We start from the raw sequence: 140,301 nt of genomic DNA, 5'->3' as shown, positions 1-140,301 counted from the left end.
AGTCAGGCTGGCCAGACCTCCTTCATGAGTCAGCTGTGGGTCAGAGACAGGTCTCTTCAACCTCTCCAAACCCCAGACCCCCTTTCAACCCAAACATGCAGTTCTCCATCTTTATATCTGTGTGGTGTCAGGGCTCCTTTTTCAGCCCACATGGGATCAAGCTGAGACCCACCAGTGGAAGACCAGGGGCGCAGAACATGTCCCAACATCCCCAGGGAAGGAGTCACTGCTTTCGGGGGTCTTGATCTGCTGTTTCCCCTCCTCTCCCCATTCTGCCCCTGTTCTGTGTGTGCCTTGCAGAAATGCCTCCTTCCAGAAACGAATGCAAGTCGAAAGAGTCGTCCAGCTCTTCCTCCCCTGGCAAGAGGCTCCAGGAGGGACATGACCCCCAGAGAGGGGTTTGGGAGAGGCCAGTGGCGTAGCGTGGGGGGTGCAGGGGGGGCCGGCCGCACCGGGCGCAACATCTGGGGTTAGGGCAAATCCACGGGTTAGGGGGCGCAAATCCACAGGTTAGGGGGCGCAAATTACTTGCCTTGCCCCGGGTGCTGACAACCCACGCAACGCCACTGGAGAGGCGTCCCTTCTGGGGCCAAGGCTTGTGCAGGGACATCACAGGGACTGGCAGACAAGGCCCAGCCTGCTGTGCAATATTATACCTTGCAGTTGTCACGGTTTCTTTAGAAGGGGAAATGGGATCTTTTTGGCAGATCCTCTTTCAGCAAAAGAGCAAACATTCTCCTGGATCTCAAGGCAGAAGCAAAGGAGAACCTTCAGCAAAGTATCGTGTGGGGAGGGGGGCCAGGGGAGCTGCCAGGGCAAGGCTGTGGGGCAGGAGGCCAGGGCCCCACTCAGCAGAAAGAGCCGCAGGTCCTGTGAATGTGAAAGGGCCGATTTGCCTTGAAATGGGAAATGGGACCGTTTGAAGAAGGGGAGTCTGCCAAATTTCATCCCAAATTTCATCCCTGGTATCTGGGATGAGGCCTTCTCCTGGAAGGACCAAGCAGGGGGCTCTGAAGCCTTTTTCCTCCTCAAAGACTCATGGAGTTGTAGTTGGAGGGACCTCAGGGGTCATCTAGTCCAACCCCCCCACAATCCCTCTCTTCCGCAGTCCAATTCTGCCTGCGGTTGGTGATGCTTGGGTCTTTTTCCCTCTGAGGAAATCCCTTCTCGTCTGCAGATTTTGTAGCGTTTGCTCCCTGTCTTAGTGTGAGCTTGATGGTCCTGGTTCCTCCTCTGCCATTACATTGTGAACTGCCCTGAGATATACAGTTGAAGTATAGAAATAGAAATAAAAAATAAATGAATACATGTAAATATGGGCCCCTGGGAGTGTTTCCCTCTCCTTTCTCTCCTTCAGCACACTTTGGAACTCCCTGCCTAAGGAAACCAAGAGGCGCCTTCTTCGTTCTTCTCTTTTTGGCACCTGATGAAAACATTCTTACTCAGACAAGCCGACCCAGATGTCAAGAAAGATGAGGTGATTTTAATGTTTTTCGTATGTGTGTTTGTGCTTTAAAGCATGGTTGCGACTTTTCTCTTGGTTTATCTTTTTGTAAATAATAATAATAACAATAACAACAACAACAACAACATTTTTTTATTTATATCCCGCCCTTCCCGATTCAAAAACCGGGCAGCTAACAACAAATTTAAAAGCAGCATAAAATACAGTATAAAAACATGAATAACAATAAAATTCCAAAATCAAAATAGGGGAAATGAACATTAGAGAATCCCCAGGGCTAGCTGGCTGAGTTGGTCCTACTTGGGCCAGCAAGGAGGCCAGGGGAGAATTAGCTGTGGGGTCTCAGAGCTGGGGAGGGAAGGGAAATAAAAGATCAGGCTGAATTCAAGTAAAGCACTTTGATGTGCTGCTTTTTTTCACAATGAACTGATGTATAAATTTTATGAAGTGAAATAAATAAACTGCTGACGCTGCCTCCCAGTCTCATCAAGGGGTGCAAAGGGGGCTAATGGAGGTTGTGTCAATCCCTCAGGAGGACTGTGGTGGATAAAGTCAGGACCCACCGGGGGGGCACAGGGTCTCCTTCCTCCTTGCTTCCCAGCCCCCAAATGCCGGGGTTTGGGGCCAAGGAGTGGGGCTGGGGGGTTTGTGGAGGTGCCATCATTTCAGGGGGTCGTGAGGTGTGGCAGGTGGGGGTTTCATCTGGACATCCATCGTGTTTCCCTCTGAGTCTTGAGGGGATACTAGAAATTCCCTCAGACCTTGGTCAACCTTGAGATTTCCTGTCAGTTTCCCCCAGAAACAACAAACAGGGCTGTGGAGTCGGGGGGGGGGATCCTGGAGAGTTTCTGTGGAGAAAAGGGAGGACATTTCCCCCCTCAGAACAGACAGGGACATTTGTGAGGAACCTGGTAAGAAACAAAGGAGTCTCCCTCCGCCTGAGGTGTTTCCCGCTCTTTTTTCCTGAGGGAGCCCAAACATGAGCAGAAAATGGCTTCCCTCCTCAGGGCCTGAAGGGTCAAGGAAGGGATGCCCAGGGGGACAACGGACTCCATGTTTCCTCCTCCAAGGGGCCCACAGTCAGATAAACGGAGGAACAGAAAATTCCCTCAGGAGTTTTAGTCACGGGAGGAATCAAATGATGTTGTTTCTTCCCCCTGAAAAGTTCACATTTGTGGAAACACTGGAGAAGGCATTTGGCTCTCCTGAATAGCTAGTTTGAAATCAAATTCATAATAGAATCACCTCAGGAGACCATGCGCTGTGTGGAGGGTTTTCCCAGGGAAAAATGGCTCCCAAATCAGTTCCCCTTGATGGTTTCCACACAGACTGTATTTAAACAGACTTTTCTTTCTTGTATTAGGATGTTTGTGTGGTAAACCACCTTGGGATGTTGAATGCTTACATTAAAAGGCCTTAAAGAAGTCAATAACCCAAAGGTGGGGAATGTTGGAGGTATGACTGAAGGTCACCTTCTTTCAGGTGAAGTTGTGTGGAAACGGGCAGATCTTCACTGGTGCGACTCAGAGGAAATACTTTCAAGGCTGTGAAATCTGCTTCTGCCTTGAAGTGGGTCAGGTGGGGATCCCAGTCAGAGGGCTGATCCTTAAGATCACAAAAGAGCAGGGTATTTAGAGAGAAATTAACAAACTACTCTCCCTGAGGAGATAGTCAGCAGGGTGAGGGTGGGGAGCAAGGACTCTCTCCGAAAACGGGACTGATCCTCCGTGTCACAGGGCTGTGGGAAGAAGATTTCCATAAATATATTTGGCCATTCACCATTTTACAGAATACAGAATCGTGGTATCTTTCCCTCCCCAGGGCCTGAAGGGTCAAGGAAGGGATGCCCAGGGGGACAACGGACTCCATGTTTCCTCCTCCAAGGGGCCCCCAGTCAGAGAAATGGAGGAACAGAAAATTCCCTCAGGAGTTTTAGTCACAGGAGGATTCAAAACATGTTATTTTCCTCCCCCTGAAAATTTCACGTTGGTGGAAACACTGAAAAAGGCATTGGCTCTCCTGAATAGCTAGTTTGAAATCAAATTCATAGTAGAATCACCTCAGGAGACCATGCGGTGTGTGGAGGGTTTTCCTAGGGAAAAATGGCTCCCAAATGAGTCCCCTTTGATGGTTTCCACACAGACTGGATTGAAACAGACTTTTCTTTCGTATATTAGGATGTTTGTGTGGTAAACCACCTGGGGGGGGTTGAATGGTTACATCAAAAGGCCTTAAAGAAGTCAATAACCCAAAGGTGGGGAAGTGCTAGAGGTATGACTGAAGGTCACCTTCTTTCAGGTAAAGTTGTGTGGAGATGGAGGCAGATCAACTCTTTTTCTTACACCCAGGATTGTCAAGTGTGGTGCTGCTTGAATATTGAAATTTAAAGGAAATAAAATAGTTCAAGGACCACAGAGGGAAGCTGAAGAAAATCTTCACTGGTGCGACTCAGAGGAAATACTCTCAAGGCTGTGAAATCTGCTTCTGCCTTGAAGTGGGTCAGGTGAGGATCCCAGTCAGAGGGCTGATCCTTAAGATCACAAAAGAGCAGGATATTTACAGAGAAATTAACAAGCTACTCTCCCTGAGGAGATAGTCAGCAGGGTGAGGGTGGGGAGCAGGGACTCTCTCCGAAAACGGGACTCATCCTCCGTGTCACAGGGCTGTGGGGAGAAGCTTTCAATAAATATATCTGGCCATTTAGCATTTTATGGAATCGTAGAACTGGAGGGGACCCCAAGGTCATCTAGCCCAACCTCCTGCAATGAGGAATCTCAAGGATCAGGCTCCCCATCACGGCTTGAAGGACCAGTCCTGGCAGACTGACCAGATTCATGGTTGTTTTCAGGGACAGCTCAGGCTCCTCCATGGAGATTCGAGGCACAAATTCTCTAGCAGAGAGGTGCAAAGAAGGAATCAGGTTGCCATTGTTGCCGGAAATATCCGAGGGCTCCCTTGGACAAAAAGTAAAGACACCAACCAGGATAACTTGGAGCAAAACAGCAGCCTGTAGGCTTGGCCTTTATTGAACTGTTGCAACAGGGTGTTCCCCTCACTTGCAAGAGAGAGGAAAGACCCAGAAAAATAGTGTGCAAGGTCTTATAAAACTTTTTGAAATTCCCCTCCTCTAGGTCAAGCCCACCCCCAGAAACATCATGCATACATTACAGAAAGGAGGGGTTGAGGGAGGAGTTGGTGGTAACCTGAGTGTCTTGTCACCTGGCTAGTTCCTCCTTTCCCCCCTCCCCATGAGTCACTTCCAGGAGACAAAGGGGAGTTTGCAGTTTCCTGCCCCCAGAGGGAAGATCTGATCATTGTCCTTTGTTTCAGTCCATGCTGAATCCACTCCCATATGCAAGTTCTTTGTGATCTTGATTGTCTTCTGTCTGGGATCATCAGGGTTGGCATAGCAACTGGGCAGGGCTCCTGTGGATGTGCTGAGACGGTGAAGGGATTATGGCTGACCAGGACCAAGGCACCCCCCTTTGATAGTTCTTGTCATATGGAGTAAAATAAAATGGAACAGTGCAAATCCGATGTATGGTTGATTTTCCATGAATTTATAACAGAAATGTGGCGAATGTAGTGTGTGAGTGTGTGTGTGTGTGTGAAGTTTGTACAAACAGAATGATTGGGGTGGGGGGGTTCCTGCTACAGTTCCCCCCTTCGGAGATAAGATTGCAAAGGTGGCTACTTTGCAATCCTTTTCTCCGCACAATTTAAGGTGGTAATTATTAACCTGCTATTCTCCGTCCCAGATGCGTGTCTCCATGTGTACCTGAAAGGGACTCGGATGTCATGCTTCTTAAGGACATTTGCATAGAAATATAATGGTGTAACAGCGCACATAATTAGACTTAGGATATCACGTAAAATTAATATTTTGTTGTTCAGTTACTTGTGGCACTCTAGTACCTTGGAAGAAATATTTTCTCAATAGTGGCGTATGCTTTACATTTAGCAGGAAGGTCCACTAATGACTGAAAAATGCAGTTTGCTTTGTCCCCCGCCATTTTTGTGTTCTCAGGTGTCAAGGTAGCTCTTCTGTGGTCTCACACCGGCCTGGTGTCACAGTAGTGGCAATCCCTGGTGAATCCACTTAGGGCTTTCATATTAACCATGTTGCCTGGCACTCACCCCAGCTGGCACAGGTTTGGGCACGTCATGAGGGAAATGTCCTTGCCTTGGCCATTCTATGGGATTTTATTATTATAGGCTCTGGTCTTGCAGTCATGGGAAGTTGCTCACTTGCACTTTAAGGACCAAAAAGCTAATTGCAGCCTGGATACACTTGCCCAATTCAAAATGAGTCCAATTTGAATTTATCTTGCCCCATGGTTCCCAACTTCTCAAACCAATCTGTTAAAGGGCATTTGTCCAAATAAGTCAATTTAACTCTATAAGGGATTATTCCTGCTAAACCAAAGCATATGCACTTTCATGTATCTTATCAGCTTCTCTTTGGTTAAGCGAGTTTTTGGCACATTTTAAAATGGGTAGGGAAGTTGGCAGAGTGCCAGGTGAAACAACTAAATGTGGTTATAAATTTATCTAGTTCTAAACATTGGACTACATAATAGCCTGGTCTGTTAAAAAGCATAAAATGTATGAGAATCCTCCACTGGGTTGTAAGGAATAAGACATTAAACATAAAAACAATTACACACAAAAATAGCCCCCCCTTCCCATTTGTGGAAATAACACACTTGTCAGACACATTTCAACATTCCTACATAATAACACATAATACAAAACAAACTAATTAAGTATCAGTTGCATATCTTGAGACAATTGTGATATTTTATGTATGTATCTTTAGAATCCTGGAGCACAGTCTTGAGGTTCAAAAGTGAGAAGATGTCCTTAGAATTCTACTCCACCCCCCTTTGTCAGCCCCACTTCCCCTTTGAAAGGATTTGCTGTGGCCACTTTGAAAACTTTGGTGTCTGTTGTTGTTGCTGCAGGTAATAGTCTTGTGGTGGCGAAGCTTTTCATTGGATCTGTAGTAACACATCTGTAGAAGTGATATCCTGTAAGGGGCAGGACTTAAAGACAGAGTTAGAAGGGGCAAAAAGGCAAAAAAGGATGTCCTTCAATTTACGTGGGAAGCTGCAAATAATAAAAATCTTAGCGGATTAAGCATTTTATTCATTCCAATATTATTATCACATTTCCATATAATTACTGTTATTATCTGCCAAGTTTGTTTGCTTTCCTTCACTTAGTTTGGCTGTGGAAGAAACGAAGGGACAAAACCTTTGTTAATTTGAACACAATTGGCAAGTTGTTAAACTTTTTGCTTATGTGGGTCCGAGTTCACGTATCCTGTTTTAAAGGGGGAAACAAAATTTTTCTTTCTTTCTTTGAAAATCTCAGTCAGGAATGCTGTTCCTATAATGCACACAAAGCCTGTTGTAAAAGTTAAATCCCGTGGGGGGGGGGGACTAGTCAAGAGTGGAACTCACAGTGGGAGCGTTTTGATGTTTACCTGTGAAAAGAATTTGGCATGTTAAGATTTGGAACCTGGAAAGCTCTTGACTTTTGATGGGCTAGGTTTTTGGGTTTTTTTTTTTTGTTTGTTTTTTTTTAACCCTTTTGTCTTCCGTAGCCCCTGGAGCAAAAGACACATTAAGGGGGATTTCCCTCAATGGTTCCAAGTTTTACATAAGGGAATTTGGATAAGTTTCTCCCTGCAGCCCAAGCTCTCGAAACCTCCTCTTCCCCCTTACAGTTCCCCCCTTCTTCCTCTCTCTCTCTTTTGTGCTTTTTTTTTTTTTTTTTAAAAGGTGATCTAGCCTCTGTGCATGTACAGAGTTCATGTCTCAGTAAACCTTTTATACTATTGAAAATGTTGAATCTTTTGGCTAAATTACCATTTGAAGAAGGGAAGGTGAGGGTAAGGAGTAGATTTTAAAATAGGGTTAGATTTTAAAACAAAAAAGAGAAACTCAGCAATTCAAGTATTCACCAAAGCTAGCAATTGTAGCCCAAGCAAAGGGACTGCTTCCTTTATGTACAGGAAAGGGCTAATATCCCTCTGGCCATTCGCGGAACAATGCCACGCCCTTATATATGGGGGAAAATGGCCAGAGAGTCAAAATTCATAGGTTATATTTTTTTTTTAATATTCTCAGTCATTTCAGCCTTACCATTTGCAGACAATATATATATATATATATATATATATATATATATATTTCTGCCCTTTATTTACAGGATTGGTCAAGGCGCATATGTATTTTTATGTGCTTAAACTTTGAATTGACTTTGAAGTCTGATTTTTAAATAGTAGACAAAATGATAAACACTTTAATCACTCAAATGCTTGATATTACCAGTTGTGCTTCAAAACCATCAAGGCTTCACCTCTCACCTTTTAAAACTAAAGAGCAAAGCTAGGCTGAATTTCAACTACATCACCACACCAGAATTTAAGAATTACCCTCCAATGCTTGCAGACACATGTCCCTTCCACACAGCCACAAATTGGGAGAGTTGAAAGAGACCCTGGGGTCATCTAGTCCAACCCTCCAAAATATAGGGTTCACAGCAAGATTTGTACTATCAAAGAGACATACCCATTTAAGTACAGATTTACAACTGAGAAAGGAAACATCTATGCTCCTATCATGTACTAATGAAGAGGAAAATAAAAGTACCCAACTTTACACAGAACCCTTTTAGCAGATCTTGAGATAGTTTGAGGGAGTTTACTTCCTTAGACTAAAGAATGCAAGTTCCTAGTGAAATGATATTTAAAGGAAGATTGAAGTGAACAGTTTTTTTTTTCTGAACTTGCAGAGGAATAGTAAGCCTAATTTTGATTTTTTTTTTTTTTTAAATAACCACACATAGGAAAGTGAGATGCAGGGTACCTTAGGAAAGATTGCTCCCCCCCTCTTTGCAGTTTCCTTTAAAGGAAGCTTACTCGGGAGTAAATTTACCTGGCACAGAAGTAAGAAGGGAGAAAAAAAGAGACAGAATGAAACAAGGGGGGGGCATTTTCTGAGGAAAGAGGCCAGGAAGTCTTATAGAGACTGATATCAGGAGCCTTACAATAACTCTTCTGTCCAACCAAATCAAAGTTAAAACTGGACTCACATATTTTTCTTAGAAGGAACACCATACTTTCATAGGCATATGCTTGATGAAATACATACACTGCATTTTAGCTTGAGAGAGCAATTGTGCTCAACTAGGCTTTTGCAGCAGAAACATTAGGTTAACTTCACATTCCAAAATAGACTGGAACACAGGTGTACTCACAAACTCAAAAGTTACAACAAAACATCATTTACCATTAGACTTAAAATCACCCTCCTCACTTAAACTAGAGGAAGGAGGTGGGGTAATCCTCCTTCCAGAACACAAGTAGCATGTATACAGGATTTTACCACTTGGGAGGAAAACTCTCTTTTAGAGCTTCTCTCAAAGAACAAACATTTGCATACTTCATTCTCCATTTTGTCTTGTTTCAGGTTGACAAGGCCCAACATGGCTTCCTTAGATTTAAAATTTTGAAGCAAGCTTGCTATTTTAAAAACTATGTGCATTTAAGAACAGTCTGTGGATGCCGAAGCCAATGTAAACACAAACCCTTTAAATATTTCTAAATCTTTGAGTACATCTCTTATTCATTTTTTTTTTTTAAAGAAACTAAGTTCTCTAATGTGTGGGCTCTCAGGCTGGGCTGTTATTATATCTACTGCCTTCTGAGCACCATTAAGTTTACGGTTTCATGTTTAGTTTTAGGTTATAGTTTAACAACACAAATTTGATATGTTCAGCTCTCCCTAAGGGTTCACACCCTGATTGTGTTGAAGGATCCCTGAGGTGGCCCAGGTGGTGGGCCTAAGCTACCCACTAAAAGTTACAACGGTCTCGTACTTTGTACTTGAAAGACCATTTTGCCCCTTTATTTTATTTTTATTTTTCCAACTGGAGATGACAAGCTGGAGGGGCGTATTAGAATCCTCTCTGGGGCAAAAAGGCTTCATGGAAGCTTTGTTGCCAGGAGGAGTCCAGCTAGGGTGTTTTAGTGAGCTCCCATTTCCCTCTAGTATAAAGGACAGAAAAGGACAGAAAGAATGGACACACAAGGGGGAAGACAAAGAGGGGGGAAAGGGTAGAAAGAAGAAAATAGTATTCTTTCAGTATTTAAGGTACCTTTGATTATCTCTTTAACTCAATTCCTGCCTATCAACGAACCGCAAATAACTTATCATCTATAAAACCTCAAACATCAGCCTTAAAACCACGGGTCTCTCTCTCTACCCGCTACACAACCACGGATCCTGAAATTCTGCCTCAGTACTGCTTACACAACTAGTCCTAGTGTGGGGCCCCAATTCCCCCTCTACCACCCACGACAGCCTCCTGCCTAGCCTTTGAGACTAAGTTCGGACCCCTACTGAACGCCTGCGCAATGCCGTGCCAGATCGGGGTCCGAGAAAACACCCAAGGTTTGAAAGGAAGCAAATGACCTTGCGTTAAAATACTTTTGAAAAGACGCCTCTGGACGACTCCGAGAGAGGGACGTCAGAGAAAACAGTAAAGAGCCACGCTTTCCCGGACTCAATTCCAAGACGGAAAACGGGGGAGAAAAGGGGACAGAATAAGACGTCCCTGGACGACTCCGAGAGGTAACGCCGGAAAACAGTAAAAGTACCACAATTTCCCGGCCACGTTCCGAAAAAGAAATTGGGGGAGAAAAGGGAAAGTTTTAGAAGTACCCGGACGACTCCGAGGGGTAATCGTCTGACAGTAAAGTTCCGCGATCTCCCTGGCCACACTCCGAGGGGGAAAATCGGGGGAGAAAAGGGGAGAGTTTAAGACGTACCCGGACGACTCCGAGGGGTAATCGTCAGAAATGAAAGAAGGAAAGTCTGGCTGTCGTGGGGACGCTGCTTCTTCCACCCCCCTCCCAATGTATTTACTTCAAACCATACTCACGTTCGAAGATGTCCCCCGCAGATCCCGGGATCCTTTCCCTTTAGCCGGCTTGACCTTGCCTTTGCTCCCCCTGGCTGGGCTTTTGGTGACGATTGATTACCGCCCACAAAGAGGAGGCAGGGAGAGGAAGAAGGATCCCTGGGCTAAGGTTGCCCAGTGGCGCCCGATCCCCTCTATCTCCCTCCTCACCTTCGCAGGAGAACCAAGGGTCCCTTCGTGGTCGCCAAACTGTTGCCGGAAATATCCGAGGGCTCCCTTGGACAAAAAGTAAAGACACCAACCAGGATAACTTGGAGCAAAACAGCAGCCTGTAGGCTTGGCCTTTATTGAACTGTTGCAACAGGGTGTTCCCCTCACTTGCAAGAGAGAGGAAAGACCCAGAAAAATAGTGTGCAAGGTCTTATAAAACTTTTTGAAATTCCCCTCCTCTAGGTCAAGCCCACCCCCAGAAACATCATGCATACATTACAGAAAGGAGGGGTTGAGGGAGGAGTTGGTGGTAACCTGAGTGTCTTGCCACCTGGCTAGTTCCTCCTTTCCCCCCTCCCCATGAGTCACTTCCAGGAGACAAAGGGGAGTTTGCAGTTTCCTGCCCCCAGAGGGAAGATCTGATCATTGTCCTTTGTTTCAGTCCATGCTGAATCCACTCCCATATGCAAGTTCTTTGTGATCTTGATTGTCTTCTGTCTGGGATCATCAGGGTTGGCATAGCAACTGGGCAGGGCTCCTGTGGATGTGCTGAGACGGTGAAGGGATTATGGCTGACCAGGACCAAGGCACCCCCCTTTGATAGTTCTTGTCATATGGAGTAAAATAAAATGGAACAGTGCAAATCCGATGTATGGTTGATTTTCCATGAATTTATAACAGAAATGTGGCGAATGTAGTGTGTGAGTGTGTGTGTGTGTGTGAAGTTTGTACAAACAGAATGATTGGGGGGGGGGTTCCTGCTACACCATAACTTGCAATCAACAAGCGGAAAGGGAAAGACAAAACAAAACTTTCCCCAAATGACAAGCAAGCAACAGAGGTGGGGGAGGGGTGGACACTGTCGTTCTTGATCTGTGACTCCTTCCATCCACCTTCCAAGGAGGTTTCCACCTCTGAGCATGGACAGAGGGCAACTGGCAGGAAGAACAGAGCTTCTCCACATCCCAGGATCCTGATGGAGCAGCGAAGTCTAACTGATGAGTCCTGCAGGCAGAGGAGAGAGAGACAAGCCCATCACTGTCAAGATAACACACTCCAGGCACAGCTAGGACCTTTCCCCTTCTCATTCTGTCCTAAGGAGTATGAGGGGTGAAAGAAGAGTCTTTGTAGGAAATAAATATTCCTTCCCGATACAGAAAGGACCCTGGGGAACATCTTGCCAACTAATCTCTTTCCCATTACCCAATGCCCCCACCCCACAAACCCTCCCAAATTCCTTCAGCTGCCTCTTTTGGGGCTCTGCATTGCCCAGTTGTTGATTTATTTCAGACACACAAACAGTGAAAATACCCAAGGAAGATGACTTCTGACTGTCAGTGTCTCAGAGCATTTGACTTACCGCTGGGACCAGGAAGCTGCAAAACATCTGTGTCCTTACTCTGCTCAAAGGCTTCAGAGCCAGAGATGCTTTTGAATTTCTCCCTCATATCTTGAACAGGAGGTTTAGGTGTTAATCTACAGATTTAAACCTCAGACCATCTCCATAAGAGCTGAGGCTCCATTTGAGACACCAAGAGGGACCTCCTAGGAGTGGAGAAGGAACAGAACCCTCCCCAGAGCCTCTGCCTAAGAAGAGGAGGGGAGCCTGGAGCCCAGTCCAGCCCCACACCCAACCCTCCCTCTCCCCCTGGCACCCCATCCTCACCTTTCTTGTTCTTCAGGTAAAGGGCGAGTCCAGTGGCCCCAAAGACCAGCCCCAGCACAATCCCCACAATCCCCGTCCACATCTTGCTCCTGGCAGAGTCCGACTGTGGCTCTGAAGAAAGAAAAAGCCATGAGTTAGGAAAGGCAGGCCTGGGATCAGCCCCCTGAGGGGGGAGCAACCCACCCAGCCCCCCAGGAATGCCCCACACTTCCTTGGGCAGGAGATGGGTCAGGGCTGGCAAGGCATCCTACCCCATTTCACCGTGACGGGGCCTTCGAAGCTGGCGTGCTCCACCTGGCAGGTGTAGACGTCTCCACGTTCTGGCTTTGTCTCCAGCATCACCTCAATATGGAAGGTCCAGTCCCCGTTCCGGATGAGGTCCGTGGTCCACACTTTGGGCTCCTCCTTCCCGTTCCTGAACCACTTGATCTCGATCCCCGCAGGGAAGAAGTGGTTCACGGTGCAAATCAGCAGAGTGTTGTGTGGTGAAGATTCAACGTTGTCTGTGGGGGTGATCTTCACCTTGGGCTGGACTGTGGGAGGGAGGCAAGGGAGATGTGGAAGGGAGGTCAGAGATTTAGGCAGGGAGGGACCTGGAGGCTTCAAGGGAGGGAGGAGAGGCCATAGTTAACAGGGGAGGGGGCTAGCCAGGGTGAAGCCTCTAGAGGGGCGCAACTGAGGCTCCCATCTTGCAGGGGGGGCCCTTTCTCTGACCACAGCCCCCCCCCCCCGGTGGCTCCAGAGTCTAAAAGCATCTGCTGAGTGATGCTAATCTGCAAGGGGAAACAGGGAAACCTAGAAAAGGATCTCCCATTCCCTTTCCCCATCTCTGTTTTTGGAACTGAGTGCAAAAGAGAAATCCTGGAGAAGGTTGCTCTCCAAGCAAAGTTGAAAAGGGAAAGTCTTATTTTTCTTTCTGCTTCTTTTGCTTCCCTTAAAGTCTCAGAGATGAATTTGAAGTGGTGAAGGAATCAGAACATCTCATCGTGCCCTTTTGGGAACAGAAGCCCTTTGGAGTATTGCTTGCTTGTGTGTGTGTGTGTGTGTGTGTGTGTGTGTGTGTATTTGGAAGACAACATACATGTTTACACCACATGAATACATAAAGAGGGCACGGCTGCCTACAATCAGCTACAAAAACGGAGTCTTCTTTATACTGACAATAAAATACCTGCAATGAAAGAAACGTGATGGGAAAAAAATACCTGCAATGAAAGAAACTCCACCACACTCCTTGGCAGCAAATTCCACTGTCGAACAGCTCTTACTGTCAGGAAGTTCTACCTAAACATTAGGAAGAACTTCCTGACAGTAAGAGCTGTTCGACAGTGGGATTTGCTGCCAAGGAGTGTGGTGGAGTCTCCTTCTTTGGAGGTCTTTAAGCAGAGGCTTGACAACCATATGTCAGGAGTGCTCTGATGGTGTTTCCTGCTTGGCAGGGGGTTGGACTCGATGGCCCTTGTGGTCTATTCCAACTCTATGATTCTATGAGTCTATGATTCTATGTGATGCTGACATACGCAGCACTTTGTATTTATCCCTTCCTGTAATTTGGGAGGAAAATGTAGCCAATTCACTTTAAATTCTTTCATTGCAATGGTTCAGCAGCCAGCAATTTTTGAAGGAATCTTGTGGATTATTTATTCTTTTATTTTATTCTTTAGAGCCTTAAACTGCCTTTACTACTCAGAAGTCCCATTGAATTCAATGGAGCTTACTCCGAGATAACTGTGTAAAGATTCTGCAGTCTTATACTGCAATCTTCAGCATTTTTAGTCAGGAGTATACCACTGAGTTCAGTAGGACTTACTCTCTGGTATGTGCCTGATTGTTATCACTGCCAACCTAGCAGTTCGAAAGCACATCAAAGTGCAAGTAGATAAATAGGTACCGCTCCGGCAGGAAGGTAAACGGCGTTTCCATGCGCTGCTCTGGTTCACCAGAAGCGGCTTAATCATGCTGGCCACATGACCCGGAAGCTGTACACCGGCTCCCTCGGCCAATAAAGCGAGATGAGCGCCACAACCCCAGAGTCGGCCATGACTGGACCTAATGGTCAGGGGTCCCTTTACCTTTACTTATGTGCCTGATCACTATCACAGTTTCTATTATTTTATTATTGTTGTTGTTGTTATTTACAGTCATGATATTCCTTAGGATTCCTCAAATGATCTACTACTCTCTGAGGAGATCTACTTAAGGGTGAATGAAAGCCAGATACACACACAGACAATTTTACTATTTTGAGAGACTATCTCTTCTCCAGCCCTTTTCATGTCCTTTATGAACAAATGTGTCAAGTTTTGTGTGTGTATGCAAATGCACATGGGGTGTGTGTGACAAAACTGGGTCTTTGCCTGGGTGACAGGAAGCCTAGTTTGGGCTCCCCCGGGACAGTCAGTCGATCCTACACTCCCAGCCCCCAACTTCCCACTCCCACCAGTGGGATCTCTGAACCCCCCAATCTCCCCAAAGTCAGCCCAGTTTCCCCAGGGGTCAGGCTGGGCATTCCTCAAACAGGGAACTGCTCCTCCCTGGGGGTCCTGGGATGCCCCTCCCCTTCCCAGGGCACTTTCCATCCTTCTGTCTCATTTCCCAGTCCTGGGAATCTCAGGAGTTTGTCCTTCCTTTTTTCCTAGAAAACAGGATGATCTTCAGAATTCACTATACTTACAGTACAATGGTCTACTCAGTGTTTCCCAAACTGGGGTTGCCAACTCTTTCTGTGCTTTTACAGTGGTGCCCCGCAAGACGAATGCCTCGCAAGACGAAAAACTCGCTAGACGAAAGGGTTTTTCGTTTTTTGAGTTGCTTCGCAAGACGAATTTCCCTATGGGCTTGCTTCGCAAGACGAAAACGTCTTGCAAGTTTGTTTCCTTTATCTTAAAGGAGTGGCTGGGGGAACAGTTGGGGAGGGGTTTGCAAGAATCTGGAAGCTTGTGTGGCTTTTTTCTGCATTTTTATGGTTTTCTGTGACCATTGGGCCACTCTGCTGTTTTTTAAAAAAAATTCTGGGTTTGGATTTCTGTGTGGTGGGTGGCTGGGGGAACAGTTGGGGAGGGGTTTGCAAGAATCTGGAAGCTTGTGTGGTTTTTTCTGCATTTTTATGATTTTTCTGTGACCATTGGGCCACTCTGCTGTTTTTTAAAAAAAATTCTGGATTTGAATTTCTGTGTGTTGGGTGGCTGGGGGAACAGTTGGGGAGGGGTTTGCAAGAATCTGGAAGCTTGTGTGGTTTTTTCTGCATTTTTATGATTTTCTGTGACCATTGGGCCACTCTGCTGTTTTTTTAAAAAAAATCTGGATTTGAATTTCTGTGTGCTGGGTGGCTGGGGGAACAGTTGGGGAGGGGTTTGCAAGAATCTGGAAGCTTGTGTGGTTTTTTCTGCATTTTTATGATTTTTCTGTGACCATTGGGCCACTCTGCTGTTTTTTAAAAAAAATTCTGGATTTGAATTTCTGTGTGTTGGGTGGCTGGGGGAACAGTTGGGGAGGGGTTTGCAAGAATCTGGAAGCTTGTGTGTTTTTTTCTGCATTTTTATGATTTTCTGTGACCATTGGGCCACTCTGCTGTTTTTTTTAAAAAAATCTGGATTTGAATTTCTGTGTGCTGGGTGGCTGGGGGAACAGTTGGGGAGGGGTTTGCAAGAATCTGGAAGCTTGTGTGGTTTTTTCTGCATTTTTATGATTTTCTGTGACCATTGGGCCACTCTGCTGTTTTTTAAAAAAAATTCTGGGTTTGAATTTCTGTGTGCTGGGTGGCTGGGGGAACAGTTGGGGAGGGGTTTGCAACAGTTGAGGAGGGGCTGGGGGAACAGTTGGGGAGGGGTTTGCAACAGTTGGGGAGGGGCTGGGGGAACAGTTGGGGAGGGGTTTGCAACAGTTGGGGAGGGGCTGGGGGAACAGTTGAGGTTTTTGAAGACTTTGGTGATTTTTGAAGCTTTTCCAAAACTTCTTTTGCAGCCATTCGGTAAGTTAAACTTTTACAACTTTTTGGGGGGGTTTGGATTTTGGGTTGGGGTGTTTGGAATTCAAGGACTTGGTTCTGGGTTTGAATTTCTGTGTGGTGGGTGGCTGGGTGCTTTTGAATTTTTTGGATGTGAAGCACTGATTTGGGGGGGGGGGGTTGCGAAGGTAGGAGCTGTGCTGCCATGGGGCCCAAGAAGACTGCTGCTGCAGAGGCCGGCGAGAGGAAGAAGGAGAAGGTTACGCTGGAAATGAAGAAGGAGATCATCCAGAAGCACGACGGTGGAATGCGTGTGACAGACCTCGCCAGGGAGTACGGGAGGAATCCATCGACCATCGGGACCATCCTGAAGATGAGGGAGAAGATCCTTGCGACTGATGCAGCCAAGGGAGTCACCAGGATCGTGAAGAACTGCCCAGCTGTTCTGGAGGAGGTGGAGAAGTTGCTGCTCATCTGGTTAGAAGAGAAGCAGCGTGCAGGGGACACAGTGACTGAGGCCGTCATTTGTGAGAAGGCCAAGGCCTTGCACGCTGACCTCGTCCGGGAACAGCCAGGAACCTCAGGCGAGCCAGAAGTCTTCAAGGCAAGCAGAGGCTGGTTTGACCGGTTCAAGACGAGATCTGGAATCCATAGCGCGGTCAGGCATGGAGAGGCTGCCAGTTCTGATGTTTCTGCGGCTGAAGACTTTGCAGCGGAGTTCCTGGAGGTTGTGAAGACGGAGGGCTACGTTCCACAGCAGGTCTTCAACTGCGACGAGACCGGGCTGTTTTGGAAGAGGATGCCCAAAAGGACTTTCATCACACAGGAGGAGGCCAAGTTGCCTGGCCACAAGCCCATGAAGGACCGTCTGACCCTGCTCTTCTGTGCCAACGCAAGCGGCGACCTGAAGATCAAGCCCCTGCTGGTGTACCACTCGGAGAACCCACGGACCTTCAAGAAACACAAGGTCGACAAGGAGCAGCTGAGCGTCATGTGGCAATCCAACAGTAAGGCTTGGGTCACACATGTGCTGTTTGTGGACTGGGTCAATCTTGCTTTTGGCCCTGCTGTCAAACAGTACCTGCTGGACAACGACCTGCCGCTGAAGGCTTTGCTTCTGATAGACAATGCTCCTGCTCATCCTAAAGGCCTTGAGGAGGACTTGCTGGAGGAGTTCAGCTTCATCAGCATCATGTTCCTGCCGCCTAACACCACGCCAGTGCTCCAGCCGATGGATCAGCAGGTCATCGCCAATTTCAAAAAACTCTACACCAAGGAGCTTTTCAGGCGATGCTTCGAGGTGACTGATTGCACCACCATCACCCTGCGGGAATTCTGGAAGGACCACTTAGACATCGTCAACTGCTTGAAGATGATCACCGGGGCCTGGGACGGGATCAGCCAGAGAAATTTGAATTGCGCTTGGCGCAGCCTGTGGCCGGACTGTGTGGCCCCAAGTGACTCTGATGCACCAGAGTCAACAGTGGTGCAGGACATTGTTGCCTTGGGGAGGACCATGGGCCTGGAGGTCACAGAGGAGGACATCAGCGAGCTGGTGGAGGAGTACGACCACGAGCTGACCACCCAGGAGCTGGTCGAACTGCAGGCAGAGGCTGCACAGGAGCAGGCCTCGCTGGAAGAGGAGGAAGCAACTGAGGAACAGCTGTCCTCCAAAGAACTGAGGGACATTTGCCTGAAGTGGAAGGATGTGCAGGCTTTTGCACAGCGGCACCACCCTGACAAGCACGTGGCACATGACCTTGTGAACACTTTTGATACGAGGGTCATGTCGCCTTTCAGGGAGGTGCTGAAAAGGCGGATGAAGCAGCAGACCATGGACAGGTTCTTCAGCAAGAAGCAAAGAGTGGAAGAGTAACCTTCTTCGAGTTGTCCCCCAGAGTCTTAGAAAATGTACTGTACACTTTGTTGATTTTTAAATGTTTTTCTGTCATGTTTAGAAACTTAATTTATTGTTCCTTCAGTTTTTGAAATGCTCTTTACAGTATGTGTGACTTTAAAGAGCACTTAATAAACTCTTGTTGTACCAAATTTGGCTTTGTTTGGACTTTTTTTGACCATAGGAACGCATTAATTGAATTTCAATGCATTCCTATGGGATTTCGTGCTTCGCAAGACGAAAAATTCGCTAGACGAAAAAACTCGTGGAACGAATTAATTTCGTCTTGCGAGGCACCACTGTAATTCTGTTGGGAGACACCCAGAGTGGCTGGGGAAACCCAGCTAGATGGATGGGGTATTATTATTATTATTATTATTATTATTATTATTAATAATAATAATAATAATAATAATAATAAATCATTACTTCTATTATTTTTATTGTTGTTTGTTGTTATTTATTATTGTTGTTGTTGTTGATGTTGTTGTTGTTGTAAATACTGCAATTTTGTGTTGCAAACCTCCATGAGACTTACAGGTATAGGGCCGGATGCGAATTTAATTAATAATAAATAAATAAACTAAGGCAGACACCCTCCAGATTGCAATACACGAAATGGTTTGTGATGCTTCCGGGGACACAGAAACTCTGTCAGGAGTTGGGCATCAGGAGAGGCCCCTTTATCTCTCTGAAAAGAGGGAGGGCGGGGAGGGGAGAAAGTCCTGTGTCCACCCCACGCGCCCCCCCATTTAGGGTTCTTCCGGGGGGCCCGTTTCCCATGATGCGCACCCCCCCGATTCTGGACTCACCGCGCCGGGCCTGGGAGAAGGGATCGAAGATCTCGTAGTTGAGCCGGCAGGCATCCACGTTGGACATCATACCCCGCAGGGCGTCCTTGTCCTGGTTCCATATCTTGACTTGGGACTCCGCCAGTTCAGCCACCGCCATGAACTTCTCTCGGTCGCTGTCGAAGTAGAAGAGCTCCTGCCGGTCAAAGAAGTCCCTTTGTAGGAAGTGGACACGCTGCTTCCCGTTGGAGAAGTGGCACTCGCCCTTCTTCTGGAACAGGAAATGCTCTGCGGGGGAGGGAGAATGAAATGGGGGGGTGGAGACTTCCGATTCCCTTAAGGGCGCAGCTCCCACTATAGCGGAGAGTTGCCCCCGTCAGGCAGGAGAGATGGTCTGTCTCTCCCATTCGCTCTCTCATGTCACATGATCCCAGGCGGGGGGTGTCATGGGTGAGGGGCAGTTGCTCCCCCCACCACAAAATCAATAAACATCAATAAAATACATTGTACCAATGGGGTTGCTGTTGGCAAGCCAGCAGGGCCGGATGTCGAAGCTCTTCTTTGCAGCCCACCGTCTGTACGAAATACTCTGCCAGACCTTGTTGCTTGTAGCGAGTCTATCTTGTCTTTCCCATCTGCCATAACCCTCAAGATAAAAGTCAAGGTCAGTCATGTACTCAGAGTCGGAGTTTGTTTTGAAATGGAAAATTCCCTTGGCCCAGCTGCTGTTGTAGCAATTTCAAAGTTCCTCTAGGGAGACACAGTAGCAGCAACAGTCAAAATTATCTTAAAGTAACCAACTTTTCCCTTTCGCCCCCCAGTCTCAAAAGGACAACAGTTTCTATCTCAATTATTTCCTGATACTTTGAAATCAGGAGAAGCCAGTCAGTAATATTGTTTCTTGATTGTAACTTCAGACGCAGAGTTAACTGTCAAAAGAAAAGATACTTTCAGCAACAGCACGTTTCTCAATACGGCATTTTTTCTGTTCACTGGGAGCCCGTTTCAGGGATTAGATCAGTGGATTTTAGCTCCTCTTGCTCTTTCTTTTTGCAGGGAAATACAGTTCAAATCCTTTCCCCCCTCCTCCCCTGCAATCAAGGGGGGGAAATCGCTTATTTGATGTCCGATTTATAAGCCTTAGGAACGTCCTTTGAGGTTTCCGCTTACAAGTTCATTGCTTTACTCCATTTACAAGAACGGAAGGCAGACTTCCTGTTTATGCCTCTCCGCATTCGGTGCCAAATAGTTTATACAGCTCCTTTAGTTCCGAAATTGACCTACTCATGGATCGTTGTTTTACAGCCAAATTTTCCAGGAAGAAGGCAGTGCTCTCCGGCAACGGCTATGCGGCTTCACTCCACGGAAGAAGCAGACGACTCACAGCACAGCACCACTTCCCCGCTCCGCTCCGGAGCCCTTAACCGGACTCCTTCGCCGATTGGGGGGGCGCAAAAGGTGCCCGCCGAGTCCGACGGTCAAATCTCATCACCGGACTTGCCTCAGGCTCCAGACATGCAAAGGAACTTCTATTGTACTTTTGGGTGGTGGGTACTTAAGACATATTTGTCTATGCTAATCTTATACCTGAGTCTTGCCCCGCCATGTCTGCTTATGCTAATCTTGTACCAAGGACTTGTCTGGACATGTTTGCCAAGGTTAACCCCTCCCCTTCAAACTGTATTCTGGGATGTGGTGGGAAAGTTTTAAAAGTCTTTGTCACCCCATCCTCGGGGTTCAAAATTTGCTCTTTGAACCTATTGCGCAATAAACTTTGGTCTACAGCTATTTGCTCCGGTTGGCTGGACTCCTTCCTTTATTCCGCAGGGACCCGCGGGCTCTGCCCAACGAGCTGGGTGACTGAGCAGCCTCACACCTAGATTTTTCCCTAACATTTGGCGCCTGAATGTGGGGCTCGCGGTTCTCCCTTTTTGCTGACCGGGGGCCCTGAAATCTTCAGCCGGCCACAGGCCCTTTTGCCTGGGAAGATCCTTTGGACCCCCGGCCATCCTCAGGGGCGGTAATCTGCTAGCCTCGAGGGACCCAGCCAGGGAGCAAAGGCAAGATCCAGCTGGCTTATCCATCAATCCTGGGATCGCAACGGAAGACACGTGAGTATAAGTATCCAGTGCACTGGTGGGAAAGGGCGTGGTAGTCTCCTGGCAACTGAATTCTCTGCCCTCTTGTCTATCGTTCTTTCTTGCCTTTCTCTTGGTCCGGTTAGTGAGAGAGACTGTGGACCGCCACTCAACCTGAAAGGGGGGTTCTGAGCTCTATCCCTTTATCTTAAATTCTCCAGCCAGCCGCACCAATGGAGAACCCGAAAGTAAGACGGAGAGAACCGGCTTAAAACCCACCTCACCGCAACGGGCATCTCGTTGAAAGCAAGGGGTTGGAGCTCTCTTTCCGAACTTCCCAAGTGCCCAGCAAGGGGGCCGGAAGGGGTCTTTCTTTCTATCACAAACCCCAGCCGCCCCAGTCGGAGCCTCGTAACACGTGTATCGTGCATGAGCCTGCTTCTGAAAGCAAGGGGGGTTTTCCAGTTCGAAAATCTATCCAGGGATAGCCTGATCTGGCACCGCACTGCGCGGGCGTCCAGTAGGGCCCCTTTTCCTAAGATTGTGACGATAGGTAGGAGGTTGCCAGGAGGGATGTTGGAAAACTAGCCCCCTCGGAGAGGCTGGCCTCTCTCCCTGCTCCTGGAGCTTGTTTACTGGTTGATCTACTCTGGCTGCCATCCCAGACAGTCCAGGCAGACCTTGATAGGTGACAGTTCCCAGCGTGGAAAATGCACACCCCCTTCTCCCCCTTCGCAGGGGAAAGAAGAATAGTCAGAAAGTCCTTCTACATTCTGTTTATTTCTGACATTACAGCACTACAAGAAAACATGTCCGATCACATCAGTCTCCTTCCAGTAAGTGGAAAAGACTTCCTTTACATACGCAACAGGAAGGTCTCATGTTACACACAGAACACAGCTTTGAGTAGCCTGTGGACTTCTGGGAAGATTCCTTCCCACAGCTAGTCACATCACATGATGTCAACAAGCTGGCTGTTTGCAGCTGCGTTGTTCTCATATCGTAACATCCTCCCCTATATGAATCAACGTTAGCTGCAAACAAAGCTTGATCCAGAGAAGAAAATAAACAGTTGTTATACATGTAACAATCCCCTGTTGTTTCAGTTCCACCTTTGTAACTACCCGCCACTGGTTTCACCAGTGTACCTCTCTGGTTGTCCGTTTTCCAAGGAATGAGTGCTTCTGCATTACCTTGGCTAGGGAAAGTTGTGTTACGCTTAGCAACTCCTAGTTGTGTCTTTGTCTCTGCCTTAGACACGCCTTCAACTTGTCTAGAGTTGTCAACAATAGTAACACATGCAACAGCTGAGTTAGCAAACTCTTGAGAATATCTCTTGGGTGGTACGCCCTTTGTAACCCTCTCAGACCTGCGTATGAGGTGCTGATCCTCTTTGCTGATTGGTTCATCCTCAGGACCTTTTGGAGAACCACGCCCAACAGTAAACAATGGTTCAGACACTTCTGGTTCAGCTTTAACCTGTGTAGGTCTAGACATTGTGTGAGAACCTCTCTCAATTACTGTGTCAACAGAACTCTCTGTACTATCTGTGTCACTCTCAGTACCAGAATAATTAGTAAAATCATAATCATAATCTGAGTTGTAATCAGTGGGAAATGTGTGAAAAACTACTCTCTCCTGTCCAGGAGTGTTATCTAGAAACTTTGTGAGAATCACCTGACCAGATTCAGACAAAATTACTCTATAGAGACCCTTTTCATAACCCACAAAAATGTCTTTTGCACTCTTAACTCCATCTGGAGTTTCTGTCTGCACATGAGATCCAAAAACCTTAAAATGTTCTTTAGAAGGTTTCCTTTGGAATAGCTTCTCAAAAGGAGAACTTTTCATACCCTTTGAAACCTTTCTCACCCAAGTGTAACAATAAGAAGATAAAGATTCAGCCCAAAACTCATGTGGCAAATGTGAACTCAGCAGTTGTGCCTTCATGCCATTTTGCAACTCTATGTTTACCTTTACACAAATACTGTTGTTCCATGCAGCTTCTGAAATAGCAACTTTATGCTCTATCCCTTGTTTCTCCAGGAAATCCTGAAAATCCTGTAAAAGAAAAACTGGCTTTTCATCTGTGAAAAGACAATCAACATTAGCATCATGAACACTCTTAACCTTAACACAAAACTGTTTAAACCTTGTTAAGGCTTCTTTGGGTCTCTGCAAAATGTAAATCCATACATAATGAGAGTACTGATCAACACATACAAGATAGTATTTAGCATTGCCTCTAGATGGTGCTAGAGGACCAATCACATCAGCATTGTTGTTGTTGTTGTTTAGTCGTTTAGTCGTGTCCGACTCTTCGTGACCCCATGGACCAGAGCACGCCAGGCACTTCTGTCTTCCACTGCCTCCCGCAGTTTGGTCAGACTCATGTTTGTAGCTTCAAAGACACTATCCAACCATCTCGTCCTCTGTCGTCCCCTTCTCCTTGTGCCCTCCATCTTTCCCAACATCAGGGTCTTTTCCAGGGAGTCTTCTCTTCTCATGAGGTGGCCAAAGTATTGGAGCCTCAGCTTCACGATCTGTCCTTCCAGTGAGCACTCAGGGCTGATTTCCTTCAAAATGGATACGTTTGATCTTCTTGCAGTCCATGGGACTCTCAAGAGTCTCCTCCAGCACCATAATTCAAAAGCATCAATTCTTCGACAATCAGCCTTCTTGATGGTCCAGCTCTCACTTCCATACATCACTACTGATGTCTCTACTTTTTAAGATGCTGTCTAGGTTGATCATTGCTTTCCTCCCAAGAAGCAGGCGTCTCTTAATTTCGTGGCTGCTGTCACCATCTGCAGTGATCATGGAGCCCAAGAAAGTAAAATCTCTCACTGCCTCCATTTCTTCCCCTTCTATTTGCCAGGAGGTGATGGGACCAGTAGCCATGATCTTCGTTTTTTTGATGTTGAGCTTCAGACCATATTTTGCGCTCTCCTCTTTTACCCTCAATAAAAGGTTCTTTAATTCCTCCTCACTTTCTGCCATCAAGGTTGTGTCATCTGCATATCTGAGGTTGTTGATATTTCTTCCAGCAATCTTAATTCCGGCTAGGGATTCATCCAGCCCAGCCTTTCGCATGATGAATTCTGCATATAAGTTAAATAACCAGGGAGACACTCCTTGTCGTACTCCTTTCCCAATTTTGAACCAATCAGTTGTTCCATATCCAGTTCTAACTGTAGCTTCTTGTCCCACATAGAGATTTCTCAGGAGACAGATGAGGTGATCAGGCACTCCCAGTTCTTTATGGATCCCCTTCATGGATCACTGCCTTGCCGTGGCGAAGGGGCTTGAAGAACTCAGAGAAGCTATGAACTATGCCGAGCAGGGCACCCAAGATGAACAGGTCATAGTGGAGAGTTTTGACCAAACGTGATCCACCTGGAGGAGGAACCGGCAAGCCACTCCAGTATCCCTGCCAAGAAAACTCCATGGACAAAGACAACAGGCACATCAGCATACACTCGCTGAAAAACACTGGTAACTTTCGTTGCCTTTTTATCCTTGTCTCCTTTCGATACACCTGCAAGAGAAATCATTTTAGACTCACATGCAGTACAATTATTGTAATCATTCTCATCATAAGTCAACAGATACAGTCCATCTTTCTCTCTGGCAGAAAGATACAGCTCTCAGTCTTTGAAGATTTTGCAGCTCTCCTTATCATAGGACAACACCAGTCCTTTCTTTGTCATCTGCGAAACACTCAGCAGATTGAACTTTAAATCAGGAACAAAATACACATTGTTTATAGTCAAGTTCAGGCTTGCCAGATACACAGTCCCAAACCCGGTCGCTGTGATCTCCTGACCATTGGCCTGTTTCACAGTGAAGCGTTGCTTCTCAAACGTAGAAAACAATTCCCGGCATGATGCCATGTGCTGCGTCGCTCCCGTGTCCAAATCAAAGGCATTTTCCACTGATGATGTAACTTTTAGCAACAGCAAAGCCTTAGCTGGTTTCACCTGGGACTTGGCACGACCTTTGCCTGAAATCTCAGGCTTTGCAGAGCTCCCTTTAGCTTCTTTCTGCTGACGTGGCTTTTTACAGTTCCTCTGAATATGTCCAGGCTGGCCACAATTGTAACAACGAACAACGTTCAGAGCTACAGCTTGCTCTGCACTAACAATAGCAGTGGGGGTGCCAGAACTCCGAGCTTCACTCCCCCTGTCAGCAACAGCTAATGCAGTTAGGGGAGGTGGATAAGGTAAACCTTCCCCTTTCTTGGCATCCATCTTAATTCCAAGCTTCAGCTTTCAGCTACAAGCTGGAAATCCAAATGTCTATTGGGCTGTTTACAAGCTGCAAGTACGTGGCAGCTAGCTTCGCTTGGAAAGTCCCTTCCAAGAGTCTGTGAGATAACAAGCAAACGCTGGAATTCCAACAGCTATTTCCAGCCTCTCAGCCTCGCTTTCGCTCCAGTTTGCTTTCCTTTTTTGCTTTTGAAGCTAACTAGCTCATAAATTAGCTCAAAAAGTACTCACGAAAGTCTCTGGCAGGCAACAGCAGTTTTATCAGCTCCCCTGGAATGCGAAGAATGTGGCTTTTTCTGGCTCCGTTTTAATCCAAAACGTGGCAGCTCCTCAGTGAACCAGAGAATTTTCTATCCGCGTACACCATCCAGCCATCAATCAGCTTGTCATCAGGGGTCCAGGAACGTAGCTTATCAGCAACACACGTCTCCACCGGGTGCTCAATCGTCCTTAGCCGTTACTTTGCAGCTTCCATCCACTTGCTACCACATGTTGGAAAACTAGCCCCCTCAGAGAGGCTGGCCCCTCTCCCTGCTCCCAGAGCTTGTTTACCGGTTGATCTACTCTGGCTGCCATCCCAGACAGTCCAGGCAGACCTTGATAGGCGACATTTCCCAGCGTGGAAAATGCACACCCCCTTCTCCCCCTTCACAGGGGAAAGAAGAATAGTCAGAAAGTCCTTCTACATTCTGTTTATTTCTGACATTACAGCACTACAAGAAAACATGTCCGATCACATCAGTCTCCTTCCAGTAAGTGGAAAAGACTTCCTTTACATACGCAACAGGAAGGTCTCATATTACACACAGAACACAGCTTTGAGTAGCCTGTGAACTTCTGGGAAGATTCTTTCCCACAGCTAGTCACATCACATGATGTCAACAAGCTGGCTGTTTGCAGCTGCGTTGTTCTCATATTGTAACAAGGTAGGAGGTTGCCAGGAGGGATAGCCTGGAAGGAACTGGGCAGGATTTGGCAGAGTGGGAAAGCACCCCAAGATTTGGAATAGGAAAAATGAGTGCCGAAGGTCTGGGGAGGTAACCAGATAGCTAGGGCTCAGGAAAATAAGGAAAGGAACGAGTGCCAAAGGTCTGGGGAGGTAACCAGATAGCTAGGGCTCGATAAACCTCTAGGGAGTTGCCAAGCAACAAGAAATAGAAGAAATAACCAACTAAAGGATGAAAATACATATGTTTATATGTTACACGTTTCTGTGAGCACCTAGAAAGGAATGCTGTGATCACCAATAGTCAGCATGGATTTCTGAAAAATAAGTCATGTCAGACTAACCTGATCTCATTTTTTGACAGAATTACAATCCTGGTAGATGAAGGGAACGCAGTGGATGTAGCCTACCTTGATTTCAGCAAGGCATTTGACAAGGTGCCCCATGATATTCTTGTAAAGAAGCTGGTAAAATGCGGTCTTGACTATGCTACCACTCAGTGGATTTGTAACTGGCTGACTGACCGAACCCAAAGGGTGCTCATCAATGGTTCCTCTTCATCCTGGAGGAGAGTGACTAGTGGGGTGCCACAAGGTTCTGTCTTGGGCCTGGTCTTATTCAACATCTTTATCAACGACTTGGATGATGGACTCAAGGGCATCCTGATCAAATTTGCAGATGACACCAAACTAGGAGGGGTGGCTAACACCCCAGAGGACAGGATCACACTTCAAAACGACCTTGACAGATTAGAGAACTGGGCCAAAACAAACAAGATGAACTTTGACAGGGAGAAATGTAAAGTATTGCACTTGGGCAAAAAAAATGAGAGGCACAAATACAAGATGGGTGACACCTGGCTTGAGAGCAGTACATGTGAAAAGGATCTAGGAGTCTTGGTTGACCACAAACTTGACATGACCCAACAGTATGACGCAGCAGCTAAAAAAGCCAATGCAATTCTGGGCTGCATCAGTAGGAGTATAGCATCTAGATCAAGGGAAGTAATAGTGCCACTGTATTCTGCTCTGGTCAGACCTCACCTGGAGTACTGTGTCCAGTTCTGGGCACCACAGTTCAAGAAGGACACTGACAAACTGGAACGTGTCCAGAGGAGGGCAACCAAAATGGTCAAAGGCCTGGAAACGATGCCTTATGAGGAACGGCTAAGGGAGCTGGGCATGTTTAGCCTGGAGAAGAGGAGGTTAAGGGGTGATATGATAGCCATGTTCAAATATATAAAAGGATGTCATATAGAGGAGGGAGAAAGGTTGTTTTCTGCTGCTCCAGAGAAGCGGACACGGAGCAATGGATCCAAACTACAAGAAAGAAGATTCCACCTAAACATTAGGAAGAACTTCCTGACAGTAAGAGCTGTTTGACAGTGGAATTTGCTGCCAAGGAGTGTGGTGGAGTCTCCTTCTTTGGAGGTCTTTAAGCAGAGGCTTGACAACCATATGTCAGGAGTGCTCTGATGGTTTTTCCTGCTTGGCAGGGGGTTGGACTCGATGGCCCTTGTGGTCTATTCCAACTCTATGATTCTATGATTCTATTCTATGATTCTATGTGTGTTGTCTGTTAAGTGTATGTGAGCCTGTTCCTTCTGTCTCTGTCGTTTTAGAAATGTTTAAGGGGTTTGTGTTTAAAATTGGCCACAACATCCAGCAGCTGCTTATCTTAAATGTGCCATCTAAAATAAAAATGCAAGCTTGCTTCAAAATTTTAAATCTAGGGAGGCCATGTTGAGCCTTTTCAATCTTAAACAAGACAAAATTGAGAATGAAGTGTGCAAATGTTTGTTATTTGAGAGAGGCTCAAAAGAGAGTCTTCCTCCTTGTACGTATTTCATTAAGCATATGCCTACGAAAATATGGTGTTCTTTCTAATAAAATTGTTATTAAATGTAGAGGCTTCCATAGCCAGCAAACTTGTCTATCTGAGTCTAGTCCTGATATCAGTCTCTATAAGACTTCCTGGCCTCTTTTCTTAGAAAATGCCCCCCCCCCCTTGTTTCATTCTGTCTCTTTCAGTTTCCGCCCCCCCCCCCCCCTTCTTACTTCTGTGCCAGGTAAATTTACTCCCGAGTAAGCTTCCTGTAAAGGAAACTGCAAGGGGGGGCAATATTTCCTAAAGGTACCCTGCATCTCATTTTCCTATGTGTAGTTATTTTAAAAAAAAATAAAAAATAAAATCTAAATCAGGCTTACTATTCCTCTGCAAGTTCAGGAAAAATTGTTCACTTTTGTATTCCTTTTAAATCAAATCTATGGCTGTTTTAACTATGCTTTATAAGAGATCCTCTCCCTATCTTAGGAAAAAATGTTCACTTTAATCTTCCTTTAAAGATCATTTCTCTAGGAACTTGCAGTCTAAGGAAGTAAACTCTAACTCAAACTAGCTTCAGGATCTGCTAAAAGGGTTCTGTCCAAAGTTGGGTACTTTTATTTTCCTCTTCCTTAGTACATGATAGGAGCATGGCTTGTGGTCTCTTCCCCAGTTGTGTCTGTGTACATAAGTATGTGTGTGTCTCTCTGGTAGTACAAATCTTGCCTTGAACCCTGTATTTTAGGGTTGGACTAGATGACCCCAGGGTCCCTTTCAACTCTCCCAATTTGTGGCTGTGTGGAGGGCCATGTGTCTGCAAGCATGTGATGAGTTGAAATTCAGCCCAGCTTTGCTCTTTGTTTTTAAAAGGTGAGAGGTGAAACCGCGATGTTTTTGAAGCAGAGCTGGCAATATCAAGCATTTGAGTGATTACAGTGTTTATCATTTTGTTTATTATTTACAAAAACCAGACTTAAAAATCTATTCAAAGTTTAAGCACATACAAATTCTTATAATCAAGTAGAATGTGCCTTGACCATCCTGTAAATAAAGGGCAGAAAATTTTGTCTGCAAATGGTAAGGCTGAAATGCCTGAGAATGTTAAAAATCCTATGAATTCTGACTCTCTGGCCATTTTTTCCCATATATAAGGGTGTGGCAGATTGTTCCACGAATGACCAGAGGGGTGTTAGCCCTTTCCTGTACATAAAGGAAGCACTCCCTTTGCTTGGGCTGCAGGAAACATGATCCCTTAGAACTGAGTTAAGAGAAATTTAATTTGACCAACTGACCAACTGCTATTGCTAGCTTTGGTGAATACTTGAATTGCTGAGTTTCTTTTTTTATTTTTTAAATCTAACCCTATTTTTAAAATCTACTCCTTACCCTTCCCTTCCTTTATTCAAATGGTAATTTAGCCAAAAGATGCAACACTTTAAAATGGTATAAAAGATGTGCTGAGACATGAACTCTGCACATGCACAGAGGTTAGGTCAGCTTTAAAAAAAAAGAGGGGGAGAAGGGGGGGAGAGGAGGTTTGGAGAGCGTGGGCTGCAGGGAGAAACTTATCCAAATTTCCTTATGTAAAACTTGGAACCATTGAAGGAAATCACCCTTAATGTGTCCTTTGCTCCAGGGGCTACTTAAGACAAAAGGGTTAAGTACTGGACCATCATCAAAAGTCAAGAGGTTGCCAAGTTTCAAATCTAACATACCAAATTCTTTTCACAGGTAAATATCAAAGCACTCCCACTGTGAGTTCCTCTCTTGAGTAGTTCCCCCCCCCAAAGGGATTTAAAAGAATTTTTTAACAGGTTTTGTTTGTGTGCATTTTAGGAACAGCATTTCCTGACAGATTTCTCACATGAAATAATTTCCCCTTTTAACAGAATATGTGAACCCCACTAACAAAGTGTTTGTCCCTTCTTTTCTCTCACAGCACCAAAAAAAGAAAAGAAAGGGGGGGGGAGGGAGAGAGGAAAAGGGAGGTTTTAATTAAGAGGTGACAAAAATTATGATCAGAACATGAAACTTAAATTCAAATTTCTTTCTGTAAAAGGGAAATGCAATGAGAATTACCCATTCTCCTTATGTTGCCCAAAATCTTTGCCCTACTACAGAACCATTAAGAACCATTGACAACCATCAACTATTAAGAGGCTACCAAGTTCCAATCTAGCATGCAAAATTCTTTCACAGTTTTCCCACTGAGTTTGTCTCTTATCTGGTTTTGTTTTGTGAGTACTATATGACTAAGCATTATAAGAACAGCATTCCTGACAGAGATTTTCACAGGAAATAAAAATTTCCCTTTCAAACAGGATACGTGAACCTCTAAGAGAATTCGGACCCACATAAGCAAAATGTTTAATAACTTGCCAATTGTGTTCAAATTAACAACGGTTTTGTCCCTTCGTTTCTTCCACAGCCAAACTAAGTGAAGGAAATTAAATGTAAATGATTACAATATTTAAATGGATAAAATGCTTAACTATGAGTTTGTATTTACAGCTTCCCAAGAAGAAAATTTTAGAATATTCTCTCCTTTCTTGACTATTATCTTCCTCCTTTAAAAAACAAAAAAACTAATTATGTCTTCAGATCCCAACCCCCCCCCCCTGCAGGCCTATTTTCAAAGGATGCTTTGCGGAAGACCAAATATTAAGACCATCTCCTCACCAGCTAAGCAGCCTGCCAATGCATCACAGTGGCCACAACAATTTCTTCCCATAAAAAGACTTGAGAAACTGACTAATTGAATTTTGAAGGACATTTTATCTTTTGACTACAACCCAAGAAGGAAAGAACCTAGAAAGCTATAACATTTCAGCAACGGGGGGGACTTCCGGGTTGGCGCCATCAGTAATGGCGGATTCCCTCTGACTCTGAGGGACCAGCTCTGCGGGAATCGGGTCTGCACCGCTACGGCGAAGCGGCGACCCTTCAAAATCACAGGCGGGTGAAGCCTGTGAGCGTGGGACTCGGCGGGCACCTTTAGCGCCCCCCCATTTGCAAAGGAACCCATTTGCGGGCTCCAGAGCGAAGCGGGGTGAGCGGCGCGGTGCTGTGAGTCGACTGCTTCTTCCGCGGAGCGAAGCCGCACAGCCGTTACCGGAGAGCGCTGACTTTTTCCTGGGACAATTCGGCTATAAAAGCAACTACCCGTGAGTAAGATAAAATTGGAAATAAAGGAAGAAAAAGGATTAATTCGGTACCGAAGCGGGGAGGCATAAACAGGAAGTCCGCCTTCCGTTTCTTGTAAACAGACTAAAGCAAAGAGACTGTAAGCTAAAACTTTGAAAGACGCTTGAAAAGGTTTAAAATCCTAACATCAAATAAGCGATCTCCCCTCCGGATTGCAGGAGAGGAGGGGGGAAAGGTTTGAAACGTACTTTCCTGCAAAAAAGAGAGGAAAGGAAGCTAAAATCCACCGCTTAAAACCTGGGAACGGACTGCCTATGAACAATAGGAATGCCGTACTGTGAAAAGCGCTGCTGGTGAATAGAGTACTTTTGACAGCTAACTCTGCAAGAGAGATACAGTGTTTCTGGTTGGCTTCTCCTGGTTTTAAAGTAACTGGAAATTAAGTGTAATTGAAACTGTCGTCTTTTTGTGAATTGGGGGATTTTTTAAAAAAAGGTTACTTTATTTAAGGTAACAAGTTTTGACTGCTACTGTGTCCCCCTAGAGGAAATTTGAAACTGTTACAATAACAACTGGGCCAGGGGAATTTTCCACTTCAAAACAAACTCAGGCCGTGGGACTGACCTTGGATTTTAACTAGAGTGTTATGGTAGATGGAAAAGAAAAGATAGAGTTGCCTCAAGAAAAAACAACGAGGTCTGGTAGATCCTTTCGTACAGATATTGGGTTGCAGCGAAGAGCATCAACATCTGGCCCTTCTGGACCATCAGGGGCTGCACCTGCACAAGCTAAATCAAAAGGAATGTCGACTGAAGATGTTTTAGCTTTGGCACTAGGAAAAATTAATGAATCTTTGTAAAATCTAAGCAAACAAGTAGCTGAAACAAATAAACAAGTAGCTGAAGCATCAGTTAAAATTGATCAAAACACTACAAGTATTAACAATTTGGGACAGAAGGTGAACACCAATACAGAAACTATTGAGAAATTGCTACAGGAATCTACTTCGACCCGAAAGACAGCTGAAGAAGCAAAGGAAATAGCAACTGCTACTGAAGAGAAGATACCACCGATATACAGGCAACTTGAGGACCATAGGTCGATGTTGTCTATGATTGAATTGAAGGAGAAACAAACGAATTTGAGGATCAGGGCCGTACCTGAACTTGAGAAAGATAATTTGATTGACTTTCTTATGCAGGAATTTGCAGACTTTTGGAAACCAGATTTGGAGAAGGAAGAAATTAAGATAGTGAGTGCATTTAGGCTTGGAAGAGGAGGGAAGAAGAACAAGGTGAGAGACTGTCTGATTACCCTCCGAACAAAAGAGAAGAGAGACAAAATCTTGAGTCTGCATTTTCGAAAGACTTTGGAAATACATCAGTCAAGAGTGGAGATATTTAAGGACATTCCGAAACATCTTTTGGATCTTAGGTCTAACTACGGAGATTTGGTCGCCCTGTTGAGAAGTAACAGAATCATCTTTAGGTGGGAATTTCCCCAAGGCCTATCTTTTAGCTACAAAGGAAGAAAGATAAAAATAAGATCAGTTGACGACAAAGATAGATTTTTGAAAGATCACGGAGAAGATTTGCAGAAAGAAGCTGAATCTGGAGAAGAGCCAAGAGCACTGGAAAGAGGAATACTAGATATAGCAAACCTATCTTTTGGACTGCACGGTTCAGAGAAAGTGACACCACCGACAGAACAAGGACAAACACTTGGTGCAGTCGGAGGGAAAGCAAAGTAATCACATCATGGCTCTGCAACTATTAAGTTGGAATTGTAATGGCCTCAACTCTCCTCAGAAAAGGAAAAGAATCTTTCATTTATTAAAAAAGGAACAATTGGACTTGATTTGTTTACAGGAAACGCATGTGATAAGGCTACATAGAAAAGTATTGATCAACAAAAGATTGGGTCAGGAGTTTATCTCATCGGATAAAGTTAAAAAAAGAGGAGTAGTGATTTATGCAAAGGAGAGTTTATCACCGAAATTTATTTTTAAAGACGACCAAGGAAGATTTGTGGCAATTGAGATTCAAATACAAGGAGAGAAATTTCTGATAGTAGGAGTTTATGCACCTAATGAGGGGAAATCTGAATTCTTTAAAAAGTTGCATGAGACCTTGATGGACTATTTGGACTATAATCTGATTTTGATGGGGGACATGAACGGAGTGGTATCTACAAATATGGACAAGGCACAAAGACAGGTAGTCACCAAGGATGGTAGACTACCGAAAACATTCTTTGAGATGACAGACAACTTGGATTTAGTTGATATCTGGAGAACAAAGAATCCCTTGGGTAGAGAGGGAACTTTATTCTCTGAAGCCAAAATGACAAGGACAAGAATAGACCAAATATGGGTAACTAGAGGAATGGCACCAAAGAAAAGTGGAAATCTGCCCAAAAACTTGCTCCGACCATAATGCTGTGAAGATGGAGATGAAACTAACACCAACTGGCTCTTTCAGATGGAGGATGAATGACACCTTATTTAGAGACGAAGAAGTGACTAAGAAGGCCCAAAAAACCCTGAGAGATTATTTTGAGATAAACATGAATACTAATGTTGAAAAAAGAGTAATCTGGGACGCAAGCAAAGCAGTTATGAGAGGGTTCTTGATACAACAGAATGCAATAAAGAAGAGAATCCAAAATGAGAAGAAAGATAAAATTTTGGAGAAAATAAAGGAAAGTGAGAAGAAATTGAGAGCAAAACCAAAGTCGCAAGAGATCTTGAGAGAAATAAAGTTATATCAAGTACAATATATGAAAATGATGAATCAGGAAATAGAATGGAAAATTAAACAAATGAGACAAAAGACATTTGAGTCAGCTAACAAATGTGGGAAATTGTTGGCCTGGCAAATGAAAAAAAGACAAAAATTAAACACTATCATAAATTTAGAAGTGGAAGGAAAGAACATACAGAACCCAGCCGAGATTAGAAACTGTTTCCAGAGGTACTTTAAACAACTATATACACAAGGGCCACAGAAAGAAATTGACATAGATCGATTTTTGAAGATAAATGGATTACAAAAAATCTCCCAAGAAAATAAATTAATGTTGAATTATAAAATAACTGAACAGGAGATAGAAGGCACCATTCAGAATATGCAATTAGGCAAATCTCCCGGACCAGATGGACTGACTTCTAGATATTACAGATCTTTAAAAGAATGGTTAGTACAACCTTTAAAGGAAGTCTGTAATGAAATATTGGAAGGGAAAAGGGCACCAGAGTCGTGGAAGGAAGCGTAAATATAATTAATGTTTTAGAAAAACTACAAGTGAATATTAATACCAAGGCAGTTTTGATTTTTGTGGACGCGGAGAAAGCTTTTGACAATATTTCTTGGAGTTTTATGAAGAAGAACCTACAGGGGATGGGGGTAGGTAAAGGTTTTGGAAATGGTATAAGTGCAATTTACTCCGAACAAAAGGCCAAACTAATTGTGAACAATGTGGTCACGGAGGAATTTAAGATAGAAAAAGGGACACGACAAGATTGCCCAATCTCCCCATTGCTTTTTATATCGGTCCTGGAGGTTTTGTTGAATATGATTAGAAGGGATCAGTTGGTTAAAGGTATACAAGTCGGAGCTAAACAGTACAAACTGAGAGCATTTGCAGATGACTTAGTATTGACATTACAGGAGCCAGAATCTAGTACTAAAAGAGTTTTGGAACTGATTCAAGAATTTGGTCAGGTTGCAGGATTTAAGCTGAATAAGTTAAAAACAAAGGTTTTAGAGAAAAATTTAACAGCGATTGAAAGAGAGAGGTTTCAGAACGAGACAGGTTTAACAGTGGTTAAGAAAGTGAAATACCTGGGGATTAACATGACAGCTAAAAATGGGAATTTATTTAAAGATAACTATGAAAAATGCTGGACGGAAGTGAAAAAAGATTTAGAAATTTGGTCAAACTTGAAGCTTTCACTGCTAGGCCGCATTGCTGCGATAAAGATTAATGTATTGCCAAGAATGTTATTTCTGTTTCAAACATTGCAAATTTTGGATAAAATGGATTGTTTCAAGAAGTGGCAGAGAGACATTTCTAGATTTGTCTGGCAGGGCAAGAAGCCTAGAATAAAATTTAAAATACTAACGGACGTAAAGGAAAGAGGTGGATTTGCCCTGCCAGACCTTAAACTTTATTATGAATCAGCAGCTTTCTGCTGGCTGAAAGAACGGCTGCTTCTTGAAAACACAGACATCTTGGATTTAGAAGGTTTTAATAATGTATTTGGATGGCATGCATATTTATGGTATGATAAGGTCAAAGCACATAAAGCATTTAAAAACCATATTGTCAGGAAAGCATTGTTTAATGTCTGGATAAGATATAAGGATTTACTTGAAAATAAAACCCCAAGGTGGTTGTCACCGATGGAAGCGAAAGCTCAGAAAAAGCTCAATATGGAGGCCAAATGGCCGAAATATTGGGAAATTTTGGAACAAGAGGGAGATAAATTGAAATTGCAGAGTTTTGAAAAACTAAAAAACAAAGTGCGAGATTGGCTTCATTATTATCAAATAATGGAGGCATATAATTTGGACAAGAAAATTGGATTCCAGGTGGAAAAATCAAAATTGGAAACAGAACTGTTAGATTCCAAAACTAAGACTTTGTCAAGGATGTATAACTTGCTGTTGAAGTGGAATACTCAGGATGAAACGGTGAAATCTGCTACGATTAAATGGGCACAAGATGTTGGTCATAACATTATGATGGCTGACTGGGAACAGTTATGGACCACAGGTATGAAGTTTACGGCATGTAATGCCTTAAGAGAGAATATTATGAAAATGATATACAGGTGGTACATGACACCAGTCAAGCTTGCAAAGATCTATCATTTGCCCGATAATAAATGTTGGAAATGTAAAGAAACTGAAGGTACATTCTTTCACCTTTGGTGGACGTGCCCAAGGATTAAGGCTTTCTGGGAGATGATCTATAATGAAATGAAAAAGGTATTTAAATATACCTTCCTGAAGAAACCAGAGGCCTTTCTCCTGGGCATCATCGGCCAATTGATGCCAAAGAAGGATAGAACATTCTTTATGTATGCCACAACAGCAGCAAGAATACTTATCGCAAAGCATTGGAAGACGCAAGATCTACCCACCCTGGAAGAATGGCAGATGAAGGTGATGGACTATATGGAACTGGCGCAAATGACCAGCAGAATCCGAGACCAGGGAGAAGAGTCGGTGGAAGAAGATTGGAAGAAATTTAAAGACTATTTACAAAAATACTGCAAAATTAATGAATGTTAGAATGATGTTGGATTGAAGTTAAGTGGTTTTTAGCAGTAATGTTAAAAAGATGTGTAAAAATGGAATGTTAATAGGTGATAATTTAAAGTTATAATATATTAAGACTAAAGATTAGGATAAAAACAAAGAGGGAAAGGATTTGCTGAACCAACTAATTGAAATGGATACAAAAAAGGGAGGTGTGAGGAGGTCTGGGGAACAGGCAAATGAAAGATAAGACACAGAAATATTGAATTGTTTTTAACTGTTTTGATTAGAATGCCAAATGGAAATGGGTGTAGATCATGTCCCAAATTTTATTTATTTATTTGAGGACACGACCACCATACGTGGAATAAGGTTCCTTCACTTTGTTTACATCTCCAACATATTTTTATTATTTCTTCTTCTTCTTCTTCTTCTTCTTCTTCTTATTATTATTATTATTATTATTATTGCTAACATCTGCATATCCTTTTCATATAGTTCCCCCCCCCCCAGATTGCACACAGTGAATCTTAAGGTTTTTCCCCGTAATTGCTCTCATTTTTTCATCTCAATTGGACAACCAAATTGTGTGCTTACTCTTCTCTACTGAATTTTAATTTTACCAAGGAGAAGCTTCAGGATCCATGAAAGCCCAGATAACAAGAAAAGTGTATATGCCTTGATTTAGCAGGAATGATCCCTTATAGAGTTAAATTGACTTATTTGGACAAGTGCCTTATTAAGACCGGTTTTGTTTTAACAGACTGGTTTAGAAAGTTGAGAACCATGGGCCTATATAAATTAAAATTGGCCTCTGTTTGAATTGGGCAAGTGTATCCAGGCTGCAATTAGCTTTTTGGTCCTTTAAGAGCAAGTGAGCAACTTTCCATGAGTGCAAGACCAAAGCCTGCAATAATAAAACCCCATAGAAAGGCCAAGGCAAAGACATCTCTCTCATGATATGTCCAAACCTGTGCCAGCTATGGTGAGTGCCAGGTGACATGGTTAAATGAAAGCCCCGAGGGGATTCAACAGGATGTGTTGCTGTACCACTATGCCGGTGTGAGACCACAGAAGAGCTAGCTTGGCACCTGAAAACACAAAAAACGGTGGAGCTAAAAAGCAAACTGCATTTTTCAGTCAGCAGTGGACCTTCCTGCTAAATGTAAAGCATAGACCACTATTGAGAAAATGTTTCTCCCAAGAGCTAAAATGCCACAAGTAATTTAGTAACAAAATACAACAGGTGTTCTTTTTATGTGATATCCTATATCCAGCTATCTGCACTGCTATACTTGCAAATGACCTTAAGAGGCATGGCTTGCAAGTCCCTTTCAGGTTTACATAAACCCACACATCTGGAACGGTGGATACCAAGTTATTATTTAGTGCATATCTATATAACATACGTGACCAAAGGGGGGTGGGAAATATGTCTATGTCTGAACTGTAGTTAAGTACGGAGAAAATATTTGCGGTTCCTACGGAACCTAAGCAAATTTATCTCCGAAGGGGGGAAATGTTAAATATTACAAATATTATGCCTGAATATATCCTTCCAACTTGACAGCTCAGGGAAGTCACCTAGCTTTAAAAATAATATAAAATCATCTCCTTTCCCAGTTCCCCCCATTCCAAAGCTATTTTCCCCTTGCAAAAGGACTCCAGGAAGTTCTCAGAGGTGACAATTGCTGGGCTCATTCTTAGCCAAAGGAAGCCAAATCTCATCACCAGACTCGCCTCAGGCTCCAGACATGCAAAGGAACTTCTGTTGTACTTTTGGGTGGTGGGTACTTAAGACATATTTGTCTATGCTAATCTTATACCTAAGTCTTGCCCCGCCATGTCTGCTTATGCTAATCTTGTACCAAGGACTTGTCTGGACATGTTTGCCAAGGTTAACCCCTCCCCTTCGAACTGTATTCTGGGATGTGGTGGGAAAGTTTTAAAAGTCTTTGTCACCCCATCCTTGGGGTTCAAAATTTGCTCTTTGAACCTATTGCGCAATAAACTTTGGTCTACAGCTATTTGCTCCGGTTGGCTGGACTCCTTCCTTTATTCCGCAGGGACCCGCGGGCTCTGCCCAACGAGCTGGGTGACTGAGCAGCCTCACACCTAGATTTTTCCCTAACAGAGTTAATGACTGGTTATGAGATCTTTTGGAAATGATGGGAAATAAATGGACTAATAATGAAGAGGATGATTTTCAGAGGCAGGTGAAGAAGCGCTCAGGGCCAGATTCAGCTACGCTCCCCCCCCCCGCCCCCCAGAAGTCCCCTAGGGCTGCCTGTGTTACGATATAGAAGCAATGCAGTTGCGAGCTGCTAGCTTGAAAACATCACATGATGTTGGGACTGTCCGTGGGAAACAGAGGGACAGTCAATTCACAGTGCGAAGCACCGGAATTAGCTCAGAGTGTAATATGAGCTCTTCCTCTTGTTCCTGTACAGGAAGTACAGGAAGTGTTTGTTGTCTCGACTGCTGGAGCTTGAAGAGAGCAGTCATGTTTTTTGTAATGCTGCAAAGACAGAAATAAAGGCATGTAAATACGTTTCTGTCTATCTCTTTCCCCTGCCAAGGGGGGCAGGAAAGAGGGGGTGTGTTCTTCTCACGCTGAGAAGGATCGCCTATTGCGACCTCTGCCTGGATCTTGCTGGGGAATGCAGACAGGGAGGTCAACAGGAAATCAAGCCGGGTGCCTGGGAGAGTTGCCAGTTTCTCCTGATATGGGCTTGATTCCCGACAGCCTGCCATCAGCTGTCCTGCAGGAAGACTATTGTAAGCTGCTGGGGTAGGATTTCAATCCTGAAAGGTGGGATATAATTAATTGCAATAAATAAATGCGCTCTCCTTCCCAATCCCAGAAGCCTGAGCTGCTCTTTTTCTGAGGGGGGAGTGTTTCCCCTTTCCTCCTGACCCTTTGCCCCCAGTGTCCTGGAAGAAGCAAAGGTCCCCCGTGGGGAAGCAAGGATTCTTCAACACCAACTTCGCTGAACTAAACCATGTTGTTCGGATGCCTGATTAACTACACCAGTCCTAACTTAAAAACAGAAAGTGTAATGCTGGTGGTCAACAAAAGAGGTTTAAAGACTCTCAACGCAAATCTTGAAAAATGTAGTATAAACATTGACAACTGGGAAACACTGGCCTGCAAGCGCTCCAGTTGGAGAACAGCCTATATCAAAGGTGTCATGGACTTGGAAGACACTCGAACTCAGGGCGAAAAGGAGAAACGTGCTAAGAGGAAGGCACGCTTGGCAAACCCTCAAGGGATCAACTCTCACCTGGAAACCAATGTCCCCATTGTGGAAGGACGTGGGGGGATGCAGAATTGGCCTCCACAGTCACTTACGGACTCCCTGCTAAGACCGTGTTCAGGGAAGACCATCTAGGAGGGATCTTCAAAGGAGCCCCACCGATGGGGGTCCCGCTAAGCGGAGTTTCCTCTTCCTTCTCCCCCCATTGCAGACTCTTTGCTCACCTGGAGGCGCCTCCACGCCCAGCCCCTCCGAAGCGGAGACCACCAGCGCCCCCATCCCCAGCAGGAGCCCCCCAAAGGCCAAAGGCGCAGCGCCGGAGCCCCCCATCCTTCTCTCTTCTTCGCCCCCTGAAGACTCCCAAATGGGACCTTCTCCGCTCAGCTCCGGGGGAAACTCCTGCAAGCCCCGCCCACTCCACCTCCCCGCCCCGCGAGCGTCCAATCCGCCTCCGAGCCGAGGCAGCGTCATCGGTCGCCAGGCAGGGAACTCCTGGAAAGAGCATTAGCAAGGGCTCTCTCTGCTCTCGCTCGATCTGCAAGTTCCTCTTTGCCTTCTCAGCTGCTTCTGATGTCTCCGTTGTTGTTGCGTCGCGTGTGAATCAAGATCTTCCCCAGAAAACCTTTGGGGGGATATAAAGCTTAACAAAAATCTGTCAGTTCCATCCAAAACTTTACTCTGGCAGCAAAAAGGGGAATTTCAGACTCTAAACAGCGAGATGCGCTTTTCTTCTTCTGCGTTTTAAGCCGCTAAACCTTCGTTCCTTCATGTATCCGGAAAGAGGAAGGAAGTTTCAAGGGGGGAAGAACTGTCTGCTGAGGGAGGGGGCTCCCCCTCTTCGCCCCCCAGCCTGCATCGCGAGGAGACCTGGCAGCCCCCCAGTAAGGAGACCCCCCTCCCCCCAATAAAAGCCTCCTCCAGCCCCCAGCTCCCCTGTGCAAGAAACATCCCTGGTGCTGAAGTCTGAGCCCCATGAAGAAACACCCAGGGGGGAGACAGAGAGGAGCCCCCGCAGCCCCTTCCCTGGAGGAGACCCCTCCCCTCTTGGGCAGATCCAGCCCCCCCGCAAATATTCGCTGCCCTTTTGCTGCTGCTGTTTTCGCTCCGTCTCCGGCTGAGGCTGCTGCCTGGGGAAGGTTTACCTGGAGACAGGCTGGTCATCGCCAGGGCGCTTTCTCATTGGCCGAGCTGGCAGGGACTTTTCTGCTCCGCCAAAGCCGCCCCCTGGCCGCCCCCGCCCCACAGCCACTTGGAGGGCGAGCATCCAGGAGGAAGGGGCAAGGGACACTTGGGCTTGAGTCGCCCCTCGCCCGCCTCGGCCCAGGAAGAGCTGCAGAGATGGAGCCCAGAGGAGGAAGAGGAGGAGGAGGAGGAAGAGCCCTTTGCTGCCTCTGGGCGACCCTCCTCCTCGCCCCGCCAAGGGGGGCCGGAGCCCTGAAAGGTCAGGGGGCGCAGAGGGAGGGGGAGATGCCTGGGGAGGGGTCCCGGGAGGGGGGCTGGGGGGTGGGGGAGAAAGATTGCGCCCCTTGGCGATGCTTGTGGGCAAAGGAGGAGGGGTCTCTTGGGCTAAGGGAGGAGAAGCCCCCTCCCCCCGACAGGTGCAGAAGCTGCGCCCGGGAAGACGGAGGGATGGGGGAGGAAGGGAATTGGACGTTCCCCCCCCCCCACGAAAGAGTGCTGGGAGGTGCGTGGAATGGGAGGGTGACGGGCAAGAAGGATTTGGTCCCTCAAATAAGGTGGTCTAAAAAGAGAGAGAGCGGAAAACGGGGTGAAAACAGCATTTTCCCCCCGACACACACACCTTGCTTAAAAGATCGGAGTCTGTGCCCCTAGCCTTTCCTGTTACAAGAAGGGAAAGGGAAATAAAACAAGAATTATTATTCCTTTCTGGGGGCTTGGCTGCCACAGAGATCTGCCTGGTCCGGAAGACCCCAGTGGTCGCCCCAAAAGGCATCAGCCCCCCACCTAATGCCCGCCCCCGACAGAATGGTCTCTCTCCTCCCCAGCAACACAAAAGGGGCAGAAACTTCGGTGGACCCTAAAAGAAATCTCTGAGCAGAACCCTTAAAAACTCCGAGGAAATCCTTGTATTCTTGGTTTCACTTTGGGGCAAGGAGCTCAGGGCAGAGTTACATCCTTGCTATATTCACAACAACCCTGTGAGGAGTCATGGATTGGTCTCTCGAAGGATTCCTCCAACTTTCTATCTGCCAGAGTCACCCCAAACACAAATGCCCCCAGGATCACCTTTTGCGGCTGTGATGGCTCAGAAATGAGGGGATTTTAAAGTTTGTGTGTTTGGGAGCAGATTAAGCCCCCCCCCCCCGTCTTCTTAGAGAGCCTTCCTGGTGATGGCCCCATTCCTAGCAATGGGGCAGGTTCTCCCTCATCCTGCTGCGGGGTCCTAAAGCCTCCCTCTCTCTCTCCCTCCCCTGCAGTGGAGGACACCCTGGTGGAGCTGGACTTCTTCCAGGAGAGCTTCCCTTCGGAGAAGAAGTCCGGGGAGTTCCTGCTGGAGTTTGACAACGAGGAGATCCTGCACGTGGACTGGGAGAAGAAGCAGAACGTCTGGAGGCTGCCGGACTTCCAGCGCTTCACCAGCTTCGAGGTGCAGGGCGCCCTGGCCAACATCGCCGTCATGAAGAACAACATGGAGGTGCTCATGAAGCGAAGCAACCGCACCCGTGCCCTGAACGGTAGGACACGTGAGGGGGGCAGGGGAGAGAGCTGGGGGGCAGGCAGGGGGTGGTCTCTTGGCTTCTGACCCGGAAGACCCTTCAGGACCCCATTCTGCCTCCCCAGAGGGAACTCTGCTCCAGGGAGCCAGTCCTTGGCTGACTGAGAAAGGCTAAAAGGGAAGGATAACCTGGTGGGAGGGGCAGCATTGCGCTCTGTACAAGCTCAGAGGCATTCCCAAACCTGAACACCCAGTGCAAAAATACCCACAGCACCTAATTGCTATGCTTTCCATTTCTAGACTGCTTAAAATGGGTTTTAATCCCATTTCTTTCTCCATCTCCTTCTTCAGTTGCTCCCTCGGCCACTGTGTACCCGGAAAATGCCGTGGAACTGGGGGACCCCAACGTCCTCATCTGCTTTGTGGACAGGTTCTCCCCCCCAGTGCTGAACGTCACCTGGCTGAAGAACAACGAGGTGGTCTCCGAGGGCGTGGAGGAGACAGACTTCTACCCCAGCGTGGACAACACTTTCCGCAAGTTCTCCTACCTCCCCTTCATCCCTGAGCAGGGAGACATCTACGTCTGCCAGGTGGAGCACTGGGGCATCCCAGAGGGAAAGATGGAGAAGATCTGGGGTAAGCACCGGGCAGGATTGGGGCTTTTCTCTGGGACTTGAACTCAGAAACCCAGATTCATGGCTTATAAGAAACAAGTTCTGATGATCAGAGTAATTTATGCAAGTGAAGTACATTTGCACTCTTGCACAATTTATTCTGCTCGTTCCAGCCATAGGAGACAAAAAGGTGCTCAGCTGCCTTTTGGGGGTTCCTTGAGGTAGTTTCTCTCAGTTTACCTTAAAAGTGTGCATTAAGGGCTGTGGGGCGTGTGTGTCAGGACTCCTGGTTTCACACAGAGAAACAGAGTCCCCCCTTAGCCCTGCCCCCCCTCTCTCTCCATCCCAGTTTCCAAGGCGCCCTCTCCCATCCCGGAGACGATGGAGAACGTGCTGTGTGCCCTGGGCTTGGCCTTTGGCATCCTGGGCATCATCGCTGGCACCATCCTTTTCTTCAAGGCCATGAGGATGAACGATCGCAGGGGCTTCATGTGAGTCGAACCCGTTTCCCTTCAGGGGCTCAGAGACAAATGCAAGGGAAGCCAAAATACACAGCAAAGGGGTGGGCTGGGCCTCATCCTGCCCAGAAGGTGCTCAGCCTCCATACTCCCAGCTCACCAGCTCCCTTCTCCTTCCTTTTCAGATAATGGAGGATTCCTTTCCTGTCAGCCTCTTCCTTAAACCCTCTCAGCTCAGCTCCTTTGCCAAGAGTCTCTTCTGCTACAAATCAGCTGGAAGGAGTTGCTTCCTCCGTGTGCAGATTATCCTTAGAAGCTTTTCGGATAATATGTTTAACTTTTAAGAACAAAGATGCTTAGCCAGACTCACATTACTTTTCTCCCTTTTATGTTTCCCTCTATGAGTGTTTAAATAAATAAGAAAAGTGTACCTTTTACTCACATTATAAGTCTTGCCATGGTGCAACATTTACAGCTCCCTCTATGCAGGTTCTGAAACTCCCTGGTGCCTTTGCTTCTGGCTGTCTAGTAATTGTGCATTTCATAGAATCATAGAATTGTAGAGTTGCAAGGGACCCTAAGGGCCATCTAGTCCAACCCCCTGCATTGCAGGAATCTCACCTAAATCATCTCTGACAGAGGGGCTTGTGGTTTGGGTGCCGATCCTCCCCCAAACTCCATTGTTGAGTCAGGATAGTTTTTGTGGGGGTTTCCTGCTTTGCCTTGCCTTGTATCTGCATGGCTCAAGGAGACCCCCTGCCAACAGAGTGTCAGGCATACTAATTTGTATCTGCACCCCATTTACCAAAATCTATTCACCTCCCTCTCCAGTTTTTGGAGAGAGTCTTACTCAGTTCCATGCATTGCACTGCAGGAATACACCCCTCAGGTGTTTCCTTAATCCCAAAAAGCATTCATCCAGCTTGTTGGGGAAGTTTAGCTGCTAAGAGACCCCAAACACCTTTCTCATACACATAAAGCAGGGTTGTATCTGTCTGTGTGGAGGAAAATATCTTTTCTTCTGCAAAACTTTCCCAGTGGCTTCTGTGCAGCCCATATTTCCAAAAGCAATGAATAAATCTTACAGCTTGTTGATTTTTGTCTAGTGCTGTTTTCTCTGCCTATAAGTTCTGGATATCTTTATTATTTCAAAATGAAAAACGTTGAGGAAATGGGTCTACATTGACCCTTCGTGTCTTTAGGGCCAAGTTCTGGGAGATAAAAGAAGACCACGGAAGCCAGCTAGAGCAGAGGGACCCTTATCAGTCTGATAACCCAACTCTTCTGATCCTCAGGGCCTGCTGTGGGTTGTGTGATGCCCCAAACCATTATCCCACAGGACCCATCGATCCCCACTCTGGGGGAACAGAGGAGAGAAATAGAACAGCCCATCCCCCTGTCCTAAAATGCCTCACCAGAACAAAGCACTTCCTGAGACTGGAGTGATTGATCGGGGGAGAGGTATAAAATGTGCAGAAACCCCCTCCAAATGGATGAATGAAGGTCTTCCAGGGGCAACAACACGCTAGAGAGGTGTGTGTTTCAGGACATGCAAGGTCAGGATGTGACCCAGTCAGCCTGACCAGACCTCCATCATGAGTTGACTGTGTTGCCTGGAACATGCCTTAAAACCCTCAGAGAAGGATTCACTCTTTTCTGGTAGCTCCCTGTCTTGCCCCTATTTTTGTGTGCCTCATTAAGATAAATTAATGCAAGGAGTTGTTGAACTCTTTCTCCCCCCCCCCCTTGCAAGAGTCTCCAGAAGGTAAATGACACCACCGAGTGGGGTTTGGGAGAGGCGTCCTTCCTGGCACCAAGCCTAGAGCAGAAACATCTCAGAGGCCAGCAGACAAGGCTCAGCTTGCTGTGCAATCTCATACTTTCTTCCGGATCTCAGGTGGTGGGATCCAAAATGGGAAGGAGTCAATTAATGCATAGAGACAGATGGCAGAGTTTGGCAGAGGGGCAAGGCAGGAGCGCCGTCAGGGCAAGACTTGGGGGCAGAAGGCCAGGGCCCCAGTCGGCAGAAGGAGCAGGAGGCCCCTCAAGGCTGCAGGGCTGACTCTCCACATCTGGAAGCAGCTGAAGGAACACATGCTACCAGTAAGGGGGGTAAGAGTCGGAGTCTAGCATTGCCAAGAGACCCCAGGTGGGCAAGAAGGGGCCCCTGAGCAGTGATCCTTCAGTATGGCAACATTCCTCAAATCTGGGATAAGTCTGGTCTGGTGCAAGTGAACAGGGGCCTCCACAGCAGGAGGGCTGATCCCCAAAAGTCAGAAGTTGGAGAAGGGCTGATCCAGAGGGAAAGAGTTAGGGAGAAAGTGGGGGGCGGGTGGCCTGAGCTTTGCAGGCTGTCTTCCTCCTCCGTCCTCCCTCTTGCCTATCAAAGGCTCCTTCTCCCCTTCTGCAGCCCAGGACACAGTCAGAGACCAGCAAGTGCTGCACTCTAAGGGGTTTGGCAAGAGCAACGCGTTTCCTGCCCAGCAACCGATGACCAGGCAGCATCGGGACCTGTGATTGGCTCCCGTCAAGCCTCCCCTTGAGGAAAGTCCCCAGAAGGACAACGCCAAAGCCACCCACCCCAGCAGCAGCAGCAATAGCAACTGTACTTTACCTCCCCCCCCCGTTTTTTTTGCTTCAAGGCAGAAGTGGAGATTGTGACATTCGGGTTCCCTCGAAACAGAAACTTTTAAAACAAGTAATTAGTTTGTTGGATCAGCTCTGGCTTTAAGATCCGCTTTAAAGAATTACGGGGGGGGGGATTAAGAGGCTGTCTTCTCCCTACTGTCAATAATCATCCCATGTAAAATGTGAAATCCAACACTCTAATTTCTATTTTTGGGCTTAAAGGCAAAACTGCAAATGGTAGACTCCAACAACAACACCAATGTTTGCAAGCTGTGAGCTTGTGACAGCCTCTGCATTTTGCCTTTTGCTTCAAAGAGGAAGGAGGCAATTTTATGGCAGCACTCAGCCCCCCCCCCTGTAGTGGAAATTCTCTGCATCTCATTTTTTCTGAAGGAAAAAATGCTTCAAAAAAGGACCAATCAAATAGGGTGTAAGCATGGGCACAGCCGGGGGGCGGGGGGTGGACTGCTGCCCCCAATCAATAAAAATCAATTAAAATACAAAGCAAACTGAGGTTCTGCCTCCTAACAAAAGGCCTGCCCCCCCCCAGAAAAATAATCATGGCTACGCCCACGGTCGCAGGTTCTCTGTACATGAGCTTCCAATCCCATAACTGGATTTGCACATTGGCCCAGTTCCTGGTGGTGGCACAAAACAGCAGCAACATCTGAGGGCAAAGCCTCAGTTTAAGAGTGGAGGAGTCACTTCCACAGAGAAGGACCTTGGCTGGAGAGAGAGAGAGAGAGAGAGAGAGAGAGAGAGAGAGAGAGAGAGGAGGAAACTCTGGGTCAAAATCTCTTCAGAATACAAGATGCTCAGGGATGGGCTGCCAGGGGAAAAACTGGGTATGAGAAATGAGGGGTTTGTGGATCCCCAGAGGCACTGAGGCTGTAAACTTCAGATCTATATTCCACAACGGCTCCCATGGGAGAAAGGGAGAAAGGACTGCTCCACTGTAGCTGCAGCTTCATGTTTTTGCTGCCCTCTCCCCAATGTGAAGGAGAAGCAGAATAACCTCCCTGCAAGCAGGAAATGGGGGCAACGGATTTCCTACAGCCTTCCTCCTTGATGTGCTAGATTTCTCCTTGCAGGCAGTGCCCATGTAATTTGGGTGTCCATGCAGCTCCTGCCTGATGCTGGGAAGGAGGCCTCTTGGAGGAAGAAACAGACCAAGAGGAGGGGGGCAAGGGGGTCCCTGGACAGGAGGGGCAGGATCCAGGCAGTCTGCTCCCTGGTGACAGAAGCAGGACTTCTGGGCCCATAGCACATGTTTCCCTCCCCCACCTCTCCCTCCTTCTGCCCCCTTGTTTCTGGCAGCAGAGGAGACGCCGCAGAAAGGCGCTGGGGGGGGGAGTTTCGCTTCCCCCCACATGGAGGCCTGGAGCACAGCTCAGCATTCAGGGAAATGAAAGAGGGAAGCTGGCCACGATCCAGGAGATGGAGGTCAACCGGGAGCGCAGCAAAACCTCCTCACAGAGAAGTAGCTTCCAGCCCCCCCCCACAGCACAGCCCCCCCCCTTCAGCCCAGCAGCAATGGCTTAAGAGGAATTGCCATTTTAGGGAAGGACCCCCTTGGGAATGGCTGAGCTGAATGGAGTGGGGCTGGGCAAGCCCCATAGCACCCTCTGCTAGAGGAATAGGGGCTCCTTGGCTCAAGGGGGGGGGGAGATTTCCTTGGAGAGCAGCCCCCTCCCTCTTGGGTCAGGAGAGAAAAGTGGGTCATCTCTTCCTAAGGCAGGAGGGAGGAGGAAGAGGGGAGAACGGGCAGAGACCCCTCCAAGTCCTCAAGACTATGGGGCACAACCCACAGGAGAGGGTGGGGGTGTTTCAGGTCAGTCAAGGCCAGGATGAGGCCCAGTCAGGCTGGCCAGACCTCCTTCATGAGTCGGCTGTGGGGCACAGACAGGTCTCTTCAACCTTTCCAGACCTCAGACCCCCTTTCAACCCAAACATGCATTTCTCCATCTTTACATCTGCGAGGTGTCAGGGCTCCTGTTTCAGCCCCTATGGGATCAGGCTGCGACCCACCAGTGGAATGAATGCAAGTTGAAAGAGTCGTCCAGCTCTTCCTCCCCCTGGCAAGAGGCTCCAGGAGGGACATGACCCCCCAGAGAGGGGTTTGGGAGAGGCGTCCCTTCTGGGGCCAAGGCTTGTGCAGGGACATCACTGGGACTGACAGACAAGGCCCAGCCTGCTGTGCAATATTATACCTTGCAGTTGTCACGGTTTCTTTAAAAGGGGAAATGGGATCTTTTTGGCAGATCCTCTTTCAGCAAAAGAGCAAACATTCTCCTGGATCTCAAGGCAGAAGCAAAGGAGAACCTTCAGCAAAGTATCGTGTGGGGAGGGGGGCCAGGGGAGCTGCCAGGGTAAGGCTGTGGGGCAGGAGGCCAGGGCCCCCCTCAGCAGACAGAGCCGCAGGTCCTGTGAATGTGAGAGGGCCCTTTTGCCTTGAAATGGGACCATTAGAAGGAGAGTCTGCCAAGGGCACTTGGTCCCAAGAGTCTAAGATCATCAAAGGGCCTCTCCCAAATTTCCTCTCTGGTATCTGGGAAGAGGCCTTTTCCTTGGAGGATCAAGCAGGGGGTTCTGAAGCCTTTTTCCTCCTCAGAGATTCATGGAGTTGTAGAGTTGGAGGGACCTCAGGGGTCATCTAGTCCAACCCCCTACAATCCCTCTCTTCCGCAGACCAACCCTGCCTGCGGTTGGTGATGCCTGGGTCTTTTTCCCTCTGAGGAAATCCTTCTCGCCTGCAGTCTTAGGGTGAGCTTGATGGTCCTGCTTCCTCCTCTGCCACCTTTGCCTCTGCCATTACATTGTGAACCGCCCTGAAATCTACAGTTGAAGTATAGAAATTTTAAAAATAAATGAATACATGTAAGTATGGGCCCCTGGGAGTGTTTTCCTCTCCTTTCTCTCCTTCAGCAGACTTTGGAACTCCCTGCCTAATGAAACCAAGAGGCGCCTTCTTCATTTTTCTCTTTTTGGCACCTGATGAAAACATTCTTGCTCAGACAAGTCGACCCAGTTGTTGAGGAATCTGAGGTGGTTTTAATGTTTTTGCGTGTCTGTGTTTGTGCTTTAAAGCGCGGTTGCGATTTTTCTCTTGGTTTATATTTTTGTAAAGCACTTTGAGGTGTTGCTTTTCCCCCCACAATGAACTGATGTATAACGTTTATGAAGTGAAATAAATAAACTCCCCAGAGTGTTTTCCCCTCACTAGCCTCCTGGGGTTCTTGGCAGGCTGAGGGGGTTTATGACCCACCCCCCTCAAAGGGGGCTAATGGAGGTTTGGGAGGTTGTGTCAATCCCTCAGGAGGACTGTGGTGGATAAAGTCAGGACCCACCATGGGGGGCACAGGGTTTCTTTCCTCCTTGTTTCCCAGCCCCCAAAAGCCAGGGTTTGGGGGCCAAGGAATGGGGCTGTGGGGTTTGTAGAGGTGCCATCACTTCAGGGGGGTCGTGAGGTGTGGCAGGTGGGGGTTTCATCTGGACATCCATCGTGTTTCCCTCCGAGCCCTGAGGGGATACTAGAAATTCCCTCAGACCTTGGTCAACCTTGAGATTTCCTGTCAGTTTCCCCCAGAAACAACAAACAGGGCAGAGGAGTCGGAGGGGGGGAGATAATAATAATAATAATAATAATAATAATAATAATAATAATAATATATTTATACCCCGCCCATCTGGCTGAGTTTCCCCAGCCACTCTGGGCGGCTCCCAATCAAGTATTAAAAAGAATACAGCGTTAAATATTCAAAGCTTCCCTGAACAGAATCCTGGAGTGTTTCTGTGGAGAAAAGGGCAGATATTTTTTTCTCCTCAGAACAGGCAGGGAAATTTCTGAGGAACCTGGGCAGAGACAAGGGAGTCTCCCTCCGCCTGAGGTGTTTCCCGCTCTTTTCTCCTGAGGGATCCCAAACATGAGGAGAAAATGGCTTCCCTGTGGAGACTGACATCCTTCCCTCCTCAGGGCTGAAGGGTCAAGGAAGGGATGCCCAGGGGGGCAAGGGACTTCATGTTCCCTCCTCCAAGGGGCCCACAGTCAGATAAAGGGAGGAATAGAGGGTGAGGGTGGGGAGCAGGGACTCTCTCCGAAAACCGGACTCATCCTCCATGTTGCAGGGCTGTGGGGAGAAGCTTTCAATAAATATATTTGGCCATTCACCATTTTACGGAATCGTAGAATTGGAAGGGACCCAATGTCATGGCTAAAAATTGGCCACTGTTTCTTTAATGCTTAAAAAAGCTGGGTCAGCATGAGTCAGCAGCCTGCACCGGGTTGTATATATACAGTGAGAAATGTTAGCTTGGTGTTGGGCTGGTTGGTTAGTTAGTGAAAGCTGGTAGTGTTGATGTGTGTACAGTTGGTCAGTCACTTTTGCAAAAAGACTTTTAAGAATAAAAGCATAAATTACTCTGCAGGGATACTCTTCTCATGGACTCTTTTATGCCGACAAGGGTCCGAGGACCAGGCTGAGGCGACAAAGGGAGATCAGAACACGTTTTTATTTTTTACAAACACTGACAGGGTCATCTAGCCCAACCTCCTGCAATGAGGAATCTCAAGCATCCATGACAGATGGCCATCCAACCTAGAAACCTCAAATGGAGGAGAGTCTCTGGACAGTGGCTGAAGCAATGAAAATATTGACTCTCCCAACAGACAGAGATGCAAAATGTATCTCAATGGAACAGCAGCTGCTCTGAGTGCAGAAGGCTCAATCCCTAGCGTCTCCAGGAAGGGCTAGAAAGACTTTCCATCTGAAACCTCAAGGGAGCCACTGCCAGTCCGTGTCGGCATATTGGAGCAGATCTAGTGCATACACTGCTGAGCTGGATGGACTCAGTCTAAGGCAGCTTCCGGTGACCCTTTTCCCCCAGGTGAAGGGAAGCTCATCCAGGGAGAGTTATGGGGAGGAGGTGGGTGTGGGGAACATTCTCCAGCCCAAGGGCCACGTTCTCTTCTGGGGAACCTTCTGGGGGGCACACACCAATGGTGGGCAGGAGCAGAGCATCAAAGGCAAGTGTGAAGTTTTCACAGGAGACCAGTCTCTGCACAAGCTCACTCTCCCCTCTCCATCAGAGCAAGCAAGAAACATGACTGGAGTAGAAGGACAAATCCCAGGCAAAGAGTCTGAAGGAAGGGGCAACACAAGGCTGGGGAGAGTCCCAGGGGCCACATGGAGAGGTTTGGGAGGCCACATGGGACCCCTCCCCAATTCAGTTGTGAGGCTCCACATCAGGGCTTGAAGGACCAGTCCTGGCAGTCTGACCAGATTCATGGTTGTTTTCAGGGATGTAGCAGGAACTGAAAAGAATACGGCAATGTACTGCACAAGCACCACACGCACCCCTCCCACCTTCCCCGACCCCGGAGATGCCCCATTTAGAGGGGCATCCCCTAAAAGCCTTCCGTAAATAAGGAAGCGCTAATTTGACAGCTCTCCGTATTGAAACCCCTTTTCTATAGCTTTTCCTTGGGTTGACCGTAAAACCCTTCTTCGCCGTATTCTTTTCATGGGTAGACCAGTTTTCTGAACCCTAGGTCAAACGGCTGCTGCTTCAGCCAATCAGCGTTACCGAACAGCGCCCCTTGTGGCAGCTACACAGGTACTGCAGGCTAATGCGCACCCTTCTCTATACTTTGACAGCTCTCCATACAAAGTTTCCGGGTTTAATTGACCGTGACTAATCGTATCAAAATGTATTAAGTTGCTTCTGGAAGTGAAAGTGTCTTTGAACTCTTTTTGACAGTTTTTGTTATAAATTCACTATAAATCAGCTGTACGTCAGATTTGTACCGGACCACTTTTATTTTACTTCATATGACAAGGACTATCAAAGAGGGGTGGCTTGATCCTGGTCAGCCATAATCCCTAAAGCGTGTGAGCACGTACTCTGCAGCCCTTCCCAGTTGGCATGGCAACCCTGATAGCCATCTTGATGGGCTCAGACAGAAGACCATCAAGGACACAACGGACTGCATACACGAGAAACTGCGCCTACCCTTTTGTCTTCCGAAAATGACTCATGGGGAGGGGGAGAAGGGAACCAGCCAGGTGTCATGATGATACTCACGTTACCTGCGCAACCCCTCCCCTGACCCCTCCTGTTTATAATGTAGTCATGATGTAGTTATGATGTATTTCTAGGGGTGTAATTTAAGGGATTAGGAACTAATAAAAGTTGGGGTCTTTCTTTGTTTGGGACTTCCATTTTGCTTCGCCTTGTAGCGGGTGGGAGTCCTGTTGCGACAGTATCTAAATAAAGGCCAAGCCTACAGGCTGCTGATTTGCTCCAAGTCGTCCTGGTTGGTGTCTTTATTTTTATCCAAGGGAGCCCTCCAATTTTCTGGTAACAGGGACAGCTCAGGCTCCTCCAGGGAGATTCAAGGCACAAATTCTCTAACAGAGAAGTGCAAAGAAGTAAAATCAGGTTGAGATAACTTGCAATCCACAAGCGGAAAGGGAAACACAAAAAGAAACTTTCCCCAAATGACAAGCAAGCAACAGAGGTGGGGGAGGGGTGGACACTGTCGTTCTTGATCTGTGACTCCTTCCATCCTCCTTCCAAGGAGGTTTCCACCTCTGAGCATGGACAGAGGGCAACTGGCAGGAAGAACAGAGCTTCTCCACATTCCAGGATCCTGATGGAGCAGTGAAGTCTAACTGATGAGTCCTGCAGGCAGAGGAGAGAGAGACAAGCCCATCACTGTGGGGTGAGGAATGGGGAGAAAGGGGTAGAAGAATCCCTGGCAAGACTTGGGGGACACTCCATAGAGCGGTCATCAGATATTGTGAACTTCAATTCCTATTGCCGCCAGTTATGGGCCTGGCAGGGGGGCTCTGAGGAGGGAAGGAGACAGAGGGAGGGAGACTTGGCTGGCTTTGGCAGTGGAGAAGAGGAGGTTCAGAAGAGACGAAGGAGATCTGTCTAGATCAGAAATGGGGAACCATGGACCCTGGGGCAAATGTGGCCCCCAAGCCAAACGCCAGCCCTGGTCTCCTCACTCGGCCTCTGCTAAGCAACTTTATTTGACTGTCTCACAGGTGGGAAATTCCCCTGGAGACCCACTTCCAGGACATGGTATTGGAGTGTGTGCATCAGTGGATTTAACCATAGAAAGCCCCTACCCTCTGTTCCAAAGGGTCTGTGGCGGAAAAGCAAGCCATTCTAAAAGCAAGCCATGGTGGGGGCTTACCAAGCAGCCAAGAGAATGGGGTTGGGGGGGAGGAAGATGGAAGAGCAGAGAGGAAAGTTACCTGCAGGCTGAGGAACAGCTTGCCCTGGGAGAGAGAGAAAAGGATAGAAAGATTCAGTCAGCACCAGATATCCCCTGAAACAGCTTCTCTGGGAACACACCGCCGCCCCCAAGATCAAGATAACACAGTCCAGGCACAGCTAGGAACCTTTTTCTCTCGTTCTGTGCTATGGACTATGAGGGGTGAATTAATAAAATAAAAACTTTAAAATAAGGAATTAAATGTTTTGTAGCAAGTAATTGTATGTTTTGCAGCAAACTGCAAAATATTTGTGTCCTTTTGAGTTGCTTTTGAATTTCTCCCTCATGTGTTGGATAGGAGGTTTAGGTCTTCATCTACAGATTTAAACCTCAGACCATCTCCATAATAGGTGAGGTTCCATTTGAGGCACCAAGAGGGACCTCCGAGGAGTGGAGAAGGAACAGAACCCTCCCCAGAGCCTCTGCCTAAGAAGAGGAGGAGAGCCTGGAGCCCAATCCAGCTCCACACCCAACCCTCCCTCTCCCTCCGGCACCCCACCCTCACCTTTCTTGTTCTTCAGGTAAAGGGCGAGTCCAGTGGCCCCAAAGACCAGCCCCAGCACAATCCCCACAATCCCCGTCCACATCTTGCTCCTGGCAGAGTCCGACTGTGGCTCTGAAGAAAGAAAAAGCCTTGAGTGAGGAAAGGCAGGCCTGGGATCAGCCCCCTGAGGGGGGAGCAACCCACCCAGCCCCCCAGGAATGCCCCCCACTCCCAGTAGGAAGGCGTCCTACCCCATTTCACCGTGACGGGGCCTTCGAAGCTGGCGTGCTCCACCTGGCAGGTGTAGACGTCTCCACGTTCTGGCTTTGTCTCCAGTATCACCTCAATCTGGAAGGTCCAGTTCCCATTCTGGATGAGGTCCGTGGTCCACACTTTGGGCTCCTCCTTCCCATTCCTGAACCACTTGATCTTGATCCCAGCAGGGAAGAAGCTGCCCACAGTGCAAATCAGCAGAGTGTTGTGTGGTGAAGATTCAACGTTGTCTGTGGGGGTGATCTTCACCTTGGGCTGGACTGTGGGAGGGAGGCAAGGAAGGTCAGAGATTTAGGGAGGGAGGGACCTAGAGGCTTCAAGGGAGGGAGGAAAGGGAGGAGAGGGGAAGGAGGGATCCTCTCCCAACATCCCAGTGGACAGTCCAGGACCATAGTTGGGGGAGGGCTAGCCTGGTTCTCAGCACTGGGTGAAGGCCAGTGTGGTGTAGTGGTTAAGAGTGGTAGACTCATAATCTGGTGAACTGGGTTCGCTTCCCCGCTCCTCCACATGCAGCTGCTGGGTGACCTTGGGCTAGTCACACTTCTCTGAAGTCTCTCAGTCTCTCTCACCTCACAGAGTGTTTGTTGTGGGGGAGGAAGGGAAAGGAAAGGAGAATGTTAGCTGCTTTGAGACTCCTTCAGGTAGTGATAAAGCGGGATATCAAAAACTAATGCTGCTTCTTCTTCCTAGCTTTTGGGGGACTTCCTCCGACCACAACCCCTCCTGGTTGCTCCAGAGTCTAAAAGCATCTGCTGAGCACCAGAGTGATGCTGATTTGCAAGGGGAAAACCTAGAAAAGGATCTCCCATTCCCTTTCCCCTGTTTGTTTTTGGAACTGTGTGCAAAAGAGAAATTCTGGAGAAGGTTGCTCTCCAAGCAAAGTTGAAAAGGGAAAGCTTCCTTCCTTCCTTCCTTCCTTCCTTCCTTCCTTCCTTCCTTCCTTCCTTCCTTCCCTCCCTCCCTCCCTCCCTCCCTCCCTTCCTTCCTTCCTTCCTTCCTTTTGCTTCCCTCAGTGTCTCAGAGATCAATTACAAGTGTTGAAGAGATCAGAACATCACCTCCTGCCCTTTTTGGGAACAGAAGCACTTTGGAGTCTTGCTTGCTTGTGTGTTCATTTTGTTTGTTTGTTTGTGTGCGTATTTGGATCCCTAGAAGACAACATACATGTTTACACCATGTGAATACATAAAGAGGGCACTGCTGCCTACAATGAGGGACGCGGATGGCGCTGTGGGTTAAACCACAGAGCCTAGGACTTGCCGATCAGAAGGTCGGCAGTTTGAATCCCCGTGACAGGGTGAGCTCCCGTTGTTCGGTCCCTGCTTCTGCCAACCTAGCAATTCAAAAGCACGTCAAAGTGCAAGTAGATAAATAGGTACCGCTCCGGCGGGAAGGTAAACGGCATTTCCGTGTGCTGCTGTGGTTTGCCAGAAGCGGCTTAGTCATGCTGGCCACATGACCCGGAAGCTGTCTACGGACAAAAACCAGCTCCCTTGGCCTATACAGCGAGATGAGCGCGCAACCCCAGAGTCGGTCACGACTGGACCTAATGGTCAGGGGTCCCTTTACCTTTACCTTTGCTGCCTACAATCAGCTACAAAAACTGAGTATAAAATACCTGCAATGAAAGAAATGTGATGCTCACATACGAAGCACTTTGTATTTATCCCTTCCTGTAATTTGGAAGGAAAATGTACCCAATCCACTTTAAATCCCTTCATCGCAATGGTTCAGCAGTGTTACGGAAAAAATCCAGGTGCAAGGCTGCCCAGCCACCTAGCTCGTCGGGCTAAGCCTGCGGATCCCTTTGGAACAAAAGGAGTACAGCCAGAGACTGGAGCAAGTTGGAGAAGATCCACGTTTATTGCGCAACAGGTTCAAGATGAGATTGAACCCCTAGGATGGGGTAACAAGGACTTTTAAAATTTCCCGCCATTTCCCAAAATACAGTTCGGAAAGCATCATCACTACATCACTACTACATCACCATTACATCAGAAAAGGGGAGGGTTATACAAAATTAACATATGGGCAGGGGGGAAATAACATGCAAATACAGGGTATGTATTGGAAGGCATGTCCTTGAGTACCTACAATCAGAAAACAATAGGGTCTTGGCTTGCACAGTCTGCCACTTGGCCATGCCCAGAGGAAGGGCTTGGTCCGGTGATTTGGCATCAGTGGGGTCTTTCCTGTGCGTACGTGACCTCCCGCTTGGGGAATTATGGCAGGTACCAAGTGGTTTCCGAGTCTCTGTCTGTTCCATAACAGTCCCCCATTCGGAGCTAGATTTGCATCAGAGTTCTGTAAGAACTGCAAATCCTTTCTCCGCACCCTAAATCTCAGTGATCATGTATTCACCCTCTCCCAAGTGTCTCATTTGCACATATTCTGGGAAGGTGGGTATACTCTCTGAGTGAGAATAAGTTCTGAGGGGAAACGAGGTATGTCATGTAGGGCAGCGGATAAGCGAGCAGCAAGGGTTTAAACAGTGTACAGCACAACACAGTATTGATACGCAAAGAATAATAATTGCAACAGTCAAGACAATCCCTTTGAGCAGTTGTCGGAGCCAGCCCAACTTAGGCAGCCAGTCCTAAAGATCGAAATCTGACAGTCCCTCATGTTGAATGTCATTGAGTTTCCCTGCCAGCTCATGTATGTTGTTTAAATGTCCAGTGATGTTCAAGGACTGGTCGGTCACATATGTGCAGCACTCTGCTCCAATCAGAGCACATGTCCCTCCCTGACTCGATAACAAAAAATCTGTAGCAATCCTTGTTTGTAAACTGAGTTGTCTTACCTCAGAGAGCTCAGATACCAAAGAGTCCGTTATCTGCGTGGCCTCTTGCATGAACTTCAGGAGGATGTGGGTGAGACTGAGAATGTTGACGTGGTTGGATCCAGCTCTGTAGGCAGGGAACAGCACTCGACCCACAGTCTCTCCATTGGCAGCAACGTCTGAGAGGTCTGACAGGTCTTGCTATTCCCTTTTATTCCTCTGTCTCCCTGGTGGTAGGTGTGGGGTGATCCTTATCCCAGGGACAATGTATCCCACAAAGCAGGATCCAGACAACTGCGGGCTTATCCAGGTGCATGCTCTGTGCCCACACACCCAAAACAAGCCACTGAGGAACGACTCCATTCTGCCAGACACAAAGGTCTGTAAGAACATGAGATCCGAGTGTTGTGGTCTCCAAGTGGACGGGTGGCTCACAGCGGCAGCCCAGGCGGCAGTGAGGTTTGGAAAAGTCTGGGAACCGGCTGAGTTGGTGACAGTCACTTGTCCTGTGGTGAGGATTTCGAGATTGATGTTACAGGTATTAGTTCCTATAGAGGTCCCTTTCCCAGTGAAGCGGCGGCAAAGGGGTCCTCTGGTTGGACATGTTAGGTACAGATATTGGTGGGTGAGGTTTAAGGCAGTTAAATTCCAGGAGGCAACGTCTCCTGAGCGGTATTGTTCCAGTGTTACAGCCACTGGCACTAGAGGAATGCTTTGCTGGAGGTGGCTGGGTGCATGAGCGCAGATCCAACAGTTCGGGTAGGGAGTCTCCTTAGCCACCTGACCAAGAAGTTGGATGTAGGAGTTCTGTTCCCAGGATGAAATGATGTCTTGCCCTGGGAAGGAGAGGTCAGTACCAAGGCGCCGGGGTGCGGTGCTCATCGGGTGTAAGGGATCAGTGGTGTTCAGGAGTTGCCTGTCCTTGGCTATTCCACCACATCTCAGTGGACCAACTTTGTCCCACACAGGGGTGTGGGAGGGGCGTATAGGGTGGTGCCAGCCCTCCAGGTACTCTGCCCCTTTCCAGTCATGAGTAAGTCCGAGATTCTATAGGCAGCAGAATCGCCTTAGGCAGAGTCCTTGCAGCTGGGGTTTTCTTGGTTCAGGGGTCATGAAAAGGCATTGGAAGCCAAAAATCAAATTCTCAGAGGGGTGGTGGGAATCTGTATAAGTGTGGGTAGCCCCTCCATTTTCAACCTTGGTCCAGTTCGGGTTTCTGACGATCTCCCCTTGACCATAAAGAAGATAGGTCCCACTGTTGCATCTCAGGCGGTAATACTGGTGGTCAAGGGTGAGAATGGCTGACCCAACGCGCTGGAAACTTTGGTCTTGTATAAAGAGTTCCCAGTATTGGGTACTACTGAGTTTGGGTACTAACGAGTGGTACAGCAAGGTCTGTGATTCAGGGAGACATTTGGTCATTTGGTCAGGGTTGGATTTGTCCCCTGAATCTGTGGTGTGATAGTCCAAGAATGATAGTCCGTTTGTCATCCAGAGCAGTGGCTCCACACGAGAGAAGAGACCCCATTCAAAGGGGAAAGGATTAAAAGGGTGAGGATCAGTTCCATATCCGGTGATGGGGTGGCAGATAAAACAATTAAGTGTCAAGGCGTTAAAATGAAACGTCGAGCTGTCAAAGGAAGGGAGCAATGCATAGAGCTGTCAAACGACGCACTGAGCTGTCAGGAAGGGAGCGAAATGTAGAGCTGTCAAACGACACGCTGAGTTGTCAAAGGAAGGGAGGGAAGCGTGGAGCTGTCAAACGCGTTTGAGGCGTAGCTTGATCACGGTTGAGTCCAGGACAACTTCAGAGGTCCAGACGGGCTCGGGCTCGGGGGTGGTATCTGGTCCGGTCTGCTGGGCCCTATCCTGACCCCGATCTGGTCCGGTCTGTTGGGCCCGATCCTGACCCCGATCTGGTCCAGTCTGCTGCTCCTCATCGTTGTCTATGTAGGAGGTTGCAGCGGAAGGTGGGGCGTCAAAGGTGTAGTCCTCTCCTTGGGTCTTCTGCACCTCCTGAGGTTGTAGGATGGTCTTGCACCTCATGTGATGTAGCCAAACGTTATTTTCCCCAACTTTCGTGGCAGTGGGTGTGGTTAGAAGCACTTGGAACGAACCCTCCCAGGCTGGTTGTAGGGGTAGCTTCTGGTACACTTTAACCAGGATCCAGTCGCCCAGATGGAAGGAATGTGCTGGGACGTCAATTGGCAGGTTCTGTCCTTCTACGGCTGTCCTTGCGCTATCACTTGAATACCTTATTTGCATGATTGAGATCGACGGGCATCCCTATGAATGTCTACTGGATACGGGAGCCACGTATTCAACCCTAGCAAATAGCCACCTGGAACCTGGATCGGAGACCAGGAAGGTCATGGGGCTGGATGGGATACCCTGCATGTGTCCACTCTCCCACCCAGCCAAGTCACTCTGGGACCCTTATTGGCGGAACACACCTTCCTCTTAAACAGCAGCCCAGTAAACCTCCTTGGCAGAGCTTTACTTTGCAAATTAAATGCCACAATAAAGTGCTCAGGGGACGGCATCTACCGATACATGCCTGAAGAGTCTGTCCCCACGTTCCAAGGAATAGTGCAAGATGCTAAACTGGAACGCCAATTTCCAGATCTCCCCCCTGACCTAGAAGAGGAAATGCCTCCTTGGCTATGGGGTACAGAGTCCACCTTGGTGGGACTTTTAAAATCTGCTACTCACCTATAGGGCAGAGCTTCCCTTCCCTTGCACTAAACAATATCCCCTACCAAACAAAGCCATAGAAGGACTGATGCCCATGATTGAATATTTCCTTGAAAAGGGAATTCTAGTTCCTTGTGCATCACCCTGCAACACCCCAGTATTCCCCATAAAAAAACCCATGGGGGAGGGAACCCCAGTCCATTACCGTTTTGTACAGGACCTAAGGCTCATAAATCAGTTTGTAATTCCATGCCACCCAGTGGTGGGCAACCCAAATTCCCTTCTAAACAGGAACCACATGGTACAGCACTGCTGATCTATGTTCTGCGTTCTTCAGTATCCCTCTAGCCCCTGAAAGCCAATTCCTCTTCGCCTTCGCTAGGGGACCAAGTCAATTAACCTGGACAAGACTACCCCAAGGGTATGCAGAATCGCCCGCCATATTTTCTACGATACTGCACCAAGATTTACAAGACGTACACCTACCTGCTGGGTCCATGTATCTGCTTTATGTAGATGATATTTGAATATGTTCTACCAGTGAGGAGGCGTGTAAAGCAGACACTAGACATCTCATTGAGCTAGCATACAAAGGGCACAAGGTATCCCCCAATAAGTTACAATACTGCAAGCAGGAAGTGAAATATCTCAGACATATCCTGGGGGTAGGCACCTGGAGCCTAGCAACAGACAGAATAGAAGCGGTCACCAAGATTCCACTCCCTAAGACCAAAAGACATTTGCGGGGCTTCCTTGGCATGGCAGGTTTCTGCCGGGCATGGATTGCTGGCTACAGTGAGATAACCAAGCCCCTCTCCGCTATGACACGGCAAGATCATCCCTACGAATTAGTCTGGGAAGAGGAAGCATATCGGCCCCCGCCTTAGGCCTCCCAGATTATCGTATTCCCTTCAATCTGTTTATTCATGAGCAATGTCACGGCTAAAATGGCCGCTGTTTCTTTAATGCGAATAAATCTGGGTCAGCATGAGTGAGCAGCTTGTACCAGGTTGTATATATAGTGAGAAATGTTAGTCTGGTGTTCTGAGGCTGGTGTTTGGGTTGGTTGGTTGGTTGGTTAGTGCTGGTGTGTATAGTTATTCAGTCGTGTTTTGCACAAAGACTTTTAAGAATAAAACTCTGCAAGGATATTCTCGTGGACTCTTTTATGCAGACAAGGGTCCGAGGACCAGGCTGAAGAGACAAAGGGAGGTCAGAACCCTTTCCTTCTTTTTTTTGCTTTTTACAAACACTGACAGGTTATGGGTGCAGTGTTTCTGAGCATGTGCAGAGTGCAAAATGACTGACAGCATCTGAGCAGGGAGCTGGTGAGTCCTGGTGGTGTATGGAGCCAGTGGCTGTGCGTTGGAGCAGTTGGTGGCAAGCTGTAACTGTATGCAGCGACGCTGGAGCGGCTAGGATCTGAGGATCAGGAAAGCACTCAGCGTCGGCTACTGGAACAGTTTGAACTGCTAGAGGACCACAGTAGGTGACTCACAGAGCGGCTACACCAGTTGCAGAGCCAGGCGGGACCTGAGGGTCAACAGAGGCAGCAGCTAGAAGCCGGTGAGTGCCAGCCAGGACCATCCAGTTGGACTCTAAAGAGAGAGTCAGGAGAGCTTGCTGGAGACCCCACAGAAGGGACTCAGCAAGCACCAGCAGAGATGGCAGATTTCCAGTCTTCCCAAGTTGTAAATATTGGGGGAGGCATCCGTTTTGAACTTCTCTCAGAAAGCAACTGGCTGAGTTGGTCAATTAAAATGCAACAGTTGTTAAGGAGAGATGGACTATGGGACTGTGTTGAAACTGAGGTTTTGAGACAGGACTCTGCTGAGAAAAAACTGCTGGATGAAAGGGCTCGTGCCCAAATTATGCTGTGTTTGAGCAACTCTCAGTTATTGCATGTAGCAAATGCCAGCACAGCGTTTGAGTGCTGGAATTTATTAAGGGCAATGCATGTCAGAGAAACTGCTGGAACTATCATTTCTCTGACCAGAAGGCTGTTCAGGACTGTTATGAAAGAAGGTGAGAGTTTGGCAACTCATCTTCAAACGCTGAAATCTCTGTTTCTTCAACTACAACAGAGAGGTAAGTGTTATGATGAGACTGACCAAACATACATTATCCTTTCAAGTTTGCCTGAAAGCTGGTTGCCCGTGATTAACAGCATGGAGAGTATGCATCCCCGAGATCTGACCCTTGAGTATGTGGTTGGAAGATTGACCGAAGAAGCAGAAAGAAGGTCAGATAGACAGGCTGAACTCCAAGAGCGGAGGAGTTACAGCGGAGGGGGCCAGCAGCAGAATCTGCCAATGGAGCAATGCCAAGGTTTGGACTTGGCCATGGCGGTGAGGAGGTGCTATAGATGCAACCAACCCGGGCATCTCCAACGTCAATGCAGGGCAAGAATTCCAGGAGACGACATGGAGCAGAGACAGCAATTGACGCAGAAATGTAAGCAGAAGGGGTTCTCTTCAGGGAAGAAGAACACGTGTTCTGCTCAGTTTGTTTCTGCATTTTCTCGAGAGGAGAGGAAAATACCTCGAGGAACATGGTTGCTAGACTCTGGCAGCAGCAGGATTATCTGCAACAGTCGGGAGGACTTTAAGACCCTGGGGAAGCCAGCTGATGGAAAAGACTCAATCTATCTTGCTGATGGTCGTAGAAGCAAGATTGATGGCCAGGGAACATGTTTCCTGCAGTGCTTGAACACTACTCTACCAGAGACTCTGTTTGTCAGCAGTTTGGACTATTGTTTACTGTCTGTAAGCTGTTTGATTAATGCAGGGTATAGTGTTAACTTCACACAGGATGGCTGTCTGATAAAGAATGGAACTCAGGTATGTGGCCATGCAAAGTTGGAAAATGGGTTATATGTAATGCAGGACAAGCCTGTTAAAGCAGCCCAGGTGGTTCAGGATAATTTGCCAGTTCATAAGGGGTGTGTACATGAACTGAACAGAAAACTGGGTCACGCCAATTTCCGTGTGCTTTCAGAGATGCAAAAGGTGTGCAAGAACCTAAAAGTAAATAGCTGTAACTGTTTCCTAGATTGCAATGTATGTAAAATGGCCAAATCTAAGAGGAAGCCTGTGGCTTCTAAAAGTGACAGAGTATCTAAAGAGGTTTTAGAACTTGTCCATTGTGACGTGATAGGCCCTTTTCCACAGAAGACTGAAGGGGCCCCCAGATATGCTTTTCTGGTAATAGATGATAAATCACGTTTTAGTTGGCTGTTTTTGTTAAAGCAGAAATCTGAGTGTTTCCCCACATTCAGAGAATGGGTTGCCCAAGCTGAAAAGCTCTTCGCTCGCCCTGTTGTGCAGTTGCAAACAGATAGGGGTGGAGAATTTCTGAACAAACAATTTGGGGCATGGTTGCGGCGTAAGGGGATCACTCACCGTTTGACTAACCCTTATAGCCCTGCTGAAAATGGTCTGTGTGAAAGACGTGGGGCTGTAATACAGTCAGTAAAGGACTGCCTGCTAGTGGATGCAGGATTGGGCCACAACCATAGGCTGTGGGGCGAGGCTTTTCTTACTGCGAATTTTCTGATTAATAGAACCTTGTCTAGCTCTATAAAAGATATTCCTTATCGTGTGTTGTTTGGGAAAGAACCAGAGTGGACAATGCTCCATAACTGGGGTGCTTGGGCACATGTAAACATTCCCAAAGCTCAGCGCCAGAAAGGGGGCGCTAGAGCACAGAAACTGCGGTTTGTGGGATATCAGTCCTATGGCAAAGGGTGGCGTTTCAATTTACGCCCAGGACGAGTGGTTCTGTCACGAAGTGCAGACTTTGCTGACCAGGACAGATGGACTGCGATCCATGCCAACCCAGATTGCCTACTGCCCCTGCAAGTAAGAGAAGAGGCTTCTTCTCAGCCATTGGCAACGCAGGAGCAGGATGAGGCGGTGGCACAGATTTCCCCAAAAGATGTGGCAATAGATAATACTTCTTCTCTAGAGGAAGAGGAAGAAGAGCCAGAGATAAGGGGGGAAGAAGTAGCAGTTGTGCCTAGGCGTTCCCAACGTTCAAACAAGGGTGTACCTCCTCAGCGTTTGACCCTAGGAGGAGTGAGAGTATGCAATGTGAGTTGTGTGGAACCACAGAGTTATAATGAAGTCTTAGACTTACCCCCTGGAGAACGTGCTTTGTGGGAACAAGCCATGAAAGAAGAAATGGACTCTTTTAAACGTAACAAAGTGTTTGAGGTCATAATGTCACCACCTGGTGGCAGAGTGGTGTCATGCAAGTGGGTTTACAAAAGAAAAACCCTTGCATCTGGGGAACCACGTTTTCGAGCCAGATTGGTAGCCAGAGGGTTCACCCAGATTAAAGGGGAGAGTTATGATGAAGTGTTTTCTCCCACTGTAAAGAGTGAAACTTTTCGTTTAATGCTTTCCATTGCTGCTGTAAGACAACTAGCAGTGCACCATTTTGATGTTGATGCTGCATATCTGCATGCACATTTAGACCATGAAGTGTTAATGAGACAACCCCCTGGGGGTTGAAGAGGAGAATGGTGCAGTCTGGCGTTTGAGAAAGGCTGTTTATGGTCTCAAACAAAGTGCAAGGTGTTGGAACCAGTGTTTAAATGAAGCCCTTGTAAAAATTGGTTTTAAAAGGAGTGTGGCTGATCCATGCCTGTACACCAAGGGGACAGGCAACAAATATCTAATGCTTTTAGTCTTTGTTGATGATTTGCTTGTAGCAGGGAGTTCCACAGATGAGATCCAGAAGCTCACAAGTCAACTGGAAAAGAGGTTTAAGCTTTCTAACCCCCTCCCCCGACTTAAACATCCTGATTCTCTGGAAAAACCTGGACATATGGTAGCCCTACCTGAATCCATGTCAGGTGTGCAGGAAACGACATGTTTAAGTGTCACAAGTAATAATAGATTGATGTTCAAATAACATCATTTTGTACTTTTAAAATGTTCAGGGTTTCTGTATGAAATGTGCTCTCTGTCCTCCCCCTGAAAGGCTGCCTATTCCCCCCTTGCAGCCCCCCACTCTAATGTAGTCCAGCGTTGGACTGTGTCCTGGGTTCAAATCCCCCCTGGGCCTTGAGTCTCCTGGGTGTCCCTGGCCAGCCCCCCCCCTCAGCCTGGCCTCCCTCACAGGGTTGTTGTGGGGATGGAATGAGGAGAGGGAAAAGCATAGACATCGCATGCAGTAAATGAAGTTTAGGGAAGTTTTTAATGTTTGATGTCCTATTGTGCTTTTAATTCTGTTGGGAGCCACCCATAGTGACTGGGAAAACCCAGCCAGGTGGATGGGGTATTAATAATAATATAAATAACAATAAAAACAACAACAACAGCTACAAAACAACACCAATAATAAATCATTACTTCTATTATTATTATCATTATTATCATTATTATTGTTGTTGTTGTTGTTGTTGTAGTAGTAGTAGTAGTAAATACTGCAATTTTGTGTTGCAAGCCTCCCTGAGACCTACAGGTATACCGTGGGATGCAAATTTAATTAATAATAAATACATTACAATACAGTGGTACCTCAGGTAACATATGCTTCAGGTTACATACGCTTCAGGTTACAGACTCCGCTAACCCAGAAATAGTGCTTCAGGTTAAGAACTTTGCTTCAGGATGAGAACAGAAATCGTGCTCTTGCGGCGCGGTGGCAGCAGGAGGCCCCATTCGCTAAAGTGGTGCTTCAGGTTAAGAACAGTTTCCAGAAGGAATTAAGTACTTAACCCGAGGTACCACTGTACACGAAACGGTTTATGATGCTTCGAGGGACACATAAGCTCCTTCTGCCCCCCATCCCAGCGTCTGCTGGGGCACCAGGAAAGGCCCCTCTTCCTCTCTGAAAAGCGGGAGGGGGCAGGGAGGGGAGAAAGTCCTGGGTCCACCCCACGCCCCCCCCCATTTTGGGTTCTTACAGGGGGCCCATTTCCCATAACGCCCCCCTCCCCGATTCTGGACTCACCGCGCCGGGCCTGGACGAAGGGCTCGTAGATCCCGTAGTCGCGCCGGCAGAAGACATCCACGGCGGCCATGTATCTCCGCAGGTCTCTCTTGTCCTGGTTCCATCTCTTGACTTCGGACTCCGCCATTTCAGCCACCGCCATGAACTTCCCTCGGTCACTGTCAAAGTAGTAGAGCTCCTGACGGTCGAAAAACTCCCTATGTAGGTAGCGGATCTGCTGCGTCCCGTTGGAGAAGTGGCACTCCGCCTTCAACTGGAACAGGAAATGCTCTGGGGGGAGGGGGAGAATGAAATTGGGGGGGGTGGAGACTTCTGGTTTCCGGTTGCCTTAAGGGCGCAGCTCCCACGAAAGCGGATAGTTGTCCCCGCCGGGCAGGAGAGAGATGGTCTGTCTCTCTCACATTTTTTTCTATCTCTCCTGTCACATGATCCCATGGCGGCGGGGGGAGGGGGATGAGCAGGGAGACCCTTCTTTCACCTCCTTCCAAAAGAAAGGGAGAGAGCAGCAGGAAGGCCCCTTTTTTGGGGGGGAGGCACAACCTCCAAGGCCCTGAAACCCATGGGCGTAGCCAGGATATAAGGGGGGTGGGCGTGAACCGAGCTATCTGCATTTATTTATTTATTTATTTATTTAATGGGGGGCAGCTGCTCCCTGCCCCCGATGCCGCCCTTGCTTATCTCCAGTTTTTTTGAAAAAAAGTAAACCTCTCTCCCCCATTTTATTGCCCTCCGGCTGAAAGAGGAAATGTTGGGGGTTGCAGAGAGACCAGGAAATGGATGAGATGCCAAGGAGGGTGGGAGGCGCTTCTCTGCTCTGAATGGGGTTCACTGCCCCTCCCTCCCATGAGACCCCCTCCCGCTGCAGGAGACCCAGTTTCACTTTCGCTTTCCCTGCCAGAGCGCAGGAAGGCAGGAACCCATTTCAGCACCCAGAGGACCCCAAGGTATGGGGGGGGGAGGGGACCTGCCACAGGGGGGGGGAGTTCAGGTTCCCCGGAGCAGGGAGCCATTTGCCCCAGTTCGCTGCTGCTTTCATGGGCCTCGCCAAGGGGGACAGGGATGGGCAGCTCTCCCCCATCAATAAAAATCAATAAAAATACATAGGAAACTGAGGTTTCCCCCTCCTAACAAAAGGTCTGCCCCTCCCTAACAAAAATCCTGGCTACGCACTTGCCTGGGTTTCTTACTATTGAGAAAGAGCAGACGAAAGGTTTATTTATGCGTTATGTGGAGTCATTTCTAGAGTTAATGATTGGTTATGAGATCTCTTGAAAATGATGGGAGATAAATGGACTAATAATGATGAGGATGATTTTGAGAAGCAGGTGAAGAAGCGCGCAGGGCCAGATTCAGCTGCCCCACCCGCCGCCCCCCCAAAAGTCCCCCAGGGCTGCCTGCCACCAGGTGTCCTGAAGGAAGACTATTTAATGTGTGAATTTTGTAGTTCTATTAAAATTCAATTGAATGTTACTTGTAAACTGCTGGGGTAGGATTTTAATCCTGAAAGGTGGGAGATAATTAATAGCAATAAATAAATGTCCTCTCCTTCCCAATCCCAGAAACCTGAGCTGCTCTTTTCCAGTGGGGGGAGTGTTTCCCCTTCCCTCCTGCCCCTTTGCCCCCAGTGTCCTGGAAGAAGCACAGATTACCAGTGTTGAAGCAATGCTTCTTCAACATCAACTTCAAAGGACTGGTCATGCTGTTCGGATACCTGATTATCATCTTCCAAAACAACGACCCTATTCTGAACTTAAAAATGGAAAGCGTAATGCTGGTTTGTCAACAAGAGAGATTTAAAGACTCTTCCAAGAAGAATCTTTCAAAATGTAGTATAAACACCAGCAACTGGGAAACACTGCCCTGCAAGCGCTCCAATTGGAGAGCAGCCTTAACTAAAGGTGTCATGGGCTTTGGAGACACTCCAACTCAGGGCGAAACGGAGAAACGTGCTAAGAGGAAGGCACACTTGGCAAACCCTCAAGGATCAACTCCCACCCAGAAACCTCTGTCCCCACTGTGGAATGATGTGTGGGTCCAGAATTGGCTCCACAGTCACTTACGGACTCACTGCTAAGACCGTGTTCATGAAGACCATCTACGAGGGATCGTCAAAGGAGCCCCACTGATGGGGGTCCCACTAAGCGGAGTTTCCCCTTCCTTCTTCCATTGCAGAATCTTGGCTCACCTGGAGGCGCCTCCACGCCCAGCCCCTCCGAAGCAGAGACCACCAGCATCCCCAGCAGGAGCCCCCCAAAGGCCAAAGGCGCAGCGCTGGAGCCCCCCATCCTTCTCTCTTCTTCGCCCCCTGAAGACTCTCAAATGGGACTTTCTCTGCTCAGGGTCGGAAAAAACTACCAAGCCCCGCCCACTCCACCTCCCCGCCCCGCGAGCGTCCAATCCGCCTCCGAGCCGTGGCAGCATCATCGGTCGCCAGGCAGGGAAAGAGCATTAGCAAGGGCTCTCTCTGCTCTCAATAGATCTGCAAGTTCCTCTTCTTCTGATCTCTCCATTGTTGTTGTGTCGCGTGTGAATCAATATCTTCCTGGAAGCCCCCCGGAAGACTTGACTATAAAGCTTAACAAGAATCTGTCAGTTCCATCCAAAACTTTACTCTGGCAGCAAAAAGGGAAATTTCAGACTCAGGCTTCAAAACAGCGAGATGCGCTTTTCTTCTGCTGCGTTTTAAGCCGCTAAACCTTGGTTCCTTCCTGTATCCGGAAAGAGGAAGGAAGTTTCAAGGGGGAATAACTGTCTGCTGAGGGAGGGGGGCTCCCCCCTTCGCCCCCCAGCCTGCATCCCCAGGAGACCTGGCAGCCCCCCAATAAGGAGACCCCTCCCCCCAATAAAAGCCTCCTCCAGCCCCCAGCTCCCCTGTGCAAGAAACATCTCTGCTGCTGGTGTCTGAGTAGCCCCATGAAGAAACACACAGGGGAGAGACAGAGAGGAGCCCCCGCAGCCCCTTCCCCGGAGGAGACCCCTCCCCTCTTGGGGAGATCCAGCCTTCCCACCCCAAAAATATTTGCTGCCCTTTTCCTGCTGCTGTTTTCGCTCCGTCTCCGGCTGAGGCTCCTGCCTGGGGCTGGGTTACCTGGAGACAGGCTGGTCATCGCCAGGGCGCTTTTTCATTGGCCGAACGGGCAGGGACTTTTCTGCTCCGCCAAAGCCGCCCCCTGGCTGCCCCTGCCCCACAGCCACTTGGAGCCACCGATCAAGCAGGGAGCCCAGGGGGTATTGCAGCCTGGTCTGCCAGGAATCTGCCTCGTTGGCGCCTAAAACTGAGGCGAGGCTCAGATTTCGAAAGGCGGGAATTTGGGAAAAGGCGGGGAAAGTCGTTTCCCTCAGAGTCGCTGAGGGAAAGAAGCAGCGGGGGGAGGGGCTCCGCCTCTCTTGTCCCTCAGAAACACACAGAGACACAACGGGGACCCTCTTGTGAGGGGAGCAGAAAGGAGGGCTCTCAGAGAAAGGGGTCTCTCTTTCTCCCCTTGTTAAGTTGTGGGCGAACATATCAGTCGACACAGAGATTCTTCCAAAGCAGCTCTTTATTTGTAAGCTGGAACAGAACTCAACTGAGGAGCTCAGTCAGTCTGCTTATATAGAGCTCCACTAGAATGCAACAGTAACCATTTTCTGTAACTAGCCAATCACTGAACGTCACTTTCGATCCTTCATTTGCATAACTATCTACAGTATCCCCCTGCTGGCCCAGGGTGAGAACTTCAGTACATAACACCCCTCCCCACCGAGATAAGGCGTTAGTTACAATCGTAATGGTTTCCTTATATACAGCACTACACGTAATGGTTCAATTAGGCACAAAAGAATATCGGTTACATTTCACATACTTAGACCAACAGTGATACATGTCCAACAACATAGTCCTTTAAATAAGTTGGGCGGTTGGAAACTCTGCCAGACTGCCGGGGACTGGTAGCCAAGTCTGGGGGGCCACCCAATTCTTGCTAAGGCTGTGGTGTGACCCTAGGTGGCGTTGAAACCAAGTCCCCTGGATCCGCTGCTGTGGGTGAAATCTCCGCAAGTGGAGTTGGTGGAATATCAGGCACGGCAGTGGTCTGAGTCTGTGGGGACTCTGGCAGACCCTCTGAAGCAGCTTGGTTCGGCTCCACGCCGGCAGTTTGTGAGAGAGGTGTAGGTGGAGCCTCACCATCTGTGTCTGTTCCGGAGCCACGAGCACAGTTGGGGGCACCATGGTAGTGTCCAAGTCCCCAACCCTGTGCCTAAGCTGGTCTATGTGCCGGCGCCACAAGCGTCCGTTTTCAAGTGCCACCTAGTACGAGCAAGGTCCAGTGACTCCCACTACTGTGGCTGGCACCCAAGGAATGTCCCCCACAAAGTTCCGGGCAAAGACCTGGTTTCCAGGAACAAATGACCGTGGCGCATTGGCACAGCCTGGGGGTTCAGCCACGGCAAAGTCTGGGTGCAGCCGGTCAAGCGGTGACCTGAGGCGGCAGCCCATAAGCAGTTCAGCAGGACTCCGCCCTGTGGCCGCATGAGGGGTGATGTGTTGTACGAACAAGTATTCGGCGACCCGCTCGTGCCAGTCTCCCCGGTCCAGGCGTGCCAGTGCCTCTTTTGCCGAGCGCACCATTCTCTCTGCTTGCCCGTTGCTGGATGGATGAAATGGTGCCGTTAGGGCATGGTGGATGCCCAGTCCCAAAAGGTACCGCTCAAAAGTGCCTGATGTGAACTGTGGTCCATTGTCAGAGACAAGAACATCAGGACACCCATGCGTTGCAAAGAGGCCTCGCAGCACCCGGATGACGGCCTCGGTAGTGGTGGAGGGCATCAGGGCCACCTCCAGCCATTTGGAATAGGCGTCCACCACTACCATAAAGGTCCGGCCATGAAAGGGGCCGGCCAGATCGATGTGCACCCTCGATCAGGGTGTCTTGGGCATCTCCCAGGTGTGTCCCTTAGCTGCCGGTGGCGCAGGCCTCGATTCTTGGCACGCTTAACAGGCGGAAACCCAGGCAGTGATGGCATCGTCCATGTTAGGCCACCAGACGTAACACCGAGCCAACGCCTTCATTTTGACGATTCCCAGGTGGCCAACGTGCAGAGCCTCCAAGACACGTTGACGGAGTCTTTGGGGAATCACGACGTGGTCTCCCCACAGCAGACAGCCGCGATGAGCCAAGAGTTCATGTTGTCTGGTTGCGAAGGGCTGGAACTCCGATGCAAAAGGCCCTTGTGGCCACCCCCTCCACACCCAGTTGAGCACACGGCTGATGGTGCGATCCTGGGCAGATGCGGAGGCCACAGTGGCAGCCAATACAGGCGCTGCCGGAAGATCCTCAATCAGGAGGAGCAATGAAGCAGGAGCTGGGTCTTCCACAAACGCTGGAAGAGGGCAACGGCTGAGGGCGTCGGCATGGCCCATTGATTTCCCTGGGCAATGGACGAGCCAGTAGTGGTAGGCAGCCAGGAAAACAGTCCATCGCAGCATGGAGTTGGACGATCACCGGCGAGGAGGCCCAGGAACGGCTTGTGGTCAGTGATGAGGTCAAAAGTCCTGCCATAGAGGTATTCATGGAACCTCTTCACTCCAGCCACAAGTGCCAGTGCCTCTTTGTCAAGCTGGCTGTAATTCCGTTCAGTCAGAGATAGCGTCCTGGAAAAGTAGGCGAGCGGTGCTTCTCTTCCATCTGGAAAACGGTGACTAAGGACAGCGCCGATGCCAAAAGGTGAGGCGTCGCAGGCAAGGACCAGCGGCCTGGCTTCACTGTACTGTACCAGCACACTGTCCGATGAAAGGAGAGCTTTGACCGCGTTGAAGGCGGCCGTCTCACAATGACCCCAGGACCAAGGTGTCTTTGTGCTGAGGAGTCGGTGAAGAGGCTCAGCCACCGAGGCTTTGTGGGGCAGGAACATGTTATAAAAGTTCAGCAGTCCCAGGAACGCCTGCAACTCCGTCTTATTCTTTGGGATGGGGGCCTGCTGGATAGCGCAGATCTTGGATGTGGCCGGGTGAAGGCCGGAGGCGTCGATAAGATAGCCCAGGAACTCTACCTGTGGAACGGCGATCTGGCACTTCTCCCTCTTTACCTTGAGCCCGGCCTCCTGGAACCTGGTCAGCATGGCGCGGAGGCGTTCGAACAGCTGCTGGTGTGAGTCTGCAGACACCAAGACGTCATCAAAATACGGTACCACGCCCGGAAGCCCTTGCAGGAGACCAGATCCTCAGTCTCTGCGTTAGAGATGCAGTTGATGCCAGTGACTTCCAGGCCGAGGCCATCAAACCAGTCTAGCCCTAGGAGGCTTGGCCGCTGACCTTCGACCACCACCAACCGGAGCAGGCCCGAAAAATCCTTGAAGGCGATCCGGAACTGGCCAACGCCTACCACGGGAATGCTGTTTCCCTGGTAGTCTCTCAGGTGTACGCGGTGAGAGTCGAGTTGCCTTTTGGACACTCTGGGTACCAGTCTTTTGATGGTGCTCCAAGACACGATGGACAGGGCAGACCCGGTGTCGATCTCCATGTCACATGGAGCTCCTTCAATGAGCACCGTGATGTACAGCTTGCATCGCATAGGCAAGTCGGTTTGGCCAATCGTGGTTCCAGATGGGCAGCGGCAGTTGGTGAGAGTGAAACAGCTTTCCTTGGCAAACTGGAGTGAAGACTTGGACTTGTGAGTTGGTGATGGGGGGTGTCAGACGGAGCCGATTGGCAGACCTTAGCGATGTGGCCACTTCTGGAACACGTCCGACAGATGGCGTCTCTGAATCGACACTTGGCACGGGAATGGTTGCCTCCGCAGCCGGCACATTCCGGTTGGCCCTTGAACTTCTGTTGGAGCTTCCTGCGCCCCCGCTTTGTCTGGTGCACATCATCGTCTTCACTGGAGGATGCCTCATCACTGCTGGCCTCTTCGTGATGCACTGGAACTGGCTTCCCAGCAAGACGCGGGCTGCTGGCCTTGCGGATCTGGCTGTGCTCTGATGTCCATCGATCCCATCCTCATCGCCAGTGTTAAGTTGTGGGCGAACATATCAATCAACACAGCGATTCTTCCAAAGCAGCTCTTTATTTGTAAGCTGGAACAGAACTGAACTGAGGAGCTCAGTCAGCCTGCTTATATAGAGCTCCACTAGAATGCAACAGTAACCATTTTCTGTAACTAGCCAATCACTGAACGTCACTTTCGATCCTTCATTTGCATACAAACTATCCAATCACTGAACGTCACTTTCGATCCTTCATTTGCATAACTATCTACAGTATCCCCCTGCTAGCCCAGGGTGAGACTTCAGTACATAACACCCCTCACAACCCCATTGCATTCCTCTCATGGTGGAAGGGGATCCCACCCTCCCACTGCCTGGCGAAGGGGCAGCCGGGCCAAGGGGGTCTCTGGGCACAGGAGAGCCTCTGGGGAGGAAGGGGGCAGAGGAAGTTGGGGGACTGAGGGAGAATGGGAAACATCATCCCTGGGGGAGGGAAGCGTAGCCCGGCATTGCCAGAGGGGCAGAGGGAGAGGGAGGTCCCTGTCTCTGGAGGGGCTGCCTGAGCTTCTCCCTCCTGCCCAGGGATCTTATAAAGCGTCAGAGAAAGGGATCCCTGAAAATCAGCTGCCCCCCATGTCTTCCTTCCTGGCAGCTTCATCCTCTCCCTCGAACCCCCAGAAGTCCCAGGCTAGATTCTGTTTCCAACGCTGCTGCTGCGTAGTCTCAAGTCCAGCCATTAGGAAGGAGAAGAGGAAATACAATTTACATCAAAATCTATTAATTTATCTTGGCGACTTCCCATTGTGGGGTCAGAAATTATTATTGATCCTGTTTTTATATAAAATAACCAGCTATATTCACTTCTGTATAATTGTGCTTGCTTAAATGTCTCTGCTGGAGAATCTATCAAGTGTTATGCTAAAGAAAGGTAGTTAGCAGTCCATCAATCTGGTCTTTTGAAGTTGAATCTGTTCCTTTGTCTATTTGTTAAAGGTAAAGGGACCCCTGACCATTAGGTCCAGTCGTGGCCTTGCGGCACTCATCTCGCTTTACTGGCCGAGGGAGCCGGCGTACAGCTTCCGGGTCATGTGGCCAGCATGACTAAGCCGTTTCTGGCAAACCAAAGTAGCGCACTGAAATGCCGTTTACCTCCCCGCCGGAGCGGTACCTATTTATCTACTTGCACTTTGACGTGCTTTCGAACTGCTAGGTTGGCAGGAGCAGGGAGGGAGCAACGGGAGCTCACCCTTCGCGGGGTTTCGAACCACTGACCTTCTGATTGGCAAGTCCTGGGCTCTGTGGTTTAACCCACAGCACCACCCTTCTACACATGGTAGAATCCTAGAATTGCAGAGTTGGAAGGGACTACGAGGGTCATCTAGTCCAGCCCCCTGCAATGCAGGAATATTTTGCCCAAAGTGGGGCTCAAACCCACGGCCCTGAGATTCAGAGTCTCATGCTCTACCAACTGAGCTCTAAAAGGGTGTTTCAGTTCAAGCAGAGCCCAGGATAATTAGAGTTGCCATATTTCAAAAAGTAAAAACCAGGACACCCCCAAAATTATAGAAATTGTAGAACTTTTTCTTTTTTTAGACAAGGCCCCAAAATGCCAAGAAAGCCCATGCGTTTTCAGTTGGCTTTTCTTCATTCCAGGACAAAGTGCCATCTTTTGGAAATCCCCCCCTCCCCGGACGTCAATTCCACCTTTGAAATCTCAGGAAAATCCAGACGTATGGCAGACCCACAATAATATACCTAGGGGGGAAATGGTTCCACAGGTTTTCAGGGATGGGAAGACTCACTGGGACCTGCAGGAAACCTCTGAGCCAGTAGGGAGGGAGGGGGGCAGAGGAAGTTGAGGGAATGAGGGAGGAAAGGAAGCATCATCCCTGGGGAGGGAAGCCCAGCTCAGCATTGCCAGGAGGGTGGAGAGAGACAGAGGGAGGTCTCCATCCCAGAGCAGAACCGTCCAGACTGCGCCCCCCAGCCATGGACAAATTAGCTCTTCTTTCTAAGGAAGCAGGTGGTCTAAACCACTGAGCCTCTTGGGCCTGACAGGAAGGTTGGCGGTTCAAATCCCCGCGATGGGGTGAGCTCCCGTTGCTCTTTCCCAGCTCCTGCCAACCTAGCAGTTCTAAAGCACGCCAGTGCAAGTAGATAAATAGGTACTGCTGTGGCAGGGAGGTAAACGGTGTTTCCGTGTGCTTTGGTTTTTGTCAGGCTGTTCCATTGCACCACCAGAAGCTGTTTAGTCTTGCTGGCCGCATGACCCAGAAAGCTGTCTGTGGACAAACACCGGCTTCAATGTATTCCTCTTGTGTTTTATGATTTTCCTGATATTCTAAGTGAGCTGGAACTGGTATGTGACCATAATAATAAAATGTCATTCAATTCAAACACTGGCTCCCTCGGCCTGGAAGAGAGATGAGCGCCATACCCCATAGTCGTCTTTGACTGGACTTAACCATCCAGGGGTCTTTTACCTTTTTACCTTTACCTTAGCTCTTCTTTCTGCCTCTTCCTTTTTTAATATAATTTTTAAAATTAATTTTCAACATATCATTTTCAACAGTAATTAAACATATTTTAACATCTTATACAATTTTTTGACTTCAATCTCGTCTGAAAATTTTTCAATCTAATCTCTAAATACACATTTCCCACTTCTTCCATTATGTTTAGTTCATAACTAATATCACTATTCTTTCTCTAACTTGCAATGCTTCATACATATCTCCTTACACACTTCTTGTAGTCCTACTAGCGTAATTTGTTGGTTACAGTTGCACTTCAGATAATTCGTATATTTATTCCAATCTTCTGTAAATCTCTGGTCCTGGAAGGTTTCGAATCCTTCCTGTCATTTTGTCTAATTCTGCGTAGTCCATTAATTTTGTTTGCCATTCTTCTTCGTCAGACTTTCTGCCTCTCTTCCAACCCCACCCCCCTCCACCCATTTAATTCACCATCTATTCAAAACCTTTACTCATGAGGTAATACTCGGTATTTTTCTTTATAGACATTTTTATGGACGTATTTTTAAGCCGATTTTGCGCACCTGGTGGGGACCGCCTCCCCACCCCCTAGCAATGGCCCCGAAGGGGCTGCCTGGGCTTCTCCTGCCCAGGGATCTTATGTGGGGTCCGTTAAAAGGATCCCTGGAGATCCACTGCCCCCCCAAGCCTTCCCGGAAGCTCCATCCTCTCCCCTCTCTCTGTGGGGAGGAAGGAGGAAGAAAGGAGACCCGTCTCTCTCAGGCAGCCCCATGTCTCTTCCCACCCCCAGAGGCTGGGTCCATCTCTGGGCTTCACAGACGACCTTGCAAGGCAAACCTGGGCGGGGGGGGGGAGACACTCCTGGCTTCCCTGGATCAGCCCCTCCCCCACTCTCCTGATTCTAAGAAAGAAGTTGGGGGGTCCCTTCCTTTTCACCCCCATCCTCTCCCCTCCCAACTTCCCTGTTTGTAGATTGAAAACCACGACCCCCCCCCAGATATGATGCCCCTCCCGTAGCCATCTCCACCCTCTGCTGTGGGGAGGAGAGGCAACTTGGGGGGGGGGAGATGGAGCCCCAAGAGCAGGAGGCTAAAGGCAGCGCCGTCCCGTCCACTTCCCATCCCAACACAGCAAGGGGCTGCTCTCTACTAAGTAGCTCTAAGGGCAAGCGCATCCCAAAAGGAACCGGAAGTGTCGCTGCTAAATGTGCCGCCAAGAGTGTAGATTCGGAATAGCGAGGAGGGGCGTCAGTGAAGAAACACCCCCCCCCCAAAAAAAATCCCTTTCTATTGCACATAAGAAACGCGGACTAATCTGGAGCCAGGGAGGCGGAAGACCAAGAGGTAAAGAGGGAGAGGAGGGGGGGAAATAGAGGAGGGGGGGCATAAGAGGGGAGGACAAAGAGACCCCCCGTAAGGAAAGCGCCCTCCCTGGGGCCCGTCGACAGGGGCCCCGATCCAGGCCCCGACCCAGGTGGGAAGGGGGGACCCAACACCTGCAGGGCTGGCCTTGCAAGATCTCCTGGGCAGCAGCAGCACCGCCAGACTCCCCTTTCTCTTTCCTGGGGGGCCGAGAGATGCTCAGCTGCCCTGCCCCCCCTGGAGGCCTTGGCGGGAAGGGGAATGAGGACCCCAAGCAGGGCTGGGGTGGGGCTGAGGCCCCCCATTCTCCCCTGGCAGGAATCCCTGGGGTCGTGGGGCGCCTGGCTGGGGAAAGGGAGAGAGGGAGTCCAGGGAAGGGTTAAAGGAAGGGGAGGAGCCTCGACTGAGACCCCTCCCCTTCCAGCACCCCTGACCCCCTTCTCCCCCCCTTCCCTGATGACACCACCAGGTTATCTGCATTCACTAGGACTCATCTCCATACTTTGGATTGTCCTGAATACCACCATTTGGTAGCCTAGCCCAAAACCAAAAGTCCCACTGAGATGATGATTGATAATATTGTCATTTATCCATTTTAGACCCCTAAGTAGTAGCAATTGCAAGGACATTGTGCTGCTCTCCTCTGTACAGTTCCACCCTTATTTCAGACCTTGTGGCTGATTTAAATGTTTAGCTGCTGATAACATGGCAACGTTTAGCAGGTGATATTGTGAGGTTTAGCTGGTGATAAACCACAAGTGATATTGTGAGTTTTGGTAATGATAACATTACGATCTTTATCTGCTAATAGCACTGCAATATTTAGCAGGTGATATTGTGAGGTTTAGCTGCTACTAGCATCACAGCGTTTAGCTGGTAAGTTATCGCAATGTTGAAAAGCAAGTATCGCCTAGCCCTTGCACACATTGTGATTCGTAATATATTGCCAGCTCAGTATTAGGAAGCAGTTATCACGATGTAAACTTCAAGCCAGTCTTGGACAATATACCAATATATCGCCCAGCTCTAATCATGACCTATATTTCTGACCCAGTGCATCATTGCTGATTTTACCAGTTTGTCCTTTGTTTCCCATTCCAATAGCATCTTGTGCATTTTGGAAATCACTTTCTCTTTACTCGCAATAACAGCTCTTTCAAACTTTGAGTTAAAAAACTGATTTGATGGTATTGAAACCAATCCGCCACCACACGTCCCATCTCATCCTGTTTATTCAATTTTATTTCTTCTTCCGAAAATTACAAAATATCTCTGTAAGTTGCCCATTGTCCTTCCGTATTGCATTTTTTAAAAAGCTATTGCTTCTGTGGGTGAAAGCCAAATAAGTATCTTTCCTTCCAGCCGATTCTTATATTTATCCCACACTGCAAAAGGGATTTTCCTAATAACATGATTCATAAAGCTCTTGTGTGTTTAGTTTTATCATACCCTAAATAAGCGTACCAAACAAACATATTCTCATGACCTTGTAAATGCAACAGCTTAGTGTCTTTCAGTATAACCACTACTTAACTAGCAGAGGCATACTGCCTCACAGTAAAGATGAAAATCTTTGTTTCTTGTCCTGCCAGATAAACCTAAAATGTGTTCTGGAGCTTTCTAAAACTTTCTGGAACTTTCTAGTTCTGGAAAGATTGAACACTCACTCGCCCCAACAAGGCTGGCAGATGGAGGTATAGATCAAAGAACATTCTCCTTCCTGAGCACTCCTTCAGCTGACAGCAAGCTTGTCACTCTTTCTCTGACAGGCCCATACCACAGTCCCTAAAAAAATACTCCCAAAATGGTCAATATGAACCTCCTGAGGACCAACAGACTGTGAAGATGATTAAGAAACATATAGAAGTTGAATGAGGAAAAATATGGCCCGGGGGTGGAGGATTGGTATGCAGAGGATAATAGCAAGAAATTGGAAAAGCGAAATCATCCCTTCAAAGATTGAATTGCAAGCCAAATTGATAGAATACTTACAATTAGCAAAGAGAAAGGGAACAGTGAGAGGAAATTCAACTCAAGAAGTCAATAAGGAATGGATAATTATTAAGGAATGTCGCAAAGGGTACTGCAGTAACGGAAGCTTCCTGGCAGATATCGAATGAGGCATGTCATAGAAAGTAATTGTTGGAAAAGGTTAAGATTTAAGACAAAGAGAAATAACTTTAGGAAACTGTAAATAATAGTTTAAATGTAAAATAGTACAACGGGTTTAGTCAGAAGTTTCTTTTCTTTTGATTCAGATGTAAATGAGTTCCTTTTCTGCTTATACTTTTAGTACTTCTTGTCTTTTTGTCTGTACTTTGTATTTTCTTTTATTTATTTATACTTTTCACAATCTTTATATTGTACAGATTGTATGGGATGTATGTTAGTACTGTATGTTCTGTGTGCATTTTAAGATTTGTTTTGCTTAATAAAATTCAATTTAAAAAGGAAAAAAGAAAAAGAAACATATAGAGGTTGAGTGAGGAAAAATATGGCCCGGAGATGGAGGATTAGTATGCAGAGGATGAAATATGTCATTGGAAACTATGAACCAGACTAGTAGAAGGCATGTTCATGGACATTTCTGCACTGCTGGGGGTTGGACTAGATGGCCCCCAGGGTGTCTTCCAACTCTTCAGTTCTATGATTCTATGACATGGGGGGGGGAACATGGAAGGATGTACAAGATGTTAAAATAGGAGAAGGTGCTAATTGAACTTTATGTGTTTCATATTCTTTTGTTTTCTTCCTTGAAACACGAACAGGAGTTTATGTTCCATGCACTCCAAAGAATGAAGTGGAGAAGACAGTCAGAATTCTGGGGGACATCTGAAATTTCCTTAGGATTAACAAAGAAACTATTTAAATGCATTGAAAGTGGTATGTGATTCAGTCAATGAACACACAAACTTCACATCAATGAACTCAAAGAGTGGAGAAACCATTTCAGGCTATGGAGCATGGAAAAAGCTTAAATGATAGTGGAACACCTAGAAAACATCAACAGACTAACACAGGGAAGAAACCATTTAAATGTGTGGAGTGTGGGAAAAGCTTCACTGGTAGCGGAACACTTAGAAGACATCAACGGACTCACACAGGAGAGAAACCGTTTAAATGTATGGAGTGTGGTAAGAACTTCGCACAGAGGTCACACCTTCATGCACATCAACAAACTCACACAGGGGAGAAAGCATTTGAGTGTATGGAGTGTGAAAAGAGCTTCAGACAGAGGCCACACCTTCAGGTGCATCAGCGAACTCACACAGGGGAGAAAGCCTTTCAATGCATGGAGTGTGGAAAGAGCTTCAGTGACAGTGGAACGCTTAGAGTTCATCAACGGATTCACACAGGAGAGAAACCATATAAATGTATGGTGTGTGGAAAGAGCTTCAGTGATTATAGAACACTTAAAAAACATCAACGGATTCATACAGGGGAGAAACCATTTGAATGTATGGAATGTGGAAAGAGCTTCAGAGAGAGGTCGCACCTTCATGCTCACCAACGAATTCACACGGGGGAGAAACCATATAAATGTATGGAGTGTGGAAAGAGCTTCAGTGATGGTGGAACTCTTAGAGTTCATCAACGGATTCACACAGGGGAGAAACCATATAAATGTACGGAGTGTGGAAAGAGCTTCACTGATAACAGAACACTTAGAAAACATCAACGGATTCACACAGGGGAGAAACCATATGAATGTATGGAGTGTGGAAAGAGCTTCAGCCAGAGTTCAAGCTATAGAAACCATCAAAGGACCCACACAGGGGAGAAACCATTTAAATGCATGCAGTGTGGAATGAACTTCACTAATAGTTCACACCTTCGGTCACATGAACGAACTCACACAGGGGAGAAACCATTTAAATGCATGGAGTGTGGAAAGAACTTCAGGGACATTTCACAGCTTCGTTCACATGAACGAACTCACATAGTTGAGAAACCACTTAAATGCATGGATTGTGGAAAGAACTTCAGGGACATTTCACACCTTCGTGTACATCATAGAACTCACACAGGGGAGAAACCATTTGAATGCATGGAGTGCGGAAAGAGGTTTAATCGGAGTGAAACACTTAGAATCCATCATCGAACTCACACAGGGGAAAAACCATTTAAATGTATGGAGTGTGGAAAGAGCTTCAGTGACAGTGGAACACTTAGAATTCATCAACGAATTCACACAGGGGAGAAACCATATAAATGTACAGAGTGTGGAAAGAGCTTCACTTATAATAGAACACTTAAAACACACCAACGGATTCACATGGAAGAAACCATGTAAATGTATGGAGTGCGGAAAGATCTTCAGTGACAATGGTAAATTTGTTGTTTAGTCATTTAGTCGTGTCCGACTCTTCGTGACCCCATGGACCAGAGCACGCCAGGCACTCCTGTCTTCTACTGCCTCCTGCAGTTGGTCAGACTCATGTTTGTAGCTTCGAGAACACTGTCCAACCATCTTGTCCTCTGTCGTCCCCTTCTCCTTGTGCCCTCAATCTTTCCCAACATCAGGGTCTTTTCCAGGGAGTCTTCTCTTCTCATGAGGTGGCCAAAGTATTGGAGCCTCAGCTTCACGATCTGTCCTTCCAGTGAGCACTCAGGGCTGATTTCCTTAAGAATGGATGTGTTTGATCTTCTTGCAGTCCATGGGACTCTCAAGAGTCTCCTCCAGCACCATAATTCAAAAGCATCCATTTTTGGTGATCAGCCTTCTTTATGGTCCAGCTCTCACTTCCATACATCACTACTGGGAAAACCATGGCTTTAACTATACGGACCTTTGTCAGCAAGGTGATGTCTCTGCTTTTTAAGATGTTGTCTAGGTTTGCCATCGCCTTTCTCCCAAGGAGCAGGCGTCTTTTAATTTCGTGACTGCTGTCACAATCTGCAGTGATCATGGAGCCCAAGAAAGTAAAATCTCTCCCTGCCTCCATTTCTTCCCCTTCTACTTGCCAGGAGGTGATGGGCCCAGTGGCCATGATCTTCGTTTTTTTTATGTTGAGCTTCAGACCATATTTTGCGCTCTCCTCTTTCACCCTCATTAAAAGGTTCTTTAATTCCTCCTCACTTTCTGCCATCAAGGTTGTGTCATCTGCATATCTGAGGTTGTTGATATTTCTTACGGTGATCTTAATTCCGGCTTGGGATTCATCCAGCCCAGCCTTTCGCATGATGAATTCTGCATATAAGTTAAATAAGCAGGGAGACAATATACAGCCTTGCTGTACTCCTTTCCCAATTTTGAACCAGTCAGTTGTTCCATATCCAGTTCTAACTGTAGCTTCTTGTCCCACATAGAGATTTCTCAGGAGACAGATGAGGTGATCAGGCACTCCCATTTCTTTAAGAACTTGCCATAGTTTGCTGTGGTCAACACAGTCAAAGGCTTTTGCATACTCAATGAAGCAGAAGTAGATGTCTTTCTGGAACTCTCTAGCTTTCTCCATAATCCAGCACATGTTTGCAATTTGGTCTCTGGTTCCTCTGCCCCTTCGAAATCCAGCTTGCACTTCTGATGGTAAATTTAGAATTCATCAATGGATTCACACAAGGGAGAAACCATATACAGTCGTATCTTGGATCCTGAACGCCTTGCAAGTTGAACGTTGTGGCTCTCGAACGCCACAAACCCGGAAGTAATTTTTCCGATTTGTGAGTGTTCTTTGGAACTGAACATCCGATGCGGCTTCTGCAGCTTCCAATAGGTTGCAGGAGTTTCCTGCAGCTTACCAGATGCTGTGCTTTGTATCCGAACATTTTGGAAGTCAAGCAGACTTCCGGAACGCATTATGTTTGACAGAATAATATGAAATTACTTTCTAAAATGTATAAATTATTTCTAGAAGGATTTACAAAGATGAACACGTTAAATTTGTCATATGTGGTGGACATGCATGATAGTAAAAGCATTTTGGAAAATGATATATAGTGAATTGAAAAAAAATGTTTAAAATAACTTTTATAAAAAAACCGAAGCTTCTCTTTTAGGACTCATAGGTGTAGAAATTTCAAGTGAGCAGGATAGGTTATTTATGTACACAACGATGGCTGCGCAGATGGTATTAGCCCAGAGATGGAAAAAAGACAAAGTCCCTACCAGAGAAGAATGGCAGATTAAGTTGATGGACTGTGCCAAATTGGCATGTGAATTTAAATAATAATTTGGAAAATTTAATAAATAGATTTCCAGAAAAAGAGAGGAAAACAGAATTCATCAACAGATTCACACAGGGGAGAAACCATATAAATGCATGGAGTGTGGAAAGAGCTTCACTGAGACTTGAAACCTTAGAAAACATCAAGGAACTCACGTGGGAAAAACCATTTAAATGTATAAAGAAAAAGCTTCAGGCAGAGTACAGAGCTTGATATGCATCAGTGGACCCACAGAGAGGAGAAAGCATTTAAATGCATGGTGTGTGGAAAGAACTTCAGTAGTAGTGGAAACCTCAGACAACATCAATGGACTTTCAAAGGGGAGAGACCATTTCAATGTATGCAGTGAAGAAAGGAGTTTATTGATACTGTAGTGGAAAACTTAAGAAGACCTCAAGAAGCTCAGACAAGGGTGAAATCATGTAAATGTCAGGAATATAATTAGAGTTTCATTCACAGTTTCAGTCTTTAATGTATAGACATGAAGGGAGCGTCTCACAATAGTAAGCATAATGTAAGATTTAATGTACTGTAATGTTACATAGGGAGGGGGAGAGTGTGAATCTTCTTACATCCCCAAGGTAATATTGCAAACCACATATATTATTTATATTTTATAAATTAATTCTGTTGCCACACCACCTCATACTCCGCTACGTGAAGTGTCCAGATAAAACGTTATCTCTGCACAACTTGCATGAGGAGGGGAGGTGGCACAATGAAGAGGAGGCAGTGCCTGAGCATCTCGAAGGAATGTGCCAGGGTGGAGGGTGTTGACACAGGTTTGTGCAAAATGCTTCACTGTGAGCTTGAATATCTTTCTATTCCCTGAATAACAGACAGGGGAGAAACCATGCAGATGAGTGTAATAACATGGAATGTGAATGGACTAAATACGAAATCCAAAGGCAATAAGATAACACATGTATTAAGAAAGAAGAAATTAGATTCAATAAGCTGGATCCATCTCTGGGCTTCACATAGGGTCTTGCAGTGCACACCTGGGTGGGGGTGGGAAACCCAACTTTGCGGCTGGCTTGCCTGGATCAGCCCCTCCCCTGCCACCCTGGCAGCTGCCCCCCATGTGCTGAGACCCAATCCATCCGCATCCAAAGATGGTAAATGCATGAACATTTCCAGCTTGGGTGCTTCCTGGGCAAAGGACCCATTTTCATGATAGACAATACCTGTGGCTGGAGGCTCTACACACAGGTGTGCATATTCAGGCCAAAGATTGCCAGTATTATAGGCAAGGTGGGTGAGTTTGCCAAATTTACAGGCTGTACACAAGTAAGAGTGCAGAGGTTGGCAACCTATGGCCCATGGGCTGGTAGCGGCCTGTAGAGGTCGCCCGACCGGCTCGTTATGACCCCTGCTACCCGCTGCCATCCACTCCTACTGACACGACACGGCGTGGGGACCGACTTATGGGTTGGTGGCGCATTCGCGCATGTGCACAGGCGCTCCTCTGACCCGGATGTGTGCAGGAAGTAATGTGATCACACATGTGCGGGAAGGAGATGCACCTGTGTGCATGCGCACTCGCTATTTCCATGCACACCAACCCAGAAGAGTGCGCATGCGCACACGCTCCAGCCCATCCTCTGACTGGCGGAGCGTGGACCGGCCTGTCGGCTGATAAGCTTGCCGTCCCCTGAGTTAGTGGATGAATTATAGGTCACAGCAACCCTGTTATATTTTCCCGTCTGTAACTTTTCATGAGATGAAATTGCGGTACAAATTCCAAAATAACTGCAAAATCTATGAAGAGAACCACAGGTGGAATGGTGGTGTGAGCTTTCCTGGTACAGAGTCCACATCAACAGCTTGCAGTCTTGTCACTAGTTCTCTGACAAACCCCCGACCCCAGAAACAACTCAGACGTGCGTCTCCAAAAATGGTCAGTATGGACCTCCTTCAGCCAAAGGGACTGTGCAGTTGATTCATAAATTTCTCAAGGTCAAAGGAGGTGGGAAATGTGGCTCATGGGGTGGAGGATTATTATGCAGAGATTTTTTAAAAAGTAATTAGGAACAGAGGGCATGTACATAGACAGAGAGCAGTTCCCTTTCCTGTGAGAAACCACTTAATTGATCGTGCTCCTTTATTATCAATATATATAAGACCTTAAATTTTCTTTTTCAGCCTCCCTCATAATGCAGCTGAATAATGGGATACTTTTATCAAAGTCTACTTCCAACAGGGGAAAGGAGGAGCTCCAGGGCAGGCTCTTGGTGGCCCCATTTTCCCACATCGTCCCCATGTGGCAACCCCATGGCTCCTGCTTTTGGGGTTTGGAGAAGATTGGGCTTTTCTATAATCCCAAATGTTATTCTACAGTCATGCTGCTAGGGAGTCCTCCTGCCAGCAGACTACACTATTTATTATTATTATTATTATTATTATTATTATTATTATTAATTATTATTATCCCATCTTATTCTCTGACGGGACTTAAGGCAATTAAGAACTGCTAAAAACATAAGAAAACCATCATACGGGTGCCACCAAAACCCAAAATTCTGCACAAGCTTTCCCACTGTTTTCATGTAAATGTTAATAATAATAATAATAATTTATTTATACCCCGCCCATCTGGTTGGGTTTCCCTAGCCACTCTGGGCAGCTTCCAACAAAACACTAAAATACAATAACCTATTAAACATTAAAAGCTTCCCTAAACAGGGCTGCCTTCAGATATCTTCTAAAAGTTTGGTAGTTATTTTTCTCTTTGACATCTGGTGGGAGGGCATTCCACAGGGCGGGTGCCACTACCGGGAAGGCCCTCTGCTTGGTTCCCTGTAACTTGGCTTCTCGCAGCGAGGGAACCGCCAGAAGGGTCCGGGCAGAACGATGGGGGTGGAGACGCTCCTTCAGGTATACTGGACCAAGGCCGTTTAGGGCTTTAAAGGTCAGCACCAACACTTTGAATTGTGCTCGGAAACATTCTGGGACCAATGTAGGTCTTTCAAGACTGGTGTTATGTGGTCTCAGCGGCCGCTCCCAGTCACCACTCTAGCTGCTGCATTCTGGATTAGTTGCAGTTTCCGGGTCACCTTTAAAGGTAGCCCCACATAGAGCTCATTACAGTAGTCTAAGTGGGTGATAACCAGAGCATACACCACTCTGGCAAGACAGTCCGCAGGCAGGTAGGGTCTCAGCCTGCGTACCAGATGGAGCTGATAAACAGCTGCCCTGGACACACATGTTGAATAGCATGGGGCGCAGAACAGACCCCAGAGGCACGCTGCAGGAAAATGGCCAACATATGGAACACGAGTCACTCAGTGCTACCTCCTGGGTTCACTCCTCCAGGAAGGAACTCACATGGGAAAAACAATTTAAATGTATGTTTGGTTGCAGAATAAATCCAGGCATATCTGGAGGATGTGGACCATTTAGACTGCATTTGTCCCAATTGAGTTTTAGGCCCTTCTCTTGGACTGAGACCACCCTGGTGGCGCTGGTTGATTATCTCTGGCGGGCTAGGGACAGAGGTAAAAGCTGTTTCCTGGTTCTGCTGGATCTCTTAGTGGCTTTTAATACAATCGACCACAGTATCTGGATAGCTGTTTGTGATAAAAATATATGCCTTACCCAATTTGTTGAAAATAAATATTTACTTGTCAGGCTGGCAACAGTTGAAACACTAGTATTATTTACAAACCCCTCCAGACAGCGTGTACATGAAGTCCCCACACCTCTCAGCTTGACCTCTCAGCAGTCAAGACACAGCGAACTGAATTCCATTTCATTTCCCCAATGCCACCTCTGCTTTCTGAAATACCGTATTTTTCGCTCTATAAGGCACACTTTTTTCCTACTAAAAAGTAAGGGGAAATGTGTGTGCGTCTTATGGAGCTAATGCAGACTGCACAGCTATCGCTGGCTTCAGCGATAGCCGCACGAAGCCTCTTCAGTGCAGCAAGAGCATTCCTCCCACTGCACTGAAGAGGCTTTGCATTGCTTTCGCAGCTGTTTGTTCTGGCTTCAGGGATAGAAGCAGAAGAAGAATTTGGATTTGATATTCCGCTTTATCACTACCCAAAGGAGTCTCAAAGCGGCTAACATTCTCCTTTCCCTTCCTCCCCCACAACAAACACTCTGTGGTGTGAGTGGGGCTGAGATACTTCAGAGAAGTGTGACTAATCCAAGATCACCCAGTTGCTGCATGTGGAGGAGCGGAGACGCGAACCCGGTTCACCGGATTACAAGTTTCCCGCTCTTAACCACTACACCACACTGGCTCTCATAGCCACGTGAAGCCTCTTCAACAACATTTCATTCAGAATGTTTTTTTCCCTTGTTTTGCTCCTCTGAAAACTAGGTGTGTCTTATAGAGCGAAAAATACGGTACATTCCCAATGAAATGACAATACAAATACTAACACATCCTCCTGGACGGTCTAGGACGGTAGGGAGTTAGGGGCAGGGTTATGCAGTGGTTCCGCTCCTTCCTCCTGGGCCGTGTCCAGAAAGTGATGTTGGGGGACCCCTGGGCACTCACTTGTGGGGTGCCTTAGGCCTCCGTCCTCTCCCCATGCTTTTTAACATTGCCTTCCCTCTGGGAAGCAGGTCACAGGTTGTGCCAATGCCTATGTTTTCTCAGTCCTTGAATCACATCACTTATAAAAAAAGTTTGTAATCAGTTATGTAATCACTACTAACAGTGCCTTTTTGCCTGTGTTAAGAAAAGCTGAAACCTCTACAATAGGCATAGGCAACCTTCAGCCCTCCAGATGTTTCGGACTACAATTCCCATCATCCCTGACCAATGGTCCTATTAGCTAAGGATGATGGGAACTGTAGTCCAAAACATCTGGAGAGCCGAAGGTTGCCTATGCCTGCTCTACAAAAATATTCCTCCACCATCATTCATTCCATAACACCTCCAAAAGTTCCCCATGGGTCATTCAGCTGTCCTTTACGGGGATTGAACCCGCAACCTTGGCATGATGAGCACCACGCTCTAACCAACGGAGCTATTGCAGTCTCAAATCAAAGCTTGATTTCGGTTCCGGCTGATATCCCTCCTGAGGGTGTTCTTTCCTGCAGCAGGATCTTAATCCTGGCCACTTAATTCAGAGGAAACCTTGACTTCTGAGTCAAAGTGGCAGGTTACCCTGTGGATCTCTTGAATCTCTACCCTGCCCACTTCCGTCCATGCGCCCTTGTGCCTTCCCTCCTTCTGACTGTCCAAGGGCCAACTCAGTATCCTGTTTTTTGGTGGAAAGTCATAACCAGAAAGGGAAGTTTAAAAATTATTTGACATGTTAGAAAAACAGTCCTCAGTCCATTGAGAATTTCTTATATGCTTATTTATTTATCGACAGACAGGAGGCAGTGTGGGTCCCCAAAGTTTACACACACACACACGTAGCTACAGCCCATTTATTTATTTATTTAGCATTATTAAATTTGGACGCTGCCCGTCCTCAGAGATCCCAGGGAAGCTCACAGCATGAAAATACAAAATAGAAAGAGAAAAATAAGAAAAAAGGGAAAAACCAATGGCAAAAGCGCGCAAACACGTTTACACGTGGCGCAGCCAGCCACGTGAATCGCATTCACACGATGCATTCAGAAACACTTTACTTTTCTCCACCCAACCCTTCCCCCCGACCACAAAAAAAAAAAATCCCCTCCTGGGAACTGTAGTTTGTCAAGGGCTCCGGGAACTGGAGCTCCGCTGGGGGACAAACTACATTTCCCGGTATCCTTTGCGGCGGGGAAGTGTTCGTAGCCCCCGGGACTTCGAGGCGACCGCTCTAGGACTACGCTCCCGTCCTGTGTTAAGCCGCCATCTTGGCGGGGGGCGGAAGTGACGCATCCAAAGGCGCTGGCGGCCCGTCTGCGCCTGTGCGGGAAGGAGCGAGACCGCGAGGGATCCTGGGTGACGCGGACGTGCTGCGGGCGGAAGTTTCTCGGGTTAGAGGTCGGGAGGAGGAGCTTTAGCGGAACGTGAGTCGGGGGCAGGGGTTGGGGGTGGGGGTAGGGGCAGAAAAAGAGGGGCAGGTGGGTGGGGGCACCAAGGGGCGAGGAGAGGGCGCCATGGGTGCTGGGGGGGGCTCAATGGGGGGAGGGGGCTGGGTGGGGAGGGGGCTCCAGGGGTGTCTGGGGGATCCATTGGAGGAGGTGGGGGGAGGGGAGCTGGAGGGGGAGGGACCCTGGGGGGTGGCTGCCCCCTTCCCCGTCTCCACACACCCAGAGGGGAGATGGGGAGGGGGCCAGAAGATGCCCCTGGGAGTTGGGGCAGCCCCTGGGGTGACCCATAGGCAGAGGGCAGCTTCACCATGCAGAACCGCCCCCCCGGGTTCAGTCCTCCCACACGGGCTTTTGTTCTGAGGATAGAGACCCCCCCCAGGAGCTGGTGGCGAGGGGCTGCTCCAAACTGGAGCCCTGAGGGGGACGTAAGCAGAGCCCTTTGACAGCTGGATCTGCCCTGTGTTTTCTCCTAGCTGCAGCTTCCTGGTGGCTCTTGGCTTTTCTGCCAGCAAAGCTGCAGTGGCAATTCCTTGCTTTTTCTGCAGAGAGTGCCACCCCCACCCCTGCTCCTGAGCCGCCTGAGAGGAGGAGGCGATGGCTGAAGCCCTGCAGAAGAAGCTCCAGGGAGAGCTGGAGAAATACCAGCAGCTGCAGAAAGGTAAATTCCACCACCACCTCTCATTATACACACACACACACACACACACACACACACACACACACAGCTATTCATAAGAAAGTATCAGAGCGCCTTAGAATAGCTGTACATGAAACAGTTCTAAAAGTTGACATCAGACAGCAGAAAAGCTCTCATCAGGCCTTTGAAAGCTGGCCGAACTCCAGTGGCAGGGGGTTCCGCAGGACGGGGCCAATAACTCAAAAGGCTCGGATTCTCCTTGTTGCCAAATGGGCCTCACCAACTTGGGGAATGAACAGCGACGCTCCTGCAGGTGACCTGAGTGGGAAATTGGGGTTCAGGCGGTCCCTGAAGCACCCTGGACCCAAGTTGCCCAGGGCTTTGTAAATTAATGCAAGGACATTATTATTATTATTGTTATTATTATTATTTGTTAAATAATTTTTATTATTTATTTATTATTTTATTAAATAATTTATTAAAAACAATACAGCATTAAATATTAAAAACTTCCCTAAACAGGGCTGTCTTCAGATATCTTTTAAAAATAAGATAGCTGGTTATTTCCTTCACATCTGGTGGGAGGGTGTTCCACAGGGCGAGCACCACTACCCAGAAGGCCCTCTGTCTGGTTCCCTGTAACCTCACTTCTCGCAATGAGGGAACCGCCAGAAGGCCCTTGAACCTGGCTCAGGAAGTGAGTCAGAAGACCACCTCAGAATCCCATTTCCCTGCACCAGAACATTATAGCAGCATCTCTCAGTTCTGGGCTTGCGTTTAAAATGTGGGAGTCTTTCCCCCCCCCATTTCTTATATGTGCTGTCTAGACACCTGTCACGCCTCGACCTCCCACCAAGAAGTAGCTGGGCCCACTTAAAAGTTAAGTTCTTGGAAGTTTTGAAGCACAAGTTGGGCGGCCACCTCTCATGGATGCTTTAGTTGAGATTCCTGCATTGCAGGGGGTTGGACTAGATGACCCTCGGGTCCCTTCCAATACTATGCTTTTGGGTTGGATGCCATTCATTCCTGTGGACTGCCGGTCTATGTTGTGTTGGTTCTAATATTTTTCCATGTGTGTTTTACACTTTTAACTCTGTGGATTTCCTTTTTTTGTTTGTTTTACAGGGGGGAACTCTTCCTCGTCCCCGCTTTTTAAAAATAATAATAATAATAATAATAATAATTTTATAAGCTTTTACAAAGTACAGAAAAAGGAAAAAATATCCAAAAATTTAAAACACAAATGATATTCCATATTCCTCTCATCATGACTCCCTTCCCCCCTTCTTGAGTTCCCTATATTTTATATATTTCCTGCATTTCCCAATTAAATGAAATTGTTATTTACAATCTCTTATACATACACAAATGTGTGTGTGTGTGTGTGTGTAAAATTTATACTGCACATTATTTATATTAAGCCTGCTAACATCTTTATTTGTTTACAGAAATTTTGCAAATGCTCTATAAATGATTTCCATTCTTCCTTACAAACTTGATCTTCTTGATTATTCTTATTATTTTGGTGAGCGTTGCCCGTTCTGCATAGTCCATCAATTTCTGTGCCCGTTCTTCTTCCCCGCTTCCAGATATCAGCAAGTGCATGACGGCCCGGCAGAAGCTGGAGGCTCAGCTGACCGAGAACAACGTGGTGAAGGAGGTGAGCCCCCGCCCCCCCAGCCTTTGCAGAAGCCGCCCCTTGAGCGCCCTCCCTCCCTCCCTGCTGACCTTTCCTTCCTCTGCAGGAGCTGGACCTGTTGGATTCATCCAACACCGTCTACAAGCTGATTGGGCCCGTCTTGGTGAAGCAGGACACAGACGAGGCCAAAGCCACGGTCGCGAAACGGCTGGACTACATCGCAGGGGAGATGTGAGTGCTGCCTCCATCCCGCGGGGAGGCTCTGCTACAGCCGTTTTTCATATATATATATATATGTGTGTGTGCGCGCGCGCGTGTGCACGCGCACACACACACACACACACACACACAGAGTCATACCTCGGGTTGAAGTTGCTTTAGGTTGAGCGCTTTTGGGTTGCGCTTCGTGGTGACCCGGAAGTAACGGAATGCATACTTCCGGGTTTTGCCGCTCGCGCATGCGCAAACGGTCATAATGACGTCACACACATGCGCGGCAGTGGCGAATTGTCGTGCGAATGCGGGTTGCATTCGCTTCAGGATGCAAACAGGGCTCCAGAACGGATCCCGTTCGTATCCAGAGGTACCATTGTATGTATACATAATTTTATTGGGATTATTCTAGTAAAGGGAAGAAGAAAAAAAGGGGGGAAGAGAATAGGGGAAATTGTGTGCACTTGAAAATGTGGGGAGCTTTAAGATAAATTCAACAGTGTAAATAAGTTTTGATGGATGCGATAATGGAAAACTGAATTGTTTAGTTTATGTAAAATGTGTAGGGATTTGTGTTATGCAAAATTATATATATATATATATATATATATATATATATATATATATATATATGAATGAATGAATGAAAATTCAGTGGACACTCGGGTTAAGAACGTAATTTGTGCGGGATGCACGTTCGCAACCCGCAGTGTTCACAACTTGCAGTGGCGCTTATGCGCAAAGTGTGATTTACCGCTTCTGCGCATAGGCGACTTCCAAAACCCGGAAGTAACCTGGGTTTCAGAGCGTCCGTAACCTGAAAAAATGCAGCCTGAAGCGTCTGTAACCCAAGGTATGATTGTATGTAAAAAAACATTTTAAAAGCAGAAGAATACGGCAATAATGAAAAAAAAATGGCCATGAAATATAATCAAGGCTACAAAACTATATTAAGTGTATGTGAATCCGTGGGTTGCTATGGCTCACTAGCTGTTCGTGACGAGGACTTAAGCAGCTGTGATTCCTGCATTGCGGGGGGTGGGACTAGATGACCCTGGGCGACCCCTTTGCGATTCTTTAACGTCTGTGGGACCTTCAGGTTCAGAGACAGGCTGCTGTGGAGTTACCTCTGCAAGGGGGGGCCCATGCCAGGGTCCCACAGGGAGCAGTTGTGGCCACTAATTGGGGTGGTTTGTACAGACCCAGGACCGCACAAACCCAGAGTGTGGCATAATAGTTAGAGCCTTGGACTAGGACCTGGGAGGGCAGGGTTCGAATCCCCACTCTTGTCGTGTAGTTCGCTGGGGTGACCTTGGAGTCAGTCCCCACCTCTTGGCCTCACCTACCTCACAGAGTTGTTGTGGAGAGGAGGAGGAGAGCTGTGCACCTTGAGCTCCTCAAAAGATAAAGCTGGCATCAGTCCATCAAGGTTGAATCCTGACAAGACAGAAGCACTGTTTTGGGGGGACAGGAGGTGGGCGGGTGTGGGGGACTCCCTTGTCCTGAATGGGGTAACTGTGCCCCTGAAGGACCAGGTGCACAGCCTGGGAGTCATTTTGGACTTGCAGCTGTCCATGGAGGCGCAGGTCAATTCTGTATCTAGGGCGGCTGTCTACCAGCTCCATCTGGTAGGCAGGATGAGACCCTCCCTGCCCGCAGACTGTCTGGCCAGAGTGGCGCATGCTCTGGTTATCTCCCACTTGGACTACTGCAATGCGCTCTATGTGGGGCTACCTTTGAAGGTGACCCAGAAACTGCAGTTAATCCACCGGTCTTGAAAGACCTACATTGGTCCCAGAACGTTTCCGAGCACAATTCAAAGTGTTGGTGCTGACCTTTAAAGCCCTAAATGGCCTCGGTCCAGTATACCTGAAGGAGCGTCTCCACCCCCATCGTTCTGCCCAGACACTGAGGTCCAGCGCCAAGGGCCTTCTGGCAGTTCCCTCACTGCGAGAAGCAAAACTACAGGGAACCAGGCAGAGGGCCTTCTCGGTGGTGGCACCCGCCCTGTGGAACACCCTCCCACCAGATGTCAAAGAGATACCGTATTTTTCGCCCTATAGGATGCACTTTTTCCCCTCCAAAAATGAAGGGGAAATGTGTGTGCGTCCTATGGGGCGAATGCAGGCTTTTGCTGAAGCCTGGAGAGCGAGAGGCGTCGGTGCGCCGACATCTCTCGCTCTCCAGGCTCCAGGAAGCTAGCCGCAAGCCTTGCATGCCCGGGGGGAGTTTGGAGTCCTTTGGAGGACTCCCCGTGCTTCGCGTAGGTTTCCGCAAGCCTTGCGCGCCTGGGGGGGAGATCCCCATGGGCGCGCACGGCTTGCCAGCGGCAGCCTGCAGCGCGGAGCACGGGGCACCCTTCGGAGGACGCCCCATGCTTCACGCAGGTGTGCGCAGCCTGCCCCCCGGCGCGTGGGCACCCTGAAGCAGAGCGCCCCTCGCGCCGGGCAGACATCGGCCAGCCCCACAAGCTTGGGGGACAGCCGGGAGGCGCAGCGCCGCAATCCCACTGTTCCCCGACCTGGTTTTGGGGGGGAAATAAAGGGAAAAAAATTTTCCTTTATTTCCCCCCCAAAAAAGTAGGTGCGTCCTATGGGACGGAGCGTCCTATGGGACGAAAAATACGGTAAACAACTACCTGACATTTAGAAGACATCTGAAGGCAGCCCTGTTTAGGGAAGTTTTTAATATGTGACATTTTAATGTATTTTTAATCTTTGTTGAAAGCCGCCCAGAGTGGCTGGGGAAACCCAGCCAGATGGGTGGGGTACAAATAATAAATTATTATAACCAATTAAAAACTAAAAATAAGATACAAGGACAGCTGGCTAGCCACCTTGGGGAGGAGGAGGAGATGAGCTCTGCTGTCAGAGGGGTCACTTCTCTGAACACGTGTTGTTGGGGTTCTTCGAAATGTAGTGTTGGGAGGGCTCCCTGGGTGTCATCTAGCCGAACCCCCTTGCAGTGCGGGGCTCGCGGTGTTCTCAGCCTCCCCGGGGGTTGTGAAGCCACAAGCGCTGACGCCGCCTCCACTGTGTCCTGTCGTTTCAGCAAGCGCTACGAGGGCCAGATGCAGGATTACGAGAAGAAGTCGGACCAGCAGCGGGAGACGCTGGCGCGGCTGCAGCAGGAGTTCCAAAAGGCCCAGGCCAAGGGGGCCGTCAAGGCCTGAGGGGAGTTGGGGGGGCTGTTCCTGGACTGTGGGGGGAGGGATGGGGCACCGTTGCGAGGCCTGCTCCGCTGGGCAGAAATAAAAGCTAGGGCCAAGTCTCCCAACTCTCTCTCTTTCGCACTCGGACCTCGCCATGCGCAATGGGGAGGGGGAGGCCCCTGGAAAGGAGACATCCCCCCAACACGAAGCCGACACACAAAATCTGTCCCTGTGGCCTGGTACCCGTGGGGCTCTCTCTAGGGTCAGGCTGCGGCAGCTTCGAAGGGTGGCTGGTCTGGGATCCTGGAACGGTAGAGTTGGAATGGGGGACCCCCAGGGCCATCTAGTCCAGCCCCCTGCCAAGGCGGGAGCAGAGCACGTTCTTCGGATGAGACCCTCCTTCAGCCGACAGCCACTTCCACAAGGACTGCAGAAAAGCCGAGAAGGATGGGGTTTCTGGCAACTCCCGCTGCACTGGGAGAGCTTTCTAGGGAGCAGGGACATCCGGTTTGCTCTCTAGGGAAAGGATGGAAATGCAGAGTTCAGTGGGACCTCGGGGGGTCATCCATTCCAACCCCCTGCTAAGGCAGGAATCTCAGCTAAAGCATCCCTGGTGGATGACCACCCACCTCTGCTTAAAAACCTCCAAGGAAGGAGAGCCCGCTGTGGAACAGCTCTTCCTGTCAAAAATCCTCTTTTATCGTAACCTGAAGCCCTGTGTTCGAGTCCTCCCCTCCAAAGCAGGAGAAAACCAGCTTGCTCCCTCTTCCATGTGACAGCCCTCGAGATACCTGAAGACGGCTATCATATCTCACATCTCCAGGCTTGGAGAGGTCTTGCCCCTTCTCGGGTCTCTAGGGCCAGGCTGCAGCTGCCTGCCGGCTTCTCGGGGGCTGGCAAAGAGCCCTGTGTTGCCCCCTACGTCAGGCTCACCTCCCCGCCAGGGACAGGTGCCTGGGAATGTTTCCAGCTTTGCTGCTGTAGGCAAGAAGAGGCGAGAGCCACCTAGAAGCTGGCAGAGGAGATCCTTGGGACACGTCCAAAAGGCCAAGAGGCACCTAAGGACTCTTGCTTGTAAACAGAACCTCTGAGCACTTTGTGAAGATGGCCCAAATATTCCCATTTTGTTTAGTGCACTCTTCACGTCCTCAGAGGTACTCCCATCTCAGTCTGGGTCCCCACGCACAAAGCTTTTCATACCACAAAGCTGGTTTTTATAATAATATTTTATAGAAAGTTTCAGTGTCCCTGATGCAGCCGAGTACAAATGTTTTTAACATTCAAAACATCGTTTTTCCTCCAGAGAAAGGGGGGGGGGAGTTATAGGCAGCAGGTAGAAAGTGCTGGTTGCCCGTGGGCAGCTGTGAGACGGTGGCAAGGGGCAGGCAGCAGCCCAACCGGTGCAGCTCAGCCCACAGAGGTGTTAAAAGGCTCCTGTGAATAAGGCATTTCTTGGGCTGAAACTTAAATAGTATAAAAATATATTGGGGACTCTGCAGAGTTTCAGACAATACACGAAAGACGAGAGCCGATTTGCAAGCTGTTTAGGATCATATATAAAATGTTAGCTGCGCGGTGAGAAGGAGCAGCCTGCAGGAGAAACTCCCAACCTTCCTCAACCTGCAATCTCCTCTGGGGTTTTAAACTACAACTCCCCATCGGGTGCTGGTGGGAACTGTAGTCCAAAAGCCCTGGAATCTCAGAACTGTGACATTGGGAGGGGACACCCAGGGTCATCTATTCCAACCCCCTGCAATTCAGGAACCAGAGCTCAATGATACCTGACAGAAGCCTGCCCAACCTTCAATGAACCATAGAATTCAAGTGTTGGAAGGGACCCCCAAGGGCCATCTAGCCTAACCCCATGACAGACAGCCACCCAACCTTGGCTTAAAAACCTCCGAGGAAGGAGGAGGCGGTTCAGAAAGACGTTTACGCGGAACCTCCTTTCTCGTAACTTGAAGCCATCAGTTGGGCCTGATGGGAAATTCAGTGCAAAACCCCTGGAGGAGATCCCAACCTGAGGGTGGCTGGAGCGGAATTTGCAAAGTGGCTGTCCGTGTAAAACGGCCGCGAAAAGTCACTGTCTTCCCACCAGCATCAGGATTCACAGGTGACATTTCCCCCTCGCTTTAGGAAGGACAGATTTGGCCGTGGGTCAGGCCGAAACCTTCCCCACAGCCTCACAACATAGCGCTGTCCTTTTTAAAAAAATTAGTGTTAATTTGCACTCAGCACAGTGCCAAGTGCATCTTAGAGTCACACACACCCTCCCTGAGATATGGGGCAGCTGAGCTTAGCAGAGGGGGCAGTTTGCATCTGGGATCTGTGAGAAACAGCCTCCAACAGGCACAGAATTGCTCTGCTTTGCCACCGGTCCAAAAAGAGGGAGCCGTCATCAGGGCAATCCGCCAAGCCCTCCCTCCCCGCAGCAGGAAGCGAAGCGCCTCAGGGCCACTTGGCAACCCTCCCATTGACAGTCAAGGCACTTGGGGCAGGCGGGGGGGTGGGAGGAGCCCAGAGCAAGAGAAGAAGGCGCCCATGGCAAAGAAACAGGAAGCCGGTGGCAACGGCAACAGGAAGTGCACAACGCAGATGGAAACTCTTCCAAGCGCGACACAACATCCGTGTCTTCGACAATGCAGCCTTTTCCCCTGAGCTAGAGGGGAGGGATTTCACTAGAATCGCAGAGTTCGAAGGCACCTGAGGATCATCCAGTCCAACCCCAGCGGTCCAAGGTGGGACTCAAACCTTATCGGCCCCACGCTCTACCCGACTGAGCTGTGAACGGCATGATGAAGGAAAGGAAAGGTGCTGACACTGGAAATCGGACAACAGACTCAGACAATGGAAGATCAGGAGGGGCCCGCAAGGATCATCTAGTCCAGCCCCCTGAGATGGCGGAATCATAGCTAAAAAATGAAGGAGACTCTGCCACCTCCGGTTCCACCATCAAACGGGACGTTCTTCCTAACGTTTAGCCGGAATCTCCTTTCTCGTCGTTTGCATCCGTCGGATCGGGTCCTGCGCTCTGGTTTCCCTTTCCCTGGGTCCAAGCAGTTAAGGACATTGAGTTCCTCAAAGACTCTGGAAAACTAGGGTTCTCCGCCAGCCAGGCCTGCCAACGCAGCTCTGCCAACATTTTGCCACTTCTGACACCGCGTTGCCCTCTGGCAACCCTGTGCTGTCCACAGTCTCAAGGGCAGCGTGGGCTGCCAGCCCTGAGCGAGCGGAAACCGAGGCACCGCTCTGTCCTCCTGCCGCCCAACTCAAAAGAGGGCCCTGGCTATCTTCCACCCGGTGGCCTTAATCTTCGGGAAGGTGGCGCTGATCTCCACCCCCTTGGGCGGCTTGGGCGGGGGCGGCGGAGGGGGCGGCTTCTCCCGCGGGCGCTTGGGTCGCAGCATGAAGTCCAGGCAGGTGCTGCTCATTGCGTAGAAAACGTTTGCTGTGGTCGGGAAGGCCAGCTCTGCAGGGGTGGTAGGAAGAGAGAGGGCGAGGAGGGGTCAAGGTGGAAGAATGAGAGGAACGGCTCATTTTTGGAGTTCCCTTGTGGAAAAGGAATGGCGCTCCCAAAGCCAGAACCAGGGACTCCTGGGGGCGCAGCTCATCTCCCGTCTTAAAAAAAACACACCTCTATTAGCATTGCTTTCCCAAACCTCTGTTGCTCTGCAGCTTTGCAGAACCTGAGCTGCCATTTTCTTAAAAACCCAAATACAGTCATACCTCAGGATAAATATGCTTCAGGATAAGTATTTTCAGATTGCGCTCTGCAGCAACCTGGAAGTAACAAAGCGCGTTACTTCTGGGCTTCACCGTTCGTGCATCACAGACGGTCAAAATGACATCACGCGCATGCGCAGAAGCGGTGAAATGCAACGCGCAGACGCGTCTTACGTTCTATTCAGGATGCGAATGGGGCTCCAGAACGCATCCCATTCGCATCCAGAGTTACCACTGTACAAAGCCGCAAGATTTTTGCCACTTTCTCAACATCCGAAGACGGCTTGATTAGAATCTGCTGACAGACAAGGGGAGGATAATAAAGACTTTGAAGTCCATTGGGCAGCCTTGAAGCAGGGGAAATGTTTAAAAGACATCATCCTCTGTGCTGCTGTGTTGGAAAAATGTTTTTTAAGGAAACATTTACAGTGGTACCTTGGGTTACAGACACTTCAGGTTACAGACGCTTCAGGTTACAGACTCCACTAACCCAGAAATAGTACCGGGTTAAGAACTTTGCTTCAGGATGAGAACAGTAATCGTGCAGCGGCAGCAGGAGGCCCTATTAGCTAAAGTGGTGCTTCAGGTTAAGAACAGTTTCCGGTTAAGAACGGACCTCCAGAACGAATTAAGTTCTTAACCCGAGGTACCACTGTATAAGCTGCCAGGGAAGCACCGGAAAGCTAATTGTAACCTAAAAGCAATTTGACGCACTGCAAAATCCCGCGGGCAGCAGTTAAAACCAGTGGCGTAAATGCTTGCAACAGAATTGTAGAGTTGGAAGGGATCCCCCAGAGCTCATCTAGTCCAACCCCCTTTGCAGTGCAGGATTCACATCCCCTCAGATTCCTCCCTCCCCACTATAAAGCACAGAGATGGGCCTCACCTCGGCCTTCCGGCAGGAGCTGCACCAGTTCGTAGTTGGGGGCCAGGACCCGATCCTGGTTGTGCTTCTCCAGCGCCTTCGCAATCACAACCGGTGCCTTGTCTTGGCTTGTGACCTGCAGAGGGCAGGCAACAATAGCACAGGGAAAGAGAGAGAGAGAGAGAGAGCGCAGAAACAGGATTTTCAGCCTTTGCCAATTGGGTGCCCCTCAGGATTTTTTGGACCAGGGCCGATTGTGAGTTTATTTCATAAAATTTACAGGCCACTGGATTGTAACAAAACAAACAAGCCTCAAAGCCGTTTTGAAAAACAGTGAAACTATTGGCAGAAATGGTGTGTAAATAACTATGTAAAACCTTAAAAATGAAACAAAAACCTTTGCGGCGAACTGAAAACAGATTAAAAGACACCAACGTTCTATGTTATCTGGGTAGGCCTGTCTAAAATAAAAAAACGTTTTTAGGAGGCGCTGTTAAGATCACAGCAAAGGTTGGGTGCCCATCTGTCGGGGGTACTTGAGCTGAGATTCTTGCATTGCAGGGGGCTAGACTAGATGATTTTTGGGGTCCCTTCTGATTCTATGGTATCTGCTTGGTGTCACTCAGCAGGGAGTTCCACAGTCAGGAGCTGCCATGCCGGAAAATCCATTTTATTACAGAACGGGTGCTACATAGCCCCTGAGAATGGGCCAGTTCAGCCAATCACAGAATCATATTGAGTTAGTGGGAAGGGACCCCTGAGGGTCATCCAGCCCAGCCCTTGCAGTCTAAGCAGCTGAGTGGCTGCATGTGGGGTCAGGCCACGACACAGATAACCTGGTCCCGCATCATAGCGCGAAAGAGCTGGCAGGCACCTGGCTGGGGAACTGTAGAGCTGCACCCTGGGAAGGGCAGTGGTTCTCAACCTGTGGGTCCCCAGATATTGTTGGACTACAACTCCCATCATCCCTGGCCTTGCTAGCTAGGAGTGATGGGAGTTGTAGTTCAACAACATCTGGGGACCCACAGGTTGAGAAAGGCTGCCCTAGGGCCATCTAGGCCAGGTACCCCCAAACTCAGCCCTCCAGATATGCTGGGACTACAACTCCCATCATCCCTAGCTAACAGGACCAGTGGTCAGGGATGATGGGAATAGTAGTCTCTCGGTATTTATCACTCCTGTTATACAGAAATCTCCAAATGGGTCCAAATTTCAATGTCTAAAACTCCTGGTAGAGGGCAAGGACCTGGAGATTACGCTAAGGGTGGCCAAATTCTGTGCGACTGCCATAAAACCTAGGGAACAAACTGTACAACCAAAATGATTCAGGTTTTAAATGATAATTTTAGGTTATATTTTAGTGATCAAGATTATATATATATATATAGATAGATAGATAGATTATATACACACACACACACACACACACACACACACACATACACTGCCGCTATACAGTGGTACCTCGGGTTACAGATGCTTCAGGTTACAGACTCTGCTAACCCAGAAATAGTACCTCGAGTTAAGAACTTTGCTTCAGGATGAGAACAGAAATCGTGCTCCGGCAGCACAGCGGCAGCAGGAGGCCCCATTAGCTAAAGTGGTGCTTCAGGTTAAGAACAGTTTCAGGCTAAGAATGGACCTCTGGAACGAATTAAGTACTTAACCCAAGGTATCACTGTATCTGAATTGTCTCTGTTGTACCCAATTGCAATTCAATGTATCCCTGTTGTGTTTTATGATTTTCCTGATACTGTAGGTGACCCGGAACTGGTCTGTGACTGTAATAACAAAATTCATTCCGCTGTAGTCCCGAAACATCTGGAGGGCCGAGTTTGGGGGGTGCCTGGTCCAGACCAACCTCCTGCCGCGCACGGGGGACAGCTAAGGGCTGTTTCTGCGCCCCCCTCCCCGGCCAGGGCCCCTCTTCCCCAGGGGTCCTGCCCCCTTCGCTCACCAAGATGCTCTTGTAGAGGGTGCCGTTGTGCAGAGCCATGCTGACGCGGATGATGCGGCAGTCCGAGGGGAGTCCGCTGTCCGGGGCGGGGGCCGTGGGGTAGGCCGACCCACAGGATGCCGAGCGCCGGTGGCCACGGACGAAGGTGCCCCCCACGGCAGGGGGTGGGGCCAAGCCCTCCGGGGAGGAGGGAGAGGAGTTCTCCGGGGCCGTGTCCAGCGAGGAGACGGAGGGCCACTTCATACGCTGGGGAGGCAGCGGGAGGCAAGGGTTAGCGAGGGATGCATCCTGCTCAGTGCTGTCTACACGGGCCGGCAGCAGCGGGGGACTTCCGAGAAATCTGCCCCCACGGTTCTAATATTCACAACGATGCCCCTTTTGGCACAGTTGCTTCTTACGGGTCCTCAGTAGGTACCTCATTTATTTGTTAAATTTCCACAGATCCCAGGGCTGTTAACAACATGGGAAAAAATGCAACATAAAAGCACCAACAGGCAGCCGCTGGGAGGGTAAAGTGGTCTCATTCCAAACCCAGGTACTTTTGAAGGTGGATTATGGATAAAATGGAAACAGGTAAAAGCGTCATAGGAAAGACAATTGTGAAAAAGCAATTGAACAAAAATAGGTAGATAAGATACATTAGGGTTGCCATATTTCCAAAAGTGAACATCCGGACAGAGCTGCTGATTTTCTGGAGCTTTTTTCTGCAGATTTTTTCGCAGTTTTCATCCCTTTTGCCATACTTCCGGGTTTCCCCCGACATTTTGCTGGTTTCAGGAAAATCCCCCCACCCCCGGACGCCATTTTCCAGACCCAAATCCCGGAAGTGTCTGGGAAACCCTGGAGGTATGGCAGCCCTAAGATAGAAACCAGATGAGAGATTAAAGGTACAGGAAATCACAGTGAAAGCAGCATAGCACCAGCCCTCTCCTTAAAAACTGATACTAAGCAGGACCCTTGTTCTGGTTACGAAGTGAAAATTCCTGCAGAGCTCACAAATCGCAGCTGGGAAAGGACATCGTCCCGGCCCCCCAACTCACCTGGGTCTGGTGCAGTTGCCCATGGGGGGTGGGGGAACCAGGTGGAGGCAGCAGGAGGTCTGGCGGGGCTTGTGGGGAGCTGGGCTTGTCCCAGGAGACAAGGGTGCTCATCCCAATCGAGGTGGCCAGGCTGGAGGAGAAAGGAGAAGCGGTTGGTGGTTGGAAAAGGACCAGAAGAATACGTTTCATTGGGTGGGACCCAGCTCTACCGCGCTAGGGTAGGGTTTTAAGATTCCAGCTGGACACCTGGGATTTGGACTCTCCTTCATGGGAGCAGAGGTTGGGTGGCCATTTGAGCACCAGCGGTGCTTGAGCTGAGATTTCCGCATTGCAGCGGGTTGGGCTAGATGTCCCTCAGGGGTCCCCCTTCCAGCTCTACAATTCTATTATTTGAAAAGAAAGCTTCGAAATGAGAGGGCGGGGGGAGAGAAGAGGTGGGGCTGGACTTCCTCTTTCGCTGGAGGTTTCTCAAGCAGAGGACGGGTGGCCAGCTGTCATGGATTCTTTTCTGGCAAGGGGTTGGGCTAGATGTCCCTCGGGGGTCCCTCCCATCTCTCCCGGGCCCTTCCGCCTCTCACTCTGCGCAGTGGGTGATCACCAGGGTGGGCTTCACGGGGCGGCCAGGGGTCGCTGCTTCCGCAGGCGGCTCGATGGTGCAAGAGAGCTGGTAGCTGGCAGAGAGAAAGAGGGAGAATGTCCGCTTTAAATATTTTACTTTTAATAATAATAATAATAATAATAATAATAATAATAATAAAATTCCCAGAAGAGAAAACAGCAGCTGTGTTTCAGTCTGTTGCAGCAAAAACTACAGGACAGGGATGCACCCTTCCCCCCCCCATAAACCCCCTAAATCTGTTCCAAACCTCCGGACCAGACTGGGAAGGAGAGGGGCCAGGAAAACCTTCCTTGGAGATTTTGAAGCTGTCTGCCAAGGATTCTATAGCTGAGTCTCCTGCATTGCAAGGGGGCTGGATGGCCCTGCGGAAATCTTGGCACTGACAGGACACTTTGGTTGACCACTGCCCAGGGTCTTGCGGCATCTTGAAGGCTTGACCCCTTTATCCTGGAATCAAGATGCCATGGACCGTTGTGGAAAATTCATCAGGAGCTTCTGAAGGACAGGGTCATAAAATCATAGAATCCTCCGAGTCAGAAGGGACCCAGGGGTCATCCAGTCCAACCCCTGCCTTGCAGGAATCTCGGCTCTAGCCTCCACGACAGAGGCAAGGAAGGAGAGCTCACCGCCTCTCGGGGGAGACCGCTTCACTGTCTGCAGTTATCTCCCGTCTGGACTACTGAAGGTGACCAAACTGCAACTAATCCAGAATGCGGCAGCTAGACTGGTGACTGGGAGCGGTCACCGAGACCACATAACACCGGTCTTGAAAGACCTACATTGGCTTCCAGGACGTTTCCGAGCACAATTCAAAGTGTTGGTGCTGATCTTTCAAGCCCTAAGCTTGGCTCAGTAGACCTGAAGGAGCGTCATTCTGCCCAGACACTGGCCCATCATTCTGCCCCATCATTCTGCCCAGACACTGAGCTCCAGCGCCGAGGGCCTTCTGGCGGTTCCCTCGCTGTGAGAAGCCAAGTTACAGGGAACCAGGCAGAGGACCTTCTCGGTGGCGGCGCCTGCCCTGTGGAACGCCCTCCCACCAGATGTCAAAGAGAAGAACAACCACCAAACTTTTAGAAGACATCTGAAGGCAGCCCTGTTTAGGGAAGCTTTTAATGTTTAACAGACCACTGTATTTTAATACTTTGTGGGAAGCCGCCCAGAGTGGCTGGGGAAACCCAGCCAGATGGGCGGGGTATAAATAATAAATTATTATTATTATTATTATTATTATTATTATTATTATTATTATTATTTCACTGCAATGTGAACCGCTCTGAGGTTTACAAATAAAGAGCAGTATACAAACTTTGATGGGCTTTTGAGGGGTCAGTCTGCATGATATCTGGGGGGTCCCTTCCACAAATTCCAGCTAAACATTTGCAGAAACAGAGGGGCTCAGGGCATGTCAGGGGGGTGGGCCGCGTGACCTCCGGGAACCCGCTTCCAACCGATTTAGGATTCTAGGGCCAAAGAGCAGACTGGGTTTCGGGTGGGACCCTGAGACCCACCTCTGGCCCTCGCTGAGTCGGGGCAGGCGCTGCAGCCATCGCTGGAGGTGTCGGTCAGGGCTCAGGGCATAGTTGCGGCAGTTGGCCTGCAGGAGTCGCAGCTGGGTGAGGATCTCGAATTCCTATTTTTTGGGGGGGGGAGTCACAAAGAAAAATGGGCATTAATAATAGAAGGCGCACCCCCCGTTTTTAAGGGGGTGCCCGTTGCATGCTCCTACCCTCTCCCAATGCGGCACGTACTTTGCGGTGCTTCTCAAAGTTGATGTAACCATTCTGCAAAGAGACAGAGTCACAGAATTGTAGATTTAGTCGGACCCCGAGCAACTTGGGGGGGACGAGAGATGTAAATTATTCGCTCATTCATTCATTCATGCCTGCTGCGATTCCCACCCCAAAGTTCTCTCCCAGGGAAGGGACCCCTGGTTGCCTCTCTGCACGAGTTGCTGTTCTGTCATCCTCCTGCCAACCCACCTCTGCATTTGGAGGCAGCTGGGTCACTTCGCCGTAGAATCACAGAAGGGACCTTCCAAGGTCATCCAGCCCACCCTACAAGGCAGCAATCTCCACTAAAGCCTCCCTGACAGATGGCCATCCAACGTCTGCTGAGAAACCTCCAAGGAAGGAGAGCCCACCGCCTTCCGAGAGAGTTGAGATTCCTGCATGGCAAGGGGTTGGACTGGATGACCCCCGGGGGTCCCTTTAAAACCCAAAATTCTGTAGTTCTACGAGTCTGCTCCCCTGCCGAACAGCCTGCCCGGGGTTGGCGTCTCCCCGCCTGCCACCCGGTCCTCACCTGCAGCCTGTTCCGTGTCGCTGCGTCCAGCATCACCAAGTCCTTGAGGAAAGTGCCCAGGTAGGGGACCACGCCCTGTGAGGAAGAGATCAAGAGAGGAAGGAGGTCAGAGACGGGGAGACCTGCATTCCTGGCCCCTTGGCCCTAACCCGCCTCCCCTCCTCTTGAAGTCTGGGTACCACGGGGCGATGCTCCAAAGATCTCCGCTGCTGCCTGCGCTGGATTGGGTCCGCCCCAGCCCCTCGAGGGTAGCCATCCTGTGGGGAGCAGGAGAAGAGAAGAGAATTCAGAACTGCATTATTTTAGGATAAATTGCATGGCGAAATGTGCAAATCGGTCGAAATTGCATTCAAAAACGTGTTCAGTAGTAGGGTATCAGGAGACTCCCTCAAAAGGCGAACGTCTCTCCCCCATTGGAGGTTTTCAAGCAGAGGCCTAGGACCCTCATACCTACGGGACCACCTCTCCCGGTATGCCCCACAGAGGACCTTAAGGTCCATAAATAGCAACACCCTAGAGGTCCTGGGCCCTAAGGAAGTCAGATTAGTCTCAACCAGAGCCAGGGCCTTTTCAACACTGGCTCCGGCCTGGTGGAACGCTCTGCCTCATGAGACCAGGGCCCTGCAGGATCTGATTTCTTCCTGCATGGCCTGTAAGACAGAGTTGTTCTGCCTGGCCTTTGGCTTGGAATCAACTTGATCCCCTTCCCCTCTTTCCTTTTTCCTTTCTCCTTCTGTGATGGAACTCCTATTCGGGGACTTCCCTGGCTTTTTTCTGGCCCACATGGGACCAGTCTGGATAGTTGGCCTTGCTGAAGACTTGACGTTTTCATCCCCAAAAAAGTTTTTGAGTTTCCACTGAAATGAGGCTGCATTTTGATGTTGTATTTTAATCTTGTTTTTAAGTTGTATTTTATTTAATTGTTTTTATACCTGGTGTTAGGTGACCTGAGCCCAGTCTTGGCTGCGGAGGGCAGGGTATAAATAAATTTTATTATTATTATTATTATAGAGGCTGGATGGCCGTCTGCCAGGGACTCTTTCGCTGCAATTCCTACAAAGCCCTGAGTCTCAGGCCATGTCCCGGATTTCGGAGACATGCAGAGGAACACTTGACACACCCCATCCGGTTTTGCTTCGGCAGCTGAACTTTAATGTTTGTTTTCACGGGCCGTTTTCTTTCCTGTGTTCCCTTTCCGCTCGTGAGCTGCCTCGGAAGAGTTTGTTGCCCGGAAAGTGAGGACTGTAAGCACCGATGGTGCAAAAACAAACAAGCCGAGTGAGAACCTTGGCTCAGAGATGCAAGGGATTGCCTCAGGATAGGATATGCAATAGATTAGGAACTGCAATTCGCAAAAAGTCTAAGCCCTGAACATTTTTGTGCCAGGGGAAAGCCGTTGTGTGTGTGTTTAAAAGTCAACCACTTTCTAGACATTGAGAGCCAGGGTAGTGCAGTGGTTAGAGTGGCAGAATGCGACCTGGAAGAGAATCATAGAATCTTAGAGCTGGAAGGGACCTAGGGTCATCTAGTCCAACCCCCTGCAATGCGGGAATCTCAGCTAAAGCATCCATGGCAGATGGCCACCCAAGCTCTGCTTTAAAATCTCCAAAGGAGGAGAGCCCACCATCTCTCATGGCAGTCTGTTCCACTGTCAATCAGCTCTTACTGTCAGAAAGTTTTTTTGTATATTGGAATCTCCTTTCTTGCAACCTGAAGCCATGGGTTCGAGTCCTACCCTCCGGAGCCGGAGAAAACAAGCATGCTCCCTCCTCCATGGGACAGCCCTTAAGATATAGTTTCCCCTCAAGTCTCCTCTTTCCCAGGCTAAACATACCCAGCTCCTTCAACTGTTCCTCATAAGGCTTGGCTTCCAGACCCTTGATCATCTTGGTTGCCCTCCTCTGCACACCTTCTAGCTATCCAACAGCCTTAAATTGTGGTGCCCAGAACTGGACACTGTACTCCAAGTTTGGTCTGACTAAATCAGAATAGTGGGACTCTCACTTCCCTTGATCTGGACACTAGACTTGATGCAGCCTAGAATCGCATTAGCTTTTTTTGCTGCTGCATCACCCTGTGGACTCATGTTAAGCTAGTGGTCCACCAAGACCCCTGGATCCTTCTCACATGTACTGCTAGTCAGCCAGGTGTCCCCCATCCTCTATTTGTGCAGCTGGTTCTTCCTGCCTAAGTGCAGAGCCTGTTGAAATTCAATTTGTTCGCCTGGGCCCAGTACTCCAATCTGTTACGGTCATTTTGGATCCCGATTCTGCGGAGAACATGGAATAAATACCTGGAAGAGGAGCCTCCGGCTCTGGCTGTAGTTGTCTTCCTCCGAGCAGACGGCGCTCAGCTCCTCATAGCAGCGGAGGGAGTCCCTGGAGGGGGCGGAGAGAAGCTGAGTAGGGCAGTCTCAAAAGGGAACCCCCTCCCTCAACCCACCCCAGCACTAAAATACGGCAGGGACAACAGGTCAGCCAGGCCACCTTTAATGGGCTGCGCCAAGAAATGGAAACAAGAGGAGATTCCGACGGAAAAAGAATGGCAAACAAATTAATGAACTGTGCAGAACTGGATAAAATGACAGGAAGGATTTGAAACCTGCAGGACCAGAGATTTACAGAAGATTGGAAGAAATATACGAACTATTTGAAGAGTAACTGTATTGCCAACAAATTACGCTAGTAGGACTACAAGAAGCTGTGTAAGGAGAAATCTGAGAAGCGTTGCAAATTAGAGAAAGAACAGTGATATTCGTTATGAATTAAATGTAATGGAAGAAGTGGTAAATGTGCATTTAGAGATTAGATTGGAAGATTTTCAGACGAGATTGATGAAAAATTGTATAAGATGTCAAAATATGTTTAAATATGTTTTAAAAAATTGTATAAGATGTCAAAATATGTTTAAATATGCTGAAAATTAATAAAAAATTATATAAAAAGAAGAAGTTTAATGGGCTGCACCCTGCCTAAGAGGGATCAGGCTTGTGTGTTTGTAGGGACCTCCCTAGACACCTCTGCTGCATTGGTTAGCTGTGATTCTGGGGTTGGACTAGATGACCCAGAGGTGTCTCACCCAACCCTACAATTCCAGAGGGTGCCTGGCAGGGAAGAAAAGCGCTTTGGCAGGAGGACCTAAGGACCTGGGCAAGAAGAGGGGAATGGCCGGGGCAAATGGCAAGCTGGTTTTTGTTGCTGCCAGGAAGAAGCTCAGGGTCTCAGAGATGGGTGTGTGTGTGTGTGTGTGTGTGTGTGTGTGTTTCTGCGAAAGGAAAGAGCTCTGAAGCAGAGGATCGGGGCCCACCTGGATGTCTCCTCCCAGGTCCTCTTGAGGCGATGCAAAGGGGTGGACTTCAGTGCAGAGACGACGGCATAGAGAGAGGAGAAGTTGCGGAGGAGAAAACACTCCTGGGAGGGGAAAGAGAAAATAAGGAAAGGGTCTGTCAACCGCCTTCCTGGGAGGGTTTTCTGCAAAGGCCACGTGTTTAAATCTAAACAACAACGACAAATGCAGCTTACAAACATTCCAAACAAATAGATAAGGCAGCAGTTGGCAAACACTGCACCATGGACCCAGAAACGTTGCTGTTGTTTGTTTATTGTTATTATTATTCCTGCCTTCCCATTCCAACTCCACGACTGCATTCTGGATTGCTCAGTCGGTAGAGCACAAGACTCTGAGAATCTGAGGGTCGTGCGTTCGAGTGCCGCGTTGGGCAAAAGATTCCTGCATTGCAGAGTGTAGGGGTGCAAATATCCAGAGTGGGGGGGGGTCAGGTGGGATTGCTATGAGGAATTATGAAAAATGAAGCAAGCCAGTACATAAAGATAGTAGGTTACTTTGATGTAGTTTAATCTTTAGATAGATCTTAAGGGCCAGGAAGAGAGTTCTCAAGGAGATGGCAAATACTGCCATCCTGTCTTTCCTGTTTACTCCTGTTTATGACCTCCAGGGTTTTGCTGAATGCATTCCTCTATTCCCGTTTTATTTACTCTCAGATATGTATGCATGCTCAAAGTAGTCTTTGTAGTTAAAAGAATTTCTTCTGATCTGTCCCACGTGGGGTTTTTGAAATGCTCAGAGGAAATCTGATTGGTTCTTACGAACACTGTGTAAAAAGTTCTTTTGTGAATAAAACGACCTGGGCCGAGGGGGGGACAGAGGAAAATTATTATTATTGGCACCTCCTCCCAGAGTCTTGCTGGTCAAGCCTCGTGTGTATTTTATTAATCAGAGTCCAATCCTTCCTTGCTTTGGGAACGCTACAGCAGAGGGTTGGGCTGGATGACCCTCGGGTGGCCCCTTCCAACCCTAACCATTCAATGGCTCTATGAATTCCATCATTCTGTTACGATTTCAGCCTGCCCACAACGCTTAATCCAGCACGAAGCCAGAAAGGGACAGAAGGAACCGCGACGCCCTCCTTGCGAGGAGGACTCACCTCTGCCACGCGGATCCACTTCTCCAGCAGCCGTGCCCTCTGCGCCGCCCGCAGCTCCGTGTCACCCAGGCAGGAGGAGACGACGGCGTTGGCCACACGGTTGAACTGGGCCACGGTGGCGCGGACGGAGGGGCAGGCTCCCTCGTGGCCCCTCTTGTCCCGCTGCGACCACAGCTGGCCCTGGCACTCGTGGGGCACCAGGCGCAGGAAGAGCTCCTGCGGGAACGGGAGAGAAGAAACTGAAGGGGGGGAGGAAGACAGGAGAGCCCCCCCAAAAGCCCCCAATCCCTGGCAGGCTGTCTTAAAAGGAACCCGAAATCTGTGCCCCTCAAACACAGGCTGGGCGAATGGCGAGGGATTCTCTGACCAGGAAGAACAGTTTCTGTTCTTTTATTACTATTATTAATTTTTTACCAACCACCCAAACACAAACAGTGAAAACCGCCAGGCAGTTGATACATTGGGTATACAATATTCAATAATATACATATTCAACAATATACATATTCAAATCAACCATATGTGCACTTCTAAATGCCTTAACACTCCTCCCTCCACAAGGTTTATTTAACTTTTAACATTTTAATTGCCCCAAATGGTTCAAACCTACCCAAATAATTCAATATCTTCTCAACATATTCAATAATAACATATTCAAATCAACCATATGTACACTTCTATATGCCTTAACACTCCTCCCTCCACAAGGTTTATTTAACTTTTAACATTTTAATTGCCCCAATAACTCAACATCTTCTCAGACCAATCCTCCTCTTTCTCACTGACCAAGAACAGCTTTCGTTGACGGAAAGCAAAACCTCCCAAGTCTCCAGTCCTCATGCCCGAAGAGGTGGAGTGCGGGCCATGACAGAGGGCAGAATGAGGGTTGTGGAGCTCATCCAGACCCACTGCAGGATCCCCCCAGGCCTTCTCCCCTGCCCCCCCCCCCCGTCACACTCACAGCATCCTGCGCGGTGAGATGAGCGGCCACGTCTTCCGCCTGGAGCCCCAGGATGTAGTGGGGGTCTGGGGGCCCGTCGTCCGTGATGCCCTCGTCCTCACGGGGGTCCTCCTGGCCCTTGGGGGCTCCCTCTTGGCCGGCCGCCAGGAGGGTCTTCTCGGGGTCCGATCCGCTACCCAGCGCCCAGCGCAGCCAGGCTCCCAGCTGCTCCTTCAGGCCAGCGTCCAACCCCACAAAGTCCTCCGGGTACCCGTCCAGCCAGGAGCACAGCAAAGACCCCAGGGCCCTGTGGGGAGGGGAAAGGGGGGAGTCTGTGACTGCTGGGATCCCAGGAAACCCCACCCACCCCAGCACAACAGCCAGTCAGAGAGGCCCATTATGGGAAACAGGCAAGTGGGATCCGAACCCAAGAGCCCTCTCTCCCTTTCTGTGGTTTCCACAGAATCGTTGGAAGGGGCCTGCTGGTCATCTAGTCCAACCCCATTTTCCTCCAGGTGTATCGGCCTCTTCTTCGCCTTCCCTCCAAATGAAAAAGCCCCAAAGAGATGGCTCAGTCAGTAGCTCTCAGGGATGTGAGTTCCCATGATGGGGAAAAGATTCCTGCATTGCATTTGACTACATTGCAGAGAGGCACAGGTCAATTCTGTGTCCAGGGCGGCTGTCTACCAGCTCCATCTGGTACGCAGGATGAGACCCTATTTGCCCACAGACTGTCTGGCCAGAGTGGTGCATGCTCTAGTTATCTCCCACTTGGACTACTGCAACGCACTCTCCGTGGGGCTACCTTTGAAGGTGAGCCAGAAACTGCAATTAATCCAGAATGCGGCAGCTAGACTGGTGCCTGGGAGTGGCCGCTGAGACCATATAAAACCAGTCCTGAGAGATCTGCATTGGCTCCCAGTATGTTTCCGAGCACAATTCAAAGTGTTGGTGCTGACCCTGAAAGCCCTAAACAGCCCAGTAAACCTGAAGGAGTGTCTCCACCCCGGACACCTGGGTCCATCTCCGAGTGCCTTCTGGCGGTTCCTTCACTGCAAGAAGCCAAATTACAGGGAACCAGGCCGAGGGCCTTCTCGGTGGTGGCGCCCGCCCTGTGCAACGCCCTCCCATCAGATGTCAAGGAAATAAACAACTACCAGACTTTTAGAAGACATCTGAAGGCAGCCCTGTTTAGGGAAGTTTTTAACGTTTGAAGTTTTATTCTATTGAAACCCACCCTGAGTGCTAGAGAAACACAGCCTGTTGGGCAGGGTATAAATAATAAATTATTATTATTATTATTATTATTATTATTATTATTAGACTGGATGACTCTCTGGTGTCCCTCTAAACTCTTCCATTCTATGGCTCTATGACCTTTCCAGTTGCCCTGCTCTGCACCCGTCTCAGAGACACCCTACCCCAGACAGCAGGTGCAGCCTCCCAGATCAGGGAGTCTCTGGTGACTCACTCGTGCGAGGGAGCCAAGCCCACGTGCCCTGGCCTTGCCCCCGCCCCCCACCCCTGTCCACGTGCCTCACCGCCAATCCCTCCCGGGAGCCCACGGCAAGACCAGATGCAGCCAGCAAGCGCCTCGTCTCTCCGGAGGGCGTTTCAGGGAGGGTGTCGTCTCCCGCACCCGCTTCCCACTGAAGGCTCAAAGGAGCAGCCCTGCTTGACCCTCTCCTGACCTAATGTCCTGTCTCCAAAAGGGGACAGCCCAGGAGGACAGTCTCCCAGGCCAGCAGAAAATATCTATATTCTGCAAGCTGGGAGGAGAGGGGGGAATGACTGACTATTTTTGTGTGCGTTTGGCTTTTTTTTGCTTCAACTACTTATTTGTGTTTTAATCTTGTATTTTTATCTAGTGAATTGCCCTGAAAGCGTTTGATGGATGATATATAAATCCTAATCCTAATCATGGAATAGATGTAAATCCTTCGTCAGTGGTGAACTGATGGGTGGTTTTTTATTTATTTATTAAAAATATGTATATACCGACCTATCATTAAAAAAAGAGAGGTTTACAAGATAACAAGGTAACTTTTTAACATGGCCTTGTGCGAAGAAGGCTTCATGGTTTTATTGCTACAAACGGCTTTGATTATCCTTTTTGTATGACACAAAGATGTACAAATATTTTCACAAAGGCGTAAACAAGCGGGATTTACTCCTGAGTAGACACGCGAGAGCCGCTTCGGGAGGTTGCAGGGCCACCTGTCCTAGATGCTTTCACTGAGATCCCTGCCTGGCGGGGGCTGGACTAGATGACCACAGGGGGACCCCTTCCAACTCTACCCTTCTCTGTTTCTGCGTATGGGATTGCACTAATGTGAGGCCGTTCAGAAGCAAGGCTGGAGATGGAGCTCAAACCCAGAACCCAAAGGCTCGTGACGACCACTGTGCCTCTGAGCATGTGCCGAGTTCAGGGACCTCTGAGGTTCCTGCATGGCAAGGGGTTGGGCTAGATGACTGCCAGGGTCAATGACCGTACCCAGTTCATAATAACACAAACACAGGCAGCCATCCTTCTGGTAGAGAGAGTCCAGAAGCAGCTTAGGAATTAGCTCGGAAAATGGGATTTAGGCTGTGGAGATGGATATTTCTTTTGGGGAGGGGGCTGTTATTAACTACTCAGGGGAGCAGTGAAAAGGAAGCAGGCACCCACTCACCGCTGAAGGTCTGCTGTTTCCGGGGTAGCGTCTGAACTTGAACCCACAACCACCTGCAGCCTGCGGGGGGGGGGGGAGGAGGTGAGAATACCAAGGGACTCAATAAATTAAGTAATCCTTCTACTCTCTAGCCCAGCCAGCGACCCGCCACCTCTCCACAGTTTCAGGCAGCTGCCCAGCAGGCAGAAACCCATCCGGTGACATTCTGTTATTACTATGAAAACTCAGCAATGATAACGATGCCACACAAGCTGCACCTGCTGGGTTTCCGCCTGCGGACCAAACAAACAGTACTGCCAACGTTTCCCCCCCCCCCCGGCCATCTCCCCTCCATTGCAAACCTCTCGAGCAGGAGCCCCAGGACCAGGCCGGTCGTGGCGAACGTCCGGTAGGTGGCCAGGAAGGCCGGCACGTAACAGGTGTCCCCGAGGGAAGGGGCTTCCAGAAGGTGCCTGACCAGGCGGGGCAGCGATCCAGCCTTCAGCACCCGAGAGCGGCTGGCCGGGGACCCCGACACCCCCAGCGCCGTGGCGTCAGCAGCCCCCGGGGGACCCGAAGCGCTTGGCGGGTCCTCGCCCTGTGAGGGGGGGGAGAAATAGAAAGGGGTGGGCTCCAATGACAAGGAAGGAGGCTCGGTTTGTAAGCTGTAAGTTATGGATTTCTTAGCAGCGGTTCCCTGCACGGCCGGCGGGTTGAGCTGGATGACCTCTGGGGGATCCCAACCAATTTTTCAATTTTATGTAAACAGAGGCAGCCGCCTCCTCCTCGTCCTAATCTGGCCTGTGGCAGGTCATTCCCTTGCCTGGCTTGCGTACCACCAGGGCCTCTAACTGTTGCACAGTAGGCAGAAATTCAACAGGTGACGTTTCGCCAAATGCCACGAAAAAGCAGCAATGTGAGTGATACGCCTTTTAACGACGCTTCTCTTCCTTTGGCAATATATATCCCCCAAGCATGGGCACGACTTACCCCAGAGAACAGGCTGGCTTTGTTGGCGCCCCCTGGCAGCCGAGAGCTGACGGTGTAGATGGCGCCTTCCTCCTTCTCCTCCCACAAGGTCACTGGGGGCTGCGGTGGGGGGAGAAAAAATGACATTTTAGCCCGTTTGCAATTCCTCCCCACCCCCCAAGTTGCCACCTTCATTTATGTCTATTTATTTGTGGGTCTGCGGCATTTCCGTCCCTCAAGCCTCCCGCTCAACAACCCTGAGAGGGAGGCCAGGCTGGGAGAAGGCAGCCTGCCAGGATTTGAACCCAAGTCCTCAAGCCACGGCACCACCTTGGCTTCTGACACCCCCCCCCATAAAACCCTCTGAGCCTTACCTTCACAGGCAGGCAGTACCAACGGGTGCGGGTGAGGATCCCCCCCTCTGCGGAGCCCCCTCCCGGCTCCAGGCAGCCCCCCAGGCGGAGGAAGACCTTCATGGGGGTGGCAGATCACCCCCCCCCTTTGCACCCCTCCTGCCCCCAGCTGGAGAAAGTGTGGGGTGTCCTCTTAGCTGCAGAAGATGGGCAGAAGGAGGGTTGGGATGGGGGGGTCCAGGCTTACTCCCGGCCCCCCACCCAGGCCTCGTGTGTGTTTCTCTCCTGCCTCCCTTTCGGTGTCGGTTCCTCTCCTTCCGCTTCGCAGGATTGGGCCCGGCCCCTTCCCCGCCCTGCAGAGGACTTCCCCAAAAACAGGCCAAACCAGATTCCACTTCTCTCTCTCAGCCAACCCCCCCAACAACAACAACAGGGCCTTTGCCTGGAAGCCCCGCGATACACATGCACACCTAGGCAGCAGGCAGGCAGGCCGGAGTCCAACAGGTGCAGCTGCCAGCTGGGAAGGCGTGCCCACAACACCGGATCAAAGGTGCTCGCCTCCAGAGACGGAGCTTTGTCACCCGGGCAACGGAGCCACACAGTGGGTCAATAGAGAGCAGCAGGCAGACACGCAAAGACGCACGCACACACACACACCTGTCCCAGCCTGCACACCGAGAATGCAAAGAGACGCACTGCGCCAACCCTGCAGTGAAGGCCGGAGGAGGAGGGGGGCAGCGCGATCACGACCCACCAGCGGACCAGCCCCACACAATGAGGCGGGCGGGCGGGCGGGCGGGCGGGACTCCTGTCTGCAAAGGGGGGTCACCACTGGAAGAAGCCGGTGGGGGTTGGACTAGATGACCCTGGGCAATGCTGGAATTCGCCAGAGGTCTTTAAACAGGGCTTCGTAAGGGACCGTGGTTCTTGCATGGCTAGGGCTGGGCTGGATGACCCCGGGGGGCCCTTCTATGGCTCGTGGGCACGGGCGAGGGAACTCTTGAACCCAGCACCTGCCAAGCATACCCGCAGAGAGTAACTCCTGCGTGCGTCCCCCACCCCAACAAACCCCTCCCCGCTGCTACTGTACCTGCTCAGGAGTTGGGGGTCCTCCGCGCTCCGACTCGGGGGTCCTGCTCCGGAAAGCGCTGAGGGTCACACCGGCGTCGCCTCCCCCGTCCAGCAGGTGGCGAAGAGAGCGGGGGAACATCCGGACCCCCTCCCCTCACGCCCGAGGGCAGCTGAGGGGGGGAGAGAAGCAGGGGAGGGGGTGTTTTTCCCCATGGTTGTTTTTTTGGGGGGGTCTCCCACCCTATTGCCCGTTTTCACCCCAAACCCTAACTGCAAACGCGCCTCCTCTTAAGCGCGCTTGCGACGAGGGTCCCACGGGCAAGAATCCCACCCCTAAACTTTGTTTTTTAAACACCCTCAGCCCCCAAACCGCTTGCAAGAAACTCTTGCCTCCTTCCTTCCGAAAACTTGCACGGGGTTGGAATGGATGACCCCTGGGGTCCCCTCCCTCCAACTCCACTCCAGCTCCTGCTGATGATGCCTCGCCCCCCCCCTCCCATGGGGGCCAGCCCTCTCCCTGCTGGGTCTCACCTGGGTGCTGGAGGGCAGGACCCCATGGGCTGCTGCTGCTGGGCTGCAGGGCAGGGACCCAGGAGTGCCCCGTTGCTTTCCCAGGCGCCTGCCAAGGGAGGGGGCAGGATGGAAAGTCCGGAAGCGGAGCGAGCTGGGAGCGGAGCCAGGGACAAAGTGAAGGAAGGGGAAACCGGAGCCGGACTCCCTGGGAGCGGAGCCAGGAGACTGGGGAAAGCCCGGGACTGGATTCCGCCTCGGGAAGGGAGCGGGAGAGGCTGGCGGAGCCGGAGCGCCGAGTAGAGGAAGCCCTGAGCAGCCCCAAACCACGGAACTGGAGTTTGCCCAGGAATGGCTAGGGGAGAGCTGGAAGCAGAAGGAAAACCTGGAACAGGCTTTCACGGACTGAGGGTGGCAGGTGCAGAGCCCAGAGGGGAAGTCGATGCAAACGAGGTCAGCTTCAGCGAAAGCCTGGGGTGGAGCGCAAGGAGGATTGGGCTGGTGTGAATTATGCCAAACGCAGAACTGGATTCTGAGTGTGGAGCCCCAGTATTGAGAGAGGGATGGGTCCTCTGACTTTAGGAGAGGGCGGGTGGAAAACATGGAACCGGCTCGTGCAGGGAAGCTGGAGAGGTGGGCAAATTGCTGGAACAGCTGAGACTGCCGTCTGTGTGTGTGACTCCACAAATGGTGTGGACACATCCCTTGAACTGAAGATGTGGAATTCAGAAATACAACGATGAACGCTGTTGAGAGCTATTTTAAACATGGGAAGAATATGCCAACATCCTACGCATCTCAGCCAAGCAATAATGTTTTCAGCAGGTGCCAAAAGCTGTGAAGGAGCCTGCCTGGGTGTCAATAGGCAGGGAGTTCCAAAGCTCTGTTTTCTTACAGACGCAGAAATGGAATTACGTGGCACCAGCAGCACTGCCAATTGCACCGATCAAAGTCGCAAAGCGGATGCATTGGGGTCCATGCAGACCCCAGTCATGTGCAGATCCAGCGTTTGCCAACCTGGTGCCCTCCAACGGTTGTGGAACAGTATGCCCACTGGCTGGCCAGGCCTGATGGGAGTTGCAGTACACACATCTAATAAATAAATTGTCCATTATTTCTGGGGAACCCCAGCCTGGCCCCTTTCTCTTAACAACGTAGAAATGGCCTGCCAAGACGGGGTTGGACTAGATGAGCCTTGGGAGACCCCTTTGCAAATCTACAAAGGGAACTGAGGCCAAGGATTCTGGTTGCGAGGACACAGGAGAAATCCAGTCTCCATTGCCCAGCCTTTGGCTGCAGCTTCGAAAATATATTCCCCTGGGGAGAGAGATTCTGTTGTGTTCTGCATCCGCGTTTTCCCTTTGCCCCACAGCAGGATTTGGCCTCTCCCTCTCCCCCAGGACTCCTTCCTTCTCCCCCAGAGCAGGAAGGAGCACAAGGGGGGTCTGGAAACCCAGTTTCCTGTCTCCAGGAAGGGGTTGCGTCACCCAAGCAGGGAGGGGCTTCCTTCAGCCTCTCTCTCCCCTCCCTTGCTGACTTAACACCTTCGATCCCAGTATCAAAGTGCACCTTTCCCTAGACCAGAGCTTTCCAAACTGTGTGTTGGCTGCAGTGCGTAGGTGTGTCCTGTGAATGCTCATTTTTAGTCCTTGTTGGAAGCCGCCCAGAGTGGCTGGGTACAAATTATTATTGTTGTGACGTGGGGTTTGTGATTTCAGCTCTCTTGACATAATATGCTGGAGACAGTTCTGTAGTAACGCTTCTTTATTACAGCAAACAAGACTGAGAACTGAGGAGGGGAGAGCTACATTTATAGGGACAGGGAACTAGCTAGAAAGGATACATTTTGGAGGGAACAATATCAGGCAATCACAGTCCTGCCTTTTGGAGGAAACCAATAAGACAGAGGATCCAAATACAGCAGCTTAAATGAACCAATAGTAGCTGTACCCTCTGGAACCAAAAGGCAGTTACTTTACCCTAATGCAAATACAGACAACAATAATACAGATATAAAATCCTTTGACTCAATACACAACAATTATTATTGTTGTTGTTGTTATTGTAAAACTGAATTACTGTGTTGCAAAATGATGCACGTCGAAAAAGTGTGTCGCCAACAGGAAAAGTTTGAAAAGCAATGGCCCATATTAATAGGGATGGCCAGCATGCCCCGCTGCCTGAGAGCTGCGTGACAGGCAGGAGTCCCACTGGTATAGTTCCTGCTGGCATCATTCTGCTTCTTCACGCAGCTAACTTGCAGAGTTCGCTGGAGCAGGAGGCAGGGATGGCTTTGGAAGAGGATCAGACAAATCCATGGAGGAGGAGATGGGAGTCCAATGTTGGAGGTTCTGGACCCCCGTTGCTGGAAACCCCCAGGGGGAAGTCCTCTTGCACCCGGGCCCTGCTTGTGAGAACAGGACTCTGGGCCAGGCTGAAGCTTCCCCTCTTGAACTTCCACCTGCACGGCCAACTTTAAAGTCACCAAAACTCCTTTCTGTCCTGAGTCTCATCCCACCAGGTTCCAGCAATGCCTCCCAGGCCATCTTGGCCATCCTTTATTTTAAAAAAAGCATGTTTCAGTGCAACCGGACCAGAGCTTCTGAAGGAATTGTTTCATTTGTTTATGTATCCTAGGGCGGCTGCGGCGGCAAGAAGAGGGATATAAGATTTTGGAGAAACGTGGAATTAATAAATGCTAGGATTGGGATTATTTGTGTTTTGGAGAGGGAGAAATATAAAATGCAAAGGGATTCGTGGGTAGCTTGGCCAAACTAGGGCTGTTAAGCGGACAGCAGAGACCCATGGAGAGCCATTGAAGGTCCTCAGCAAGGCTTCTTGCCCCAGGTGTGACCAGAGAGGGGGGGGGCCAGTGGCGTAGCGTGGGTTGTCAGCACCCGGGGCAAGGCAAGTAATTTGCGCCCCCTAACCCGTGGATTTGCGCCCCCTAACCCATGGATTTGCCCTAACCCCAGATGTTGCGCCCGGTGCGGCCCGCCCCCCCTGCACCCCCCACGCTACGCCACTGGGGGGGGGGGCAGATTTGGGAGGTTGCAGAGTAACTGCTCCAGGGGAGGGCAAGGGGTTTGGGGGAAGGAAAAGGGGGAGAAGGGCAGAGAGCCATCTTGGCAAGGGAGAAGGAAAGGCTGCCTGCAATGCTTTGGGTTTCTGTTCTCCAGAGACGCAGGCCCTGTGGGTGCACCTGAAATCCCATGGGCCCCTGGCCAGAGAGAGGGGCAGGAGCCAGCCTTTCTCCACGAGGGTCCGCGTGCAAAAATGGAAAGGAGCCCTTGCCCTAACGAAAGGGGGGAAAGGCTTATGAAGATGGCGGAAGAATATGCTGAGATGCCATGAGAATGAAAGAATTTCTTGGAGAATGGAAATGTTTGCCAGATGGAAGGGGAAGCCATTGCTGACAGGAACGACTCCCCTCCTGGAGGAGGCAGGGCCTTCCACTTGCAAAGTCATTTCCAGAGGGAAGGGAGGCAGGGATGGCTGAGAGAGAGAGAGAGAGAGAGAAATGCTTGCTGGAGGGCCAGTTTTGTGAGGATTTTCCCTTGTCCTCTCCTTCGCCCGGTTTCCTGAGGGAGTTTTCCCACTGAGTTTCCCTCTTGGCTGCTCCCCCTCCCAGCTTATCCTTCATTTCTCCTGCCTTCCCTCCATGTTTCTCTCTCCCCCCACCCGTTGTTTGGGGCCAGCTGGATTCCCCCCCCCCCTCAGCCAGGCAGACCCAAGAGGAGCCCACGGAGGCGACAGGGCCAGGAGATGGCGTTTCCCGCCTTTTTCTGAAAAAGGCGGGAACGCCATTTTGTTTCTTCCAGAGGCCCCAGCAGCTCCCCGAGATGCCATGGCTCCCCTGTGGGCCTCGGGGGTCCCACACTCTTGGGGTCTCTCCTCCCGGATGAAGGAGGGCGGCACTTTTGGTCCTCAGCCGCCTTCCTGCCATGATGGCTTGGCCTCCGCAGGGCAGCCTCTCTCCTCGCCATGTTGGCCCCACGGAGGAGGCCTCCCCATTGGGAGACGCCAGGCTAGTGGCCTTGGGGGATCCGCCAGGTTCTGCGCCGGGACAGGCAGCAAGGAGGGAAAGCCCCTCTCTGTCTTGGAGGCCCAAGAAGAAGAATAAGGAGAAGGGCTTTATCTCCTCAGAGGTGGAGGGTTCCCTCAGGGGAGTTTGACCCCCAGACCAGCTTCCTTCGTCACCCCAAGAGTCAGCGCTAGGAGAAGGGCTCCACCTGCCGGCCTAGGGGAAAGGGAAAGGGGGTCTCTTCCCAGACAAGGCTGGGACCTCAGGGTCCCAGTGAAGGAGGTGAGGACAGGTGACCCCACCGAGGGCCCAAAGTCACCCCCCCTCAATAATCACCTCAGGCCTCAAAACTGTCCAAAATTCCTTTTCTCTCTTCTAAAAAAAATCCATAGCTAAAGTTTTCCTCTGTTTTCTCACAAGATGCTGTGCAAGGGCAAACCGTTACTTTTATCAGTACAAGAGAGCTTCAAAAAGGCTAATAATAATAATAATAATAATAATAATAATAATAATATTTATTTATATCCCGCCCTCCCCAGCCGAAGCCGGGCTCAGGGCGGCTAACAACACTAACTAACAACACTAGTGCAACATTATAAAAACATTATGAAAATTAATTAAAATCAAAATTGATGGCAACCATAAACTAAAGTTTTGTAAAGATTGCCAAAGGAGGGAGTCAGGCTGCGCCCTGACCAAAGGCCTGGTGGAACAGCTCTGTCTTGCAGGCCCTGTGGAAAGATGTCAAGTCCCACAGGGCCCTAGTCTCTTGTGACAGAGCCTTCCACCAGGTTGGAGCCGCAGCCGAAAAAGCCCTGGCTCTAGTTGAGGCCAGCCTAACCTCTCTGTGGCCTGGGACCTTCAAGATGTTTTTATTTGAAGACCATAAGTTTCTCTCTGGGGCACACCAGGAGAGGCGGTCCCGTAGGTACGAGGGTCCTAGGCCATATAGGGCTTTAAAGGTTAAAACCAGCACCTTAAACCTGATCCTGTACTCCACCGGGAGCCAGTGCAGCTGGTATAGCACCGGATGAATGCGATCTCGCAGCGAGGACCCCGTAAGGAGTCTCGCTGCAGCATTCTGCACCCGCTGGAGTTTCTGAATAGACTCTGTCAGAGCAGGCCTGAGAACTGAATCTTATCTCATTCAGTTGCAACATCTTGGACATGCTGAACCACAAGGCTCCTCGACCCACCCCCCTTCAGCTTCTCACCCCCTTTCCTGGGTAGAGTCCCAAGACAGGAGCTTTCTGTTCATGCTCAGGGGAACTTGAGGCAGGACTCCTGAAGAGGAGGAGAAAGGGGAGGGAACTGGAAGGGGAATATATGCTCTGTGCAAATGACTGTGAGCCCGTGTTTGTTCGTGAACTATCACACTTGCTCCTTCTACCAGTTCATGGATGGTAGAAATAAAGCTTTTTCTCCTAAACTATTCCTTGAGTGTCTGTTTGACTCCCACTCCCTTTCCCGGGCGCAATATTTTTTCCCACCCGAGGGCAAAGCCTCATAAGGCTACACCAGGAGCCCTTTTGTAGACGGCCCTCACTTGCCCCCAAAACGGGCTAAGATACAAAACCCATTTTTTACTCAAGTCGTCATATTCTCATTATCTTCTAATTGTTCTTTTGATTGCTATTGTAATATTGATTGGTTGAAGCCAATCTAACTTCCTTAGGGCCCGGGACCTCTAGGGTGTTGTTGTTTATGGACCTTAAGGTCCTCCGTGGGGCATACCGGGAGAGCGGTCCCGTAGGTACAAACTTCTTTGGATGCTGCAGAGAGGAGTTCCACAGGGATCTGGAGGCAGAGGAAGCCCTCCCCAATGCTGGGATACTGCTCTGGTAGATCCCTATCAGGAATGGCGCTCCCCTCCGTCTAGTAAAAACATACATTTTTTCTTACCATGAATTTCAGTTTACAGATGGGGGGACGACATTCCACCCTCCTCTATCTTCCTCTGCTTCAGTGCGTTGCAGCATTTGTTGCCTCCAGTGGAGGCGGCTGTTGGTTTATAGACTGACATGGGGAGGAACTTATGGGGCCCTACCTTTGGCATGCTGTTTAGCCACCTGCTTTGTGTACGAGTGTCCTGTCTTTCCAGGACTCCTCTGGTGATGTGGCTGGCATACAGAAACCTGTTTAAGGTGGAGGCGTTAGGAGGGATGACTCCCCCCTCTGCAGAGGACACTGCAAGTTGAAGACCCTGCCTGTCTCTGTAAACTGAACTTCAGGGTAAGAAAAAATTCTGCTTAAAAAATTATTGCTGATTCATTTTTTGATTGTTTTAAAGAGTTGTTTCTACCAATAATGTTAGTGTTTCAGTCTCATTATAAATCACATTCAGATTTGTTTATTTTTAAAATCCAGTCATTTCAAATATATATGTAGGAGAAATTCAAAAAGAGATTACCCACGCATAAAAACCCAAAAGGATGCAGTCTCCAAGTGAAAAGATAGGCCTTTATTGAAATACAAATGTGCATGCAAAGAACCACATCCAAAACAATGGTTTTTTTAAAAATACACTTCCAAATTGCACATGTCATTCCTATTAACCAATCACAGAATCACAGCAATCTTAATAGTTGCAACCCAATGTCACAATAATCATTTGGCTCTTCAGATCAACCCTCCGCATAATATATCATGTGATTACATATAACATTCAACAGTCCCCATAGAGTCCAACACTTTATTCTTTTCAGAATTCCAGAACTGACATTTGCTACGTACAGGACCTAAAAGCAGCTGGTTCTGTTCCATCAAATGTAGGCAGGCGCAGGCTTTTTCAGTTTAGCAAGGCAATAGGCTAAAAAGAAAACAGAATAATCCAAATGCAGTTTTATGAAATTGTTATTTTCTCCAACATATGCATGTTATAATGGAAACTTGGGCCAAAGTGTTGCCACAGAAACTAGGGAGCTAAAGATGCTTATGGCAGTGGGGCAGAAGGTCAAGGCTAAAGTCTTTGAGGGCAGAAACTGGAAAATACTGGTCTCCCTCTGGAGTTTGTGGTCTCTCCTTCAATGGCGGTTTTTGAGAAGAGGTTGGATGGCCATCTCTCAGGGATGCTTTAAATGAGATTCCTGTGTTGCAGAGGGTTGGACTGGTTCACCTCAGGGTACTTGCAACTGTTGTAGGGACGCGGGTGGCACTGTGGTCTAAACCACTGAGCCTCTTAGGCTTGCTGATCGGAAGGTCGGCAGTTTGAATCCCCACGATGGGGTGAGCTCCTGTTGCTCTGTCCCAGCTCCTGCCAACCTAGCCGTTCAAAAGAACACCAGTGCAAGTAGATAAATAGGTACCGCTCCAGCGGGAAGGTAAACGGTGCTTTCTGTGCGCTCTGGCACTTGTCACGGTCCTCCATGTTCCAGTAGTGGTTTAGTCATGCTGGCCACATGACTCGGAAATCTGTCTCTGGACAAACAACAGCTCCCTCGGCCTGAAAATGAGATGAGCGCCACAACATAGTCGCCTTTGACTTAAACGTCCAGGGGTCCTTTACCTTTTACATTTACTTCCAACTCTACAATTCTTCCACTTTCCAAACACTGATATGCTTCCTCCCCTGGCATGAATTATTTGATGGACCATTTGATGTTCCGCATAAGAGACTCTTGGGAGGGCAGAGAGACATTGCCCTGCTGTGAGTCCTGAAGAGCTCAAACTCACTGGAACAAACTGGGGTTGGGGCAAATGTCTAAAATGTTTTTAAACGTTTTAAACTAGTTTTCAATTTGTGATGTTTAAAATTTTGGTGTCCCGTTCCCCCCCCCCCCCGGTTTTGCTCTGCTGGGGGTGGGATAAACGTTTAATTGTGGCTTGGGTATAGTTTACCGTATTTTTCGCTCTATAAGACACACCAGACCACAAGACGCACCTAGTTTTTGGAGGAGGAAAACAAGAAAAAAAATATTCTGAATCCCAGAAGCCAGAACAGCAAGAGGAATCGCTGCGCAGTGAAAGCAGTGATCCCTCTTGCTGTTCTGGCTTCTGGGATAGCTGCGCAGCCTGCATTCGCTCCATAAGACGCACACACATTTCCCCTTACTTTTTAGGAGGGGAAAAGTGAGTCTCATAGAGCAAAAAATACGGTAATTAAAATTAGTTTCTACTGTCTTATTGGTTTATTGTATAGTTTGTTTTTTGCACTGAAGGGGAGAAGATCAGGGCAGCCTGGGAGTGGGGACCAACCAACAGAATGGCTGGGGCAGGTTCCATGGGTGGGAGGAGATGCACTGGGACACCTGATCTCAGTGATCATGGGTAGGAGGAGGAGTTACACTAAGACCAGACCATGTCCTTACCAAGGAGACAGGTTTAGTCGTTGTTTGAAGACTATCCCTGCCTCCGGGTCTGGTCTTGACTGGAAGGATACTGGAATCAACAAGGGAGATCCACATGACCTGAAGGTGCTGCTGTGCAATGCCAGGTCAAAGATTCACAAGACAGCGGTCACCCACGACTTGATCGTGGATGGAGGACTTGACTTGGCATCCGTGACAGAGACTTGGTTGGTTGAAGCAGAAGGACCTGTCCTTGCCGCTGCTTGTCCATCGGGTTTCTCTTACACACAGCAACCCTTTCACCTGATTCCCTGGTGGCCCACTGGAATGTGGAGATAACCACGGCTGTTGACTGTCTGGCTCTGAAGCGCCCTATCTGATTAAATGGAGCCCGGACAGCCCTGTGGTTTTCCTCAGAGCTGAGGGCAATGTAAGAATGGCTGAGACCTCTAGAGCACTAGTGGTGTAAATCTCATTCTGAATCGGACCAGACACGGTTTACAGCTCAATGCCAAGCCTACCAAGTGGCAATGTGGCTGCCTCAGGGTTCCATCCTCTCCCCCATGCCTTTCAACATCTATATGAAGCCACTGGGAGAAATCATCAGGGGATTTGGGCAGAGTGTTCATCAGTATGCAGATAATACCCAGCTCTACCTCTCTTTTACATCAGAACCAGTGAAGGCAGTGAATGTCCTGTTGTTTTGGGGGACAGGGTGCAGGAAGGTGTGGGGGACTCCCTGGTCCTAAATGGGGTAATTGCCCCTCAAGGACCAGGTGCACAGCCTGGGAGTCATTTTGGACTCACAGCTGTCCATTGGGATGCAGGTCAATTCTGTGCCCAGGGCAGCTGTTTACCAGCTCCATTTGGTATGCAGGCTGAGACCCTACCTGCCCGCAGACTGTCTCGCCAGATTGGTGCATGCTCTGGTTATCTCCCGCTTGGACTACTGCAATGTGCTTTGCGTGGGGCTACCTTTGAAGGTGACCTGGAAAATATAACTAATCCAAAATGTGGCAGCTAGACTGGTGACTGGGAGTTGCCGCCATATAACACCGGTCCTGAAAGACCTACATTGGCTCCTAGTACATTTCCCTCTGGAGAGTCCCATGGACTGCAAGAAGATCAAACGTATCCATTCTTCAGGAAATCAGCCCTGAGTGCTCACTGGAAGGACAGATCCTGAAGCTGAGGCTCCAATACTTTGGCCACCTCATGAGAAGAGAAGACTCCCTGGAAAAGACCCTGATGTTGGGAAAGATGGAGGGCACAAGGAGAAGGGGACGACAGAGGACGAGATGGTTGGACAGTGTTCTCGAAGCTACAAACATGAGCCTGACCAAATTGAGGGAGGCAGTGGAAGACAGAAGTGCCTGGCGTGCTCTGGTCCATGCGGTCACGAAGAGTCGGACACGACTAAACGACTAAACAACAACATTTCCCTCTGGTGGTCCCTCACTGCGAGAAGTGCAGTTAAATGGAACCAGGCAGAGGGCCTTTTCAGTAGTGGCCTTGGCCTGTGGAATGCCCTCCCATCAGATGTCAAGGAAATAAACTATTTAATGCTTGATGCTTCTTCACGGATCACTGCCTTGTCGTGGCAAAGGGGCTTGAATAACTCAGAGAAGCTATGAGCTATGCCGTGCAGGGCTACCCAAGATGGACAAGTCATAGTGGAGAGTTTTGACTGAACGTGATCCACCTGGAGCAGGAACCGGCAAGCCACTCCAGTATCCCTGCCAAGAAAACTCCATGGACAAAGTCAACAAGTATATAAAAGTTATGGCGCTGGAAGATGAGCCCCTCAGGTCGGAAGGCGTCCAACATGCTACTGAGGAAGAGCAGAGGACAAGTACAAGTAGAGTCAGAGCTGATGAAGCAGCTGGGCCAAAGCCAAAAGGTTGCTCAGTTGCAGATATGCCTGGAAGCGAAAGGAAAGTCCAATGCTGTAAAGAAAAATATTGCATAGGAACCTGGAATGTTAGAACCATCAACCTTGGTAAGCTGGATATGGTCAAAAACGAGATGGCAAGGGTAAATATTGACATCCTGGGCATCAGTGAACTAAAATGGACGAGAACGGGTGAATTCAGTTCGGATGACCATTGTATCTCCTACTGCAGGCAAGAATCCCATAAAATAATTCCATAAAAGCCCAACAAAAGAGGTGCAAAAGCTGTACTGGGATGCAATCTCAAAAATGATAGAATGATCTCGATACGAATCCAAGGCTTACTTTTTGTTGGGATTCCTGCTCCATGTTTGCAGTCATGAGATTGTTGTCTATCACATGACGGTGTATGTTTTCATTCCACAGAGTGGGAAGTGACGGAGACAGGATGTTTATGTTGCTGTGTACCATGAAGTAGGACTATTGTCCTTTGTTCCATCTCTTTGCTGTCTGATGAGAAAGAGGATGGAGCTAAGTCAGAATGCTCCGAGTCTATTATATGTAAATAAAGTAGATTAGCCAAAATGGTGAGCTACTGAGTTCTGTTACGCGAACTGTTAATACTCTGCTGTTCCGTAAGTGTGCTGATGCTTCTTGGCATCAGTTGCTGTGATGTTCAGGCTGAAGAAAGCTTTTGTAGCTCCCGATCAACCAGGAGGGAGACAGCATGCCAGGCAGGCATGTGTCTTTATCAAGGTCCTACTCAAAACAAAACAATTTTTTTTCCTTCCAGTAGCACCTTAAAGACCAACTAAGTTAGCTCTTGGTATGAGCTTTCGTGTGCATGCACACTTCTTCAGATACACTGAAACAGAAGTTGCCAGATCCTTCTATATAGTGAGAAGGTGGGGAGGGGTATTACTCAGAAGGGTGGTGGGAATGGGTGATTGGCAGATAGCTGTGATGAGCCTGTTGACGACTCATAACGACTGCAATAGGTCTTACAGGAAAAAGCAAGGGGTGAGAAGGTGAAAAATGGCTTTGTCATGTATAATGAGATAAGAATCCAATGTCTTTGTTCAGACCAGGTCTCTCCATGGTTTTAAGTTTGGTAATGAGTTGCAATTCAGCAGCTTCTCTTTCCAGTCTATTTCTGAAATTCCTTTGTAGTAAAACAGGTACTTTGAGATTGGACATCAAGAATCACAAGACAGAGAAACCAGTAGGAGAACACTTCAATCTCCCAGGACATTCTATACAAGATCTCAAAGTATGTGCCAAAGAATGTGCCAAAGAATGCTCCAACTACCGCACAATTGCGCTCATTTCACATGCTAGCAAGGTTATGCTTCAAATTCTACAAGGCAGGCTTAAGCAGTATGTGGACCAAGAACTCCCAGAAGTGCAAGCTGGATTTCGAAGGGGCAGAGGAACCAGAGACCAACTTGCAAACATGCACTGGATTATGGAGAAAGCTAGAGTTCCAGAAAAACATCAACTTCTGCTTCATTGACTAAGCAAAAGGATTTGACTGTGTTGACCACAGCAAACTATGGCAAGTTCTTAAAGAAATGGGAGTGCCTGATCACCTCATCTGTCTCCTGAAAAATTTTTATGTGGGAAAAGAAGCTGCAGTTAGAACTGGATATAAAACAACTGATTGATTCAAAATTGGGAAAGGAGTACAACAAGGCTGTATATTATCTCCCTGCTTATTTAATTTATATGCAGAATTCATCATGCGAAAGGCTGGAGTGGATGAATCCCAAACCGGAATTAAGATTGCCGGAAGAAATATCAACAACCTCAGATATGCAGATGACACAACCTTGATGGCAGAAAGAGGAGGGTGCAAAATATGGTCTGAAGCTCAACAACAACAAAATGAAGATGTATGGAAGTGAGAGCTGGACCATAAAGAAGGCTGATCACCAAAAATGGATGCTTTTGAATTCTGGTGCTGGAGGAGACTCTTGAGAGTCCCATGGACTGCAAGAAGATCCAACCGATCCATTCTGAGGGAAATCAGCCCTGAGTGCTGACTGGAAGGACAGATCCTGAAGCTGAGGCTCCAATACTTTGGCCACCTCATGAGAATAAAAGACTCCCTGGAAAAGACCCTGATGTTGGGAAAGATGGAGGGCACAAGGAGAAGGGGACAGCAGAGGACAAGATGGTGGAACAGTGTTCTCGAAGCTACCAGCATGAGTTTGACCAAACTGCGGGAGGCAGTGGAAGACAGGAATGCCTGGCGTGCTCTGGTCCAGGGGGTCACAAAGAGTCGGATACGACTAAACAACAAATCCGCTTGATGTTTTATCATGTTTTCAATGTTCTGTTGGGAGCTGCCCAGTGTGGCTGTGGGACACCAGCCAGATGGGCAGGGTACAAGTAATAAATTATTATTATTTTTTTAAAAAATATTTCAGTAGCACCTTAAAGACCAACTAAGTTTATTCATGCCTGGTATCTGAAGTAGTGTACATGCACACGAAAGCTCATACCAATAACAAACTTAGTTGGCCTTTAAGGTGCTACTGGAAGAATTCCCCCCCCCCCCTGATCATGGCAGACCAACATAGCTACCTACCTGTATCTGTTGTTATTATTATTAGTTCTTTAAACATTCCAAGCACTGTTAGTGTTGGGTGTCATTCTTCAAAGAAACAGTAAGGATGTTTGTACCTTTAAGAACTGTTTCTGTGAGCTTTGAGCAGATTGGTTACAGCTGGTCATGACTATAAAAGAAGGAAAAGTTGCAGTTTGAACTTTGCCTGCAGGAAAAACACCCACAAGCTTTGCTGTTTGTTGCTTTGTCATAAATCTTTATGTTGAGACAGTCTTCTGTCATCTGCCACCAGAGGAAAACCCCCCTCTAACAGTTATGGTTTCTCTCCTATATGAAAGCTTCCTAATCTGGGGAACCGGGTTCGCATCTCCGCTCCTCCACATGCAGCTGCTGGGTGACCTTGGGCCAGTCACTCTTCTCTGAAGTCTCTCAGCCCCACTCACCTCACAGAGTGTTTGTTGTGGGGGAGGAAGGGAAGGGAGAATGTTAGCCGCTTTGAGACTCCTGAAGGGGAGTGAAAGGCGGGATATCAAATCCAAACTCCTCCTCTTCTTCTCTCTTCTCCTCCCCACCGTGCATGATCTGAACAGAGACCCCCATGCCCCCTCCCTGCACCTCTAGGACCCCCTTCTCCTCATTGCACCCTCAGGGGGGAGAGAGAGGAGACTCACCGGATTCCAGGAGGGGCCCCAAGGAAGCTTTTGCAAAGGAGAGAAAACAAAGCAACCTCCTCTCGGCTTGCAGGAAGGGATGTGGGAGGGAGGGAATTTAGCTATGGAGGACCTTGACCCCCCTTCACTTCCTGTCCTCTCTAGGAATCCGGCTTTGCTCCTTTTAACCCTTGCAAAGCCGAGGGCACCCCCTCCCTCTCTGCAGTTTTCCTGCTTCTGCGCCTGCGCTCAAGGGGCTGCCCCCCCCCCCGTCTGTGCCAAGGACTCTGCCCCAACGAGCCCACATCTGATCCAGACTGACCGGAAGGGAGACGGGGGTGGCCATGAGGGGTTTACCTTGGCTCTCCCCCTCCTCCAACATAGAGGCTCCTGAATCCCAAGGAAAGGCTGGGAGGGAGAAGAGGCTAAAAAATGGCTCCATCAAGACACCCCTCTAAAAAACAAAACCACCCTTCCGATCACCGAGTGGGGGGGAAGAATGGAGGGAGGGGCTCCCCAGCCCGAGATCCCTCCCCTTGCGAAAATAATCTCCCCCCCCCCCCGCCAAGCGGACTTTCCTGCTTCTGCAGCCCAGGAAAAGAGACAGAGGAGGAAGTGTCCCATGCGAGGAATGAAACGCACACGCGATCCTGGGGGGGGGGCCAGGTGTGGAAGCCCCCCCCCGTAAAAGCACCACAGGCAGGAAAGGCGAAGCCCAGGAGAGGGAGGGAGGGAGAGGGGCACATGCTGCTCAGGGGGCAGCCCCCCCACACTCTGGGACTCTTCCCCCCCAACTCCATCCTTTCCCTGTGTTTCCTGTCAGAAAACCAGTTTATACTGGGCTCTCAGAAACATTTGACCCCATTTCTCACCCCAGAGCAGGACCAATCAGAAGCCTCTCCATTTGAAGGCTGGCCAATCCCCTTTCAGATTCCCCTGGGCCTCGTCCTCTCCTTTGCCAGGTTTCCTGAGGGAGTTTCCCCCTGAGTTTCCCTCTTGGCTGCTCCCCCTCCCAGCTTCTCCTTCATTTCTCCTTCTCTTAATGCCCCCCCCCTTAATGTCTGGGGAAGGGAAGAGTTTGGGGGCAGCTACATCCCCCCCCCCCAAGGCTAGGGAGACCCAGGAGGAACCCACGGAGGCGGCAGGGCCAGGAGATGGCATTTCCCGCTTTTTTCCAAAAAAGGCGGGAATGCCATTTTGTTTCATATGGAGGCCCCAGCCGCTCCCAGAGACTGCTTTGCCTATGCAGAGCAGCCTTGCTCCTCGCCAGACCCCTTCTTGCTCCTCAGGGTCCCAGGAGCCCTTTCTGGACAGCCCTCGCTTGTTCTTCCCCCTCAGGCGGTAGTTCAACAGGAGAAGTCGCTTCCACTCCGGATCCCTGCAGGTCTCAGGGGGCCACTGGAGCCCAGTGGGGAGACTGAGGGGAACTGGCTCAACTGGGGTCCTCCCAGTCCAGCCCAGAGAATAAAGAGAGGGAGCTCTCAGAAGAGGAAGCCATTGCGGAGAAGAACCAGACTTGGCTGCTCTCTGCTGAGGGTCTCCTGCCTTTCTTCAGGCTTCAAGGGGGCTGCCATGGCCAGAGGAAGAGGCAGGCCCCCCACCCTGAATCCCTTGCAAGGCCCTGGAGGGCAGCCAGAGCTCTTCCTCTTACAATGGCTAAGCCTGCCTCAGTTTCCTTCCCCAAGGCCTTGGAGGAACCTTGGGGTGCAGAATGACAACCCCAAAAGGAGCTTAGGTTCCTGGCCAGTGGGGAAAGGAACATTATATTGCATCTTTCCAGAGGAGTCCAGGCATTGCCTCCAAGGTCCAGGGACTGATCAGCCCTGGCCTCCTCCTCCTCGGAGGTCCCTTCTGGAGAAGGGGTCCCAGGTCTCTATGGGGGGGAACGGGGAGAAGCATCCCTGAGGCCTGCGTTTGAGGCCAATGCTTTTGCCTTTTACGCCCCGGCCACCCTCCCTCTGGTGTTTATGTAAGCTCTAATAATAATCATAATCATAATAAATTTTTATTTATACCCCACCCTCCCCAGCCAAGACCGGGCTCAGGGCGGCTAACAACCAATAATAAAAACAAGTTGATTAAAATACAATTTAAAAGATTAAGATACAACATTAAAACAATTAGGGAGCAATCTCTTCATAGGAAGAGAAAGGAAAAAGAGGGGGAGTGAATTAAACTGATTCTGAGCCAAAGGCCAGGCGGAACAACTCTGTCTTACAGGCCCTGCGGAAAGAAATCAGATCCTGCAGGGCTCTGGTCTCATGAGGCAGAGCGTTCCACCAGGCTGGGGCCAGTGTTGAAAAGGCCCTGGCTCTGGTTGAGGCTAATCTGACTTCCTTAGGGCCTGGGACCTCTAGGGTGTTGCTACTTATGGACCTTAAGTTCCTCCATGGGGCATACCGGGAGAGGTGGTCCCATAGGTACGAGGGTCCTAGGCCGTGAAGGGCTTTAAAGGTCAAAACCAGCACCTTAAACCTGACCCAATACTCCACCAGGAGCCAGTGCAGCTAGAAAAGCACTGGGTGAATATGCTCCCATGGCAGAGACCCCATGAGGAGCCTCGCTGCTGCATTCTGCACCCGCTGGAGTTTCTGGGACAGCTTCAAGGGCAGCCCCGCGTAGAGCGAATTACAGTAGTCCAGCCTGGAGGTGACCATCGCATGGATCACTGTGGCCAGGTCATGGCACGAAAGGTAAGGGACCAACTGCTTGATGAGGCGAAGGTGGAAAAATGTCGCCTTGGCTGTTGCTGTAAGCTGCGCCTCCATGGAAAGGGAGGCATTAAGGATTACACCTAAATTTTTAACGGAAGGCAATGGCACTAATTGGGCCCCCGCAAGAGAAGGGAGTTGGTCCCTCATCCCCATGCCATCCCGACCCAGCCAGAGGACCTCTGTCTTTGAAGGATTTCGTTTCAGTCTAGCTCTAGAGATGGGGTCACATACAGATCCTCCCCTTTAGGGATTCCTGCTCCTTCCTTGCCTAGGGAAGCAGCCTCTCTGGCATGTAGGGGGGAGGGGGGCACATTGATGTAAGGGGCACATTGATACACCAACAATATTCCAGTTTCGAGAAACATCTATACATGTGTGAGTACAACAGTTGTGACCACACCGCCCACCAGTTAGCCGTTGGCGTTTGACAAGAGTAGGTGTGTTTTTACTGCAGCCAAATGAACAATTATGAGAAATGTAAAAGTGTTCCAACGCTGTTTTACATCGTTTAGTTAAGATTTAAAAAGACCAAAGGTAAGTTATTCCACCTAGTTATCAGGATAACACGTGATTTTTAAATAAATTCAGTGGTTTTATTAATAAGTGTTAAGTTTTTTGAAAATGTCCGTTTGGGCACTTTGATACACTAAGACATGGGACACAATGATATGTATAGAAGCGCCCTGCTAGTGTACAATTTTTGATGTTCCCAATCCTGAAAATATAAATGTTGGAGATTTCCTACTCATTAAATTTGAAAAGAAAAATACTGTTGTTTACTACGTGGCCAAAATCATTTCTAAATATAATACAACTGATTTTCAAGTGTCATATCTCAGGGGAAAACCAGGATCTTGTATGTTGTTTTACAGTTGCCAAAACCAAATTTATGAAAGGGCTCATCTCTTTATCCTTCATCTCTTTACAGTGGTACATCAGGTTAAGAACTTAATTCGTTCTGGAGGTCCGTTCTTAACCTGAAACTGTTCTTAACCTGAAGCACCACTTTAGCTAATGAGCTAGTTATTTAAACAAAAGTTTTTCTTACCATGAATTTCAGTTTACAGATGGGGGGACGACATTCCACCCTCCTCTATCTTCCTCTGCTTCAGTGCGTTGCAGCATTTGTTGCCTCCAGTGGAGGCGGCTGTTGGTTTATAGACTGACATGGGGAGGAACTTATGGGGCCCTACCTTTGGCATGCTGTTTAGCCACCTGCTTTGTGTACGAGTGTCCTGTCTTTCCAGGACTCCTCTGGTGATTTGGCTGGCATACAGACACCTGTTTAAGGGTGGAGGCGTTAGGAGGCATGATTCCCCCCTCTGCAGAGGACACTGCAAGTTGAAGACCCTGCCTGTCTCTGTAAACTGAACTTCAGGGTAAGAAAATATTCTGTTTTAAAAATTATTGCTGATTCATTTTTTAAATGTTTTAAAGAGTTGTTTCTACCCAGACATTTTGTGTTTCAGTCTCATTATAAATCACATTCAGATTTATTTGTTTTTAAAATCCAGTCATGCATATGTAGGAGAAATTCAAAAAGATTACCACACATAAAAACCCAAAAGAAAAGGATGCAGTCTCCAAGTGGAAAGAGAGGCCTTTATTGAAATACAAATAACCACATCCAAAAGAGTGGGTTTTTTTAAAAAATACACTTCCAAATTGCACATGTCATTCCTATTAACCAATCACAGAATCACAGCAATCTTAATAGTTGCAACCCAATGTCACAATAATCAACCAACCAAAATCATTTGGCTCTTCAGATCAGCCCTCCTCATAATAAATCATGTGATTACATATAACTATTTTCAGTGTCTTCCTTTATTAAGACTTTGGCTAATATTCCTATTCACTAAGTGTCTTCCAATGTCCTCTTTCATCCATCTACAAAACAGTTCAAGATGAATCACAATTGCCATGCCTAGCAGATTCTCCTTTCATGCATTCAACGGTCCCCATAGAGTCCAACACTTAATACTTTTCAGAATTCCAGAACTGACATTTGCTACGTACAGGACCTAAAAGCAGCTGGTTCTGTAATGTAAAAGGTAGGCAGGCACAGGCCCTTTCGGTTTAACTAGGCAATAGGCTAAAAAGAAAGTGGAATCACCCAAATGCGGTTTTATGAAATTGTTATTTTCTCCAACGTATGCATGTTATGAAAAGGGCTGTCACCTGCAGGATGGAGCAAGATGGTCCTTCTCCTGCTCCAGAGGGTGAGACCTGAGACAATGGCTTCAAGTTACAAGAAGGGAGATTCCAACTCCGTATCAGGAAGTACTTTAGGACAGGAAGAGTTATTTCAGAGTGGAACAGACCGCCTTGGAAGGTGGTGGGCTCTCCTTCATTGGAGTTTTTGAAGCAGAGGTTGGATGGTCATCAGTCTTGGAGGAGATCCTGAGATTCCTGCCTTGCAGGGGGCTGGACCAGGTGACACTGAGGACCCCTTCATACTCTCCCATTCTACGATTCTGTGATGGAAACTTGGGCCAGTGTTGCCACAGAAACTAGGGAGCTAAAGATGCTTCTGGCAATGGGGCAGAAGGTCATGGCTAAAGTCTTTGAGGGCAGAAACTGGAAATACTGGTTCCTTCTGGAAGGTTCTGTTCTTTTCTGCTGAGGCAGTATCTGCTTTGTGAGGAGGAAAGCGACAAAGATCATCAAGTGTTTGAAAACAAAGCCTTATGGGGAACAGTTGAAGGAGCTGGGTATGTTGAGCCTGGAAAAGAGGATATATGAAAGCCATCTTCCAATATCTCTGGGGTTGACACATGGAAGATGGAGCAAACTAGCTGCTCCTGCTCCAGAGGGACACACTTAAACCAGTGGATTCAAATTGCAAAAAATTAGATTCTGACTAAAAATCAGGAAGAACTTCCTGGTGATTAGAGTTGTTTGATAGTGGACTGGTCTCCCTCTGGAATTGGTGGTCTCTCCTTCACTGGCGGCTTTTGAGAAGAGTTGGGATGGCCATCTCTCAGGGATGCTTGAAATGAGATTCCTGTGTTGCAGAGAGTTGGACTGGATGACCCCAGGGTACTTGCAACTGTTGTAGGGACGCAGGTGGTGCTGTGGTCTAAACCACTGAGCCTCTTAGGCTTGCTGATCGGAAGGTTGGCGGTTCAAATTGTTTAGTTTCTGTTAATTGATTCTCATGAAAACTTACAGATTCTGGCTTCACACAATTAACTCAAGGCAGTGTCAATTTACTCTTGGCAGAAAGCCAAGGTCTGCTTGACCTAGAAATTACTTACTCTGATTGGTTAACGACCAGCACTCAACTCTGTTATCTAGGAATGCTAGCACAGTTTGGGTCAGGTGTGTTAGGAGTTAGGAGTAGGAGTGCTGTGTATGGTTAAGAGAGAGAGAGAGAAAGAAAGGATTTATTTTGCTTTGTTTTGTATGCAGAAACTCTGCTGGTTTCATTTTTCCTTTTAATAAATCCTGTAAATAGTTATTCTGAGTCTAGCTGACTGGTCATTTTCACCTCAACTAGCTTCTTCGCTGTGCAGGAAAACTCTGCTACGTTTGGGCTAAAGCCATTAGAGCTATGCCTGACACTTCAAAGTTCCATGACAAATCCCCACGATGGGGTGAACTCCTGTTGCTCTGTCCCAGCTCCTGCCAACCTAGTCGTTCAAAAGAACACCAGTGCAAGTAGATAAATAGGTACCGCTGCAGTGGGAAGGTAAACGGTGCTTTCCGTGCGCTCTGGCACTCGCCACGGTCCTCCGTGTTCCAGTAGTGGTTTAGTCATGCTTGCCACATGACTCGGAAAGCTGTCTGTGGACAAACGACAGCTCCCTCAGCCTGAAAGCGAGATGAGCGCTGCAACATAGTCGCCTTTGACTTAAACGTCCAGGCATCCTTTACCTTTTACATTTACTTCCAACTCTACAATTCTTCCACAATGCGCAGCCTGCATTCGCTCCATAAGACGCACACACATTTCCCCTTACTTTTTAGGAGGGGAAAAGAGAGTCTTATAGAGCAAAAAATACGGTAATTAAAATTAGTTTCTACTATCTTATTGGTTTATTGTATAGTTTGTTTTCTGCACTGAAGGGGAGATCAGGGCAGCCTTGAAGTGGGGACCAACCAACAGAATGGCTGGGGCAGGTTCCATGGGTGGGAGGAGATGCACTGGGACACCTGATCTCAGTGATCATGGGTAGGAGGAGGAGTTACACTAAGACTAGACCATGTCCTTACCAAGGAGGCAGGTTTAGTCGTTGTTTGAAGACTATCCCTACCTCCGGGTCTGGTCTTGACTGGAAGGATACTGGAATCAACAAGAGAGATCCACATGACCTGAAGGTGCTGCTGTGCAATGCCAGGTCAACGATTCACAAGACAGCGGTCACCCACGACTTGATCGTGGATGGAGGACTTGACTTGGCATCCGTGACAGAGACTTGGTTGGTTGAAGCAGAAGGACCTGTCCTTGCCGCTGCTTGTCCATCGGGTTTCTCTTACGCACAGCAACTCTTTCACCTGATTCCCTGGTGGCCTGTTGGAATGTGGAGATAACCACGGCTGTTGACTGTCTGGCTCTGAAGCGCCCTATCTGATTAAATGGAGCCCGGACAGCCCTGTGGTTTTCCTCAGAGCTGAGGGCAATGTAAGAATGGCTGAGACCTCTAGAGCACTAGTGGTGTAAATCTCATTCTGAATCGGACCAGACACGGTTTACAGCTCAATGCCAAGCCTACCAAGTGGCAATGTGGCTGCCTCAGGGTTCCATCCTCTCCCCCATGCCTTTCAACATCTATATGAAGCCACTGGGAGAAATCATCAGGGGTTTTGGGCAGGGTGTTCATCAGTATGCAGATAATACCCAGCTCTACCTCTCTTTTACATCAGAACCAGTGAAGGCAGTGAATGTCCTGTTGTTTTGGGGGACAGGGTGCAGGCAGGTGTGGGGGACTCCCTGGTCCTAAATGGGGTAATTGCCCCTCAAGGACCAGGTGCACAGCCTGGGAGTCATTTTGGACTCACAGCTGTCCATGGGGATGCAGGTCAATTCTGTGCCCAGGGCAGCTGTTTACCAGCTCCATTTGGTATGCAGGCTGAGACCCTACCTGCCCGCAGACTGTCTCGCCAGATTGGTGCATGCTCTGGTTATCTCCCGCTTGGACTACTGCAATGTGCTTTGCGTGGGGCTACCTTTGAAGGTGACCTGGAAAATATAACTAATCCAAAATGTGGCAGCTAGACTGGTGACTGGGAGTTGCCGCCATATAACACCGGTCCTGAAAGACCTACATTGGCTCCTAGTACATTTCCCTCTGGAGAGTCCCATGGACTGCAAGAAGATCAAACGTATCCATTCTTCAGGAAATCAGCCCTGAGTGCTCACTGGAAGGACAGATCCTGAAGCTGAGGCTCCAATACTTTGGCCACCTCATGAGAAGAGAAGACTCCCTGGAAAAGACCCTGATGTTGGGAAAGATGGAGGGCACAAGGAGAAGGGGACGACAGACGACGAGATGGTTGGACAGTGTTCTCGAAGCTACAAACATGAGCCTGACCAAACTGAGGGAGGCAGTGGAAGACAGAAGTGCCTGGCGTGCTCTGGTCCATGCGGTCACGAAGAGTCGGACACGACTAAACGACTAAACAACAACATTTCCCTCTGGTGGTCCCTCACTGCGAGAAGTGCAGTTACATGGAACCAGGCAGAGGGCCTTCTCGGTAGTGGAACCAGCCTGTGGAACGCCATCCCATCAGATTTCAAGGAAGTAAACTATTTAATGCTTGATGTTTCTTCACAGATCACTGCCTTGTCATGGCAAAGGGGCTTGAATAACTCAGAGAAGCTATGAGCTATGCCGTGCAGGGCTACCCAAGATGGACAAGTCATAGTGGAGAGTTTTGACTGAACGTGATCCACCTGGAGCAGGAACCGGCAAGCCACTCCAGTATACCTGCCAAGAAAATTCCATGGTCAAAGACAACAGGCATATAAAAGTTATGACGCTGGAAGATGAGCCCCTCATGTCGGAAGGCGTCCAACATGCTACTAAGAAAGAGCGGAGGACAAGTATAAGTAGATTCAGAGCTGATGAAGCAGCTGGGCCAAAGCCAAAAGATCGCTCAGTTGCGGATATGCCTGGAAGCGAAAGGAAATTCCAATGCTGTAAAGAAAAATATTGCATAGGAACCTGGAATGTAAGAACCATCAACCTAGGTAAGCTGGATGTGGTAAAAAATGAGATGGCAAGAATAAATATTGACATCCTGGGCATCAGTGAACTAAAATGGACGGGAATGGGCAAATTCAGTTTGGATGACCATTGTGTCTCCTACTGCGGTCAAGAATCCCATAAAATAATCCCATAAAAGCCCAAAAAAAGAGTGGCGAAAGCTGTACTGGGATACAATCTCAAAAATGATAGAATGATCTTGATACGATTCCAAGGCAGACCTTTTCGTTGGGATTTCTGCTCCGTGTCTGCAGTCATGAGATTGTTGTCCATCACATGACGGTGTATGTTTTCATTCCACAGAGTGGGAAGTGACGGAGACAGGATATTTATGTTACTGTGTTCCATGAAGTGGGACTATTGTCCTTTGTTCTTTATCTTTGCTGTCTGATGAGAAAGAGGATGGAGCTAAGTCAGAATGCTCCGAGTCTATTATATGTAAATAAAGTAGATTAGCCAAAATGCTGAGCTACTGAGTTCTGTTACGCGAACCGCTAATACTCTGCTCTTCCGTAAGTGTGCTGATGCTTCTTGGCATCAGTTGCTGTGATGTTCGGGCTGAAGAAAGCTTTTGTAGCTCCCGGTCAACCAGGAGGGAGACAGCATGCCAAGTAGGCATGTGTCTTTATCAAGGTCCTACTCATGTAGGATGTGCCTAACATTGGTTATGGGCCCAGGGATCAGGGCCACAGACCCAGTGCCAGTAGAGGAAAGACTGGGGGCTGTTTTTGTCCCGGTTGGAGTTTCCTGGAACTGGCACCGTGAAGCAAGCCTCTTCAGAGACAGAAGAGAAAAAGCAGATAGACTGTGAGTACAGTGGCTGCCTGTGTTGTGTAGTGCCAGTGTGGTGTAGTGGTTAAGAGCAGTCAACTGGTAATCTGGTGAACCGGGTTCGATTCCCCGCTCCTCCACATGCTGCTGCTGGGTGACCTTGGGCTAGTCACACTTCTCTGAAGTCTCTCAGCCCCACTCACCTCACAGAGTGTTTGTTGTGGGGGAGGAAGGGAAAGGAGATTGTTAGCCGCTTTGAGGCTCCTTAGGGTAGAGATAAAGCGGGATATCAAATCCAAATTCTTCTTCTTCTTCTAAAAGTGAAAGTAGGCTGCCTGGAACGTTTGTGCAGCTGCCAAGTAGCTTGAACAGAGAAGCTTTAATTTATGACTGCTTCTGAGTGTTCTTGGCTCTGTTTAATCTCTGGGGCACAGACTGAGCAGGAACGGATCCCATTCCCTAAGTTTCCATGGAGGGAACTGGGAGGAAGAAGTCCCATCGCCTGAGTGAGGGAAATGGGGGCTAAAGGACCAAAATCGTTAGGACCTAACAGAAGCAGAAGACACCAAGAAGAGGTGGCAAGGGACTTCCGGGTTGGCGCCATCGCCGAATGGCGGACTCCCTCCGAGCTCCGGAGGGAGCCGGCTCGGCAGGGGCTGGGTTTTACCGCACCGGCGATGCGGGGACCCTTAGAAACCACGGCCACGGGGGCCGTGGACTTGGAGACTCGGCTAGCACCGCTAGCGCCCTCCCGACTCGTGAAGGAGCCTTTTTAAAGGCTACGGATCGGGTGCCGGGGAGAAGCGTGGTGCTTTGAGTCCTCTGCCATCCCTGCCGAGCGAAGCCGCATGCCATCCGGCGGAGAGCGCTGACTTCTTCCATTGAGAATTTGGACTTTTAACAACAACCCGTGAGTAAATTGGAAATCGGGTTTAAAAGAAGAAAAATTTTTGGGATTTGAGACGAGCGGGGGGGGATCTAAAAAGGAAGTCAGTCCCCCTCCCTATTGTAGACATTTTAAAACAAGGATTGGGAAGCCAAGGCCCAAAAAGAACGGTATCTTTGCTAAATTAAGAATTCCATGATGGGAAAGTACAAGAATTGTGCTGGAGGAAGAATTGAAGGAGAAGGAAAATGCACCCCCCTCCCTGGGAACCGGGGCGATTGAGGAGTGAGCCTGGTGAAAAGAGCCGGTGATTTTGACAGCTGTCAAAGTAGCTGTCAAAGTCGGAATATTAAAGAGGATTTTATTACAAGGACCTTGCTGGTCAAATTTGTTACAACTTGATATAATTTGTTAAGACTTGAATACAAAATGGCGAAAATACGGAGAACAATCGGATTTTTGGAAACAAAGTTACAACAACCCCCCTAGAGGAGTTTCGGGACATTACAAAGATGGGCGTAAGCCGGGAAAAATACAACACTCCGGAATTTCACAGAACTGGTTATCTCCTGGGAAAGCTGCAAAACGGAAACTGAATCTTGTCTACAGGGTGTTTAGACTAAAAGGAGACAACAGAATACCTTACTGAAGAAGGAAGGGACTGAACGCAAGTTTTTGTTCCTGAATAACAACAACC

At 48.7% G+C, this 140,301-nt stretch overlaps 7 protein-coding genes and 2 long non-coding RNA genes across 12 annotated transcripts; 5 read left to right on the top strand and 4 right to left on the bottom strand.

Annotated features, from left to right (window-relative positions):
* Positions 1-1,570: 1,570 nt before the first annotated feature.
* Positions 1,571-4,216, bottom strand: LOC310757425. The gene is made up of 2 exons (XR_014545192.1): positions 3,260-4,216; positions 1,571-2,467 (listed from the first exon to the last, which is right to left on the bottom strand). It is a non-coding gene; the product is annotated as an uncharacterized lncRNA (long non-coding RNA).
* A 7,239-nt stretch (positions 4,217-11,455) lies between these two features.
* Positions 11,456-40,158, bottom strand: LOC310757140 (H-2 class II histocompatibility antigen, E-S beta chain-like; the record flags this gene model as incomplete). The annotated part of the gene is made up of 5 exons (XM_083602341.1): positions 11,456-11,611; positions 12,273-12,383; positions 12,524-12,805; positions 18,928-19,194; positions 39,912-40,158. 5 exons carry the CDS (start codon positions 40,156-40,158, stop codon positions 11,598-11,600), a joined length of 921 nt encoding a protein of 306 aa, XP_083458467.1. The 3' UTR covers positions 11,456-11,597.
* On the top strand, positions 16,235-18,900 carry LOC310758057 (tigger transposable element-derived protein 1-like; the record flags this gene model as incomplete). Its single annotated transcript, XM_083603995.1, has 3 exons — positions 16,235-16,242; positions 16,407-17,618; positions 18,872-18,900. The coding sequence occupies exons 2-3, from the start codon at positions 16,424-16,426 to the stop codon at positions 18,898-18,900; spliced, it is 1,224 nt and encodes a 407-aa protein (XP_083460121.1). The 5' UTR covers positions 16,235-16,242; positions 16,407-16,423.
* A 501-nt stretch (positions 40,159-40,659) lies between the features above and the next one.
* Positions 40,660-44,531, top strand: LOC310757177 (HLA class II histocompatibility antigen, DR alpha chain-like; the record flags this gene model as incomplete). Its single annotated transcript, XM_083602410.1, has 5 exons — positions 40,660-41,128; positions 42,126-42,383; positions 42,716-43,000; positions 43,328-43,469; positions 43,622-44,531. 5 exons carry the CDS (start codon positions 40,660-40,662, stop codon positions 43,623-43,625), a joined length of 1,158 nt encoding a protein of 385 aa, XP_083458536.1. The 3' UTR covers positions 43,626-44,531.
* Positions 44,532-52,425: 7,894 nt separating this feature from the next.
* On the bottom strand, positions 52,426-67,967 carry LOC310757132 (H-2 class II histocompatibility antigen, E-S beta chain-like; the record flags this gene model as incomplete). The annotated part of the gene is given in 8 exon segments (XM_083602329.1): positions 52,426-52,745; positions 53,330-53,353; positions 53,855-53,965; positions 54,085-54,366; positions 65,544-65,813; positions 67,729-67,858; positions 67,862-67,889; positions 67,891-67,967. Coding segments are annotated over 8 exon segments (936 nt in total). The 3' UTR covers positions 52,426-52,731.
* Positions 67,968-76,004: 8,037 nt separating this feature from the next.
* On the top strand, positions 76,005-82,988 carry LOC310756969 (uncharacterized protein). Of its 2 annotated transcripts, XM_083601982.1 has the most exons (4): positions 76,407-77,689; positions 78,621-78,878; positions 78,932-80,699; positions 81,903-82,988. In XM_083601982.1, the coding sequence occupies exon 3, from the start codon at positions 79,319-79,321 to the stop codon at positions 80,654-80,656; it is 1,338 nt and encodes a 445-aa protein (XP_083458108.1). In that variant the 5' UTR covers positions 76,407-77,689; positions 78,621-78,878; positions 78,932-79,318; the 3' UTR covers positions 80,657-80,699; positions 81,903-82,988. The 2 variants fall into 2 exon arrangements, with proteins under 2 accessions (XP_083458109.1, XP_083458108.1); XM_083601983.1 differs by lacking the exons at positions 76,407-77,689; positions 78,621-78,878 and adding an exon at positions 76,005-76,344 and having other exon boundaries at positions 79,131-80,699.
* Positions 82,989-88,360: 5,372 nt separating this feature from the next.
* On the top strand, positions 88,361-94,274 carry PFDN6 (prefoldin subunit 6). 2 transcript variants are annotated; one of them, XM_083591705.1, is made up of 5 exons: positions 88,361-88,491; positions 89,061-89,173; positions 90,742-90,812; positions 90,898-91,022; positions 94,056-94,274. In XM_083591705.1, exons 2-5 carry the CDS (start codon positions 89,110-89,112, stop codon positions 94,174-94,176), a joined length of 381 nt encoding a protein of 126 aa, XP_083447831.1. In that variant the 5' UTR covers positions 88,361-88,491; positions 89,061-89,109; the 3' UTR covers positions 94,177-94,274. The 2 variants fall into 2 exon arrangements, with proteins under 2 accessions (XP_083447831.1, XP_083447830.1); XM_083591704.1 differs by having other exon boundaries at positions 88,414-88,491; positions 88,989-89,173.
* Positions 94,275-95,366: 1,092 nt separating this feature from the next.
* RGL2 (ral guanine nucleotide dissociation stimulator like 2) lies at positions 95,367-115,750 on the bottom strand. 2 transcript variants are annotated; one of them, XM_083591702.1, is made up of 18 exons: positions 115,623-115,750; positions 115,111-115,261; positions 113,689-113,787; positions 113,061-113,296; positions 112,720-112,779; positions 110,069-110,354; positions 109,108-109,323; positions 107,970-108,073; positions 106,957-107,041; positions 104,843-104,920; positions 104,664-104,738; positions 104,111-104,143; positions 103,871-103,992; positions 102,319-102,411; positions 101,741-101,870; positions 100,701-100,946; positions 98,765-98,879; positions 95,367-97,624 (listed from the first exon to the last, which is right to left on the bottom strand). In XM_083591702.1, the coding sequence occupies exons 2-18, from the start codon at positions 115,228-115,230 to the stop codon at positions 97,425-97,427; spliced, it is 2,298 nt and encodes a 765-aa protein (XP_083447828.1). In that variant the 5' UTR covers positions 115,231-115,261; positions 115,623-115,750; the 3' UTR covers positions 95,367-97,424. The 2 variants fall into 2 exon arrangements, with proteins under 2 accessions (XP_083447828.1, XP_083447829.1); XM_083591703.1 differs by lacking the exons at positions 115,111-115,261; positions 115,623-115,750 and adding an exon at positions 114,042-114,352.
* LOC310752055 lies at positions 100,945-107,607 on the top strand. Its single transcript, XR_014542827.1, has 2 exons — positions 100,945-101,235; positions 105,675-107,607. It is a non-coding gene; the product is annotated as an uncharacterized lncRNA (long non-coding RNA).
* Positions 115,751-140,301: the final 24,551 nt, after the last annotated feature.

Source organism: Podarcis filfolensis, assembly GCF_964270895.1.
Source record: "Podarcis filfolensis genome assembly, chromosome: 2".
Classification (NCBI taxonomy): Eukaryota; Metazoa; Chordata; class Lepidosauria; order Squamata; family Lacertidae; genus Podarcis; species Podarcis filfolensis.
This window is presented reverse-complemented; position numbering and strand designations above follow the sequence as displayed.

Bases quoted from the DNA above. Each gene is read 5' to 3' on its own strand.
- LOC310756969 (XM_083601983.1), top strand. From the start codon at position 79,319: ATGGAGCATGGAAAAAGCTTAAATGATAGTGGAACACCTAGAAAACAT.
- PFDN6 (XM_083591705.1), top strand. From the start codon at position 89,110: ATGGCTGAAGCCCTGCAGAAGAAGCTCCAGGGAGAGCTGGAGAAATAC. The intron at 89,174-90,741 runs GTAAATTCCACC...CCCCGCTTCCAG, and splicing joins ATACCAGCAGCTGCAGAAAG to ATATCAGCAAGTGCATGACG. The intron at 91,023-94,055 runs GTGAGTGCTGCC...CTGTCGTTTCAG, and splicing joins GACTACATCGCAGGGGAGAT to CAAGCGCTACGAGGGCCAGA.
- RGL2 (XM_083591702.1), bottom strand. From the start codon at position 115,230: ATGTTCCCCCGCTCTCTTCGCCACCTGCTGGACGGGGGAGGCGACGCC. The intron at 112,780-113,060 runs GTTTGCAATGGA...CCCCCCCCGCAG, and splicing joins CTGGGGCTCCTGCTCGAGAG to GCTGCAGGTGGTTGTGGGTT. The intron at 110,355-112,719 runs GTGAGTGGGTGC...CCCTCCCCACAG, and splicing joins GAAACAGCAGACCTTCAGCG to GGCCCTGGGGTCTTTGCTGT.